Consider the following 120193-nt stretch of genomic DNA (forward strand, 5'->3'; position numbering starts at 1 on the left):
ATGCCCGGTCTTATGTGTGCATGTTTCTAATGAGGTTTTGCCAGACTCTGAATGACCCATTGACTTGAGTTTCTGAGTGACAAACTTTCTGGACACATGCTGATTTCTTGTGCACAAATGCAGGGTGCGTTTTCCTCTCTGACTGTATTCAGTAAATGTGTGAAGTTCTGGAAAGAGAGACTGACCACTCCTCTGCCCTTCAGCATCAGCAGCTATTGCTCCCCTCTCTGCTTCCTCATTAGGGATTCTGAAGGAAACAGAACAAGTAGACACTCACATATAAACGCACTACACTCACAGAACACACAAACACAGTTTGATTCTAATTGGGTGACCCAGAGCCACTGATATCATCTGTTATGGTGTGAGACCACAATCTCACCCAGAGCGGCCTCTGCAGTCACGCCGCCTCCGAAGAGGACTTGAGGAGCGAGGGAAGGAGGAAGGGTAAAGAAAAGACAAATAGAAGACAAACTGGCCTGGGAAGGAAAGAGAAGAGGAGGAAGAGCACAACAACAACAACAACAACGCCGACAAAAACACAAAGTGGCGCCGAGGTTCATTAATTAGAATTTCAAATTGGACAAACTCAAGATGACAGCGTTGCGCTTGTCAAATCAGATCATGCCCCGGCGGGGTGAGAGAGAGGGAAGGGAGGGAAGGAGGCACACTGCTCAGAGCCAAACACCACTCTTAGTAGCTGAATGGGTGCCATCTCTCTCTCTCTTCTCCCCTCTCTCTCTTTCTCTCCATTTCCTCTGATTACGCCGACCGCCTCCCCTCTGTCCCCCGCGTGAATGTCAAGGCCGCCTTAACAAGAAGTGACAATTAAAACATCATCGGCGTCCTCCGGGCTGAAAGGGAGCGGCCTGCCGGGGTCCCTGCTTCCTTTGAGGGAGAGAAAGAATGAAAGAGATGGAGGAGCTGGAGGGGAGAATACTACGAGCTAAGAGAAACGCAGATGGGGGTACACTTTGGCAATATATAGCGGACCACTGGGCCAATAAAGCTTAATGAATTGAACTCATATACATTTAGGTATGTTTAGGTGTGTATGTATAAGACATGGAACAAAGATGCAACCATTAAATATACAGAACACATCATAAAGGCTTTAAATCACTATGTAAAGACAGGTTCAGTAATACTGGGCCCATCAATGAGATCAAACTGTCCATGTAATACCGGACCATCAGGATAAAGAGGGAAAGACATGAAATGTATTTCTTTTCATACATTGTGTGAATTTTATTGTCCTGTAATCAGAAGAAAAAGCTGGTTTTTATAGGTAAAAAGTTTGGCAGTTCTCCATAGCCATACTTACAATGCGTTACCAGTTTATCTGGTAAATCTGGTTAGTTAAATGTATACCTTGTAATTATTGGGGTGAACAACGGTTCCATTTTCTGTTAGTAAGGATAATGACGTAATGGAGGCAGAATAATTCCCTTATCACATTAGCTAATGCTACCTAGCAAGTTTTGTTGGCTTCTTTTTCAGCAAAGGTTGAAAAAATATGAGTTTCTCTGAATATGTACAGGTGCTCACTCTCTGGGACATTGAGTGTTACTTGAGAAAGTTAACTTTAACCAAAGGGACCATATTTGCTGACCCCTACTTGCTGACTCAATGGTCAGACATTTACACATCTGACCAAGTGTGCATAGTGAAGAGAAACTGAGGCTGTTGAACCTTTGGATGTCCATAACTATCCTGCAGGAAAAGTTGCTCTTCCAACATCGGCAACAGCTACCTACACTGCAAAGTTACCCCCAGAAAAGTCAGCCCACTACTCTGAGGTGATCCGTGTTTGCATCCTGTTTTTTCTTTGATCTGCCTCCAGCTAACATGGTTACAGCCAAATCATGATATTGGCAGGAAAAGGGTCTATACCAAAGAATTCAATACAATATGACTACTACTACTACTATTGCAAATGTGCCAAAGATAGATCAGAGTGTAACCTCTGACTGTGTTAAATCAGCTAAATGCCAATGTTTCCATTACCTCAAACCATCAGAGTTACTTTAACATTTTTTCATAGTTATGAATGATTCCCTCGGAGCCTCATGAGCAACATGCCCAATCAGCATTTGTCGAAAGTACATATCAATGAAATAGCAACTCAAATTTGCTGTTTAGTGCTCCTGGAATGGTTTCAGTAGAGCTAACGTTCAACATGTCCTCACCTGTCTGGATGTCATTTAGATTAGATAAGATTCTAATTTGAATTATCCCTGTGGGCTAATGTTGGAGCGAAGAGCTCGATTTATAGCTGATGATCATTAAACAAACCGTTGTGAGGGTTTAATTGCAAGGAAAAGCAAACAGTCAAAAGGGAAAGACAGGAATCCAGGCATTAAGATAACATGCTGTGGTGATTTCACCAGTGGCCTAGATTAAGCTGGCTAGATGGTGTTTGGCATTTTGAAGTAGGCCTATGTGTTTTACACATGCACTATATGTGTGTGTGTGTGTGTGTGTGTGTGTGTGTGTGTGTGTGTGTGTGTGTGTGTGTGTGTGTGTGTGTGTGTGTGTGTGTGTGTGTGTGTGTGTGTGTGTGTGCTCTACAACAGCTGTGCCACTGCACACAAGGAAAGAGCTCGTGCCAAAATGAGCTGTCTTCACAAAGAGCCAAAAATCATCCAGCACGCAACTGGGCACCCCTTGCACACACACACACACACACACACACACACACACACACACACACACACACACACACACACACACATATGGACATCCATTGCACGCACAGAGGCAGAAACACAGACAAGACCTCAGTTAATGAGGCATGAATTTAGTAGTGGACACAGCTTCCTGAGTTTTCATTTTCAAACTAGTACAGTGCTTCCTGAATTATTGTGCATGTGTGTGTGTGTGTGTGTGTGTGTGTGTGTGTGTGTGTGTGTGTGTGTGTGTGTGTGTGTGTGTGTGTGTGTGTGTGTTGCGAGAGCATGCACATGTGTGTGCAGAGCAAAACAGCCAAGGGCTCTCCGGTTTGATGGCTTTCTGTTATGACTCCATTATGCTGATGGCTTTGGTTCTGTTCCAGGTTCTCTAGAGTGTGTGTGTGTGTGTGTGTGTGTGTGTGTGTGTGTGTGTGTGTGTGTGTGTGTGTGTGTGTGTGTGTGTGTGTGTGTGTGTGTGTGTGTGTAGGGTGGCAGGAAAACACTTGCACTCCTCAGCATCATTAAGGATTGTGGAGATGCTCTGCAGAGCCTGCTCACCCCTTAAGGTCCTGAACCTTTGGAAAGTATGCCTCTCTAAGTGGGGACTTTTATTGCGCATAGAAAGATAATGCAGGAACTAAACTTATGTGGTTCATCTGGTCCACATGCAAGTTTAGTACTTAACAAGGTTATTGGTCCTCTTGGAAAGTTCCTGAGGTTGAAATGCCCTATGTTAGGTTAACGTATTAATAATTTCTCAATCCTTTTTTCAATCAATTGTTTTATTTTTGGAAAGTAGAACAATAATCATTGCCATAATAAATCCAACGTATCACAAGAGTGTAACAACCCCCACCAGGACCAAGGAAGGCCATCCCAACCAGTACCCTGCCCTTCTTCCCACAAAAGTCCTACATTGCATAGTATAAACAGTGACAGGCTAAGATCTTTTTTTAAAATAGTATTTTAACTAACAGGGCAAAATACATGGTATAATAATAATCACCATAATCACCATTAAAGCAGTGCAGTATTCATATGGAACATCCCTTTTAAATTATTTCAAATATACGCTGGTCAGCTCTCTCTAAGAGACACCCCCGATCTGTCATCCATCACCTGTATTCACACAAACTTAAGGGCATTTCACAGACTATTTATTTTATGAACTAATGAATACTGTTTGTCCAGTACTATCACTGACTGAATAACACGTTCCATAAAGAATTGCAGATTATAAACGTTTAAAAATGTTTCTGTTTACAATACAACTAAACATAAAATTGAGTAACATCAGCATGAACTCTGAAACAATATAATAATATAAACTGAAAATGAAAACCAGTCTTTGCACCGCCTTTCTAAACTGTAGTTCATTGTTAAACTTAAAGACAGGACATATTTTCATACCATACCCATAAGAAGATTAGTTTATAAGTTAAACTAGTTAAAGTTGTCTTGTATATCCTTTGTAAATCTTGCACAAGTGATGTGAAATTCTCTGTAACTATAACAACTCACATGCGTTTTCTCTTTTCATGTTTAATCCCAGCCACAGCTCTGTCCTGGATGGTGGTTGGAAAGCAGCAGAACAAGCTACTGTAAGTTATTGTGCACTATTACATAAGACATTAGCCTACTTTTGTTAATTATGTTGGACAGTTGTGTGTTAGTCATTAATTTAAGCTTAAAAGGGGGCAAAGTGGTATGACACATTCGCCGCAGAGCCAGCATGTTGCAGTGAGACGACAAATGTTGCACAAACATTGTTATACATTGTTTTCTTATTAATGCAAGTGTACAGTAGCCTTTGGTTGTTCTCGTACACATTGTTGATTATGTGTGTGTGTGTTTCAGGCTTCTTCTTCCCCGCTACACCATGAGAGTCCAGTCACTGGGCGTGCGTCCGCGCTGTAAGAGAGCAAAGGTCATGAAAAGGTCACAAGAGATTCCTCCAGGGGCCCAACAAAAAAATCTCACGTCGCTCAGCACTAAACTTCTCTGGCCCGCCGCCGCTTAATTGCGAGCAAAACACAAATCAAAAAGTGAAATCAAATATCCGCGAGCAAATCTGCAAACTCAGCCACCGAAGGAACACAACACAACAGGGCAAAAGGAACTAGAATAAAAATCAAAACAACATGTTCCCCAATCCGTGACAGCCGCGGAGGCAAATCCAATTATTTGTGTCTCATGTTGCAAATTTGTTCTAATGGTCGAAGTGAGAAAGTAAATAAGCGCCTGCGAAGGGGAAACAAAAGAATGTGATTTCTAATTAACTTGAAAGAGGAACAGCAGGGCGACTTAGTAAACCCATCTTTCATCTGCTGCCTCAGACCACTCGTTTGTTTGTGGCACAATGTTGTCTTGGAGAGGGGAGGGTGGAGGAGGGGGATAACACCGCGCTGCTTCCCTCCAAATGAAATGTCAACAGATTTACCAGCGCTGCGGAAGGAGCGCAGCGTTTTCCAGCGTTTTGTCGATTTTATTGTTCATTAAGCTTCGCCGCCGCCAACCCCCCCTCCTCAACTCTTCTTCCTCCTCCTCCTCCTCCTCTCCCACTTGTTCCAGGCTTCATTTGCAGCATCTTGGCTTTGAAGATCACAAAAGGCTGAGGCAATAATTGGGTTTGTGCAATTACAGCGAGCTTAATGAGAGAATTCAGGAGTTTGTCTTGCCCCTATCTCCAACTCTCCACACTCCACCATTAGGGCCGGCAACCGTCTGTCTCTCTCTCCTCCGCTCTCCCCCTCTCTGAAGCACTGTCGACTTTGGAAAGATGCTATCGGATGTAAAGATGCTGCTAACACATCGAGAACACACATCACGCATGCACACAAGGCCTGGATGATGGAGGGAGCAGATATGCTAATCGCCTGACCAGAAACACAAGACAACAAAAACACAGATGCAGCAAAGAAAGTAAACAGAGCAAGAGAAAAGGGAGACAAAGCAAAAGTCACGAGTTGAAGAGATAAATCACGTCAACTGATCAAAGTGTTTAGAGGACATTTAGGAGATTAGGATGATTAAAAAAATGAAACCCAAAGGACACTAGTTGCTCATGTCATTTAGACGTGTGAGTCTGCAGGGCCACCAGTCTGAATCCAGTCAAGGTCTATGAATTGTTATCAGATTGTCAAATGAAACAACTAAGTAAGGACACACTGACCTGTAATTCTGAAATGTTTATGTAAATCAGAAATTCTAAATCTTTGCAGATCCAATCATATAATCGGTTTAGTTCAAAAAATTTAAAAAGAGTAACTAGTTCATTAAGCTTGATGGTCTTTAGCTCAGTCATGGTTTCTAAGCGCTGGCAGAAGTAGCATTCAGATCCTTTTCTTGAGTAAAAGCATTAATACAACAATAGCAAAATACACCATTACATGTAAAAGTCCTGCATTTAAAACCTCACTTAAAAGGACCAAAGTGTTTTTAGCTAAATATACTTAAAGTCTCAAAAGTAAAAGTGATCATTCTGCAGAAAAATGACAAATGTGACTGATTATCAGTGTCCTCATGTATGACATTATTAGAGTTTAATACAGATGCATCAACGTATAGGTAGCGCTTTACTGCTGAAGCTGGAGGCCTAGCTAGTCTTTAGTATTTATACAAGATAAATATCCGATCAACTATTAGATGATTAATAGAGTAGGAATGATGAAAGAATGATGTCCTGCTGCACATATCTGTTTTCAATTTTTAGGACTTCTTGCTTTTTTTGGTGAAATGTTAAATAAGTTCACCTGTTTGGGCCTCAAACAGTTCTTTACATGAAACCATCTGGGAAGTTAAAATTAAAATGTCTCTTTGATGAAATGTATTTCATAAGTTTATCATTAGGCCTCTAATTCAAAATTCTAAAATTCAAATCTGAAAAGTAGCTGCAGCTGTCATATAAATATAGTAAAGTAAAAAGTACAATATTTCCCTCTTAAATGTAGTGGAGAGAATAAAGTAGAATAAAATTACAAGTAACTCAAAACTGAACTTAAGAGAAGTAAACACCTACATGCAACAGTGTTCATGATTCTGTCTGTAACTTTTGCAGTCGTGTAACCTGGAGGAAACCTACTTAATATCACTGAACTGAAAAAGTTATAGATTTTGGCTGAAGTTTGGTGGACAGATAACACTTGCCTTAAGGATTTTTGTGGGTTGGCCATAGACTGTATATAAGAAGTGGACATTGTCCCTGTGAGGTCACTCTTTGGTTTGCAGATTCCAGTTTTGTAGCCTCTAGTCCATCGCCAGCTTGTTTTTCTTGCAACCGAGACGACACGAGAGGGTGGAGCTAAGTAAAATCCAACACTAATTAAGATATTTTTAGGGCACCAAAATGTTGAAATTAAATTACATGAACTGAAAACACTGCTGCAGATGCCATAAAAGAAAATGGAAAAGGTTTTGTACTACGCATGTGGCCACATAGGATTGTTTTATGTTGTTATTTGTTGTAACCCTTGACTGGAAAGAGAAGAAGGTTTGGTGTACGCTGTACTGAGACCTTCTTAGTCTGATAGAGATCTCAAACATATGCGGGCCTTTACAAGTACAAGTGAGAAAAAAAAGGATCATATTCAAGCTCATCACACCCCCCTACTAATAATAGGCTCATTACACAGCACAATAACAGAAAGTCAGCGATACATAACACGCTCATTAACACAAATTGAGCCTTCAGCACAGAACATTATGAATCTGTTTAAACCTGTAGCGCTGCATCGACTGTAGAGGTGGCGTGTTTGTAGGACATGTACAATATAACCAAGTCATTACTCATTACCTAATAGGATAATTCACTTATTATACTTGCAGGCAGTGGATGTACAATGAGGACTAATGGGGGTTTGTTAAAAGAAATAACAACTTAATACTTTGATCTCATTGAGTTACATAATAACCACTGAGATAGAAGTCAAGTAATTAAGTTATGGAGATGCAAGATAAGTCAATATTAGTTTTTGCTGGGTCTTGCCTTTCTTTCACCATATTTTCAATTTAGTGAGCAAACATTTCTATTTATTTGACTTTTTGTTTTATTGGGCAGACATGTCACAAAGTATAAATGTTCTAGGCATTGTCATTTGGTACCAAATCTGCTGTCACTTGCACTTCCATCTCTTACAACCATATCACTGAATACTTAATTCAAGTTACCTATTACCACATGGAAATAGAGTCCTGAGGGTGACAGGAGTGTAAAGAACACAGATGTTCAACCAGCTGTTACTGATAGAGGGAGGAACATCTGTTGGATGTGTGTGTGTGTGTGTGTGTGTGTGTGTGTGTGTGTGTGTGTGTGTGTGTGTGTGTGTGTGTGTGTGTGTGTGTGTGTGTGTGTGTGTGTGTGTCTGTCTGTCTGTCTGTCTGTCTGTCTGTATATGTGCATGCAAGCATGCATTGGTGTGTCTGTGCATGGACCAACCTGTATGTCCATGAGTTCCTTTGCTATCCGTGAAGCCAACTGTGAGTTTTTATCCTGACAGGGGATGTGCAAGTTCTGAGACACACAAAAACAAACAATTTTGATAATTTTATTGGCTCTGAGAATCGACTTGTTGCAATATAAATCATGTGAATGCTATTATATAATGCTATTAAGCAAGGAGCCACCAGGTTCTTACAACCTTCTAAAGATGAAACTGTCTATGTGCTCACAAGAGACACACAGCCTCAGTCTTCAAAGTTCTAAGCTTATTTCACATGCAACTTTGCTATACAGTAAAATCAGTTTTTAATATGACATTTTTTACTCTTTAACTGAAATTAAAGGAGGCTCTAGATACAAAGTCCAACTTCCTTTAAGGTATCATGAAGCAGAAGATGAGAGGGCAAAGTGGGAAGTCTTCAAGTTTTAGACTGAGGCTTTAGCTAGCAGCTGTTTAGCTTAGCTTAGCATAAAGACAGGAAACAAGGGCACACAGCTAGCCTGGTTCTATCCTTAGGTAATAAAGTCTGCCTACCAGCGCCTACAAAGCTCGCTTATTAACACGTCACATCTCATTGGTTTATTCTGACATAAAAGGAAGTGTATAAATGAAAAGTTGTGCCATTTAATGGTTTTATGCTTTAAAGGAGACAGGATCCGTCACTTCCTGAACTCTGGTCATCACTATGCAGTTGCTAAGAAACCAGCAGAAATCTGGCTCCCGGCCACAAATAGGCTGGCTGGCATGTTACAAATTTCTTTTTTTTACCTTTGAACGGAGTTAGGGCAGCTGTTTCCAAGTCTTTTTGCTAAACTAAGCTAAACGGTTGTAGTCCGTAGCTTTATATGTACCAGTGTGATAGGCCCTACTGCTATTGATCATCTCATCTTTTCTCTCCACAAGAAAACTAATAAAAGCACTTCTAAAAAATGCATAAAGCATACATTATTATACACATAAATATAAACTATTTAGAGTACACTCTGCAGTTGATTTAAATTTCTGTCCATGGCTGTGTTCATATTGAGATTAGGCTACTTAAAAAAAGAATGAATTGTTTTAGGAAAATATTTTCCAATTAAATTAAATATACAATGGTAAACTGGTAAACTGGATTAAATACAAGCAATGTGTCTGCTGCTCTCTCTTACCTCTCCCTGGTAAAGAATGTGTCCAACGGGACAGATCATGCAGGCAGTACCCGAGCCAAATACCTCTTTGACCCGCAGCTGCTTCAGAGCGGAGCACAGCTGGCTCATGGTCAGGTAGCGCTCTGTCACCTTAAACTCCCCCTGGGCACAGAGGGACCAGAGGAAATGTGATGACTCATTTGGAATATTTATCCATGCATGGTGACCTTTATGGCTTTTTGTCTATCTCACCCATTTCCTGGTCAGTTCCATGATGCTCTGTCGGGTTACACCTGGGAGTATGATGCCATCCAGAGGTGGAGTTGCAAGTTCCTCCTCTGTAAAAAATAGTAAAGTAAATAATAGAACAAAGTAAAACCTTAACAAAAACTACTATTATTACTGGTGATGCTGTATGCAATTATGTTTTAGTGACATCATTCTGCCAGTCGAGCTATGTCTGTAAAACGTTTTGTATCTACAGCACATAACTATAAATAACCTTATCATGAGTGTGAACACTGTTTGAATGTGTGGTGCATATGGAAGTTGAACCATCACCCCTTTGACCCCTTTGACCCCTTTGACCCCTTTACCTACAGCACAACACAACAGCCTGTGCGGTTCTGGTAGTGCAACTGACCTCCATCCTCATTGATCCAGTACAGGAAGATGTTCATGGTGCCTGCCTCGGTGATCTGGTGGTCCTCCCCGTACAGCCACAGCACCTGCTGGCACCCGTGATCCGCTGCTTCATACTGGGCGAACAAAGAACACCCGTAGTTTCTGCAGAAAACCACAACAACAAACATTTGCACTTTTTATATTTTTGAATTCAGTGAAAGACTGTGCAGACACAAAATTATTTTATGTCTTAATTGGGGCAGAACTGTGAAAAGCTTAATCGTTGTTTTGCAACTTACACAACCGTAGTTAAGTGCAATGATTGATTATCAATGAATAAGAACCAAAACATACATGCAGTACGCTTCTACCCACCCTCCCATCTTGAAGTTTCCGGTCCCTCCTTTCCAGGCCCTTGTGTACTTTGGGTCGGCCCACAAGGACAGACATCCTGCCTCACTGTTATAGTATGAGCCCACTGGACACAAGATCACATACAGCAAGGCATTGGCAGCCTTCTTTACACCCAGAGATTGCTGCCATGGACACGTAAACACACAGCAATGAATATTAAATGTCTTTAATTAAAAAGAACATAACCGTCTGTCTCCACGTAAACTTCAACCCCTCGCTATCCTCTTTACCTCAGTCCCAAGAAATGTCGGCCTGATGTACAGACTGCCTGAGTCTGAGTGAGGAACCCAGTCCTGGTCGAGCTCTACGAGTCGCCTGATACATTCCAGAAACTCTGACTGATCAAAGGCCTGGAGGAGGAAGTGGAGTTGGAGAAAGGGAGAGATGAGCAGAGAGGAGGTGGAGTGGGAGAACCATTATTTCTTCACATCCATCTTACGGGTAGGCAAGCTCTCTCGGCAGTGTTGGACATGCGGCTCATGTTTAGCATTGGTCTGAAGAGACGCAGTTGGTTGTCATCCCCACGGTACACCTTCAACCCTTCAAACAGCTGATGAGAAGAGGAGAGGGTTGAGATCAGGGCCGTTGTCAAGATTTTAAATATACTGAGGTCATGAGTTCACCAACACCCTCATACATCAACCACATCCAACCAAGTAACCAAAAAAGGCTCTGCTTTTCAAAGAAATCATACTGTTTTTCAATATATTTTATTCTTCATTTACAGTTATTTCAAAGAAATTCCTCCAAAAATCAACAAATATGTGTAAACTCTACTACATTAGGAAACTAGGAAATGATTAGGAAGTTATAGGCCCATAAAATAAAGCAGTTTTTTTTCCCAAAACCAAGGTCTGTTTTAAAAACCTCTCCATGCTGTCAGGAATAGAATTCAGGCGAATAAATTCAAACAATTATTTATTTATTTAGTAAAAGTGTCATATAAGTAGTCAAATTCATATAAGTAGTCAAATTCAACAATGGAAAAAGCTGAAAATCAATCACCATGGGTTACCAGGTCGCTAAAAGACTTTAATTCCCAGAAAAAATACGACCTTCTGACCTTAGTGTCCTCAATGTTATTTACTAGTTGAGAATCTAATTGAGTTGGTTTCTGTGTATTCAAACATCCATTGTGCAAATGGGGCAATGTGATGAAATGCTTTAAATACTCAAAATATATATATTTTGCAAATGTTCCCCTTCATATTTTCATTGAGTGCTGTAACTAGTTAGATCTTTTTGTGTTTTGAATATGCTGAAACCATCATCCAGACTTTTTTATTTTGCCCTACCATGACTAAACTCCTTATATAGCAGCAAGACCAGTCAAGTAAGCCTCCTGACAGAATGTAACAGGAAACAACATATCAAATCCATTTTAGCTAAAAGGTATAAGTTAGTCTGAATGCTTCTTGCCTGTATGGCGTAATGTAGTGACGAACAGGCCGGGTGGAGTGACAGGTTCCCAAAGGGCTTGATGAGCGGAGCCTGCCAGCCCTCACTCGCACTCCACTCTATGGTCAGCATGTGGTCAGTGAAGACGTTCCCAAAGGCAGGGTCGTCCCGTTTGGGCTTTGGAGTGGAGGACAGCTCGATAACCAGGTCAGCTGCCTGGTCACAGCACAGAACAGCAGAGAAAATCAAGACGTTAAAGGAAAAATGTGAATATGTGACATTGAGGTCCCAGAGTTCTCCATTCTGGAAACAATACCTTTACTTTGGCAGCATCTCCACAGATGGCTGACAATCGAAATAAAAAATGTACATTTTTTAAATTAATTTAGTGTGCCTGCCATGCACAGCATTAGGGAATTTTATTCGTCAGACTTATTTAAAAAAAAATCACTTTTTTCCTGTTATTTAGTTTGTTTTGCAATCGGTGATGGGCCAGCAGGGGTCGCTGTAGGACAGGCTAATTCAAAGACAGCTTCAAGCAACCTGAGACACAGTACACAGTGACCGTACTACTGCAAAACCAGACACCACACCAGTGACACAGTAACATGAATGAGACAAAGACATGCAGAAAGAAACTGTCATCAAAATCAGAGTGTCTATCTTAACTACCCAATTCAGAGGTCAAAGGTTGCATCAAATTAGCATTGAGGGACTTTGATCTAAATCGAGTCTCTGCATCATTTATTTGTCCTTACTTGCAACCTTTGTGGCGTTTCAGGAAAAGCAAATTGAGAAATATTATGCGTCATATTTATCAAGCGCAAGTGGCGTCCTCTCCTGCTGTTCTGCAACACTGAACTATCTGATCATTTCACCTAAAGAGACACATTGTTCTCGTCTGCCAGTCAGGTTCTTATCTGTTCCTTTTGGTTGGGATTAGACTGGCTCTTTATCCCCTCTCTCATGGTGCAGAATGTTGTTTGCAACATAATCCCAGATTACAGTACTGGAAAGTGACGGGCTACCACAGTACAACACTGTGTGAAAGTTTTTTTTCTGCTGGCCTTTTTCTTTATTGTCTCTGATTATCTTTTCCTTTCCTTTCTAAACGTGTGTCTTCTCTGCTAATGCCCGTCTCCATTCTCCAAACCAAAGCCAACCCTCATCTTTGTTGATGTGCGTCTGAGTGGGTGTGTGCGTCTGCACGTCAACCCTAATCTCTACCTGAGCCTGCTGTCTACTGCATTCAGGGTCAGAAAACAAGCAAAGCTCCAGCTACTTAGCGTGAGTGGATTCTGCTGAGCAGGCTGCTGGAGTACGGGGGTGGAAACTGATCTGGTCCTTCCTAACCCTAAAAGATGGCTACAATATGGACATTATTCTGTTTAAATAAAGGTCCAGCGCTAAATTGAACAGTTTAGAAAGGCTCGCTCAGGTTGACAGCAAGTGGACTTTTTTTTAAAGCGCTGGAATACCCATTGGATTTGTTTTTCATGTCATTACTGTCACAATAAGAACACTGCTGGATGACTGTGGCTCTCGAGGCCTTTCATCCCTGCTCCTGGCACCATGAGGATAAGAAGCAGTGCTGAAGTATCTTCTATGTGGAGCAACAGGGAGTTTCTTTAGGTGTCAGGAAGCCACGGAATCATCAAGATGCTGCAGCTGGAGCAGCTACTGGGGGTATGTGCTCATAAATCATAATGGCATTCAGACATCAGGCTTAACTAACACCTATTGAAGTCTAGCACACCATGTATTCTACAAACCAAACTAACTTGTTTCAATACCTTAAAGCTTGGAATGCCGCCGTCAGCCATTGAGATGGTGGAAATGTGGCTGCCTGCCTGACAAACAAACAAAATATGTAAAAAAAAAAAAAAAAAAAAAAAAAAAAGACTCCTTTCTTCAATAACAAACTCAAACATATCTTCATCACTTAACAAACGCTTAACAGAGTTTACATTGGAGAAGGAAGGTCTCACCTGAAGGGTTTAAAAATGCTGAAAGCCTAAACTTCCATTCCTTGCATCATAACAAAATATTGCAAACTAATATTCCTATAAAAGTCATCTTGAAAACTGCTGTAGGGACCCTGTGGGCTCTGAGTATTGTACATTTACATTTTTCTCTAAGAAGACACCATCAGTTCAGTATGAACTCAATGTGAATGTGGGACTTTTTATTGATAATATCATGCTTTTCTTATTTTTGTTGCTAAACTTGATGATTTCCATCACTTTGTATAACAAGAGACACATTTTATACTTTATCAAACACATGTTTAAATGCAGGTGTTTAGATAAATAGGCCTTGTGATGGAATCACTGTGTATCATTGGCCTTCACAAACTACATATGGCATTATATATAGTCCAAGAATTGACATTGCATGATAATCGTCCACAGAGCACATTAAGGTGTCTGAAAACATCTGTAATTTGGATGATGTAATATCAATTATTAATATTGTGCAGCTACACATACTGCCAGATTTACGCACATCCTGCGTCACCAATATATTAATCCCCAACACTCACGCACACTTAATCTTGGAGTCAATATTGTTGCATAAATTACCTTAAAATCAGGAGAGACGTCTGACACAGGGGTGGCTGGTGAAAGTTATAGCGGCTGTGCACCGTCACGTCTCCCGTAAACCGCTTACAGTTCGCTCAGGTTGAAACCAGTCCCATTACTGTGCTGTCACGACACCACGCATGCAAATTACAACACATTCATATTTCAACACCCCCCTGGCATGGTGACACTGAACTGCTAAGAAGTACGCCAGTGGCTCAGTATCATTATACCTGTCTAACTGGGTGTGGTTTTTTATATTTATTTTATAGATTATCACTATAATACGGAACTTTCTCAGTGAGTGTGGAGGGAAGTTGGCTATTTGTAGTTGAGACACTAAAAAGGGTCTTTAATTGACTGAGTAATAAAATGTATAATCCCAAAAAATATAAAATTCAACATTGGCTTTTTATATTGAGGTATATTGAGGCTGTGGCACATGAGGTAGAGCGCTTGTGGTCGGTGGTTCAAACCCCTCTACCGGCAACATGCCGAGGTGTCCTTGAGCAAGACACCTAACCTCAAGTTGCTCCCCGGGCGCTTCATTGCAGCCCACTGCTCCTCCGGGATGGGTTAAATGCAGAGAAATAATTTCCCCATTGTGGGACTAATAAAGGCTTTATTATTATTATTATTATTATTATTATTATTATTATTATTATTATTATTATTATTATTATTATTATTATTATTATTATTATTATTATTATTATTATTGTTATTAATATTATTATTATTATTATTATTATTATTATTATTATTATTATTATTATTATTATTATTATTATTATTATTATTATTATTATTATTATTATTATTATTATTATTAATATTATTATTATATTATTATTGTTATTATTATTATTATTATTATTATTATTATTATTATTATTATTATTATTATTATTATTATTATTATTATTATTATTATTATTATTATTATTATTATTATATTATTATTATTATTTTATTATTATTATTATTATTATTATTATTATTATTATTATTATTATTATTATTATTATTATTATTATTAGCTGCAGTGTCCCCTTCAAGCCGCGGGGGGGAGATGCTGCTTTATTCTTTAAAGTCGTGAACACCCACCAGGTTTTTTTTTACCTATTTCTGTCTCGAGCTCTGAAACTACCTGTGCGCGTGCTCTCTCGCGTGGTCTTTAACAGTTAACCAAACATTTCGACGTGGATGTTTGCTCTCTCAAGCTGCACGAGGTAAAACAACAACTATATTATGCTGGATTCTACTCGAGACAGTAACACGACGTGTCTTTGTTTTAGACTTGGTGTTCAGGTGCGTTTTATTTTGTATGGGAATACATTTGCGCTCGTGTCGCTGAGCAATTAAATTAAAAAAAAAAATCCTTCTAAAATGTTGGCTTCTAAAGCTTCTTTTTTGTTAAATTTTTTCTCAAAGGGTAGCTTATCCAAAAAAATAATAATAATACTGTCATAGAATTAATTGTGATATCCAGTTTACATTTTATTTCTAAAGGTGGGAGTTGTATTATAAAATGAAATCTACTTTCTGAAATACGACTGTTTAAAGTTTTAAAGCGAACTTGACTTAATTACCTCGTTTGCGCACCTGGAGCTCGAGGCGGTCCTTTTGAATTTGACCACTTTTGCTTTAATCTTATCACGTTGGGAAAACCGGATTAAACCATATCTACTGTTTTGCATGAGCAGTCATTTCTTTGGACTCCTTTCATATGTTCGTGTCTGGTCCCTTTGATTGAGCTGTGTGTGGTTTAGGCAGGTTGACAATTGATTCCCAGTTTATTCCTCCGTTTTCTTCAGTCCATTCTGGCTTCATGCTTTTTTTTTTTTTTTTTTTTTTACAGTTCACAACCAAAAAAAAACTCCTGACTATGATGGCCATAGAATCTTGGAACTAATAATAACTATTTTGCATTGGGTAGCTATACCATAGCTGTCATTTTTCATATCATGCTACTCCATATTGGTCTCAAATATTCCCAATTATTCTCTGTATGCCGGACATTTATTGTGTTACTACAGTGCAGCTTTACCTGTTTATTTTACTGCTTCTAACTTTGGCGTTAATCCAACCATGGAAAGCAGTATAGACTGAATATGCCAGTTATCCAGAGCATGAGAGGTGTTGGTCGACTATCAACAGAATAACCTTGTTTTTTCTCATTATATATTTTAATATTTCTATATTCCTTTGTGTCAATTAAACCAACTTTGCATGCAATTAACCTAATATTAAGACTAATATTCCCTGCTCCTCTCTCCTCAGACTTCAGCCTCTCCTCTAGCCTTGAACCCAGCACTGCAGCCCTGCCATCAGCAGCATGGACTCTCACACGCCCCAGTCGAATCGGCGCCACAACCCTGTGGACAGCATCTGCCGCAAACTGCAGACCATTCAGTGGCGTGGTGACCGCGAGCCCAATTCACCTTTTCAGATTCCAAAACTGTCCTCCAGCAATTACGACAGCCCACAGAGTGGCCTCCGGCACAACCTGGAAACCATCCTGAAGAAAGGGACCCCCCACAGAGACGAGAGGGGGAAGGAGAAAGTGAAGGAGAAGGAGAAGGGGAGAGGGATGGGTACTGCAGCTTCCCAGAGGAGCAGCCTGGGTCCCTCTATTCCTCTGTCCACCCCAGCATGCAAACCCCCCATGCCAACTAACATCACATACGCTATCACTAGCACTCTAGGTGAGAGGAGAGGTGCCGATGGGAGTGATTTAAGACAAGTTAAGACATTGCAGAGGTATTGTTCAACGCCAACATGCCCGTCCAAAGAATCCCCTTACTTTACATTCACACGAGGAACGCAGCCGGTGCAGCCCGAGAGGCAGAGCAGGAGCCCGCCTCTGAATTGTACCTTCACCCCGAACAACAGCACCCTCTCCTACAACCTCAACTTCTGCTCAGCGGACAAGGGGAACTCGACAGAGTGTGAGCTGTCCTACCCGGCTCTGGTTGTGAAAAGGCTGTCTATGGGAGATGGAGGTAGGTAGGAAGGAATGGATGCGGGCCAGCTGGGATGTGCAGGTTGTTGTAGCAGTGTTCTTGTAGCAAATACAAAACGGATTAAATGGGAACATAAAAGCTTTTTTTCCCCCCCCAGAGCTTTCAGCCTCATTTCATGGTCTTTATCAATAGATGGAGATTTTCAGTTAGCTTAGCAAACTCCATCCACTGATTTGAAATGCAAGATGCGGTTGAAAAGCTTGGGTTAAGGTTTATTCGTAAACAAATGGATTATTTGAACTAAACTTCAGTCTGCTGTCTTATATTGGCACCAGCATGAAGTGCTTGAAATGTTGAATTCTGGACAGTTTTGTGTCTTGGGAGCGAAGTAACGTTTTTATTTACCCACATTTGATTTTCCAAACGGAATCAGGTGGTAACTGCTTAAAAGTGTATCAAAACTAAAGGGGCCTCAGTAGCCCTAGGATCCTAGTTTTCCCTTTTTCTTGTTTTTTCCTGTCAATATCTAGTTCAAAATCTACATTATTTCTCTTCTGTGTCCATATTCCTAAATTTAAATGTTTATTCAAATCACCAATGCCAAACCTGGGATCAGGTTGTCTCCCGGCTTAAAAAAACTAAAGTCATTGTGTTTGAACAAATAAGGGTTAATGGAGGGCCCAGTAGCTAGTTTTAGCTGTAGCCTCAAACCAACTTGTTTATGCATCTCTGTAACAGAAGGTATGTCTGCTTATCACACTGTTACAGTTGTTAATGTTTCTGTCTGAAAATGCATCATGCGCTTGCTTTGCAACTCAATACACTCTTTGTTCCTTGTTTTTTACAATGCATATTCATACTCAGGATCCGCAATGACCTCTGAAAACAAGACGGAGAATATGGCAGAAATCGGCCTGATCTGTGAGGAGAATCTGCTTGATACCATCTTCCATGCCTCCGACACCCAGCGCCGAGGTACGATCACACAAATGCACACGGTCCAGCATTTTGCCTTCAAGCAAGTTAAATGCAGCAGCCCAATTACTAATTATAACTTTTCAATGAGTACAATGTGTGTTTTTCTGTGTAGAAGGCAGAAGTAATTCCCTCAGTTCACACAGTATCAGAATTGTCTGCGTCTTCCTTTTGTGCCTCCTAGCATTGGCAACACAATCTCTTCCATTTATAAAGTTTTCTCATCCATGCAGAGTGTTCTCTCAACAGTTAAAATGCTTTTCTGGAGTGAACCATCTTGTGCAGCAGAGTTATGGGATATGTTATAAGTATATCTTTAAAGGCGGACAGACCAAGTGGTCTTCCTTTTTTTGTAATACAATTTTTGAAGATGAAGATTGCCGTTTTTGAGTTGCAGACTCGTCTAATGTTTGTGCTGTTCAGGTGATTTCTTTCTATCTACCTCAACCCACTTTGGGTCTATTTTTAATGCAAAAATATTTTTGAAAATTATAGGTTTTTCCATCGCTGGTATTGAAAGTGAAAAAATTAATAAAATGAATTGTAGTAGTTGGTCTTCTTGGTTTCTGTCTAATTCAGCTTAGTGTTACATTTTGTTGTTGATGAAATAGAAACAGTTTTGGGGAATATTATCAAATGTAAACCTGTGAAAATTGTAGAAGATGCAGTACATGGAGCATTGCCAGTGAAGGAGTTTTTGCGAGATATTTGAGATTTGACAGATGTGGTCCTTTTTAATGCTTTTTTTTGTCAGAGTGGAGAAAACTAGTCCACAGTTAAGAATACTGGTGGGATTATGATATGAATGCTGTAGATCTTTTTGAAAAGCAAAAAAACAGCATTGAGAAATGAAATAAATAAAAAGTTATCAGAATTATTACTGTCGCTATGGTAACTTCGCCTATAACTGACCAAAGAAATTAAGGGGAAGTGCGATTTATAATTTATTAACCATGACAGTTGTAACGTGATAAAAGTGGCTGGTGTCGTGATGACATATGATATTTTTCTTGAGCGTCTCTGTGTACCTGTAATCCTTCAGGTAGAGTGTACGTGTCCCACATTGTGGACTACCTACGGCACACCACAAGTCGCACCTCAGAAGACAGCGGACTAGAAGACCTTTGCAACATGCTCGATCCAGAACACAAAGACGTCTCTATTGACCTGGATACTTACCACGCCGTCATGAAGGAGTGGATCGATGACTGCCGCAACAACGGGTACTGAAAAGCAGACATTGAAATAGGGGGGTTTATTCCAAAATATTGATAACTTATGCATTTGATCCTTCCTTTCTTTAGAAATGGGAATTTTAAGGTGAGGGAACATCCTGGTACAAAGTCAAGCTTTTATTAGAGCACCTATTTTAAATTGTAGGTGTGACAGTTACAGATAACCTTTAGAAACTTACAAATTGAACTTCAAAGTGGGAGAACTGGCACAGTTTAAGAGATTTCAAGTTTATAGACGTGGCAATGGTAAATAAATAGTTTTTGCGGTTATTGATTTAACTTATTGTGGAAGTGAATGGCGACAAAAGGTGTGATGTTTTGTTTCATTTATGACCAAATTTAACTTTTTGAAAAATGCTTTCTTCTTGTCTTTTTTTGTGTTGGCTAATTTTCTAATCAATATCTGCACTATGACTAAATTAGTTGCTTAATTTGCTCGACATTTTCTTGTTTCTTCTTCACATTTGTAGTTGCAGAGTTTCCAACCTCTCTTATGTGGCATTTAAAGGCTAAGACAGCTTGCACCATCTCTATCAGTCCTGGGATTTTTTTTTTTATTCTTTCCTGGAAGAGCAACTCATATATTCTGTTTGAGTTATGCAAGTAGATATTGTGTAGGCGGATTATGCATCAGATGGGAGATTGCTGGTGAGAATGTTTCTCCCATAGTTTCAGCCGTGTGCATCTTTAACCGCGTGTATTTGTTTTCTCAGAGGAAATTCTGCGTCATTATCAACTGAGCTCTCGGATCTATATGAAAAGTGTGTTTTAAAACGTCTGGTGTAGTTTGATATGACACAGATGGTGGATTTAAAATTGAAAGTCAAAATATTTCATATTATAAATAGTATATTTATTTATTTATCTCTTATGCAAGTGGTCACAATTTGACAAGCCTGGGCGAGATTCTTAGCCATCATGTTCTGGTGTTTAAAGATTGGCCTGATATGTGGGTCTTCAGTCTTTGTTGGGCTGCAACTGATGTGATAGAGGTCCAATCTTGGTGATGAATCATCTAGTTACTGACAAGATCAAAGGGTCCCTGCATCAAAGGTGGGTTGAAGGCATGCTTTAAAATAATGGTAGCTGACCATACACTACTATAACTGTCAAATGAGCAAGGACTGTGCACCAGCAGGCAAGCTCTCTTTGCAGCACAGCTTCAGTCTGTTTGTACATCATGTAGAGGAAGAGTTTCAGACCGAGCTGAGAGTTTAGTGCACAATAGCCAGGGACCAAAAATTAAACAGTTTAACAAATCATTTCAACATGTTTTTAGGAGTCTAAAAGAAACGGCATGGTACATGACTGCCAAATCCTACAAAAACATTGTGTAAATACTTGATTTTGAAGTTTCATGTCCTCTGTTGTATCTCAGGGAAGAGACAATAGATGACATCACTCAGGACTCAGTCAAGCTCAGGGACAGCCTCTCTGGTGAGTGTGCTTTTAATGTCCTTGTATTGTATATGCATCTGATTTTGTTGAGACCTGGAGTTTGACTAACTTTTGTGTGTTTGGTTTGCGTGTGTGTATTAGCCAAGAGGTCCATGCTGCTCAATATGACCTCAGGAAGTTTGGAGGCCTTTGGAGGGGAGGCATCCAGAGCAGAATTGTAAGTGATGTATGTGAATAAGTGAGTGTGTACAAGTTTTTATAAATAAGCAATAGTATACCTTTTATTTGTATGTACTGTATGACCTGCCCTGCCCCTGATCTATAAAGCTAAGTAGCATATATGTAGTAGCCTATATGCAAGGGTTAAATTGTGATTTGTGAGCAGGGGGAGCCCTTGTCCAATTAGGTTGGGGAGGGGGGTCGGGTATGTTCGGGTTTCGAATGCCTGTTAATACAGGTGCCTGTCTCCCATTTGTGTACAACAATCATGTAGATAGTTTTGGCTCCAGTGTAAATTAATAAAAAAATTTAATTAAAATAAAAATGGACACGCAACCTAAGTTATCGTAAAAAAGTCAAATTGAATATGAACGTAGGGCTGTCTCGCTGAAGGCTGCTTTAAAAATATGCTTTATTGTTAGGCTATAATTAGGTATATTGTTTTTTTTTTTAAATGACAAAGATGACTGCTATAAAACAAATTAAATTCTTATCGTTTAAGGCAATGAGGCGCAGTGTTTTGGGGTTTTTTCGGCTGAGACACTTTGGCTGCACCTGGTTGCTATGAACCGAATATTCGCAGAAGTAAAGAAAATAAATTTAAAAAAAAAAGTTTATTTTTTGCGACAGCCCTATGTGAACCTTATAAATTCAGCTTCGGCCTATGCAATACAGCCATAGAATTAATAACAGCTGCTGAGTCATATGCTTAAATTGTGCCCAGTCACAGTTTGGAGACACAAGCATCGATCTTGCTGCTTTATGATGCCCAGCTATTTAATAAAGTCATGTAAAAAGGAGCCTACATCCTGCATTTGTTTAGTTAGGGGAAGACCGTGTCTGAAAGTGGATGTTTCAAGCCAAAAGTATGAGAGCAGGTGCAATTTGGATGTCAGGAGGTTCCATTAAGCTCTGTTCCGCCCAATTTAAACCCTTTCTGTGTGTGTGTTTTCTTTCTCTCCTCAGTGAGACATCAGAGCTGGTGTATTGTGTTGCTGACCTTCAGATGAGCAACCAAAAGCTCCAGGAGGAGGTTAGGAAGCTGAAGCAGGTGGTGGAGGCCATGGAGGATGGCAACCAGAAGCTGGCAGAGGAGAATGAGGAGCTACGCAATCAGGCCAGAGTGTAAGAAGCACTTGCATGTAAATACACAGCACCGATTCAATGCAGCACATTATGGTTTTGTTGACTTCTATCTGTCTGTCCTCTCTCACAGTAACCAGCAGCTGGCCCAGAAGAAGAAGATGCTGAAGGAGGAGGTGGAGGACATGAAGGCCACTCTGAGCTGTACGGAGGAAGGCAGAGCTCGTGCCTCCGCACACAGCAAACATGTGGTCAGTCAAACTCAGGCAGCACAAAGTTGATCAATGAAATGCATTCTGCTTGCATGCTTCAGTGCATACAGAAAGCTTTAGTTTGTTGTTACAAGGTTTTTTTTCCCCGTTTAGACAGTTGCAGCTGAAATATATTCAAAGCGGTAACTGTTGTAAACCCTGTTTCGATGAAAAATTGCTTGTCATTCAATTAGCCTTTCAAAGCAGGATAATAGAGCCATGTCAGCAATACCGAATGTTGAAGCTATCAGAATGTAATACAGAAGAACATGTTGGACTGAGCATGTGTTTCCATATTTGATATTTATTTAATTTTTTTTTATTTTCAGGAGAGAGAGAACCAGAGTCTTATTGCCAAGATCGCTTGTCTTCAGGAAGAGGTATTCCACTGTCCAAAAAGTCCCTTTGTCAGAGGAGTTGACAGTAAAATCAATGAACTGACTTCACAGTGAATCAGTAGTGCTCGTCAAGTTATAGATAACTAACAGAGAGCGTTTTATTACAAGTTTGTACGTAAAAGGATGCAACCAGCTGCCTTAACTCCCCTCTGATGGCTCCACAGAACTTCAAGGTCACCATGGAGACAGACGAGCTTCAGAGGAGAATAACAGAGCTGTGTGACATTAACACTGACCTTCAGGTACCTTTACTATCTCTTCTATGTCTCTTTTTGTAGTGTTCTTTCCATTCACATGAAAGCAATATGTCAGGAATGCCTGGGGGGGATTTCTTCACATTTTGCACAACTGTCAACTCGAACTCACTGTGGACTCAAAAATCCTTTTTGGACCATGACTCAAGAATTTATATGCTAATAATAAAGCAAATCATACACATTTCTAATAGGATGAAATTATGAAGTGATGGGAAGATGATCCCCCAAAAGGGAAAAGATAAACTTCTCTGTGACATCATAATGTTCTGCCAAAAACACATTTCGCTTTTCCATACTCCTATGGCTCAGTGGCCTTCTCTTCTTCTTGCTTCCCCTCCCTCTGGCATTATTGAGTAAATAACTGTTTTCCTTCCTCACATTGAACTGTCTCAGGTAGATTCTTATCACTGTGTTGACCATGCTATGATTGTACAGTGCTTTCTGTAACTTTCCTTACCCTGTCCTCAGGTGCAAATTCAATCTTTTGATGCTGTTGTTAGTCTAAAGGAAGCTGTGATACTAGAGGTCAGTGCCCTATGTCTTATTTATACATTTAACTGTCACTGTAAAAATACTTTTGATCACTGTACATATAATTCCTTGAATCCATTCAGCAAAACATCAGCTGAGTGCGAAACACTGTAAAATAATTTTCGCTGCAGCTACCAATTATGTTGCTGAAAGTAAAAGAAAATAAATTAAAAAAAATGTAATTTCTGGATGACGGCGAACAGATGCTTGTCCTTTTTTCTGTTTCAGTACAGAACTCAAACTGGTCGTGTGTTGTTTACTTTCTTTTACAGAAAAGCAGACAGATCAACGAGCTGAAGTCAACAGTAGAGGAATACTCCTCCATCACAGAGGTCAGTGGGTTGAACACCACATCATATCATTATTTCAGTTTCCACGCATCTACAACCCCCGCTAGTTTCTCATCGATGCTCTCTTACTGCTTTTACTTGTTTCTGATCTTTTTGCCTCATGCCAATGCAGCCTTTTTATTTTGCTTCTTGTGATTAATGTTGTCTACTCCCACCACTTTTTAGCTGAAATGAGTTGCTGAAAATCAGGCAGTGATTCTCTAATTGGCAATGTGCAGCAATGTAAAATCCTCATGTAAAGATTTTTAAAAAAAAGTTGCAGAAGAAAAAATATATATATTGCAGAAGAAATATATATATATATATATAACTCTTAATTAGGAAATAGTAACACTTGAATAGGATTAGAATGACCACTATTTGATTTTATTTTCCAACATGTATATGAATATTTGGTGAAAATACCAGAAGGGTTTAGAGCTAAATATGATATTCAACTTAACACAGGTTAAACATCAATTTTGCCATGTCAGCACTTTAACTGTACAGTCAATTCTCTGATGTGTTCAATTTGTTGGTACAATTATCAGCAAGTGCCTCCTTGGCATTTTGGTTTTGGAGACCTGCTGTCCTTCCACACACAGGTCTTGTAGTCCACAGATTTGTTCTTTTGGAGAAAGGGTGGGGAACTGGGATAACCTCTAAATAACTAATGGTTTGGATTGAGTCATGTTGGTTTCTCTGTTCTGGCTTCCAGCTGCTGAGGGCAGACAAGAGCAAGATGGAGGCCCAGATGCAGATGATGCACCCAGACCTGTCCGGGTGAGTGAACCAAGAATAATCTGAGAGTGAAGGAGTCTGCAATATTAAGGGCAAAGGGAAGTAGAGATAAGTCATCTTCAACTTTTCGCACTATGAATTTATGCAAGAGAAACCCTCTAAGCTTCAAACTGTATCTTTTATAACAAGCTATTCGTATGTTTTAGTCTTACTTACCTCTCTTCCCCCGTCCTCCTGTCTCCCACAGGGCTGGTCTGTCCCTGTCGGTGGCCTACCATTTGAACCAGAACAGCTCAGGATCCCTACAGACAGAGTTGGCTATGGCACAGTCACCACTGGAGGTCAGCAGCACACCCTTCCTCTGTCTTCACTTGCTCAACTTTTCTTTTATGATCTCTTTTTTTTCTCTTCTTTCTCCATCTTGCTCTCATTCTCATATCTCTTATAAATATTTTCCTTCTTTAATTTTTTTCTTAATTCCGACAGTTATTCTGATTTCTCTGTACGCACTGTTTCATTCTCTGACAGAGTATTACGGCTGCTGCATCTCTCTGTCATCTTGCTTGTAGCTGCCAAAATGATGCGTTTATAGACTGGAATGCACCCTACATAGATGCATCATTCACAGTTTTGCAATGTTATGTAATCTCAGTTTATAGTGCCTCTGCAGTTCTGATAAATTCTAGGCCCACAGGCAAGATTTTTCTCAATGTTGTACTTCCAAAATATATCACACAATACAAAGCACATTCCGAACATCAGTTACAGTTTTTCCACATGCTGTGTACTTTGCAAAGTCCAGCCTCTCTGTAATAATTGAAATGTAAAGTGTTTTAATTCACTCTTGCAGGCTCCCCATGTAGTTGACCATTTGTCCACCACTATGAGCTTCGCCTCCACGTTGGATGAGACGCTGGACAGGGAAGTGTTGCTGATGCTGCAGGGACCCAACCCTGAACACATGGCTCTGGAGTTCAAGAACCTCATTAATAAACTGGTAAGTGTGATTAAGTTTGTGTGAAACCCTGACTTGAACTTGAACTAAAATTTACCTTACTAACTCCAGTGGCATCTTTGGCAATTGGCATCTGTAAAACAATCCCTTTTGTTCTCTAGTATAACATTGTGTTCTACCATAAGTGGAACTTTTAAGACTTGACCTAACTTTGAGAATTGGCTTGGAATCCCATTAAGTGAGTTGGTCTTCCCTTACTAGATGACCTGTTGAAGTTCATTAAAAGATGACAATCATCTTGAAGTTTTCTTTTACACAACATGCGTCCTCTTTGTCTCTTTAGAAAAAGGATTTCACAGAAGAAACCAACTCTGTCTTGTCTACAGCCAGAGGCTTGCTGGACAACTGCGCACAGCCATCAGGCACGGACACCAGTCTGCAGGTCAGATTTTTACAGACCTACCAGAAACTATATGCAAGCTTACGAAAGTAGCGGCTTCAGAGTACTGTAGTTAGTGCGTCTGATCAATATTATATGTTTGCATATGGGTTGATTTCAGGCTGAAAAAGGCTGTTTGGGCACCAAATGGAGTAGTTGTTTTCAAATATATGAATCATGAAATGATGTACTGTGATCTCTATCTTCCCCTACCTCTACCTTTTGCACTTTTTTTTTTCTCTATCACTGCTCGTTCTCTCATTTCCACCCACCATCTCTCTTCTCTAGAGATGTCTCACTTATATAACTCCAACTGGCCCCGTCCAAGCGGTGTTGTTTAGTCAGTGTGTTGTACCGTGAACACAACCCACTCCCCTCCTCCCTCACTCCAACTTTCTGTATCTCTCGGTCTCTCTTTCTCTCTCTCTCTCTCCCCCTCCTCCCGCATTGTTGCCACTCTGCATTCATTAGCCATGTACTGCCGTACAGCAGAAAACGTAGCAAATGAGATGGAAACGATTAGTGGAGCAGAGCTGTACCAGTCGTTCTTCTGTTGTTTCTTTGCTCTGTCGGCTGACATGGAAATATTTTGTTACAGTTAGGTGTCAGAACTTTTTGGAGGTGTGAAACACACCTAGGTATTGAGGCCCTGCGGCTGACCCTCGGCCTTGTCTTCCCACAGACGGTGCAGGCCGAGCTGGACACGAGAAGGGCCGACTGGGCCCTCAGCCTAGACCAGCTGGCCCAGTACACAGGCTCACTGGAGAAGGAGCTGATCAAAATGGCCAGTAACATGAGGAGGTCCCGCACCGAGATCCTGCACCTTTCAGTCAGGTGAGAAAGGCTTTGTTGTCTGCACTCTCTGTGGAAGTTAAAATAAGTGGGCAGTCAGAAATATGTGAGCTGCTGAACGCTGAAGTAAGTGGTGAAAAATTGTTTGAAAATCTTGTATGAGAGCGGAGAAAAGTGAAAGAGAACCGATTGGCAGTGATTTTGTGCTAGTTTATTAAAGACAACTTGACTATAAGGTAGGAAACTCTTTCTTTGAGGAGGAGTTGCTCCTGTGCAGTAGTGATCTCATTGGTTGAATTCAACCCCTGTGGGCCGAGCTAAATAATTCATTTTCTGGCTAAGTAAGGTAATACTGACGCACAGAAGAAGACTTAAGAATAAGTAAGAAAGCTAGAAGCTTTTTTTAATATAGCAGTGTAATTACAAACTGAATAAAAATGCATTCTGGGTGTAATTAACTATCAAGGTCAGCTGATTAGCCTAGCTGACCTTTCTTGTTCAAACAAGCCAATAGCTGTTTCTGTAAGCTTGTTGGTGCTTGTGGAGCTTTCAGGATCTTTAATTCCACATTGTCGTCAATTAATTAATAAAAATGATTTACTTAGCAGAACTACAGAGGATTTTATGCAACCGATGTTTTTTTTTTTCTGCTTTCAGAGTAGATCTATAGAAGTAGAAATAACACCACACACTAATTAATGTCGGTGTGTCTCTGCTCTCCAGTGCTCTGTCTCAGTTGGCCAGTCAGTTGTGCTGAGTGGGGAAAAGACCTGTCAATCATCCTGACCTCAATGACCCCAAAGGGCCCGCCTCACTAGGTCTGAGTCTGTGCCAACTCTGGACTTCATTCTGACTCTGTGATGGGTTTGCCTTGAGCCGTGTGTGTGTGTGTGTGTGTGTCCGTTTGTACGTGTGTTCATAGAGACGGCCATCCCCTTCAGATATATAACAGAGCTGGAGTGGTACATTATGAGACCAGAGAGGGAGAACTGGTCAGGCTGTCCATGTTGGATTTACAGGTGTTTAGTTGACAGGGTGAACTCTGGAACGTTCATATTGTTTGGTAAAAAGAAAAGAAAACTGGGCTAATTGTCGTTACAGTTCTACCTCCTGCTTTGGAGTATTTGGGCTAATGCAGACCATTTAGAGTAAGACTGGACTACAAGTCATTGCTAGGATCAGGGTTTTGTTGTAGAACACATTTGAGATCCGGAGTAGTCTGAGATTAGAGGGTCGGGCTGAGACTGGATCTACAAAACAGTGCAGTGAAGAAATCGTTACTGGGCCAGTCGGAGAACTGGCGCTGGTCACCCTGGGCAACAGAATGGGACACTGCATGGGCCTGCGAATTGGGTACAGTATGTCCACTGTACTGTCTTCTCTATGATCTCTGTGAATATATTTTTCTAGGTCTCTGGAACATTACATGCTTTGATAATCTGCATGTTTCTTCCCCATTTTTCTTGAACAAATTAAAATCCCTCAACTGTTTTTAGTTAACTATATTTTTGTATTGTTGCACACAGGGTGCAGGAGCAGGAGAACCAAAAGCGGCATCTGTGTGAGGAGCTGGAGCAGCTAAAGACACCTCAGGACAGCAGAGAGGCCTCATGCCAGACACCTGCACCAGAGGAAGAGGTCAGAGTGGAAGGGGAGGATGGGCGGGCTAGATCATGGAGCTTCAATCTATAGACTTGTATTAATAAACAGCGGCAGCCACTTGCTTTCACTATTCTTAGAAGTTATATTTTAATCTTTATCTGTAGTCACTATACATTGTACATACAAAGTATAGAAGGTTAGCAAGTGTCACCGACATTGTTTGAATGTTCACTGAAGGAAAATATTGGGTTCCGAATACATTAAAATCTAACCATTTACATATGTGTTTTTTTTTGTATGTATTAACATTGGATTTCAGTGTGTTTGCTTGGTGAGCAGTGATGGCTCATACTATATTCAGACAGATGGAGTATCTGGTAGAGGAGAGTTGAGTGCGAGTTGGCGGCTGAAGAGGAAGCGTGTACCCACACAGACGCAAAATCAGATGCGACCACACACCTACTCACTGCCTCTCGCACAAAATGCACCGACACGCTTGAACATTTCCATTACAACACTGTTGTCTTTACTGGAAAACACAATAAGTTGGGGGCTGAGGTAGAGGGATTTGCATAAAGTAATTAAGTTGTGCTTTGAAAAAATAATGCAGTTTTACTTTGAAGTCATTTACGCAGTATAGCTCTGAATTATAAAAGAACAGATTGAATTAAATGTCCCCTGGATTTGTTAATCAGCAAAAAAGAACAGTTTTAAGAAGAGAATATGATTTGTGAGCTCTGTTTTGTTTATTTTTTTTGTGATCTTTGCTTGAATTTTTCCAGGAAACACTTGTTATTGTGTCCAGTACTTTTTCTCAGGGGTTTCTGTTGGAAGGTTTAGACTTTTTCTTTTGCAGTATTTTTTTTTTTTTTTTTTTTTTTTCTATTGTAACTGCTGAACTTCAGCCTCATCACCTCCAGTTGGAATTTGCCACAGTGGAATTTGTTTCAATCACGCTCTGCTAGTTTTGTGCATCTCACCAGTTCACTCTTTTCATTGAGACCTCATCTTTCCCTTTCTTTTCTTTTTTAGCCTGGAGATGACTTGGACTGGGATGAGGAGTTCGCCCTTCAAGACTTCCTGAAGAACGAGTTGGCAGAGAGGAATTGCCAAGAACAAGGCGGGCGAGCGGTCAAAGGTGAAGATGAGGAAGTGGATGAGAAGTGGACGGTGGTGGACACAGCTGGAGAAGGAGAAGTAAGGGACACGTCTACTCCGCTGTCTGCCCTCTCTGGGGACGCCCAGCCTGGGCATGGTGAAACAGGAGGGGGTCAAGGTGAGTGGGAACACAAAGGTGGACATATTCACCACAAGCCAGCATCTCAACAGTTTAGACTGTTAAGCGACTATTCTAACTATTAATGAATAATATGAATTGGCTTTCAACAGATTTAAATCTTGAAAAGCTGTTTTAGGAAAAGTTGGCAACTGAGCAGTCTTCCTTGAGCCCTTTAAAATCCGGTATACACCAGAATTATCCCCGAGCTAACTGAATCCTCATAAAGCCAAAGCCAAATGGGCTAAATATAGTTTCATATTTTTGCAACCCCATTCTGACCCCTACTCACTCTCTTTCTAGTTGTGGATCCAACTCAGTAGAAAAAAGCCTCTATCTAACTTTATGCAACAAGAATGTGAACTAATACATCCTGCTTCTTCTTTGTATTAGAATACTGAGACCATACTTTGAAGTACTAACATTTTATCCACATGCATAGCTCTAGATTAGTGTCTAGAGTTATGCATGCCTAAATTGAACATCAACTCAACCCACACCTCATGTAGGCCATAAATATACACATTATTGGTATTGATAACTGTAATCTGCAATATTTTAGTCGTTAGTCTTTCCTACACTCTAAGATCCCTACTGTGAAGCCAAAAAGCACCGTTTTTAGTCTCGGACCAACTAGTTAAACATTAAACTGTGACTTGAAGTTCACTCACATAGGTGAAAACGGCTTACAGACTCGGTTATTGTCTTTGTGTGTTGATTTGTGTGCGTCTGTGAAAGACTGTGTATTATCACCCTGTAATCCATGGAAGTCACAGGGCACTCAGCCACCCTTGAAGCACCAGTATAGTACACACACTTGCTCACTGTAAGGATACACACACTCTGAGGCCCTTGGCAGTAGACCCCTGCCTTCTATGGTTGTTGTGGCCCTGGTTCTATAAAGGTTGTGAGTGTGTGTGTGTGTCTACACAGTGTGTGAAATCCCTTCTTCCTCAAGGCCCTTGTATGGCCAGGTGTACGACCGGTCTGAGGCCACGAAGTGAGCTCAGTAATCCCCCATTCCTCTGCCTGCATGAGCGGCTGGCAGGAAGAGAAGGAAAACGAGAATGTGAATGTGTTCATTAATGCCACCTTAGCCATGCATGGTATTTTAACCTCTCTGCCCCTCCCTCAACTCAATGCCTTGCGTAATAGACGGCCTGACCTTTTATGGTAAAGGTGGGGTTGCTTTCGGATAGCTATTAACCCCTGTTCATGATGCGGACAAGCTATGGGTTTTTGATGAACAGCTTCTTTGTGTAGTTCTTTTTTCGGGCTCCTCTGTCCTCCTTTCATTCTTCCTAATGTATATTTATTTTTTCTCTTTTTACCTCTTTCTCTGCATCTGTTACAGACTCTGCAGCCTGCACAGAGTTAGAGCCAGAGGAGAACTGTCAGTCTTTGCAGGTAAATTGAATTATGACATTTTCCTGTCAAAGTATTATATGTGTATATATGTGTTGTGAAAGATGCTTACCATATTTAAGATTGTGACTGGATGTGACATTTTGGTGTATTATCCTTTAACCCCTAAAAAACTTGATATTTTACTAAATATTTTCTTACAATAGCTCAAATTTGATGACAATTGTCTTGAAGTAGTTCAGCGATTTATTTTCTACTTCCTTTAAAACATTGACTAGAAAACTTCACAAAAGTTAAGCTAAATAATAAAGCTAACTTCTTTCAGTTGCTGCATCTAGCATATTGGAGTAAATTCAACGTTCATCTTGAACATCAAAGGCCTCATTTCGAGAAGGATATTGCTAATTGAAGTCGTAGAACAGTGTTACTGTTTCAAGGAAAGTACTACTCCTCTTTAGAGTGGTATCAAGATTTAAATGATATAGCTACACTGAATGTAACTTCAAAGCATCTTTCAATCTCTGTAAACCACATGCCCAAATTAATTTGTGTTGGCTCACACGTGATTTTCAGACGATTACACCAGTTTGACCTTGTTGAAACCCATGTGCCTGGGGCTTAGGGCAGTGAATTCAAAAATATGTAAAAATTCCCTTGCTAAGGATGAGAATCCTTTTCATTTCAACAAACAGGTTGGTATCACCTTGCTATTAAAACATAAAAGCATAAAAATAAATTGCTAAAAAATAAACCTCACAGGGATTTCTTAGCTTTGTCCATTATCTTAAATGGGCTGAAATATTGGCATTGACTTTGGGGAGAACTTGGTTTGACAAGCTAAAAATCAATTTTGAGAATCAAGGATTTGAACAAATAGTGTGACACTTTATGCAATTCATGGTTTCAAAATACTTTATTTGATTAATCATAGCAGGGCTGCACTGTAAATTGAGTAAAATGAACTACAGAGGATGAGAGACTTGCTCCAAACCACAGCACTGTCAAGGTTACAGTTGGAAGATAAGTGACTGAGTTCGCTGGTTTTAACTCACACCCGCTCAGAAAGTTGTAGGTTTTCTCTGCACCCTGAACAACAACCACTGAGGTGCTCTTGAGCAAGACATTGAATCTCTGCCTATTTAGAGGCAAACAATAGATTACTGTTGTTGTAATGGGCAGCTGCCAGGTGTGTGACAGGTATACAACTGTGTGTCAGCAGGAAGCATTACTGTACCAAAACAGATTTGGTGGTCAGCTTACATTGACCTAATAGATAAAAAAAAAAAGAAAAAGAAAGAAAATTGTTTTGCATACAGATCTTTGGTGTTTCTGGGAATAGTATATAAATATACACTTCCTTAATAGTGGTTTTGAAGGAAGTAGGACGTTTTTATGAACTACAAGGGGGAAGTTATTATTAACTACAAGGGGGATTAAAGCGATCTTTTTATTAATTTATTTACTGTATGAAAACTAGCTTGAAACTTGCAGGAGTCGAACGTAGTTTGATTCAGAAGAATGACCAACCATTCTGGAGATGGGGGGCCATCTCAAAGACAGACATCACATAAATAATCCTTTAAACTGAAGCAGCATCAGGTGGAAGCAACGACATCCTAACCAACTCGTGGTTGATAAGGCTGACGTGCTCAAATCAGGGTCGCCATACACAGCAACAGGCTGAAGAAGCTGTCTAAGTCCAAATGAGATGAGCGAAGCATCATCAGCCCTGGACCAGTGGCTTCAAAATTGAACGCAAAAATCTTAATGTTTTTGCTGACTCTTGCTTTTTTACTATGTAATCAAATAAATATTTGTGATGAGACAGAACAAGAAAGGTAACATTAAGGTTTCATATGTAAGACTGATCTTCCAATCATATACTCAGACTTCTGCTGTTGCTCAACCTATAGCGACCACAACTTCCGGAGATGTAAAGAAGTGTCTACCCTATAACATATTAAGACAAAACAAAATGGATAATAAAACAATCATTTGCATATTTATTTTGTCCCAAAAGTATTGAAATTGTGGATAGCCTTGTTTGTTGGCTTTCTGATATCTGTGTCTTTAGGCGGTGTGGTGGTCCAATATGGGTCAACTTTAAGGGCCTCTGTCTCTAGAATGATTGGTTCTGATTCTGGTGAATCAAACAACGTTCTAACACTCTCGCATATAGGAATGAAAAAGTTCAAATTGAAAGGGCTGAGGTCAGAAAGTGAATGATGGGTATGTGAATGTCCTTGAACGTTACATCAAAAAGGAAGGCTTTAAACAGTCATGTAGCTTTAAGTTATACAGGTTGTTTGTCACTTTATGTGTTATTTTCATTTCCTCTCTATTTCCACCATCTAATCTTCTGCGTTCTCCCGATCACATTCTTCTCCTCTTACTGCTATTTGCCTACCAAATGGCTCTTCACATATCATTTACAGCCTCTGCTCACAGTCAGCTGCCTTCTTGCTTTTGCTTAAGCTGTCCCCTTGCTTATATAGAATCACAGTGATGAAACTTTCGGGTCACACTGGGGTAAAAGGGAAATGACTTGCTTTTATTGGCAAAAGAATAGATCATGCACCAGCATTTGAAGTAAACTTTATTTCAAATAAATTCTGCACCAAATAATAAGACATGTTCTACACTATGCAACACATTACACAGCTATGACCACAATGTCTTTTCACACTTCATGATTTTGGATGTTATGCTTTCAGCTCTCTTGCGGTCTGCAATGCTTAATTAATTTCATCCCTGCAAGGTTTTTAAAACTAATTTAAACACTCTATCATAGCTGCAGTCAGTATGAAAGGGATGTTTGCTTTTGAATTCCTATGAAGATGACATTAATTGGGGGTCTTTCCAACAATCCATCACTGATGGAACAGATGCTTTGTTCTGTCTGTCAGCTGTTAGATTTTGATGACTCCTTATGCAATGTCTTCTCATCTGACAAAGATTTGTTTCTATTGACTGAATGTGTGCCGGCTGTTTGCTACATGGTTAATGTTTGCTACTTATTTGATCTTTTCACCCCTTTCCCTTTTTGAATATTTATCATTTTGTGTGTGTGTGTTTTTAGGAGGAGGCAGCAGCAGTGCCATTGAGCACCCACTCACAAGCTGTCAGCATTAGATACCCAGAGGCGGATGCTCTCCCTGATCTGCTCCACTCAGAGAACAACGGTAAGACCTCCACCTTTCTCTCGCTCTAATTCTCTCTTTCTCTCTCTCTAATTCTCTATGTGGCTCACACACTGTCTTTCTGTTTGAACTTTGTTCTTCCCCCAACTGTCAGCTAGTCCATCTACTGCGTTAACAACTAAACCAGAGTGAGTCATTTCCTGACTCACTTGGTACGTTTGCTGTTTGTTTAGAGGAGAGAAGACTTTAAATCTGCAAGATGATTTTATTGTGTTGTCTTTTTGGTAAAACGCCTTAACTGCTTTGTAAAATCATGTACTTAGTGACTGCATTACTGCAACACACATTTTATTAACTGGATATTTTTTATATATAATTGATTACTGAGCCTTTGTTTACTTATTACTGCTTATTTTACTTTTAATATGAACTACTTGGAGATGTAAATGTTCTAAGATGTTTAAAAAAAGATGATAATTCATTTCACACTACATTAAATAAAAAGAAAATTTGCATGCAGGTCACACTGAGCTGTAATACTGGAGTGCTTTGACTACGGTATTAAAAATACATTACACACATTTTTCTCTTGTCTCCACAGATGCAGAAGCTCTAGAGAATGCAGAGCCTCCCTCCTGTGGTCAAGCCCAAAATCTGAGCAACTCATCTGAACAGGACCAAACGGTCACACTTAGTAACACCCCTCCCACATCAGCCCAGATGTTTCCTCCCAGCAGCACATCACCTGGACGAGATGAGATCATTACCCTGACTGAGAGGTGACTGAGTTTGTGCCCAGTGTATCAAACACAGTATTTATTTCTTCAGAGTATTAGATTGCCTTTCTTCCTATGAAAATAAAACCTAAACAACTTTATCCACAGACACACCTGTTCAGTTGGTGGTTTTTGGATTGGCGAATCCCACTTAAGAGGCACAAAACAGAAGTTTCCATAGTCAGGAAATTGATATTACCACAGAGCCTCAAACCACATCCTGACTTATTTCAAAGCAGTATGAAGTATCCCTCCATGCTAGATTTGTAGTTGACAGGTGTTAGCCACATGACTCACAGTTGAAGTCACCATTTTCAAGTTTCGGCATTTCCATATGACTTGGTTCACATTTGCTAGTCAAATGGGTGTTTCCTCGCCATGGGAGGAGTGTGCAGGCTAATTAGTATTTCTGCAGCGCGGCTTTGCATAGGCACAGTCCGACTACAAAGAAACGAAAGCTGTTCCACATCGCTCTTACCGTTTCATGCTGTAACAGATGTGTCATTACATAGATAGGAAGTGTACAAATCTAGAATGAGAAATTGGATAGCGCTTGACAGTTGACCTTTGACCTTCCCCTGTGGTCAGCACCCAACCGACCAGTGAGGACCACTCCGGAGAAGAAGAGAAAGAAGGCAAGCCGGACTCGAGTGCAGGAGACATGAGTCGTACTAAGGTTAGTAGCAGAGGGGAAGTGTTTTAATGCATAGGGGGTTACAACTTCCTCTATTCTCTTCAGCACCAGCTTCCCCTTCCTCTTTTTCACCCTCTGTCTTTCTTTTTTTCTCTCTGCCACTTTATCTGTGTCCTAACTGAGTGAGAGTGGGTGTGTTTTGAAGTGAGGAGGGTTTCAGTAGGCAGGGCGAGGGCTGGCTTTCCTTCAGACAGGCTGAGAGGGAGTCCTTGCCCTGGGCAAGGAAAATACGTGAAATTAAGGGAATGATCAGAGAATCAAGCGGCCATCAATTATGCTCAAGCCTATGACTTAAGGAGGATGGGCTTTCTGCTTCCCTGAACTCTGTTTACAAAGTCGGCAAGTACTCGATGCTTAATTTTTGTATGGATTTATTTTTTAATCAAGTGTTGTTGATTTAAAAAAAAAAAAAAAAAAAAAAAAAAGATATCAAACAGTTCACATTTGAGACGCTGAAACAACAAATGTTTGGCATTTTTGCTCCATAAATGAATTGCATGATTCATTTTTTTGTCTAAATTGCTGGCAGTTAGTTTTTGTGTCCATCAGCGAACCAAATGTGTTTACAACCAGTTGTATACAAGCAGAAGAATTTGTCAAAAAGATGACTGTGATGTTCCAAAGCCCATTAGCAAAGCCTGGACACAGTAGATCATCACTGTATCCTCTTTCTGTCTGGACCAATTAGTGTTGACAATGGGTTGCTTTGATGTGTGGGCTATACAATACGATTGCTTCATGGTAATTATGCCCAACCTCAGATGGGCTTGCAGTGTTTTCATGTTAGAGCCATGGCTCGATTGTGTTGTGATGCTGTTTCACCACAGTCTGGTTTGCATCCTGCTGGGAGATTGATCAGCTCGGTTTATTTAGTCTCCTATCTGCTGGTGGCATGCTGGACTGCCTCCCTGCTGAGAGATCGTCTGAGACAGCCAAGAAAGGCAGGCTAGGACTCTGTGGGTGGATTCAGTGCGTCAATACAATGCAGTTTCAGCCTGAAAGAAGCATGGTCAAGAAAGGTTTTCTCTCAAGGCTGTTTTTCTATTTAAGAATCTGGTTTTAATCTACCAAGAGATGGAGTTAAATTTCTTATTAACACAATCATTTGGATATATTCAAATATCCATTACCAAATTTTACTTGTAAATGGAAGATATTTTCATAGGACTTCTCCCCATATTTATGTTGGTGGTAAGAAGTATAAACATAGTATTACCTCACTTTTAATATTTGAAATAATTCAACATAAGATGGCAAAATTCTAACAAAATTCAATAATTTCTTATGTTGTGCTTTTACTCCAAAAATCCGAAAAAACTATTTCTAATATGTTTACAAAGAGACAATAGATAATAAACGTTACAGATGCCACCTTACATGTTGACCTGGGACATTAATGTGCAAGCACAAAAATAATCGATAATAATTGATAAAAAAAATCTAAATTGTAACGGATTATCACTGTATAATCTAGCAAAGAAAATCTACATTTTGGGGGATTGGATGATTTCAACTTTTGGAATATAGCTATATGAAGGACATTCAATCAAATTAATAAACAATGCGTTGGATTTTAATCTGATACCAGTTATGATGCTGCAAAGAGGTAACAGATGAGTAGCCAGTGTTATTTTCCTTTACAGTTTCGTTGGATGTAAAATGACATTGAAGTCCCCTCAGATTTTGTATTCTGTGAAATGGTAAAGGAGCTCTCTCCTATTTTGAGCGGGGTCAAACGGATATTATGCATACTCATTACACAATATCCCATTGCTCTGAGCGCTCACCTTGCTCCATTGTGCGTGCGTTCACACATGATTGTGTATGCACGCAGTCCGCCTCCACTACTTAGCACTGTGCCAGTGTTAACGTGTTCTGTGAGCACCCCTCTCAGCCACACACACTCACAGAGCTGCAGGGCTCTCTCCATGAAGCAACACATTATATAAGGAATCAGTCCAATCTTTCTCTTTTTCGACACACTGTAGAGCTTAGATAGCGGTTCACTGCCATGGGACAGGTACACTACATGAATGTATGTGAGTCTTTTAATCATTGACCATTTCTTGTAATGTGGGGCAGAAAAAATTCACTGCAAGGCCACCTGTCTTTTTCTCACCCACTCCCTCCTTCTCGTCCTTTTGTCCATTTCAGAGCCAGAGCCGGGACCAGTCGGCAGACAGGACAGCAGCGGAGGACAGGTGAGTTATTCACTTTCAACTGTTGGCTCAGGAAACTTTTGAACCCTCAGGGTTTTCACACTTCTTCACTATCCAACAGCAGCAATTACTCTTTAGATTCTGTTGATTTCTTCTAATGGAGCGCTTTGGAGAACTGTGTGTTGTTTTTTAAGAGATACTGATTAAGATTAGTTTGATTACAAGTGCTATAGTATTGCCTAAAGGTGCACTGTATGCGTGTTCCAGCACGTGTCTGCTACCTGTGTTGGTTGAAGAGGAGGAGAGTGTGCAGGACAGTACAGCCGAGGTGCCAACAATAGCCGCCGGCATGGAAGGTAGGAGGAAAAACTCAAATCTGTGTGTATGGAGATGCTGAGAGAACTTGATATTTCTAAGGCGACTGTTTGTTTACGCCTTCTTCCATCTACGTGTAACTTTGACCACCCACGCACCAACTCTTCCTTCCAGGGACAGACCGGCTCACCAGCAGCGGAGCGACCACCTTCTCTGACAGCAGCCCGACTCGGTCAGGATCGTCCGTCATACATGCCAGCCAATCTGGGAGCGGCATGGACAGCATGACCTCTGACCCCAGCCAATCGGAGGATAGTGCAGCCAAAAAACACTCCCTCCCCCTATCTGGCAAAAATAAGAGGGAACTGGTAAGACCTGCTCTTCTCCCACTTTCTTCTCAAATTACTGTTTTGATGAATAATTTCACATAAAGTTATTTGCCTGACAACTGTTGGAGTTGATTATTGCTCTTGCATAAATCAGCGTCATTATACAGAGGTTTTTGCTACATAAGATTTTTAAGTTTTGTTTTTTGTTTGTTTTACAACCAGGTGGTATGTAATACAAACAATAAATTATAAAAGTAAAGATAGCCATCCTTATGTATTAAAAGATGTACAAGTTAGTTTTGGTTCAGTTTTATATTTACTTCTTAATGCACCGTTATTTATTTATTTATTTATTTATGTTCTATATTTTTTGTTTTTAAACACTTTTTCTTATTTTCTTATTCTAAGCTTAGCTCAAAACAAGCTCAGAGTTGTCTGAATGAAACTCCAGGATCATGTTGAATGTCGCTGGTATTATCAACATCCTGTTTCCTTGTCAGTGAAGAGATTGGCAAATAGTATCTACCTTCAGCGTGAAATGCTGTTTTTCCAGCTATGTAAGTGTGTATGAAAGAGAGAGGGGAGAAGGGAGAATGCATAGTTTCATTTTGGCTGCACTCAAGGATCAGATAACTAAGAATCAAGAGCCAACTAAACTGCCAGCTGCTTTGAATCTTCACCTTTATTCTGTAAAACTGCAATATGGATGTTGAGGGCAATGTAAGCATGAAGGGGTTAGAGTTAAAGGGAGATCAGGAGGGGGAGAATGAGCAGAGTGAGGCAGTAAAGTTTGTCTGGATCCTGCAGGAGCTGTCACGCAGCATGGAGGGCATCAGGGAGCACGAGGACCAAAGTGAGACCAGCATGGCTACTGAGAATGAATGTATGTGTAATATATTTGTTTTACAATTATACGTTATATAATCTGTATAATATATCATTTTAACTACATGTCGTTTGCTACCAAATTTGAAAATCTAAATGGTGAATGCACCATTTGTTCAGGTATTTGTTGTGCCATACAACTGCTTATCATTTCCCTTTCTAGCTGAGTCGTCAATGATCTCGGACCCCGGCGACACCTCCAAAGAGGACAGGAAGAGGTAAGGGAGCGAATGATCATAATAACACAACTTAACACTTAAATCAATAACCATCCATGTGTTCACGTAATAAGACTTCATTGTCATCTCTTTATCTGCAGCCTGTCACCTAATGACAAGGAGATAGAGGTATGTATACCATCTATGAATAATAATGCAAGCAATTGCTTTGTAAAGGACGATTTCTTTTTATCCTTTTCTGCTTTAAACATGACACTTTATAGGGGAGAATGTATGTTTGAGAGTAGATTTTAGAAGCCACATATAAATCTGTATCATCAGCTGGTTCTCTGTATTCGAAATGGGAATTCATACATTCAGACAGGGGACAAGGTATTTCTTTTCTTACACAATGTGCATCCATCAGAAACGTCTCAATACACAAAGTTAGTTAACATTCTAGCAATTTTGCACCCATACAATAAAAATACACATTGGAAGTTAATATATCCCTTTCTTAATGCTCTTATGAGGGTTCTCTTGAAATGTAAGGTTTTCTAGAAGGAAGTGCAGGAGTTTCATCTTTTATCTGGTGTAACTTTCCACTAGAACAATGATGCTGTCTTTGATAGGGTAAACCTCTTATCTTAATCAAACAAGGAAATGTGTCTAGTACAGTATGTGTCCAGCAGAGTGCCAAATTTGAAAAACTAAAAAAAAATGTTCAGGCGGAGTTCCAGCGTCTGGCATTGGGCTTCAAGTGTGACATGTTCACATTGGACAAGAGACTCCGGCTGGAGGAGAGGTCACGTGACCTGGCAGAGGAAAATGTCCGCAGGGAGGTGTCCAGCTGTCAGGGCTTACTGCAGGTCAGTCTGCATGTGTATCTTACTTCCCAGCGCTCTGTGAATGGAGCACTTGCTTAAGTTCTGCATCATCACCAGACAAAATAATTTTATTTTGCCAAGTAAATTCTATTGACATTCTCCATCTTTTTAGTGATTATATTCTGCAGTAAATGGAGGCTCTTTAAACTTGCTAGCATCCACATGTAGTAGAGGGAACTAACTAATGTAATATCTTATTCTGCACCTTTCTTGTTGTATTGATTCATTGATAAATTTGGACAATTAAATTAAAATCTTCTGTAAAGTTATTTCTCCTGACAGGAGTTGGTTCTTCATTTGTGTCTCTCGTCAAACCTTCCCTTGACCTTTCTCTCTCTCTCTCTCTCTCTCTCCTGCTCTCTCCTCCCAGGCTCTGACTCCTCTGTGTGAGGACGACAACCAGTCCATGGAGATCATCCAGAGGCTCCAGAAGAACCTGGAAATCCTGATCCAGTCCATGACCAGGGTGTCCAGTCGCTCTGAGATGCTAGGAGCTATTCACCAGGTGGGATAATGTGTGTTTGTATGGTTAACAATTTGTGTCCACTGTTGTACTGTCTTGTGATGTTGATTCTGATGGTTTAATGGAGCCTTGTGTATGCGAACGTCAGGAGAATCGCATTGGTAAGGCTGTGGAGGTGATGATCCAGCATGTGGAGAACTTGAGGAGGATGTACACCAAGGAGCACGCCGAGCTGCTGGAGCTGAGAGAGGCGCTCATGCAGAACGAGAGGTCGTTTGGATCACAAACGGAAAGAGGTAGGGAATGGTTACATAATGGTTACATTCTATTAAGGTACAATACAGTTTTAGACCAAAGTTAACAGTTAGCTACTATTTTGTTCTGACACTCAATATCTTAAATTTGGTAGAAAATACTGAACAGTTGGCAACTATTAGCACATCTATTATCACAAGTGTCTTCTAGAACAAGACAAATTGAGTGTTACGGTGGTGGCAATGGCAGAAAGACTCTTGAAATGCACTACGTATTATCATTAAAAATGCATTGATTTTCATAAGCAGATTGTTTGTTTTTTGTAGCTGTGAGTTCTGTTGAACCCCTATACAGCACTGGCTCAATATAGTGACAAACCTATATCGCTTAACTGTACTGTATGCATGTGTGTGTATACAATTGAGGCACATTTGTTATTATGTGTGCTCAGTGATGGCCCACAGAAACCACATTCACAATTCAAGATAACAAAACTGTTTCTTCTTTCCAGATGACTTCCGTGGCAAGAAGCAGCCAACACAGTACTACAAGGTCAGCTACAGTTAGGTTGCATATAATCTCAACTGTAATGTTCTTGTGTGTTTATGGAGTAATTTATCTTTTTCCTTTCCTCTCTCCAACAGTCGTCAACCCGGAGAGTCAGCATTGCAGGAATCCCCCGCTCTGGTGGAGCCAACATGCAGTTCGATATGGTGAGAACAACAGAGATCAGATAAAGAATGCCCTTTAGTTTTGTAAGCAAGTGTGCTTTTTGCACTCCCCATTTTTTTTAGGATTGCTTTCAGTGCAACCTATATGCGATGCAGGTCAAAGCATGAAAATTGTGAGATTATGGTTATGTAAAGTGTCCTACCACAGAAAAAGGAACCAGGTTTTAATGTCTTTTATGCTTCAGGCTGTGCAAAGGAGCATTTTTGTCTATATGAATCATGACTGTATTGTTTGATCTACCCACCACAGTCTAAAACACAAGACTGCTCAGAGGCTGAAACGGAGAGACTGACCAGGCGATCCCCATGGTAGGTATTTTTATACTTGTTCATGTGTGGGTTGAATATGCCTGGATTGTAACATGAGTGAGGTTCAAAAAGATTTAGTCTTTATGTGAAGGGGAAGAGTGTGCTTAAATTAAAAGTAAAACGAAGGTTTAAATTCCTCTACCTTTTTTAAAAACACACCAGCATTGTTGATTTGCAGGAAGCTACTGGCTGTGGATGTCTTTCTCAAGCCCACCAAAGCTTGCTGTACCATGCCATGAGGGTTGTTATTGTTGTTGTTGTGCCCTTATATGATAACGATGGTTTCCAGGAATGTGGCGGGGAAGAGCACTGCGCGCCCCCCACTTAAGCGCTATGTTAGCTCTGCGGCCTGGCTTGACACTGAAGAGCCCTCTCTCATGATGAAGGGGTAAGACATGCCAAGAAGAAGGGTACCACTAGCTGCGTTGCACATATCTTTCACAGTGGCCCCAGATGCATAAAGATGGCAGCTTTCTAGTGTGACATCATTACAGTCAGTCAGACAGTGGAGAACACGGGGATCTTTCAGTCCATTTACCTTTTCTTGTGCTCAAGTTTACATTTTTCCAAAACACTTTGCAGTGGATGTTGTTTGGAAATAATTTTCATAATTTCTAAAAGGCAAAATGGGAGGTTTTTTTTTTTTTTTTGGAGTGTCCAAAAGCGATGTAACATAATGCATCACTAATACAAAAGAAAATTCCCGGCAATTTTATAACAAACCTGAAACTATTTTCAATTGCAAATGTGTTATTACAGTGAGAGACTTAAGCAGTAATAATGTTAAGGAAAGGGTGAATCTTAGGCTGCTGGAAGAAACTTAAAACAACATGTTATATTTTGAGACGCAAGAAAAATCATTGATGCTTTCAAATCACACGGCGGCCATCTTTCATGCATCTGGTCCCTCCACGCATGGGGGAGCGTTTATCAGAAGGAAGCATTCCTTTTTTTTTTTTTTTTTTTTTTTTTGTAAAATGTTAATTAAGAAACTGTGTGGACTTTTTTTTGGCATCATGAAGCTTTCAAATGTTTGGACGAGGAGACAGGAATTTATTTCATTAGCTAAGCCAAAATTGTAGCTTAGGAGATACAAAGCACTTTTAAAGCTCTCCAAATATCTGAAAGGTTGTGAAATTGGTTTGCGGGTTCATTATATAATATTTGAGCATGTAAGTCGAATTGCTGGGCATGAGTTCTTTTATAGCAGGGATCGCTAAAAAAAATACCTCGTTTGTACAGCAGGAGACGGTAATTAGTGAATATTTGTTGTCTGCATATGCATGAAATGTGCATGTGTGCATGTGCACATACAGTATCGGTGTGGTTGTGCAGCCATGCTTGTATTTGAATGTGCAACTGAACAGTGTTTGTGAATGCCTGACCCACGCGTGCCCACAGGACGGCCTACGACAACACCGACTGCCAGTCGGCGGAAGAGCAGAAGGAGGAGCCGGTGGCAGAGAGGAGGAGGTCCAGTCTCAGTGAGCTGGGCAGCAAACTCACCTCCCTCATATTGCCCCTCAAGACGTTAGTCCAACCAAATACCCACCACTAGCCCACTGCAGCACCACTTTCTGCCAGAAAAGCTAAGAGGCTAGCTGTATAGTGGAAGAGTTCCATCATTTACTGTATCGAGGTTCCAGTAGCTGCAAACTGAATCTGTGACACAATATTATTATTCTACGTTTATCTGTGCTGTTAAACATAATGTCTGTCGGGTTTTCCCCTCGGAGATCACTCAGCCATCAATGTGCCCAGTTTATGACCTCATATAATCAGTGACAGATTTATATTTTCTGTCAAAGTTGGATTCTGGTGCCATTGTTGCTATCACTACTCCTGCTCACCAAATACCTGTTATACCTGCCGGGGAATCACCTGTAATGCTCACGAACATTTTGAGACACCAAAATATCTTGCAAATATTTTTCTGTAATTTACTTTTAATAGCAAGCAGCAAAATATGCCTTAGTGAATATGAAATGATTACGTATTGGTTACAAAAAGAAACAAAATTAGAAAAAAATTGTGAGTACACGGAACCTCCTAAGTGATGAAACTCTTTCATTATATTGGTCTGTGCTGGACTAGCTTCTTCTTTTCTCCACGGGCTCAGCGGCTTTAATCCATGTTAACAGAGCGTTTTTACTGGGAAGGCCAGGAATGAACGATTTCCTTCAGCTGTTGGCTGTCTTGAGATCAGTGTATGTCAGTGTGACACAGAATTTTTGAAGTGTCATGATTTGTGTTTCATGCATGGATCTCAAGTTCTGATTTGCAGTGTGCAGCTAACAAAGCATCTAACTGAAAACTAATTTGCCTTTACCCTGCTTCGTCTTCTGTCATTTACTAACCACCTCATCACTTTTATGTGCAAACTACTACACGTGGACTATTTTCTCTATTTTTGTGGGAGTGTTTTGTGCAAATGGATCATGTGGTGTTCTGAACTGTCCTTTCCTCTTTTCCTCCCTCCACATTGCTCAGGAGTCAGGATGAGCTGTTTGTGATGCTGTAAGTGTGTAGGGAGGAGAGTCCAAAGTGGAGGTGCTTTTGGATTCTATCTCTTTCCAAAAATACAATAAATGCATGCAAAAGGCCTCCGTTTGTCAAATATGAGTGCCAATCAAAAGCCTTAATGGCTGTAAAGTGATTTGAAGCAGCACTCCTGCTGTTGACAGACCCCAGGCCAAAATTGCCGGATGCCTTCGCCCTACCATTCAATGCTCAAATCCACCTCCATGCCAACCGCTCTTTATCGTGCTGCTGACGGCTTTCTCATTATGCTCATGATGTGAATGGTTTTGCATCTTTGACATTGTTTGAGACAGGTGGTAAATTTCATTTTTATTGAGCCAACTTGCACCAAGCTGCAGCTAATTCTCCGCCTGCCATCCATTGGTTACCACAAATGATCCACAGCTTTTTCTAAAAAGTGTTCTGTGGTGACTTCTTCCCTTCCTTTGAGTCATTTTTGGTAACTTATCTTTTGGAAATTCTGTCTCTTTCTTTATCTTGGAGCATTTTTTTTTTTAATGCTTCATTTTCTCTCCATCACGTGGTAACATTTTATTCTCTTTGATTGCCCACCTCCAGTCCGAGCCCCTCCTCAAGCCCTACGTCCACAGACCCAGGAATGGCCCAGTCTCTGTCCCACAGCCTGACCGCCTCCCGGGCGGCTGCAGCTGCAGCAGTAGCCAGAAGTGGCAGGGGTCTCTGGCTTTGGTTAGCGATGGTGGTGGTGCTAGCAGGTACACGTTTGATTGTGGTATTTATATATTTAAAAAAAAAAATGTATTGCTGTTTTCACATTCAACAAGAGAGAATTCCTTAATTCCTGTGCATTGCTTACAAAACGTAGTTCATTGTTTTGAAGGTTTGAATTAGCTCTTTGATAGATCTTTTAATTTATTCATTTCAGTCTGTGTTCTACATGTTCAAAACATTATGACACGGCTGGTCTTACCCCTTTTTAATACAGGAGCAGTTGTCTAAAGACATTTTCCAAATACAGCACGAGGGTTGGTTACGTCTCAGTCTGTGTACTGGTAAATATTCATGCTTCACCTGCAGGTCTCCTGGCACTGCTGGCCAGCCTGGTGATGCAGCCAGCGGTCGATGCAGCCCCTGTGGGGACCGGGGACTCCTGGATGACCATCCAGCAGCTGCTGTGGCCCTACACAGGGCTCCGGCATAACGGACAGCCTCCCGTCTAGCCCCCGAGACCCCCCCCCGGGTTGGATGGTGTTACCGCCCATCAGCCCTCTGCAGAAATGATCCACCCACTGAAGTGGTGATGAAGAAAGTACAGAGCACCACTCCTGATCGGAGGCTGTTGGGATGTTTACTGGTGCCTGAAGATTCCCAAAAACACAAGACTTGCGTTGACAGCACAAGCCAGGCCTCCGGGGATAGTTAACCCTATGAGGGATTTTATGCATCATATCACGTTTGCTAAATTAGTCTATTTGTGTGTGTGTGTGTGTGTGTGTGTGTATGCGTTTGTCTGTGTTTTTGAGAAGCAGTTACAGGTGGTGGAAACAAATGTCCCTAAAGAAGCTGCTCAACATCCTCAACACATTATGATGCAGGTTGATCAGTTATCAGAGCTGGTACAACGTTGACTAATCATGTCACACAATGGGCCTCTGTGCAGTTTTCCATTGACTTACATCATGGATGATGGCTCCAATTGTGCCACATGGCTTTTTAAATACATTTCATGCACTTGAGGAAACAGGAGGGGACTGCCAGCCTTTTTAGTGGAATATTCCAGAGGATATTTTATAACTTAAGTCTATGAACTCTTGAAATCTATATTTATGAGTTTGTTCTATTTGAGTGGGGATTTGTGAATATCTTTGTATTATTAAGTTATAATTCTAAACATTGTTAGTTTTAACACCAAAGTTTTATTTTTTTTTATGTTCTCTTTAAGTTCTTGCTGTGGTTGTCACCGTTTTCAACTTCATACTATTTTGTATGTTCCAAAGAAGATGCGTGGAACTTTGCACAAATAAAGTTTGTTTCTACAATAGAAGACGTGTGTTGTTATGTGCATCAATGTGTACATTTCAAATGCAGGTGTTTAACATATCTTTAATTTGTTGATTTTAAAAAAAAAAAACAAAATTGCAACCCCAAGTTAATTTCACACGGGTTATGAATACATCAGGGGTCTGGTGGCACAGAGCAGGCTCTGTACTGTATCCACAAACTGATAACTGGATGCTCTGGTACTGGCTTTGCCTTCGTCGCTCATGTTGTCCTGGAGCATGTGGATGAAGGTTGAGTGAAACTCACTTCCTGGATGATGGTCTGGAGAGAAAGCCTCACTCTTCTCTGTGATTTCCAGCCTCCGATTCCTTTGAGCATCGAGCAGGTAGAGAATCCAGGAGTCTTTAGGTACCGGGTCAGGGCTGTGGTGCTCACACACCTGGAAGAGGAGAGGGGAGATGTACAATCAGGCCGTTCCACATGTCAGAAAAGAAAAGGGTAGAATGCTAAATAAAATAAGCTGTATCCATGTGTGAGCGAGAGTACCTGCATGACTAGATGCTCATCTCCACATTTGGCATTCCACTTGCTCCACGAGAAAGCGCAGGCAGAGGCGAAGAGAGCCATCTGTTCGTAGGCAGCATGTTCTGTAAGTGGGTCCTGAGGAGGAGAGAAACCACACAGTTTATTTATAACACTGTGGAAAATGTTGGACTGTAATCTGGTGATACGCAAACAAGTATTCCTAAAGCTAAATCAAAGTAAGTTACTCATTCTGTAGAATGGTCCCTTTCAGTTTTACATTATTAGTGGTGAGTAGGTTGTTTAGAATTAATGTGGTTGATTGAGGCAGACTCATGTTCATCTACTTCAGTGTTGAGTAGCTTAACCTTTTACATTTGTATGTGTATAAAAATCCAGATATGTTACCACCAACCTCCGCTAAAGAATATCTTTTAAAAAAATCGGATTTCTTAAATTATTTTTGAGAGTTACGTTTGCAGCGTTTAGACAGCAAAACTGATCAGTTGGTCCAGACTAAAATACCTCAACTGTTTACAGATTACCATGGTATTTTGTACAGACGGTCTAGGTGCCCAGAGGAGGAATCCTACTGACTTTGGTGATGCACTGAGTTCTAGGGTGTTGAGAGAAATTACAACAGCTACTGGAAGGTTTATTATTTAATCTGATGCAGATATTCACATCCTCCAAAGTATGAATTGTTTTTATTTAGCGCCATGATCCTGCCAGGATTATAGTTTGTAGAGTACTTTGGTTTATGACCAAACTATTAACTTTACCATCAACCTCAGTCTAGCAAATGTTAGCATGCTAAACAAACTAAAATAGGATTGTGTACATGGTAAACCCATCCACCCATTACCACATAACTTGTCATCTCCCACCTCCTATCACTTTGACACTGACATGTGGATACATGCCAGTCACTGTGCTGCTTCCTGGCTACAAATCTATCATCTTGTTTTCTAGTCTGAAAGCAAATGATATGCAAACCTTGCCGCAGGTGCTGACGTATTTGTCCGTGTACTCGTTCACAAAGATGTTGATCCCTGCGTTGAGCATGGCTCTCTGCAGGACGGGCCCGCTCATCCACTTTCCTATGAGGTGACAAAGACCCTTCTCTTGCTCTGACTGCAACATACACTGATGACCCTGTTGGACAAATAAGGAACAAACACAAATGTATATAACAGCCAAGCCACACCCCTTGATTTATTCATCTGGTTTGTACTTCCAGTGCTTTCCAGTCTCTTACCTGGATCGTGATGCTGAGGTCGATGAGTGCCCCGTTGATGGTGAAAAGAGCTGAGTCTTGGCCCAGTGGCCTGAGCTCCCAGCTCTGGAAGGGAAGGTTGGCATAAGTATCCTGCATCAGCACAAAGGCGTGGAAGGAGTCCATATTGAAGGAGATTCTGGCCTCCGCCTCCTCATAAGAGACGTCTGTGATACCATCCATCCTCCACTGCTTCACTGGATGAAAAACCATGTTATATTACTGTTTTTTTTTTTACACCTTTCTATGCTGGACAGAGTATCATATAGCATGTGTTGCTGCATGTCCTACCTGCAGCATCCCAGTGAGCCACTTGGGGAGTTTCCAAGAAAACGACAGAGTCGGGCAGTGTCACAGTCACACCAACAGGAGGGCATGTGAGAGCTTCGTTTTCATCTAAGTCAGACTTCTCCGTGGGGTAGGGGAACACTTGAAGCCCTTTGTACAGCAGCTAGAAAATCATGGGTATGGAGAGTGTTGTGTGAGGTCCCCATTAGATGCTGGGCCTGGTGTAAGCAGCAAACACTGAAACACTTTACCTGTCTAATTTCCCAGCCATTGACCTGGTGGGCTTGTGGCGGGAGGTGAAACGTGTCATAGTAGAAGACCCCACCCAGAGGTGTGTACTGCATTAGGTCCACCACCTGGACATGCTCGTCGTGGTCCATTGTTGTCAGCTGCACTGGAGGAGAAGTCAAGTCCCCCTCGGCTGAAGAGGGAAAAAATATATATACATTTTCACACCAATTATGGATGTAGACTCATCATAATCTACATTTAAAAAAAAACATGCATAACTTAGATTTAGTTGTTGTATGGCATTAGTCCATGTATCAAAAGACCTGTAAATCATTTTGACTGACAGACGGCTACATCCAGTGTGGTGATGCTGTCTTGTTGTTTACATTTGGAGTGTCAGGCCGGGCATCTTACCGCTGAGTGCCTCCATCTGTGTCTGTATCTGGCTCCCTCGGCCTTCAACAGGCTGTTCACTGTTTCTCCCTGACTGTAGACTGGCTGCACTCTGTGAGGAACAAACATTACTAGAAACACAACATCCCATTGAATTTAGTAACCCAGGCCAGGAAATTCTTACCTTCCTCCCATCTAACCCTTGGATGGACTGCACCTCCTCATCCAGGCTCTGCTGCAGGGTCTCATTGTCTTCCTTCACCTCCCCATCAGCTTCTGTCTCCACCTGCTCAGGTACCTCTATGTCTGCTGGAACCTCCTCACCGCCTGTAAGAGACCTGGGACAAAACAGATGAGGAAAGACAAGAACAAAGAGCAAAGAAAATATGGTTAGTATTACCAGCATTATCATTCATAGTATTAGTTGTATCAGCAGTGGGTAGAGCACTACCAGATAAGTACCTGTGGCTGGGAGTGCGTATTCTCAGGTGAGCCATCCTGGCGAGCAAGGACAGGTGGTCATAACGCGTGTGGAGGATCCGTACAGCGACATTGCTCACAGCCAGCTGTTTGGGAAGGTTAAAGCCCAGGCCTGCATCTTCGAAGTTTAACCCTTTAAACCTGATGAACCCGTTAGAAAGAAAGAGAATCAAAGATACTTTCGCTTCGTGCTAAATATGAACGTTCCAAATATAGTTTTGTGACCTAAAAAAAAAAAGACAAACCTCACTCTTTCTTTTAAAGTCACATTTAACACAGATAATGTATTTGTTTCCTCCACAAACCTTGGATTCTTCTTGAGGTTGGCCCAGAGACAGAGTGTAATGTTGTCATCTTTGACCACCGTCTGCATGTTGCCCGTCTCAGTGTCGATGTTTGCACTGGCCCTCTATGAGCAGGGAGACACACAACACAAACAAACAGGGATGGTTCCAAAAAGGCCATTGCACAAATTTGCAGATCATGCCTTGGACAACGCCAAATACTAAAAAAATATATTTCACAGGTAAACTATGATCCTTAGTACCTTGAGGATCTCTTCGGTTGTGAGGAGGTGTTTAGAGTGGGTTAGCTCCAGCAAATGTACGAGAGCCTCCTGGCACTTCTGGCCCTCTTGTGGATCTGTAACATCTCTGAGCAGACCCTCCAGCTCCTCGATCAGCTATAAGGAACAACATTAATGTATTTCTTACATTGCCTTGTTTAAGGGCATGAGGCACAATGGTAATGGTGTTATTTGCAGTGGTCCTTAATACTGTAACTCAGTAGGTTGAACATATCACTAATATGTTGATGATTATGTGTAGTTTTATAGGCCAATCGTCTTTATATATATTTTTAAAACAACATACTGTAAGGTTGCATCACCTTGGATAAAATGGTGAGTTGAATTATTTTAAAGGATGCTAATTATGAGTTATCAATAGAATAAAGTGAGCAACATAGAGAAACAACACAGTGTTGATTATATCAAAATAGAAGACTTGTATCGTATCTACTACTGAACACTTTGAGGGAAAAACAGTCATATGTCAATGAAAATTTAACAAAAATCTTATATTTCTTTGTATTGTGCTTGTGAAGCTTTCATAAAATTTAGATTACAAAATATGTTTTTTCCTGCCTTTAATTTCTCTCTCATTTTCAGATATTAATGTTACAAATAATCAGGTATTATTATTATTATTTATACTACTACTAATAATAACAATAACAATACACATCATTATAATAAATATTATCATAATAAATATTAATTACATTACATCAAGCTAATTTTGTCTTGGGAAGCTGTAGCCAGCAAATATTTGGAGTTTATATTTGATATATAACTGATCATTTAAACTGGAGTCAATTTACTCTTCATTGACAAATCATCTTAGAGCATGATATTTACTCATCTACATACAGACCTGTAGAGCGAGGTTACATTGCTTGAGCACGGGTGTGATGTTGACCTCTGGGTCGTCTCTCCATAAGCTTATATACGTGTTTATTTCCTGCTGTACTGCTGGGTCTGGGATACTGCCACAATGCATGTATCGCTCCCACTGGACACAAACAACATCATGTGTGTTAATATCGGCAAGAATATTTTTTGCTGAGAACAAAATAAATTGTTGTTTTTGTATCAACATTGTGTATGGATCACAAATGTTTTATTGCATTAATCAAACAGGTTTGAGAAAAGAGAAACACAAACCTTTGCTTTCTCCACAGCATCAGTTTTCCATTTGATCACTGCAGCATGATTGTTCTCCAGTAGATGGCGGAGTTCGTTCAGCTCATCTTCTCTGCGCTCTAGGTCCTGTCAGAAACACATACCCATGACAGCAAAGCATTCAGCAAAGCATCATGCTGCAATACATTCCTTGGGGACATCTTACCTTTAACTCAAGCCCTTCTAGCTCCTTCTCCTTTATCTCTCTTTCCAATCTTTGCTGCTCTTCTTTCTCCGCTTGCAGCTGTGCTTCCTCTATAAAGCAGAGTACATATAATGTGTATTATATACCTCAACACATATCCTCAAACTGCAGGAATCTCTTTTATTCCTAAACAGTGCAGAAGTTCAACACGGATTCTCAGACGGATTACTTTTTATCAGTTTCCTGCAGAGTTAACCACTTATACTGCAAACTCACCTCTTCAAGAAGTACTACCCTGAGCCTTCCACTTAGCACTTACTGTATTCATATTAGTTTGTTGCACTTATTGTATTCGTATTAGTCTGTTTCTGCACTGTAATTTTGCTCTGGTTTATGCCCATAGATGCTTGTTTAAGAAAGGAGATGCACTTATGACTTCTGCTGACTAGTAGTTCTCTTGAATAGCTATGTTGAATACACTTCGCTTTGGATAAAAGCGCCTGCTAAATGACTGTAATGTAATGTAATGTATTGTATTGCATAAATGCCGTTACCTCATTACGCCCCAGTTTAGATGAATAGAACCAGAAGTCTGGATTACCTTCCTCTCGCAGCCTCCTCTCCTCCTCCTCCTGCTGCCACGTCTCCTTCTGAGCCTTGGTCAGTTTCTGACTCTTTGATGACTTGAAACCAGCAAAAAAAATGTACAAAACAGTGTTAAACAAGGATATTTCATTACTGCGTGTTGGAAAAAGAGAAGTTACTGAGGACAAGGGTGGTATAAACAGAGGGACCAAACAAGTGTGTTGGTGGTGATTATTGTAGGATGAGGTGCTCTATGCCTGGCTGCATACATCTTCAACACTATACCTATGGTGATCACAATAAGGTAATGCTTGAACTGTAAATGTGCTGGCTGACATTTGCTCATACCTTTTCTTTCTTGGGTGGCTACCATTCACAGGAGAAAACACAGAGAGAAGTTAAAGAAGGTTTAAACCCTGAACATAAGACATAGGGGATACACACTGGTGAGGAAAACAAGAAAAAAAAGCATCAATATTAAGGTTTCTTCCTGCTAACGCTAACTTGAATAGACAATGGGTTGTCTTTCGAGTTTTTTTTTTAGTACCACAATATTATTGTTAAACATTTTCGGTTTAAACTATTTCAGTATGAGAAGGTTTATGAGCAGACAGCGGTCATCTATTCGAAAAAACATTGTAAAAACTCACCATGCTGAAAATAAAAAGCTCTACGGCGTCCTGGTAACCATAGAAACGTGTACGCATGCGTCGTTGTGTGTTTTTATTTGCGACAGAACGAAACGACATACGGCTGTACGGCAGCGCTGTCCACTACAGTCACCGGAAGGACAAAGAAACGACGTCTCCTCATTACCGTACCGTTTGAGTAAACCCACCTAAAAGAAGAACACGGGTAAATATGAATATAGTGTTTAATATTTGTGACGTATAAGTAGCCTTTGATACATGTACAATGTCTTAAATGCTAACAAGCTAGCTGTTCAAGTGTACGTCAGCTGGTTAATTACAGGGTGGCACGAGTAGATGTCGCGACGCTTTTCTTTAGGATTCAGGAAGATAATTGTATATTTTTTTTGACTGACTTCTGTCTTCTTTCACTCACGCCCAACACACGTGTCTGTCTCTGCTTTTGTTGTCATGTCATGTCATCAACGAACACTTTCTCCTTCATGTTGTCGTTTCAGGAGTGAGGGAGGCCGTCTGGTTTCTGGCATGGCCAACCCTTTTAGGGGTCAGGTCATCAGGCTTTACAAAACGGTAAGTCAATGAGTCAATGACACATTAACTTAACATTTGTCCCGTGTAATGTGTTTAAATGTGGGTTCTCTTCCTCCTAAAGCTGCTGTATCTGGGCCGTGAGTACCCGCAGGGAGCAGCGTATTTCAGAGGCCGTCTGAAGTCAGCTTTCATGAAGAATAAAGACGAGACGGACCCGGGGAAGATCCAGAAGCTGGTGGCCCGGGGAGACTTCGTCATCAAGGAGCTGGAGGCTCTGTATTTCCTCAGGAAATATCGAGCCATGAAGAAGAGGTATTACGATCCAGAAAAATGACAGCACTGGAGGATAGTTCAGGCTGTGAGGAAAGTACAGTCAGTCAATCAGTCAGGCAGACACAGTCCTTGTGTAACAAATGTACTATGCTTGCCTCAGAAGAAGGAAGTGCCAGAAAGTGATAATGAAGTTGTTACAGAGTGTGCTTTGTATTTTTTTATACCAAACTTGTAACTTAAAGGCCAGTGTTTTAAATCACAAATACTGTATATATGTTAATATCTTTGATTCCCGTCCAAAACATTTCTAAATGTCGGAAGCCTAGGTATCAGACTGACTTCACCTTATTGTACAATGTATTTTCAATGTATATATTTGTAAGTACATGGTGATATGTCTTGAGTGAATGTACATGACTATGTATCAATGCACTATCCGATTAGAAAACAAGCAGTATTTAAAAAAAAAAAAAAAAAAAAAAAGGGATGCCTTGTGTCAAAATAAATCTATTCTAAAATGACAGTTACTGTTCAACAATTTAATTCAAGATGATCAAGAAGATGGAAATGAACTAGTCACCCCAAAACAATTATTCTAGGCTGTTTTCAAAGGTGTAGAGGGAGGTCTCAAAAATAGATTTAAATAGATACATTTCATTTTTTCATTTGTTTTTATATGTAAGACATTGATATGAAAATGTTAGAAATCTCCGGTTATAAACCCTGACATATTAGAAAAAAATCAATAAAATTAAATTTATTAACTTAGCATTATTAACTCAATAGTTTCCCATATTGTCATTATAACTATTGTATAAATTGATCAGTCCTACTAATGGCGAATCTCTAAAAAGGAACAGCAATCAGGACATATCTGTTAAAAATATAACTAAATTATTGACTTGGCCTGTAGTATTTTTTTACAGTTGAGATGAAGTACCTGTTTATGAAATACATTTGAAGAGTAATATTTAACCCCTGGATAGAAATGGTCACAATGCTGACGTGTTGTCACAATAATCAGCTTTTTTGCATCTTAATTTGTATCCTTCCAGTTAAACATTTAGTCAATCATTCATCACAGACAGTCGAACACTTACTTGCCATCACTTTTCTCTCCTGGGGCTGCTGTTCTGTTGAGGGTTCCTATAGTGGTTAAGTTAGACCCCTTAGCGATCAGTCAGGAAGGTTGGCTCAGGCGGGAGGTAAACCTGGGCCAATACCCATCAACAGACCCAATGTGATTTGGATTTGGCTACAACATTAGCAGTACTTTTGTTCACCAATCATTGCTCTATCCTCTACTTTTTAATGGAAAGTTAAACAGTTTAGACACTGTATACTGTATATTTATTGTCCTTCATCCACCATTGATTATGTCTCTGAGTTGTCTGATAACATCTGCTGCTGGGACACCTATAGGTCACCTGAATTTGCTGCCAAAAAACAACAGTGCATTACATAAATTGAAAAACAGAGTATTAAACTGAGTTAAAATCAATTCAGCCAAATCACACTTAACCACAATAAAAAATGTAAATATTGGTTATAATCTACCTCTAAGTTTAGCTAGGGAAACCAAATTTAAGAAAGCATACAGGTTTGTTGAGGTTTTTAGACTATGACTTTGTGAATGCTTCAGATTCATCATACTGGAAAACATCCTAGAACCACACACCACACTTTAATGACACACAAATCTGAGAACAAAACCACTCACACCTCATAAGTGCTGGTGATGGCCAGCCTATAGACAACTGGGAGAAAGACCTTAGATAATTGGGTAGAAGAGACCAAACAATGCAAAACCGTACCTACATCTACTGAGAGGATACTAAACAAGTTTTGCGAAAAATGTGTAACACTACTTCAAGACAGAAATCATTCAGCTTCCATTCAGACGCAGCCGAACAGCCAGGCTTTCAGCGCCGGTAAAAGAACATCTCTCCCCATTGCTAAAGATTCTTGTTTAAAGAGGCTCGTTATTCCGCAGACTGGATCAGGAACAAAATGACCTGTCAGGTTGAGATGTTTTTTGGCATTTGGGCTCTTGCATGAAGCCTATTTGCTGTAACTTTACCTCGGTTGGGTTGGCCAGCATTACAGTGGCTGACAGGTAGTTGGCGGTCAGTGACAGGGAGACAGGTAAAGCTGTTAACACTGTGGCCCCCTGTTAGGAGGTCCCCAGAGCTTTCCTGGCCCCTGCCCACCCAAGTGTAGTAGAACCCAATGCTGGCAGTCAAACCAAAACTTGAAAGAAATGAGTCCTTCCACATCATTCTCTACTCTTTTGAGTGTGTGTGTGTCCTTGTTTCCTAGCAACACACACACACACACACACACACACACACACACACACACACACACACACAGCAGGTACTAATTATCTAGAACGTAACAGTATGTAAAGTCATGAGTCAAGAAATAAATAAGAAAAAACTGACAGGCAATAGAACCATTTTCTGCACATAGTATCTTTAGATTTTTTTTTTTTTCAACAGATTTCATTTTTTCAATGCCAGTATGATGATTTTATCAGGGGAGTTATTGTAGTTCTAATTTTTAAAAGTGTGGTTTTAATACAGTCAAATATATTTTCATATTTCAGCATAAATAAACACAGGTTGTGATTGTTTATATTTGACATGTGCAGTTGGACAGGCTGTCAGCTAATCACAGGACTAGCACACATAGATTCAGACAGACTCACACACATTTATAGATACAAACAATTTAGATGAACCTGACCTGCATGTCTTTGGACTGTGGGAGGAAACTTTACAAACTTTTTTTTTTTTGTATTTCAGCTCCTTCATTGACATTTCTTTTATAAGACCAATAATTCTGTGACAAACATTTCATTTGGTAATGCTGCCTTTGGTTAAGTCCAGCTCAACGTCACTGAAAGCAGGATTCGTGCTGCCGGTTTTCTCCTCTCTGTCCCTTGTCAGGTCAAGCTCTCCTGTTCGTCTCGTGACCTGGAAAAAGGGAACAGCACAAAGCAGAAAGTCAGCAGTTAGTTATGTTATGAGTCGATAGCATTTGATATTGCTTCGCTGCCAAGGCACTTACTCTGTCTTTAAAAAACTTAAATAGGTGATAGAGAGTTGTGTCTTCTTTCATTAATGTAAGGCTCGATTCCACTTTCAGCTTCCAGCCTCCTGAAATGTACATTGAGAACACATAAAAGCACATCAGACACAGTACTTTATTCATAAAAATGTAAATCATGCATTAAAATGTATTTTGTGTACCTGTTAACAGGCTGACTAACAGTCCCACACTGACTGTTATGATGGTTCCAATAGGACTGAAGTAAAGGTAGGACAGAGAGTACCAGCTATCTGCCAGCAGAGGCCTGGAGATTGTTTGAGAAAAAAGTACATGATCAGAAAATCTGAATTTCGGTTTGTATTTTCCTTATACTCAATACTAACGTACAACATCTTACTGAGTTGATATCGCAATGTTCTTTTGCTGCCACTTTGTATCCTTATAGGCAGGCCATACCCTTAACTCAATGAAGACTCTAAAATGGCAACTTATATCCAACTAATAATCCATCCCAGCCAGTTACACACTCACTTGCCATCTAAGTGGTGTACTGGGGCCGTGGTGATGGAGGCTGGCTGTGTTGGCAGAGCAGTGGAGGTCCAGTTGAAGCTGTCCGTGGCGTTGAAGTTACAGCCCTCAGTGGTCAGAGACAGAGGTCGGGTCATCTCAGGAGGGGGAGGGTATACCTGGGCCCCGATGCCCACCCACAGAGACACCAACAACCCTAACACAAGACCTGACACAGCCCCCTAGAGGAAAATGGAATCACTGAAAATGGTTAAAGCGTCCTTTGAGGGGAAGCAGGTTAAAATGGTATACAGAAGTTTTCAAAGGGGTGGGAAGTGAGAAAGTACTTTGATGTATAATTTGTAATGTATTCTAGAGAAAAACAATATACCATTTTATAGATTTTTTGATAATTAATTACCCTAATTCGGGTATATTAATATCCCAGGAGTGAAACTCTTTTATAGTAAAAAGAAGAAGAAAAAAATAGGTCGAAATCCATACAGCGTATTGAATAGCTGACAAAAAAAGGTACTTAGTAAATTTAATGCAAAACATTCTGCAATCCTGCAAAAAAAAAGTTTATATATTATTTTTTATTGATTTTCAAATTTAACAAGCACATACATAGCCATCATAATGCCCCTTTTTTAAAATATAAGCATGGGTTACTAGAATCACAAAGTCAACAAAAAAATACAGTTAGATAAGAACAGGCTTACTTTCGAGTTGGCAAATGGACAGAGGATACCCAATGTAAACACGCCAAGTAAAGGACCTCCAATGATCCCAAATATACTGATGACCGCCTGTATAAAGAAGCACAGAGTCAGTTCACTCCTATAATCAATCATTAACCCCAGGAGGTGTTTCCTGCTGAAGCATACAAAACAGATCTACTCTACCTGCAAGATCCCTCCCATGAGTGAAGCCAGTCCGGCCATTCCAATGCACCCAACCCCATATACGAGACCTGCAACACGGACAACATTAGAGAAGGATTTCAGATTTCAGACCTCAATTACCGCCTAACAGACAACTCGTTCAGCTCAAATACACATGAGGACCATCCACTCACTCAGTCCTTTTGAGATCCAGGAGAGGTGTCTCTCAGACATGTTAGTGTACGGTTTGATCAGGTCCTCTACTGTCACGGCAGCTAGTGCATTGATGCTGGAAGACACTGTGCTGGGGTTGATATAACACCCAAATCACAAACAATGTAGTCAAAGCAGAACCATCATACGTTCATAGGTACGTGCATATGTCTATGCAAAAAAATATATATATATGTTCAAGTCAATGCCACTTTGTAGTGCTGACCAGGAGCTGATATGCTCCGAAAACATTACATATTGTAGTTTGAAACAGACAAATTCTCAATTTTAAGTTAAGTACTGTATTCACCTGAGAGATCCACTATATGCAGCTGCAACAAACAGTCCAGGGAGGCCAGGATAGTCTCCTAAGATGTCCATCACCAAATATGGCATCAACTACAGAGGGAGGGTGACATATGGAGTCTCACAATGCATAAATGCATTCTGACATACAATCGTTAGATACATATATAAACCTGGTTTAGGTGTTAAAAAAGAGCAAGGAACAGGAAATGGATCTCAAGCACACACACAAAAAAATGCAACAATTTTTATGTTTGTCACTCCCAGTCGTACCTGGTCAGGAGCAGAAACCAGTCCGGCGGTCCATGGGTCACACCTCTTATAGACTGAGAAGAGGCACATTCCTGCAAACACTGAGCACAGCAAGATGGACAACAGGCCTACCAGGTTGATGTACAGAGATCTGGAGAAAAGAAGAATCACACATAGAGAAGCAGAGCACACGGACAAAAACACATAAAAACTCTTTTACACAATTCCCTGTATGACAACAGACAATCAAATAAGCCAATATTGCCAAGATTTGTACCCCATCATGTGTCTTGGTAAATGTCTCTCCCGGTAAATCAGGACTCACAGTCTGGCATGAGTGATGCTCTTGCAGGAGATGTATCTCTGAACCTGGGCCTGGTTGATCCCGTAGATACTGACCCAGACGAATGTCCCTCCAACTGTTATAGTCCAAAATGTGTGTCGCCTCAGAGGGTTTGTGTCAAAGCTGGTGAAACAGAAACAGAAGTCAGTTTGGACTAAACCCTTCAGCATCGTGGGGAGAGACAGACAGACAGACAGGACAAAGGCTTTGAATGTTTCAGCACAATGAATGCAGCAGATTGTTTCTAATAGCTGGAACGATGTTACTGTACCTCTATTAAATGTTTAATCTCGACCCACCATTAAAAAGAGCCATTTAACTTAATATTCTGACACACTCACTCCCCAAAGTTGAGTCTCCCTCCTTGTTGTGAATCTGAAATGACCTGGAGGACTCCACCTTGTACGACCACGGACCTGATGATGACAGACAGGAAGCCTGCAAGCATGACACCCAGCTGGAGGGGGACATTTTTATAATTTAGGTTACTTTTTTACTGTTTTGTGTCCCAATAGTCCCAATCCTAATTTCACCAGTTTGTTGCACTTAAAATATTGTACATGGTTAACATATAACATATAATACATTTATCCAAAACATGGGCCACAGTGTTGGTGTTTCTTGCTGTGGTGGCCTACAGCTGCTGGCAAAGGTATGACACATGCCCAATAATGACGTATCAGTACCAGTGGTAGCAAACCAACCACTTGTTATGTGTTTTTTTCTCAACCAGAGGCCTACCTGAAACACATCCGTCCACACCACCGCCCTCAGACCACCCTGTAACAATGCAGACCACAAACAGGTGTCAAACACATAAATAAATCCAGGAATTTAAAGAATAAAAAAAGAATCACTCAGTGATATCAGCACTCAGTTGAGCAGATTTAGTCACATACCATTGTGCAGTAAAAGGTACAGACCACGCCTGTGGAAATAACTGCCCCCCACAGATCCATCCCAGTTACTGCAGAGAGACGGAGGGTTTCAGACAAACTCAACAGAGCAAAACCAAGCAGCTTTAAGGGCTCTCGTGCAGGAATGTTTCACCAAGCTGACCGTGGAATGAAACCTAACATACCTTGGTTTAAAGCAAGAGCTGGGGCATAAATGACTATTCCAGTGTAGAGGATCTGTGAGAGAAATGATACAGACACCAATGACCCTCAGGTCCCCTCAGTGGTCAAAGCCCTGTTTGTAATGTGTCAACTGGTTTTCTTACTCACCGTCTGAACAATGAAGAGCACGGTTCCCAGCAGACGGGTTGCTCTGTTGAAACGCAGCTCCAGATACTTGGCAGAAACGTGACACAGACAGGAAAGAACAGACTTTATATTAGGTCAGTGTTGGGAAAGACAAATTGATCATTTTTAACATGAGAAGTTATAAGACATTATTATCACAAATTGACCACTGGCAGTGCTTTACACACAATTAATAATTAATGTGGCATCTCTATCCACCTGTGTTCATGTCTACACCTGGGCCCCTTGTAAATTCACCTTAAGTTGTTGCCAAGAAAATTCCAATAATGTGTTGAAGAAATCAGAAAATGGACCAAAACTTAGAACTAAAACCTACGTTACTGTCCTGTGCACCGAAATCACTCCACAATACAGCTTGCTTACTTGGAGAATTGTGTATTGTTCTTTACCTTAACCCACTTCCTAACTTAGAACCCAAATATAATTTGAACTAAACAGTAGCCTACACACCCTTCACAACCCACTTCTAAAGCGATTAGGGAACTAGAACTCGAGCCCATCATCGTGCTCTTTAGGGTAAGACAACATTTGGGTCAGTCTCTATAGTATTTTACAGGTAAACCAAACATTTTACATAATTCATGACTTTGTTAAGAGAACAGAACAGAAAAGCCACCCAACCATTCATCTTAAAACCAAAGTACACTCACCTCATACGTGCTGGTGATGGCCAGCCTGTAAAAGACTGGGAGAAAGATCTCAGATGTGACCACCATTGTCATCAAGTAGGAGAGACCATAAAATCCAATATTGGCTCCGTAGCGGTATACCTAGGGATAACATGCAGGAATATGTATGTTTTCTATGATTATTTAAGAAAACTAAAAGTTTATGTCCTATTCATGTGTCACTGTTTCTGCATTATGTTTTTTATTCACTAGAAACATCAGAGAAACTGCACTGGAAACAAGAGATGCATCTCTAGACACTTTAAAAACTTTTTTTGCATTAAACTAAACATCTATCAGACTAAACCAGACATAAAATATCTTCTCAGGAGAGTTGGTTTTTGAATTTGTCTCTAGCTTTACCTCGGCTGGGTTGGACAGCACAGTGATGGCTGACATGAAGCTGGCAGTAAGGGACAGGGAGACAGGCAGGGCCGTCAGTCTCCGGCCCCCCATTAGGAAGTCCCCCGAGCTTCCCTGTCCCCTGTCCAACCAGGCGAAGTAGACCCCGACGGCAGCGGAAACCAGGAGCATGAGAGCAAACACAGCATAGTCTGCTACAACAAAGGAGCCAGCGACCAGAGAGTCCCCTGACATTTTGGTGGAAGTGTGCCCACAACTAGTAAAAAAACTTTTAAGAAAGTTGATCCAACTGTTCCATGTGCTTTGCACTGGAAAAACAGCTTCTCATACGGATGAATGGAAGTCCTGACGCATCACTTTCTCACTCAACACTGAACCGGGAGCAGGACCAAGGACCAAAGTCTTTTATATGTGTGTGTGTGTGTGTGTGTGTGTGTGTGTGTGTGTGTGTGTGTGTGTGTGTGTGTGTGTGTGTGTGTGTGTGTGTGTGTGTGTGTGTGTGTGTGTGTGTGTGTGTGTGTGTGGGGGGGAGGGAGAGGAAGAGAGAGCATTCCAGGCAGGTACATGTGGAGTCAACAGGCGAAGTGAATACATTTTTCACCTGACCACAGGATAAGGCTATCATCAGTCCAGACTTCAGTCCTGCACAAACAAAAATACTACCCACAGTAAATACTGACTCTATCAATATGTTTACTCATTACTCATGAAGTTTACATATTATTCAAAAGAAGAACTTTTCAATAGAAGAAATCTAGACTCTATGAATAAAGACAGTAGTATTGAATAAATAAATAAAGTTAAAGCAGGAACAAGCAGGATTCTCAATTGCCTGCACATGTTTCTTCTAAGTGACCACCGTTTTGTTATTACTCTTTCTGTGCAGGCTGACCTTACAATCTGTGTTTCGTTTTTTTTTACTTTCGTCCACAATACTCTCCTGTATTAGGTGATATTCACTGCTTTGGAAATGTGAGTAGTAGGTACTGATTAGGACCAGTATCCTGAAAGATAAACAATTTAGCAAAGAGTCCTATCGAACAATGTGCCCTTTCTTTAGACATCAGTGTTTTAGCCCTTGAGTGGTATTCACTTTTGACTCCTACTTGTTTTTGCTCGGTCAAACTGACCTGGGACATGAAGTAATCAGCATTTTCTGTAATCATACAGAAACTAACTCATGTGAATACATGGCCTAGGTCTTCAGTCAGTTAACATAATTGGATGACATCCTTTTAAATTTAAATTTTCTTTTTCTTACACGTGGATAGCCGGTAAAACCTAAAAAAATAATTTATGTTGCAGTTTTTATAGAAGTAGTTATTTTCCCAGGCTGTTGAGTCATGTCTAACACCACAAAACAGGTCTAAGTGTGTGTGTTTGTGTGTGTGTTTGTTACTGTGTGGCCAGCAGGGTGAGATTTGAGTGACATTTACTGCTAAACATCCAAGTTGTGGGCGGCTGTGGCGTAGTGGAGAGTAAGGTAGTTCTCCAATCAGAGGGTTGGTGGTTCGATACCCGGCTTCGGTAGTCGATGTGTCCTTGGGCAAGACACTTAACCCCAAGTTGCTCCCGAAGGCTTGCCATCGGTGTGGACTGGATGTTGCATGAATGTTAGTTAGAGTCTGATGGTGGCACCTTGCATGGTAGCCTGTCATCAGTGTGTGAATGGGTGAATGATATGTAATATACTACTGATTGTAAGTCGCTTTGGATAAAAGCGTCTGCTAAATGACTTTAATGTAATGTAATGTAAAAGTTGGTGGACATTCATTTTAGTGCAAGTGAAAAGGTGATGTGTTAGTGGTTTCAACTTCTTTTATGATGGATGTATGATAGACATCCTTCACTCAAAGATGATGCCTGCAATATAAAAAAAGACTTGAAACGATCAATTATTCTACATTATTGTTGTTTTAACTTGAGTTTTTCAAACGAAGCTGGGTGTAGGTGGGGAGGAAGCCTCTGACGAAGGCGGAAGTTAGTGCAGGATTTCTCTCTTGTCTCTCCGCTTTTCTTCAGCCACCACGTGGAGTAAACATTTCCCACAATGCAATGTTTATCATGGCGGCGCCCTGGTGTCGGCGTGTGTGTAAACAGTCCTAGCCAAGAGAGGAAACAAGTTCTAGTTTTCATGAATTGTTTAAATATTACGAAGACCTTTGGAATACAAATAATCACGGAGCAAGCGTCAAGGCAAAGATGAAGATTAAATCCAAGTCTTCGTATCACAAATCTGAGAACACCTTTAGGGTGAGAGTCCAGAAACTTCATGTAGCATGATGCTAATAGAGGCGCAGGGGTATAGTGGAGATCAGACATAACTGTAGTAGTGTAATAACAGTTTATTTAACTGATATTTTGTATGTAAGTTATGAAAAAAAGCACTGTTTTCACTCAGATAGTTATGGAAAAGATAGCATTTAACCTGAAACCCCTAACAGAGTCCCATTATTGAAGATCGGTTGTCTCCCAGCTCTTAAAGACATTTAACCATTCTGATGTGTTTTCTTTCAGTTTCTCACTTTTGCTGAAAGACTTGCCAATGTCAACATTAATGTCATCCATCGTATTGACAGGACTGGATCTTATGCAGAGGTTTGTAAAGTCATTCTGGCAACATAATGGTTCTTTTTGCTAATAGAGTGAGATTCTCGCTGTTAATGCTGTTTGCATGTGATTGGTAATGACCTGTTTGCTCCTTACGCAGGAAGTAGAAACATACTTCTCTGAAGGACTGACAAAATGGAGAGACCTCGACTTGACAGAGCATTTCAGTATGTATAAAATATAACGCATACCACAGAATTTGCTATATTGTCACAAAGATGCTGTGTGTTTGTAGCCAATGTAAAATTAATCCATTTCCTCTACAGCTACATTTTCGAAAGAGGTTTCCAACCAGAGCCAGTCATTCAACATGCTGGTTTTCCATCAGAAGTCGATAGTGGCGAGTCTGAAAACACACCTGGCTGTCAAGAACAGTTTGGCCTACCAGCCGCTGTTGGAGTAAGTTGTCATGTGTTTAATGAAGGGAGTGGTTGTTGAATTACAAGGTGACGTACTAGCCGTGCCTCCCCTCTCTTTCCTCCTCCAGCCTGGTGGTGCAGCTGGCCAGAGACCTGCAGACTGACTTCTACCCCCACTTCCCCGACTTCTTCCTTCTGATCACCTCACTGCTGGAAACCAAGGATACCGAGGTCCTGGAGTGGGCTTTCACCTGTCTCTCCTACCTCTACAAGTACCTGTGGAGGCTCATGGTGAAGGACATGACCAACATCTACAGGTGAGAGGATAAGATCAAGTTAGACTCTGTGAATGCTTATCAGGTGTATCTTTCTTCCAATGTGGTTGATTTTTTTTCTTTTTTCCCCCTTTGTAGCACTGACCTATTGTTTCTTTTGACCCCACAGCTTATACAGCACATTGTTGGAGCACAAGAAAGAGCACATTCGCAAGTTTGCAGCAGAGAGCTTCTCTTTTTTGATGAGAAAGGTGAGTTATTTGCGTGTGAGCAGATGTCAAACAGGAACTCGTACCTTCCTTTCTTGTGCCCTAAAGTGCCATTTTTGTTTTTCAATGGCATCTCTGTGTGTCACACAGGTCCCAGATCTCGATGCCCTGCTGTGTCACGTGTTCTCAGACCTGCAGCAGCACCCCGACAAGGCTGAGGGAGCTGGTCAGCTGCTGTTCGAAATGTGCAAAGGAGTCCGAAACATGTTCCACTCCTGCGCTGCAAATGTGAGTTTAATTTCCAAGGAGTGGGCGACGTAGGGGGGGGGCATTTAAAAGTTATTTTCTGCAAAGAAATTTAAAACCTTGTCGTTTGAAATGTCACTGAATTGTGGACTGAACAAAGCTGTGTAATAACAGACACAGTTATCCTGAACGTTCTGTTTCTCTCAAACTATCTCGCCAGGCTCTCCCTGTAGCTTTGCGTAAGCTCGGACCCTCCACCAACCCAGGAGTCTCTCTGCCCTGGGACACCGTTAAGGAGGCACTGGATCACATGGCCCAGGCAGCGGCCAATCATGTTGAGAGAGAACACTTCCTGGTTTTGTGGGAGTCCTTACAGGTGGGCGAGATGTCCGAATAATCATCTGTGACAGTCCTTTCTTCGCCTTCCAAGGATTGTATTTGTTGTTTTCCCTGCCTTGTGTCTGATGGTGGTGTGTCCCCATGTACAGATCAGTGTGGTGGAGGTCCTGGGGGTTGTAGAGGCAAAAGGAGAAGAGGCGGAGCAGGCAACAGAGCAGCTGGAGAGGCTGCTTTTCATTTTCCACACCCTGGTGTCCCACAAGGACGGAGCCAAGATCACCAAGCCACAGGCTGTATGCCAGGTAACCGGAGAACACAACTTTATGAGATTTTGTTTTAAGCACAATTAGTCAACAAGAACTGTCATTCCCCTGAAAGTCAATAATTTTCTTTTTGTTGTCATTTTTTTCATCATCTTTCCTACAGACGGTGTTGAGCCTGATTCAGAGCTCGTCTCTGTCGGCTTCTTGTTACCGTCTGCTCCTCCAGATCACCTCCTCCCTGCTCCTCGGGGAGAATATCTCCCTGCCCAAGGCACTCATCCAGGAGATGGTTCAAAAGGTGTGTGTTTGTGCTAAAAAGTAAAAAAGATTGCATCTGTATGTTGTGCAGATTGTCGTAAAGTAAATTTATGTACGACGAAAAGAAAAGTTGGTGTGTTCCCATGTGCCTCTCTGACTCTCTCTCTTCTTCACAAGGTGTTTGGCAGCACAATGGGGGAAGATCTGATACTGGAGTTCACCAAGGAGATGTTCACCATGAAACAGTTTGAACAGGTGAGTCGTCACTAGAGTGATATATCTACTATTTTCCTCTGTTTTTGGTTCTTTTTCCCTCTACGACTCCCTGACATTTACTTTTCTCTCACCTTCCTCTCATCCAGCTCTTCCTCCCAAGCCTGTTGCGTTTCTCAACTGGGTTGTTTGGCTGCGGCGATCCCGTGTCCCGCCACTGTGGCCTAGACGCGCTGGTCAGTCTGATCCTCTCCAAGGCTCCGCCCCCACAGACGGCTCCATGGCCTTTGAAACCTACCCACTGCTGTTCACCGGACAGACCACAGGGTGAGATACTACACTATACATCAAAGATTTTATTTTCATAAAGTTAATATTAAAAACATCCGCTTGTGTGTTTGTAGTTGTATTATTTTCCATAAACATGTTTTTCAGAGTGTTCAGCACTAAGGAGGACGGCCAGGCCAGCAGTTCAACATCAGAGCAGCTGGCGGTGCCAGAGCTGGTGCTGTCACTGATCCAACTTCCTGAGGAGCAGAACCAGTCCATCACTGACCTGTCATTGCCTTGGGGCGCCCTGGTGCTTCTGCCACACCTCAGGTAACACACACACACATACACTATGATTTTGATATGGAAAGACAGAGAAAAAAAACTAATATTGCAGCATGAGCCTTGACCGTTACTGTGAAAAGATTACACCTGCTTCCTCACTTCTATCCTCACACACCATCTGCCTGCATGCATGCATTGCTGAAATGTCTGACTGATGAATTCTATTTAATATACTGATAGTGTAAATCGCTTTTTCCCTTTTTTCAGGCCCATTGCTCCAGCTAGTGTTGTTCCCGCTGTGACTGCTTTCTTAAACCACCTTCTGTGTGAGATTGAGGCAGAGGAACTTGGAAAAGGTTTGTGATTTCTTATTCTCTTTTTAATGTTCACACTGTATGAAAAGTGTGAGAAGCTTGAATAGCAAAATGTTCATAGCAACTGAAACAGTTGTGATTTATTAGGGTTGAATATATATATATATATATATATATATGTGTGTATATGTATGTATATATGTGACCCTTAACCTGAGCTTTTGACAATTGATTAATCTAACTATTTAGTTAAAAGTAAGTTAATTGTAATGACTGAATGATGGTTCTTAATCGATAATAAAATTAATCCTTTGCAGCTCCCTAATTTACAATTTAAAAAAAACTGCCAAAATAATGTCACTTATTATTCAAATGGACAATCGAGCCAGTGAACACCCGTTGTGGTTCTTTTATTCGTGGTTATCACAAACATCAAGCAAAGAGTTTTGAAAACTTTAAGCACCATTTAAAAAAACAAAACAACAACATTTATTTAAGTTGTCTAATGATCTATGATCATCAACAGCGTTTAGAAGGAGGAAGGTCTTAATTCCCACAAAGAAGTCCTCTTAAATCTGTTTAAAAATAGAAAGAAAAATTTGAATCCTGTGTTAAGTTTTTCTGTTCTGGAGACTGACTTGAAGCCCTTCTGTCCTATCACGACTTCTCCACCCTCCAGCTGGTCTGTTTGTAGCCAGACAGGCCCTGAGCTGCCTCCTCACTCTGGACGGCTCTGCCCAGCTTCTCTCACTGGTCACCGTGGACAAGGTCAACTCAATCCTACAGTAAGTACCGCGTATGTGTGTTTTAATATTTCACGTGTCAATTCATCAACAAATTGGTAACAACTGAATAAAAATAGAGAGAGCTACAAGTAACTAATATAAAAACACATCGCTCACTTCTTATGGAAAAGAGTATTTTTGTTGCTGACTGTAAGGAAGAGTCTCCCTTTATCAAATAGGAAACATCATTTTAACTCAGAACCTTTGCTGTTACAGGAAGTTTCCCACGGACATGTCTGCCCTGCTGCTGGGAGACCTGTACTACACTCGCCTGTCACTCAGCGGCGTTTCAGAGCACCTATCCCACAGTGCACTGCTGGAGCTCCACCAGATGCTGCACGCCAACCTCTCCTCCAACATCTCCAAGGTAGGTCTGCAGTCACAGCAGCAGGAACCTGAAGAACGCATTTGTCATTAAAGCTGCATTTGTGCCTGTAAACTGTCAGAGAATATCCATGGAATAATATGATTATATTGATATATTTACCACCATTTCTAACCACTGAATTCTTTTCTCCCTCAGATTCGCCTGCTGACTCTGAGGATTCTCTCTCAGTTTGAGGCGGAGCTCCCTCCCCAGACCGAGGTACCACTTTCAGTCCAGATTGTCATGAAACTCAAATTTAAATTCTTATTTGTAAATAGACTTGTACTTGCATTTGTCTTTCTAGTCTTCCGACAACTCAAAGTACTTTAACACTACATGTCGTTGACCCATTCACACCCATTCATACACTAATGGGAGTGGCTACAATGCAAGGTTACACCTGCCCATCAGAACTAACTAATCAATCCCACCCAATCACACACCGATGGCACAGTGGGAGCAATTTGTGGTTAAGTGTCTTGGCCAAGGACACATAGGAGCCAGGGATCAACCCGCTCTGAGCCACTGTTGCCCCAAATTTAGAAAAACAATTAGCTCAAGTACTTACCTGTGTGAGTGTCTGCCCCTCTGTGCAGGGTGAGGAGACCGTGGAGGTGCAGCCGGTGTTCGCCGTGTGCCTGCAGGCTGAGCTGGTGCCGGCTTCAGTGCAGGACTACAGAGACAAGCTGCTTCACCTGCGGAAGTTGAGACACGACCTGGTGCAGCGCAGTCTTCCTCAGGGGCCACCCGGCACCTTCCAGCAGGTACAGATGACCCTCTCCTGTTGCTTCTTATTCTTTTTATTAGTTGGAAAATAGCAACACCATTGAATTCAGAATTTATTCTGGTGACATGAATTCTATATGCGAATCTAAGAGATGCTCATTTTCTTTCAGGTGCCTCTGCGTTACCTTATTGCAATGCTGTTCGTCAACTTCAGACCCCTGTGGGACCCAGTCATTGAACTTCTTGTGTGAGTATAGTAGATTCTGAAATAAAACACTTTTGGTTTGATTAATTTAGTCATTTATTTTTTGTCAGTTGTGGACTTTTTATACATGGAGAACTTTTCAAAACATGTACAGTGCCATGGATTTTTCGCATTTTACTGCCCTTTTGAACACATTGATTTTTAACTGAGGAATGCTAACAATTCTAACAGGCCTTACTGGTAAAACATGCCTGAATATATGTTAATATATTTGGCTTAATTTATTGAGCATTAATAAGTCTCATTCCTCCTCACAGGAGCCATGCCAGAGGGATGGACAGCAAGGACTTCTGGAGGGTCTACCATGAACTTCTGGAAATGGTGGCAGGTCTGGCTGGTAAGGATGCCCTCTATGTCTTCTTCATACGGTCATGAGTATAATCTTTGTTCAATGTCAGCTCTAACATGTTGGGACCCCACAGTGTTATTGTGTTTTGAACTGCAAGGGGAAATTCCCTAAGGTCATGAGACAAAAAAAGTAAATCTTTCTCTCTGCATGTCACAGAAAAAGAATTGCAGGAGAACGAAGAGGATGATGAAGAGGATTATTCAGGACTTGAGGGAGAGCCAGGCTGTGATGTCATTGAAAGCGGGGACATGGGGGTGCTGTTCCTGGAGCAGCTGAAGTCGACCTCCAACCCCAACGAGAGGACGGACTTCCCCAACTTCCGCAGCCTGCTGTGGCGCTGCATGACCAATTTCCCCGACAGAGTGGAACCACGCAGCCGGGAGCTGAGCCTCTGCTGCTCAGGTTCATCAGGTTAGTGTTCGCTTTATTGTGTATTTAGGAAATAATTTTCCAAAATGTTGTAACAGGTAGATCTGTGACATCCGTGGGTCCAAGTATCTAGCCCTAATGTTTTTTTCTTTTGTTGACAGGAATGAGTTTTACCCGGCCGACCTGCTGGTGGCCCCCACTCAGGACTTGAGGAAGGTGAATGACGCTGCCCTAGAGGAGTCTGGGATGGCTGTGGAGGAAGACGAGGAGAGAGAGGATGATGAGCAGGAGGCAGAGGAAGGAGGCAGACAACAGAGGAAGGCTCTTCCTAAGAGAGCTGCTGCCAAGTAAGACATCATGATCACGCTGAATGTTGTTTCAACCTGCTTTGTGATAGTCATCCTTAACTATTGCACAACTAAAGAACAACCATGAAGCCAGGTGTCCTGTTTCTATTAGGGATATATTATTATATTCTATCATTATCATAAGTATGTGAACATCATAAGGGCTTATTCGTTGTTTCTTTATAACCAGAACACTGGTGCTGTTGTTATATAGTTTGTAAGTTTAATTGAAGCCTGTGTGGGTCTTTTTATTTTTTTCAGACAGCTGATTGTCCATCTGAAGGTTTTCGCCAAATTCAACAACCCTCGCTCTCTCTACATGGAGAGCAGCCTCAGTGAGCTGTATAACCAGGTAACCCAACATTGAAGCTGCTTGATACTGGGACCTAAATATCACAGTTTTGCTATAAATATGATCTTTGGGGCCGCCTGACCTTTTGTGTTTTAATATATTATGGTTGAGTGTAAAGGACATCGAACATGAATGATATGTTTTTCTCTGTGTTTCAGTTGCTCTGCCATCAGGACCAGCAGATCCAGCGAGTGGCACTGGAATGTGTTCTCACATACAAAGACTCCAACATAGTACCATACAAGTAAGAAAACTACCGTAACCGCCTGAGACATGGACAGGAAAGCAAATATACAGTAATACGTCTCTCGGAGCAACAATCTCCCTTTCTTTCTTTTCCTCAATGAGGTCATTGTGAGCGTCTTCGATAGGAATCAGAGCTCTCATCCTCCACCCTCTATGGTTACAGGTGGAGGAATGTTAACTTCCAGCTCAGTGCTGACTCTGCCTAACATCATGCCCTCTATTGTCTCTTATCATGCTATCAGTTTACTGAACCTTCAGCAGGCCTACCTGCAGACAGATGTGTATTTCAGAGGTTTAGCGTTACACATGATTGTGTGTGACTCGTTGTTCAGGATGACAGACGTGAATAGACCCTGTCATTCCGATTTTTTTTTTGTATGCTGTTCGTAATCCATATCTTATTAAGTAGTTATTAAATACACATAGTGTTGTTATGAGGGTACATTATGGGCAATTGGGAGTTTATTTATCCCAAGAGTGTCTATCTTTCAAATAGGTCTTTGTTCAAGGCATTGAAGAGATAAGATAAGATAAGATAATCCTTTATTAGTCCCGCAGCGGGGAAATTTGCAGGCTTACAACAGCGTAGAGTAAAGTGCACACAAGAGACATAGTAGAAGAAGACAAGCTAAAAATAAAATAAATAAATAAAATAAAACAAGTATTAAATAAATAAAAAAAACAGTAGAAAAAACAACAATAACTGAAATATTATATTTACAGACAGAGAAAAAAAACAACAACTATTTTTAACTTTTTAACTATTATTGCACAGTGTAATGTGTAATGTATTGCACAGGTTTTTATTGGCATGTTATTATTGTCATGTGAACCACTACAAGCTGCACGGGTAATGTCTTTTGACCTTTATTTTTCTGTGTGTGTGTGTACAGGGAGAATCTTGAGAGGCTACTGGATGACAAACACTTCAAAGAGGAGATTGTCCATTTCAACATTTCTGAGGAGACAGGAGTGGTTGATGCTTCACACAGAGCCAGACTCATCCCTTTGCTCATGAGGTACGTGTGTGGATGTGGATGTGGGTGTGAGTGAGTTTGTGTGTTGTGTGTGTGTGTGGGGGGGGGGGGGGCAAGGTATGTTTTTCCATTTGTTCGTTTTTGGCTTCCGTAAAGGAATAATTCTGCAAATTGGGGGGAATATTAACACTCTTGTATCTGTTCAGTTAGCTTAGCATAAAAAACTGGAAACAGCTAGCCCTTAGCCCTTTTCAGCACCTCTAAATAACGAACATTAAAACTCCTTTGTTAAATCTCTACAAAGACCAAAGTATAAAAATGTACTGAAAAACAATGGAATTTTGGTTTGTAATTACTTTACCCTCAAAAAGGTACTAAAAACAATAGGATAATGTACCATATCTTTGTTAGAAGTAACCGACACTTTGATCTGATGTCTCAGTCACCAGCCCTGTGTTTGTCGTTTATGACACAGGATCCTGTTCGGCCGTCTGCGCAGTAAAGCAGGCAGTAAGTTTCAGGGGAAGGCGAGCGCATCCACCCGGTCCTCCATTATCCTGCGTTTCCTGGCAGGTTGCCAACCTGAGGAGCTGGGAATCTTCATCAACCTGCTGCTGGAGCCCGTCTGCCATCACAGTCAGGGTAGGACATGTCTTTGGTAGAAAATAAAAGATTTTCTCTGTCATAAAGCGTATTTTTTTTTTTATCTTTTACCACAGACAAAAACACCTTGTACTATATTGATTGTAAAAGACAACACTGCAGTGTGTGCCGTACATTTGGGATATTGGAGTCATCATAACGTGCAGCAACACTTTTAACAAAAACTATTGACATGGACCTGATAAATCATCCAGTTTGCATCCAAAGGTTTTACTGTTTGAATATGATGAGTATGATTCCAGATTCAACATATTTAAAATAAACTGTTTTCAGTGTCTAATGTTGCGAATGGGCAAACTCTATCTTTTGCCTGATATGATAATATGTCTGAATAAAAACATTTAAGGGAAACTTCTATATTAGTTCAGTCCTATTGCATTAAATACAGTTTTTGATTCAAAAAGCATTGTAACAACTTATGGCGTGTTTAGAAAATCATATAGTTAAACCTGTATACATTTTTAACACAGATTGATGTCTCTCTGAGCCTCACACTTGTTCCTTCAGCAGGATGTTACATTTTTTTTTATTTTTGATAAGTTTGCCAAAGAAAATGAAGAAACTTTTCACTTTGTCATTATGGGTTATGAGATCTAGGTTGATCCATTTAAAATCACACATAGTCAATCTTTTTGCCCTCAGGTTCCTGCCTGGCAGCAGTGGAGAAAGCAGTAGCTGAGACAGATGTGGGTGCCGTCCTGCCGCTGGGCCGGCAGCACAGCCTGCTGAACATCATCAATGTGGTGATCCAGAAACTGGGCCACCTCATCCACATCTACCTGCCCAAGGTGCTGCAGATCCTGCTCTGTGTCACCGCCTCTGTGTCCATCGTCCTGGACAAAAGGGAACAGGTAATCAGGATAGTGACTGATGAGACTATTTGTTAATTTCTTCAGATTCCTGAATTATTTCTTAATAACTTGAGAGTATCTCAAAACTAGCAAATTAAATACAACATAGTTAACAAAAGCATAGTTTATCAAAATCCCTTGCATTTAGAGATGCAAACTTAAATAAAGTGCCCTGGTTTCTAATTGTTGATCTTTCCATATTATCTGCAGCTGCGTGCAGGTTGCATCAGTCCCTTGAAGAACCTGAGGCGACTCGGCATCCTGAGGATCCAAGACTTTTTTGACGGCTTCGACTCCTATAACTTCAGTGCAGACGAGCTGGATGCTGTCTTTCAGGCTGTGGTCTGGCCTCAGGTACATGTTGCAAACAACTTAAATGTTTTCATGTTTGGTTTAAAATCCGTACATGCCTGGTTAACATTTCTGTTTGTGCAGGTGTGTCGTCTCCCTACTGAGAGCCCTTACTCCCCCACCCCTCTGCTGAAACTCATCCATGTGTGGTGCAAAAATGCCAGGTTAGTGTTTTCCTATCTTCTGTCTCATCCATCTACCAGAACATCTTCATCACTTAATACCTGTTGTTATCCAGAGTGAGTTTAAGGAAGTACACATTTTTTTTGGCCTGTCTCAGGTACTTCCCCCTCTTGGCCAAGCAGAGGCCGGACCATCCGGAGTGTGATGTCCTCCTTAACGTCTTCGCCCTCCTCTCAGCCAAGAAGGCTTCCCCAGTGACCATCGGAGTGATAATGGACATTGCTGAGTCTCTAGCAACCACTGAAGACTTTGTTGCCTCAGAGGCTGAGACAGAGTTTAGTGTCAACGGCTGTGTGTTCCCACAGCCTAAAGAAGGCTCTTTTGTCACTGCAGGTTAGCAGAGTTTCTATATCCTGTATACATATTTATTTTAATTCCAGTGTCTGGCTAAATGTCACTGCTGGACAAAGTTAACTGTGCATGTTTCTGTGTGTCCTGCAGACTCATTGAGTCAGGGCTCCAGAGTGCTGCTGCCTCACATATCCACCCTGCTGCAGTACCTCAGCGGAGTCGTACGCAACACAGACCGACTCAAGAAGAAGAAGTTCAGGGCACAGGTGGCAAAAGAGCTCAACATCCTCTCCAAGTAAGTGTTTTATTTGAATGTAAAAACACAGTATAGTTTATCTGTTTTACTGTATGTAAGCTCTATCTCTAAAAAAATACACTGTATGCAGTCGTTTCATCAAATTCATTTCTTTCTCCGTCAGGGTCAGTCGATTTGTGAGCGACAAGGAGCAGAGCTCTGTGCTCATCAGCTTGTTGCTGCCCTACCTCCAGAAAGCCCACAATCCTCAAGTAAGACCTACTAGTTATTTTTGTCTGTTCTAAAAAAAAAAATGCTATGATACAGAAAGCTTAAATTAGATTGATTTCATTGTAATCAAATTTCTTATGAAAAATCAAGCTAACTCTACCTATTAATAGATTTAAGTTATGAAGGGTTGACATCTGGGTCAGAACCATGGTCATTGATTTTGGTCTTCTATTAGTGATTGAGGTGGGATTTACAGCGAACAGAGAAGCATCTGTGCCTGGGATGCTCCACTTAGGATGAGAATATTGGAAATCTTTGTAATAGATTCTACATCTTCATGCTGCACATGAATGACCTTACTGTGTGTTTGTTTCAGGAGACAGAAATCGACATTCTTGCCACGGTGCAGAACCTCCTGCGACAGTGCGTGCAGCCTTCCGCCTTTCTGCGACCGATCAGCAAACTCTTCTCCGTCATTCACAACAAGCTGCCCAGACAGGCCCTCACTAATGTCTTCCAGGTATAGTAGAGAACATAACCAAATGTTTTTTTTATTTTTATTTTTTTTATTGTGATGAACGGGTAAACGGTGATTTTAGCTGAAGACATACATGTGTGGTGTGTTGACAAGGAAGTCACGCTTACACAGACCATGTATTTATTAACTTCAACAAGGTGCATAGTATTCAGGACAAAAGCAGCACATGCTGATGGACCTCCACCAGTTCAAGGATGCTGTAAACGATGTTGACAAAAGTGACCCTCATAATGTGTCGACGTTCAAAAATCGGACGGAGATCAAGTGTTTGTGAGATTGTGTACGCCTGTTTATTAATCTTCCTCCCTTTTAAATCTGCCGTTGCTGCTCTGCTTTCAGACTCTTTCAGATCTTGAGCCTTCACTCTCGTACATCACTGATTTAGCAACAAAGGTAAGTGCATTTATTACATTCACACATTGCAACCAGTAAGAAAAAAACACTGATTGTTTCCTGCTCGCCTTCTTCAGCTTAATGCATTCGACAGTCGACACTTGGATGAGATTTACTTTGACGTGCGTCTGGCTGCTTTCCAAGACGCCACCAGGCGTGTCAAAGACATGACGACTCTGGACCTGGACTACATCTACACCATCATGCACAACTGCTTCCACACCTTTGAGGTAAGCAGATATATTGTACACATATACTGGTCTAAATTAATACTGCTTTACTACTTCAATAGCTTTGATTATTTCCTCCCCTCCTTTCATCCTCCAGATCGGTGACATGTCGCTGGGAGACAACGCCACCATGTGTCTGTCCGCAGTGATCACGCAGCTGGCGGCGGTCGGTGCTGGAGAACAGCTCTACAAGGATCTTGTACAACACACCATCCTGGACGCTGTACACAAGGGGCTGCGCAGCAAGACAGATGTAGGAACTCACACCTCCCACTTCTAAACACACCAGCTGTATCAAGAGTTATGCTCTAAATATTAAACCACTTAACTCACTCGGTATGAATTAAGTTGAAAAACGTGGTTTCTTCTCTATCCTTCTCTACTCCACCACCCTTCACTCTACTAGAGTGTGCAGCATGAATACACCACAGTGCTGGCCTGCCTGGTGAAGACCTTTCCCTCCAAGAAAGAGTTCAGAGACCTGGTACAGCTCACCAACTACGGTGACCTTGAGTCTGACTTCTTTGAGCACATGAAGCACATCCAGGTAAGAGAGAAACCACGAATACTCATTCCTCTATCTCCTTCCTTCCTCGTTACAAACTGAAGTATGTGTTTCATTCTTCCTGTTTAGATCCACCGTCGGGGTCGTGCCCTGAGGAAGCTGGCCAAGCAGCTCACCGAGGGCCAGGTGGCGATGACGCCTCGTTCTCTCCAGAGTTACATCATGCCGTACGCCATGACCGCCCTGCTAGATGAAAAGATGCTCAAGGTGAGTCAGACGTACATTCAGAACTTTTATAGAAAAATACACGCGTTTTGTTTGTTAGTTTGTGTGTCTTGACTCTCCTCTCCTCCCACACTGCAGCATGAGAACATGATATCAGCGTCTGTGGAGATGGTGGGCGCTGTGTGCCGCAGGCTGACCTGGTCCAAGTACCTCTACTACCTCAAACACTTTGTCCACATCCTGCAGACAGGGCAGGCTGAGCAGAAACTGGCTGTTAGGTAGGTTTGTCTCTTTTTTTGTGTGTGTGTTTTTTACGGTTTTAAACCATTGCATTACTTTTCAACGACCTTTTGCATTTAGCATGTTTTTTTGATGTGTTTTGTAAACTCTGTACTAAGCTCCCTCTCCTCCTCTTTTCATTTGTACCACTTTAACTCCAGTTTGCTGGTGACAGTCCTGGAGGCTTTCCATTTTGACCATCAGACCCTAGCCAGAGAAATGGAAGCAGCCAAGGCCAGAGAGGGTGAGTGAATATTCGCATTTACAATTCTCAACTCGTACTGCTTTAAAGCAATATACAAAGTCTGATAAATGTGATGTCATAATGCGTCTTATTGATTAGACATAACATCCTTAATCAAACTACATATCTTTATCAAGCTGAGAGTGTTGCAGTGGACGCAGAGGATGAGGAGCAAGCTGCAGCCGACGAATCAGACCCAAGCGATGACGAGGAGGCAATGGATGTAGACAGTAAGACCGCTCCTACTGATGTCCCCATGGAAACGGACACCACCAGTGGAGAAAAGCATGTTGCCCCAAAAGAAGGAGCCACCTCTGAAGCCAAGAAGCCAGCGGCTCCTAAACCCATCGCAGTATCCAGCGGGCTGCCGCAGAGCACAGAGGAGCTGGAGTCTCTGATCAAAACCATCCACCAGACCGTTAGTAACAGCGTGCTGCCTCGCCTGCACAAGTGTCTCACTGCAAAGGTATGACGCAAACACACAATTACAGTCTTAATCGGTTATGAAAGCTCTAAACAGCAGTATAATAGTGGAAGTGTGTTTGTGTTTCGTTTAGATAAAGCGTGACGATGAGCACAAGGCAGTGAAGTCGAAGGATGTGAAGGATGAGGAGGTGGCGAGGATACCGATAGCCTTCGCCATGGTCAAACTGATGCAGACTCTGCCTCCAAACATCATGGAGGTCAACCTGCCTGGGTATGCAACTGTGTACTGTGTACCCTGTGTGTGTGTGTGCGCTTTCGACACTGTTTTGGGATCATATATATGGGACTACTTAATTTTGTTGTGTACAGTAGTTTGTTTAAAATGACAACATTTAAGTGATATGCGTAAATTGTCTATCTGTTGTTAAAAAATTTTTTGTGTGTGTGTCCAGGATCCTGATCAAGGTGTGTGTGGTGCTGAGGAACCGTTTCCAGGAGGTCCGTGACGTGGGCAGGGGAACTCTGGTGAAGATCATCGAGACTTTAGGCTTCAGGTACCTGCAGTACCTGCTCAAAGAGATGCACGGGATCCTGGTCAAGGGCTACCAGGTAGGACCACACACAGGGACACAACCATTAAAGCAGGTCAGAAGTGTCTTTGAAAGTCCTAATAAATCTGTTTGTGCTCCCCTCTACCCAGGTCCACGTGCTAACATTCACAGTATACCAGCTGCTGTTAGTCCTCAGTCCAACCCTGAAGAGTGGTGACCTGGACCCATGCATGAACATGCTAATCGATGTAAGAACGCTTCACAACACAAACCCACATAGACTCCATTATGTCAAATACAAAAGATTGCTTAGCAGTCATTTAGTTCAAATCTTTAGTAAAAATGTGATTCATATTTGTGTTTTTTTCCGACAAACGGTCACCGTTTACGTTCATCTTTCTCGTCCTTCCCTGTTGGTCAGATCTTCAACAACGAGCTGTTCGGGCCCGTGGCTGAGGAGAAGGAGGTGAAGGGGATCGTTTCCAAGCTGATGGAGGCTCGACACAGCAAGAGCATGGACTCTTACGAGCTGCTGGCCCGCTTTTGCAGCAAGGACAGCGTAACCAAGTTCCTATTGCCACTGAAGGAGGTGAGGGGGGAGAATATAAAAAAAGACTTGCTTAAGTATATACGAATCAATATGTGTTTAGACTCACATGGTAGTGAAAGAGAGCCTTTCTTGAAACAAAAGTGACTTGACATAAAGCGTTGAATGTGACTTTCAGCTCCTGGAGAATTCATTCAGTCTGAAGGTGTGTAACAGAGTGGGTGCTGTGCTGAGACGACTGGTCCTGGGTCTGCTTGTCAATGATGGCATGACTTCTCAAGATATCTTATTGCTGTGCCACAGCCTGGTCAGCCAGAGCCTGCCACTGCTTACCAAGAGAGACCGGTACACACACACACACACACACACACATACACACATACACAAAAACAAGTTCACATCAATATACAGTAAATTACTTCAATGCTTATATCCACCTGCCATGTATGACACTGTATATGTGTGTGTGTGTGTTTAGAGAGAAAGCCTCAGCCAAGCCTCCCCCAGACCCCAGACTGCCCCCTCCCAGCTGCCTGCTCCTGCCTCCAACTCCAAAGAGAGGAGGTCAGAAAGCTCCGGTCAACAGCAGAACCAACATGCACATCCTAGTGGACGCCGGCCTCAAGGTGCACATTGAAAAATGCCCCTAGCTAGGATTCTTTAATGTAATATATTTGTTTGTTTTTTCTGAAGTGTTTGCCATAATGTGTGTCCGCCTGTTTCTCAGCTGCTCCACCTGAGTCTTAAGAAATCCAAAGTGACGTCGTCTGATGCCTCGGCTCTGGAGATGCTGGATCCTTTTGTGCTGCTGCTGCTCGACTGCCTCAACTCCATGCACGTCAAGGTACCAGCGTTTTATGTTTACATGGGTGCTGCTATTGCCTCTTACTTTGAGCATCCGTCAATCGAACCCACTCCGATATCTGAGATTTTAACCTGTACTATCTCCGCTACCCTCCGCCCTCTCCCCCGTCTCTCCTCCCTCCCAGGTGATCACAGAGGCTCTGGTGGCGTTCACTTGGCTGTTGAAGTTCCCTCTGCCAGCAGTGGAGCAGAACGCCGACCAGCTGACCAAGCAGCTCTTTGTCCTGCTGAAGGATTACTCCAAGGCTGGCGCTGCCCGCGGGGAGAACTTCCTCCTCGTCCAGAACTGCTTCAAGGTACCAGAAATAATAAATACACGTGCATGCACACACCTGAAGATAAACGGGTTAGACTATCAGTTTGAGGAACATTACCTTTAGTTTGTGGCTAAATCATAACAAAGTAGACGTGAAGTATTTAGGTTCCTGTAATATGAGACTTTTGAAAGGGAAAGAGCAGTAAAATCTTTTCTTAAGAAATTACATTTTTAGGTTGTGGAACTGTTCCAACTAAATCATGAACAAAAAAAAGATGAAACTGCTGCATGTTAATTCTGTCTTTTTGTCTCTCAGGCTATCACCATACTGGTGAAAAATGTCAAAAACAACCAGATTTCAGAGACACAACTACAAGTGCTGCTGGGATATGCTGAGGAGGACATCTACGACCAGTCTCGCCAGGCCACGGCCTTCGGCCTGCTGAAGGTCAGATGCTCACCTGGGTGTTTATTGTGCTGTGCCAATTCTTCCAGGATTTACTGCCAACTGAGCTATGTATTTACATGTGCATCTGTTTTTGTATCTGTCTCCTCCAGGCAATTCTGTCCAGGAAGCTCATTGTTCCAGAGATGGAGCAGGTGTTGAAAAAAGTGGCCATGCTTTCTGTAACCGGCAACAACGCTATGATCAGAGTCCACTGTCGCCAGGTACTCGCACATAAAAGGAGAATCCACATTTCTTCTCTTCGCTGTATACCGAATGACAAAACAAAGTTTGAAATATGTTTTGTTCAGCCAGTGTCCATGTGTTTTGCAGATCTATCTAAAATACCTGCTGGACTACCCCCTGGGGAGGAAGCTGAGAGGGCATCTGGACTTTGTGGTGGCCCAGCTGCACTATGAGCATGACACAGGCAGGGAGTCTGTGCTGGAGATGCTGGCCTACATCTTCCAGACTTTCCCCCAGGTGCGTACATTTCCTCTCAAGTCTGCACTTGGTCAAGAAAAACAGAATGTTTGATTATTAATGCATTTGTTGCAACATTACCCAGGGTACCTGCATGTACCCTGGGTACTGTCGAACTATAATTATAATAAGTCCGACAGTCAAAAATCTCAATATTGTGATTAACTCAGAACACATTTTACCAGTGCAGATTTTTGACTTGGCAAACATTATCATTTTCCGCTCAGAACCTGCTGTTGCAGCACAGCGGCTTATTCTTCGCCCCGCTGGCCCTTGTTGTGGTCAACGATGACTCATCACGCTGTAAGAAAATGGCCGCCATGGCCATCAAGGCCCTGCTGGCCAAGCTGGACTTGAACCACCAGAACAACCTGTTCTCCCTCGTCAACACCTGGATGAATGCAGAAAAGGTGCACATACACTCACACTTGTAGGGCAACAATGTTACACAAAGTGAATTCACAATTTCAACTTCAGATTTTCTTTAAATTTTGTAATATTAGTTTCATGTTTGTTTCCTTTGGTATGTTGGTCTTAATATTTTGAAAAACGTCTAATTCAAACCGCTAACCACCCCACCCTGCCCTCCCAGGCCAGCCTGCGGCGTCTCGGGGCTCAGATCTGTGGTCTGTACGTTGAGCTGGAGGAGGAGAAGTTTGCCCGTCGTATGGACGACCTGTTGCCTCTGCTGGAGAAAGAGATAAACCCTGACAAATATGAAGATGTGAGGCGACGAATTCACACAATCTTTGTCCACAAGTTTGAAGCCTTAGGAAATGAAAGCATCTTTAACCCTCTGTGTCTTTCAGATCGAGGAGGAGCAGGATGAGAGAGGAGCAGACAGGCTGTTGTTCAGTTTTCTGACTCTCATCACTAAACTGAGCAAACACTGCAGCATGCTGGAGCTCAGCAAGCCTCACGACACACTCTATAGTATCTGGGGTAAAGGGCCGACACACACAACCTCTATCACTTACACTTACACATTCCACACACTCTCGCTCAATTTTTTTTATGCCCTCACGTCGGCCAAAGCTCTGGCCGGAGGCATTATGTTTTTGAGTTGCACTGATTCGATTTTGGCATTCAAATGTCACGGTGACCCACGGTGACTGAATACGTCCGTACAATTCTCATGAGAGCTATATTTCATGAACGCTTTGAGGGAACTTCTTCAACTTTATCACAAAAGTTTTCCTGGACTTATGGATGAACTGGTTTTATTACACTTGTCAAAGGTCATCGTGACCTTTATATCTCAAGAACGCCTCAAGGCAATTACTTCAAATTTGGAAAGGCTTATTTTGGCCATAACTCACAGATTCATCTACTTTTTATGATAATTTCACACAAATGTCTAATAGGACAAAATGATGAAGTGATGACATGTTGGACTGACATGGATGCAAAATGCAACTTGACTGTTTGTCAGAGGCATACAGCCACAAGTCGTTAAATGTAGTTTTCTCCTGCAGGTCACATTGAAGCCCACCTGCGGTACCCTCATTGCTGGGTGTGGCTGACTGCCTCGCAGCTTTTTGGTCAGCTGTTTGCAGCCCATCAGGCAGAGCAGCTGGTCGCTGTATGGAGAGGAGAGGGAGATGCTTCACCTCTGTCTCCAGCCACCGCCTTTATTACCAGCAGCCTGGACAAGAAGGTGAGTACAAATTCTTTCAGCTGTGATCTTAAGTTTGAATGTTATTCCCATAATTTGAACACTTCTTTATGACTTTTGACAACAGATGAGAGAGTTGGCGTTATCGTTCTGCCATCAGCTACAGTCCAAGTTCCTAGACGTAGCGTCAGGAGAGCAGGTGACCAAACTCTACCAAAACAAATTTCTGTCAAAGGTAAATGAGTCACATGAGAGGTGATTGACAGAAATGTTCTGCTCCACCCGCAGGTGATCAAGAACCTGCTGTTTGTCGGCAAGGTGATCTACCTCCTTTCTCCCGAGTCTGACGTCACTCCCCCTCAGGAAGAAGTGAAAAATGAGGAGAAGGAGCAGAGGGAGAACGCAGATGACGAGGAGAGGGAAGAGAAAGAAGCAGAGGGGGGAGATGAAGATGACAAGGAGAGAGAAAAGGAAGAGGAGGAAGAAGAAGAGGATGAAGATGACAAAGATGATCGGCCTCCTTCCCTGCTGTGGTTGATAAAGAAACTGTCCCTGATGGCCAAGAGAGAGGCAGCATTCACTCCCAAAGTTCCCCTCAGGGTACACATCTGGTGCTTTTTATTCTGCTTATGTGTCTCTTTGCTTCCGTCCGTCACTCGTGTCTCTTCCTCACCCCTTAACTCCTCCCAGTGAGGATGTAAGAGATGAATGCCAGGAATAGACACAAAACAGAGGAGCAAGAAATACCAAATGAGAAATCCTAGGTGTCATTGCGACAGTCTCAAAAACACCAACTGTGTTACATGGAATTGCCCGATTTATACATCACACCACTTGATAAAGCCCCTCAAGGTGCATTTGAGGGATTGGCAGATATGATGGTAGAGGAAAGGGAACAATTTCCAGGTAACGGGGGAAGAGAGGATACCTGGAAGGATTAGTTAACATTATAATAGGCACCCATAGAAGCTAATAGTTTCATGTCCAGTTCTCTGGTTAACTTCAGACACCTCCCTCTGATTGCTATAAACCAAACTAGCCTTGTCTTACTTCTTTACATCCAATCTCATTGAAGGGTACCAAAATGTATTTATCATTGAAAAAGTAATTCTAAGGGTACATTTTCTAGTAGATGTAATTATTCTGATTTCTCAACAACATAAACCAGAAATGTCATTACAATTTATTGAAATATTAACATTGAAAACTTTTTTTTTTAATTGTCTAAATTGTAAAATAGTTACATTTTCTTTCCCTCCACTCTCTGCTCTTCCACAGAGAACGTGTGTGTTCAAGTTCCTGGGAGCGATGGCGATGGACCTGGGGAAGGAACGACTTGGCCCCTATCTGACCACTCTCATCACTCCTCTCTACAGGGAGCTGGACAGCACTTATGCAGACCAAGGTACCTGCTCCCAACCTGTCTTTAAAACAAAATCCTCAAAATGTCTTTGTCCAGGGTTCCTTACCTGTCATGTGTAATGAAAAAGGCAGAACAGTGAAATAATCCTCAGACTTCCTACAAACAATCTCTCTCTATGTCCAGATCCCACCCTGAAGAACCTGGCACAGGAGCTGATAGAGCTGCTGAAGAGACACGTGGGGCTGGAGAAATTCTCTCTGGCCTTCTCTGCTGTCCAGAAGGAGTTCTCACAGAGGCGAGCTGCACGCAAACGACACAGAGCCATGCAGGTATGATGACCAAAAACACGTACACGAACACACAAGTGCCAACTTTATTCCTACCCATTAATTTATTTCTCTTTTGTTTTCCCAGGCGGTGGCAAACCCAGACATCGCAGCAAAGAAGAAACTGAAGAAACACAAGAACAAAATAGAAGCCAAGAAGAGGAAGATCGAGTTCCTCCGGCCCGGATACAAAGCCAAGAAGCACCGGAGCCACGCGCTCAAAGACCTGGCCATGGTGCAGTGAGCCAAGTAGGTGGCTACTTCAGTTGATCAAGGACGCTAGGTTGGACTGAAAGCTGGCCAGTTAACCCAGGAAAGACATTCCTTTGTTTTAGCTGGACATGTCCATGTTCTTGTGGGTTAACTGGCTGCAGATTCAGAGACAAGTCTCACTTCATGATCTTACATAAGAATTAAAAATGAGATATCATGTAACTGCTGTTACACGGCAGGATGTCTCTGTATTGCGAACGATATCAGTTCATATGAACTCAACTTTTTATTTTCCTGCGGTGAACAAAGTGTAGACTTGTCCTCAGACTCATATCCTGTGCAGTTAAACGTACTTTTTGTAATTAAATGGATGAGACATTTTTACTGATCACCTGTCGTCCGGTATCACAATTATTTCAAATCAAACCATCTTTAACACAGAATAGTACAATCACTCATTGCAATCTTTACTAAGAAACATTTTCACTGTACAAGCAGATATAAATATGCAACCATAAAACCAAGGCCGAGGCCAAGGCTTACGGTCGGTTGAAGGTGGGGAAGGGGGCAACCCGGGGTCCAGAGGAAAGTGGGATGAAGGGAAAGGTCAGTCACAACGCTTCATACCAAAGGGTCAAAGGTCAGGAGTATATACAGAATGGGTGGGGCCTTTATTGCAGACTCTTCAGGGAATCCACCAGCCTAAGAGGACAGAGACAAAGAGAAAATATACTTCAGCCTCCGTAAACACAGAGATAACATGTTGTGCAATACAAACCAATACTACAGAGCATGCGTAATGTAGTGTAATGAGCTTCTTTACGAGCTCTCCACATTGCCTCTTGCTTAAACATGGCTGGTGTGCTCACCATTGACTGGGAAATATGATAAATACAAATGTATTTCTGGATGAAAATAAACACCAATTCACCACAGCAGACTAATCTAATAGGATGTTGAATCTTACTTCACACCTATTTAAAAACTATTTACTCCCATTTCTATTATTTCTCTAAAACACAGTGTCACAAAATCAAGATAGAGAGAGACAGATATTTACCCACTAAAAGAATCTGTGTAATGGAAGCAAAATAAATGTTTGAAATTTAATTTTTCTATCAATTCAGTGGGATTTCAATTCCAACATTTAGTACTTAATACATTAGTGTTTCACTTCCAGTGTCTTATCGGAGTAAGGTCATTTTATTTGCTCAGTTTGAGTTGATAATATAATCCACACCCATTTTTATGGACATTTCACAATATCCAGCGAAGAATCAGAGTTGGACAAATGGATAATGTGATCTTGTGGTGCCATTAAAGACAATGTTAGATTTTTTTTTTTTTTTAAACTGGAGCAATAATTGTTGAGTATTACCATGGCTTTTGATGACATATTAAACAATTTCTTTTTCCCAACATACTGTAATACATTTTTATTTTTTTAAATACATTTTTACAGCATGCTTTACTGTGATAATTTTATAGGTTGCTATACTATGATCTTGTTTTTACTTTTTTCGACATACTATACTATGACTTTTGTCAACATAGTATAGTATTACTTTTTTATTATTTTTCGTCCAGCTATACTATGACTATATTTTACTTGTTTCAACATGCTATACTATGAGTTATCTGTTTTTTCGACATGCTATACTATGACTTTTTTTAACATTATATAATGTGACTTAAAAAAAACCAATTCGACATATTATGCTATGACTTTTTTTACTTTCTTCAACACTATGCTATTACTTGAAACTTGATTAAAACTATGATTTTTTTTTGACATATTACACTTGACTTTTTATTGACTTTTCCCCCCTCATACTATCCTATGACATATAAGACTTAATTTACTATACTATGACTTTAATGACCTTTTTTGAACAACTATACTGTGACATTTTTATGCCTTATTTCAACATACTATACTGTGGATTTTTATGACTTTATCCAAAACACTTTAGCTTGAGTTTTTTTGATATACTATGTTACATTTTCATTTAATTCATTTGTCATATTCTTATGACATACTTTACTATCAATTTTTTTAGGTTATCTTAATGCATCTGCGAGTGTGAAAACCATGGACAGTGGTATCATGTTGTTGGGTTATTTGTCAATGCATCATTTTCGTGAAGGAGAAAACTCAGGAATGCCTGGAGAGAAATTCTTCAGATTTGGTAAAAATGTGCACTTGAACTCAAAGATGAACTGATTCATGTGACCTCTTTGAGCTACACAAAAAACCTATGGCTGACGTCACTGAGACTACGTCCATATTTCATACACTATGGTATTAAACAGATTTATGCGTGTGTAAAAACCCTGTTAAAGGGGTTTCTTTTTTAGGGGAGATTTTCCTGTGCTGATGTGAGGACCCCGGTACAGAGGATGTGACATGTGTATAGATTGTAAAGCCCTTCTGAGGCTAATTTGTGATTTTGCGATGTACAAATAAATTGAATTGAAATTGAATTAAAAACAATTGGAAATTAGATATCATGATATGGCTGTTCCACGGCAGCATGTCTCCTTATCGCTATTCAGTTCATATAAACTCTACGTAAAAATGTTCTGCCATGAACAAAAAGTAGAATTGTCCTTAGATTTATATCCCGTAGAGTTGAATGTAAAACTTTTTGTCATCAAAAAGATGTCATTTTTAGAGATCATCTGAATTATGTTACCTCAGTTTTGAAAAACAAATTGTCTTTAACACAGAATGGTACAATCACTGATAGCAATCTTTACTTCGAATCATTTTCAATGTACAAGCTGATATAAATATGCAACCATTAAACTTTGAGCATACAGTTAGTGTTCAGTAACTTAATGACTAATATGCCAAAGATGCATTCACAAATTTCAATGGAAAGAGGCTTTAACTACTAAGTTTTTTTTTTTTTTTAAAGAAAACACAAATGAACAGGAGGAAAAAAAACAAAACAAAAACATAGAAAACCATGACATTGTATCTGCCTGACTACATAGTTCAAAACAGCCCAGGCTGCAGTAACACTTGGCCAGAGGACATATAGTGGATGTGTAGTATTTTTTTTTTTTTATTCCACTGATTGAGGCCAAATTTGCAATTTCCAAAAATAAATCTGAACATTTTCTACAAGCCGGCCGCTTGTTCACAGAAAGGTACGGCTAGTCCAGCATACAATCCAAAATTGTCTAATGAGTTGGAAATCACGCAGTTGCTTCTCAGTGATGATATTACCTCATCTCTGGTTCCTTAGTTCAGGAGCAGGATGGAAATGTGCACTGTGGAACCACTGATGACATCTGTGCCTTTATGGGACAACACAGCCTCCCGGTGGATCATCATTGCACCTGGCTCACAAGGGTGCCCATCAACTACGGATCATCTTCTGGCTGCACAACATGAGAACTATTTAACCCCTCTGGGAGAAGATGAAGCGAACCGAAGAATTGTCCAGCAAAGACACTTGATTTGAAGAACGCTACAGAGGATAAGCATGGACGGCCTTTTCAAGGAGCCATATTTATAGATTCCTCGTAATTATTTCAGCGTTGACACTTAAATAGTAAAATTAGCAACATTTATCATGTCTTTGTGTTGAGGATTTTCTTTGCATTTCCAAAACACATGAAAGTGTAGATACCAACTTGTCCATCACTGAAGATGTAAAACTCTTTTAAACCTTCACTTGGGCCACCAGCATTGGGAGTGTGTGCCCAGTCCAGACGTTACTGCAGCCATCACATGTAAGTCCCAAGCTAGAAAGGCGTTAGGCATTGGGGGGGGCTTGGCCAAGGCTTCAGGTCGGTTGGAGGTGGGGAGGAGTGCAACCCGGGGTCCAGTGGAAAGTGGGATGAAGGGAAAGGTCAGTCACAAGGCTTCATACCGAAGGGTCAAGGGTCAGGAGTATATACAGAATGAGTGGGAGCCATTACTGCCGACTCTTCAGGTTATCCACCAGCCTAAGAGGACAGAGACAGAGAGAAAATATAAGTCCGACTCCGTAAACATAAAGATAACATGTTGTGCAATACGAACCAATACTGAAGCATTCATTATTAATAATAATAATAATAATAATAATAATAATAAAGCCTTTATTAGTCCCACAATGGGGAAATTACAATTCTCTGCATTTGACCCATCCCGGAGGAGCAGTGGGCTGCTAAGAAGCACCCGGGGAGCAACTGGGGGTTAGATGTCTCGCTCAAGGACACCTCGGCTAGTTGGCTGTAGAGGGGTTTGAACCACCAACCTTGTGATTACGGGATGAGCGCTCTACCTCGTGTGCCACAGTTCTTCTTTGACAAGCTCTCCACCCTGTTTTTTGCTTTAAAATGGCTGGTGTGCAGGGCTGTAGTCAGGACCAACTAAAATAAGTCAAGACGAATTGGAGTCAAGACCAAGTCCAAAGGCAGTTGAGATGTTAGTCAAGGCTGAGTCCAGAGCATACCGAGTCCACTTCAAGACCATAGGCAATAGTGTCTTTTCTAAGCTAATATAGTGATTAAAAGGGGTAGTTCAGGTCATTTGAAGTGGGGTTGAATGCGGTACTTAGTCAGTGTAATATTTTCGACAGATGGTGGATTATATAATAATATCAGTTCAAGTGTACTCTATATTCAAAATATTTTGGCCAATTTACTTTGCATTGAGACAGCCGTCATCTATGATCTCACCAGACTCTTTTTGAGCTGGCGGCCCAAATTGCGCTTGGGGATATCTTTAGCAGCAGGACTGCTAAGATTGGACTTGAGTACCACAGCCCTGCTGGTGTGCTCACTGATGACTGTGAGCTTTTGGTAAGTGCAAATGTATTTCTGAATGAAAATATAATCACACCTCATTTTTCTCACCACAGCAGAAATCTAGTTGGATATTGGGTTTTTCCTACTTCAAACCTATTTAGAAACAAGTTACTTCCATTTCGATTATTTCTCTATATAGTAAGTATGGTAAAAACCTACCATTCCATTGCTTCATCAAGACCTGTGCCCTTTGTGGCCGATGTCTTGAAGATCTGCCATTTCCTGTCTTTGAGGGCGGGAAGGCCCAAAGAGTTGGCCACCTCAGTGGGCGTCATTGCCTGGTCCATATCCTGTTTATTTGCAAATACCACCAGGATAGCTTTCTTCAGCTCTTCCTCCTGGATAAAACACAAGGTAACAAAATGATGTAAAGAGAGAGACAGAGATTTGCCAAGTGGCAGCTAAAGTTATTAGTGTAAAGGAAGCCACAAATGGCAACTAAACACGTTGTGAAAGTTAACCACGTATTAAAATTGAACTACCACTTTTATCTGAATTTATGCGGTTCTGGTTTTGCACATTTAAGCAGCAAGATTTTTTTGACTTGACACAACCCGGGCAACCTAAAATTAAATTAAATTAAAAAAATTTGATGTGAAATATTTTAATGTTATGAATTCTGTGGTATTTGATTTCCACATTAAGTATTCAGTATTTTTCCAGTTACTTATAAGAGTAAATAATTATATTTTCTCACAATTTGAGCTGAAATTACAATACAAACCAATTTTTATGGACATCTAACAATTACTTTAACAATATCTTGTTGGACAAATGGATAATGGGACCTCATGGTGGCAGTAGAGGACAAGTGAGAGTATTCTTACAATGACTAGAATTGATTCTTTGGAGACATTCGATGTTATGGAAATCTATCCAATAATTGTTGAATAATTTCCATCCGGACAAAGTGTTAGACTTACCTACAGCTCTGCCGGTAGCATGATGGTTGGAGCTTGTAATGCAATATCCTCACATATGACATTGTTCAATGTGTTAAGGTTACAGTTGAGAATAAGCCCACTTACCTCCAACATGGCCACCAACTCAGACTTTGAGATGCCCATCCTGTCACGGTCGCTGCTGTCAACGACGTAGATGACTGCATCTGTGTTTGAGTAATAACATCGCCAGTAAGGCCTGTGAAGGAGAGAGAGAGAAGGAGTAAAGTTTTTGGGAGAGGAGGATGGAGTGGTAGAAAGGGAAGGTCCATCAAAGAGTGAGTGAGCGAGATGCAAGAATGAAGACAGAAGGCAAAATTAAAAAAATAGAGGTGAATAGATTAAAATATTGTATATAAACAAAAACTTAATGTTCAATAAATATTCAAAAACAGATGTCCACACAACACTCCTGGGATCTCCACTGCAGAACCAACACTTGCCCCTTACAACCTACCTGATACTCGTCTGTCCACCCAGATCCCACACCTGGAACTTCAGATTTTTGTACGTGACTGTCTCGACATTGAAGCCAATTGCTGTGCGGAGAGAAATCCAAATGGATACATTCAGAGCAGAGAATATGAGTCTAATTATTACCACCATCTTGTCTGGAGTACTGAGATTATGATAGGCACTAAAATACACAGTAATGTGAGGGGGGTAGCTGGAGAAGAAAATATGCAGGTTTTGTAGAGACTCAATTTAATGAAAGAATTGGTATGTATAGTGAGTAAATGTATTTGTTAAGTCTTTAACATTTAAAGTCCTCATGATTTTGATCAGGCAAAATAAACTTGCTTTGCAGTAGCACAAATGTGTCTGTATACTTCCATTTTAATGTTTAAAAAAACCACAAACTGACAAATATTTTTTTGTATGATGGCCCTTTAATCCAACTATTTGTTTTTCTCCTGGTATCCCAAATTTCCTCCCTAACAGTACTGCACATACTCAGTTAGACATAATCAATTAACTTCTCTCCAGTCAAAACCTGTGTGACAAAGAGAGGAATGTTGACCAGACCGGTTGCATGAGTTTACCAAGCCTCTCCATGTACACGCATTCGCCATTCATTAACTAATGTGTGCAAAATAGGTTGTTCTCATATCACTATTTATAAAATAGTTTGTCTGACAAACTGAGTGTTGAGGTGATATGAATCTAAAGATGTGGTGTAAAGAGAACACAGGGTACGTACGGGAATAAAGACATAAACAAACCAGTACATACTGGGGATTGTGGTGACCACTTCTCCAACCTGCAGACGGTACAGAATGGTCGTCTTTCCTGCTCCGTCCAAACCCAGGATAAGGATCCTCATCTCCCTGGTGCCAAACAGGCCCGAGAAGAGATTAGAGAAGAAACCACCTACAGAATTGTCAAACAGAAATAGAAATTAGTGCTGAAATGGATAGAAAATGTACAAATGAGACAGCAAACTTTGACTGTTTATATTCATTACAAATTGAAAACTTTGGATTTTATTTTGGTGTAGCATCACTTTTGGGCTCTATTTATCAATGTCGGGCATTTTTCAACATTTTTGACTTTGCATTAACTTAAATATAACTCAAATAATCACCATAAAATGGTTAACCGATGCTAAGTCACCTGCTAAAATAGTGGTTACTTTATGTTCTACAAGAACTACAGAACCAGAGAGAAATGTGAGTCCCAGAAGATATGATGGTGAATCAAGGTTCATTCATTCTCTCTCGTTATTTCACGATTTGCATGACAGTATTACTGAGGTGGTTAAGCAAGTTAGCTATCGTTAGCTTAGCTTCAGGTACTGATTGAATTAACTCAAGACTGCAAGTTGACCTGCTTTTCTCTTATGTCTGTCTGAACAGCTTGGAGACAACACGCTAAGGAGTTGTCCACAACACCACACCCCGTAAACACACGGTATTCAAAGTAAATAGCTATCTGACGCTAGCTAGCTAGCTAGCAGGCAACAGTCCCACTGCACGCAAATGAAGCAGGCAGACACAAAACAGAGATCAACGGGTATCTAAAGATACATACGCAAGTAGGCTATAGGTACTGAAAGTGCAAATGCATATTTGTTTGTCCAATAGTTGAAATACTGACCCATTTCGATAAGACTACGGCCCTTCAATCAGCAGTTCTGTGGCAGGTTGGATGGGAACCTTCTTCCGTGTGGTTGACGTGTCGCTGAACTGTGTCACCAACTCTCGACTCGACTTTGTTACGTGTCGCAACATTCAACACATTTAAAATGGGATGGTTAACTGTAAAACGGACCGATAGCAACTAATGGAACACGTTTAAAATTATAATAATATAGGTAACACATGCACAGTCTCACAGATTTAAACACTTGAATCTGCTTTATAAAAACATAAATATTTTTTTATCGAAAGTGCTGCTTGTGAAAAGAAGCTTAATCCCGACGCTGTGGTACAGGGTGCGTTCAAGAAAACCCAAACGGTGTCGTGTTCCCAAACGTTCAGTAGCCATTCGCTGTGAAGGGAATGTGACAGTAACGGGTGGCTTGTTTTGAATGCAACTCACACTAGACGAAGGAGTTGCCCTCTTCCAGCAGCATCACGTTTATGATCACCTCAGACGAGAACGATTGTAAAGATAGACGTGAACGCTGCTCCTTAATTTGATGCAAAATGCAACCGTTCTGAGCAGTGAAGCATCACTTTGCAATGCGGGGATTGCTTTGAGCTATCAGCATCAACGCATGGACCTGGTGCCCGTCGGCTGAGACATCATTTACGACCTGTGAGACCGACGAGGCGGGATGGTGGAGCGGTCGGACCGAGCTCCTCTGCTGGACTGGGAGGAGGTTCCGTCCGCGGCACCGGTGGCAGCACCCTCCAAGGACCGACTGGCGAGCCCCTCCAGCAGCCGTGCCCCATCAGGATGCTCTCCGCCGGGGCTTGGGTGGAGCAGCGGTCCAGGGGGTCCCACTCCCAGCAGGTCTGTATCCAACGCAGACGGCTGCAGCAGCACCCCACCCGCGACCTCCAGCAAGGATGAAGCCCTGCTGTCCGACAACGAGGATCACCTCTCGGATTCAGGGTCGAGGGAGGTGTCGCTGGAAGACAGGATGGTGAAATGGGAGGAAAAGGACCAGATTGTGTCGGTCTTTGTGGTTACATTCAATACCAGATCAGGTGGGATATCAAATATACAAAATGGAATTAACATAGTATTATTAAATAGCTGACAAAATAAAGGGAAGGGGTAATGTTAGTAGCCAGGTAGAGATAAAAAACAGAGCCTGACTCAAGCAATATTGTGTCTGACGCCCAAATGGAAGAGCGCCTGTTTTTACCAAGTCTGCAGAACCTTCTCCTACAGGTGTGGCCCTTTCTGACCTGGCAACACGTTGAAAGACACGATTAAACGCCATATCTAGCCTAACAGACAAGTCGAGATGTCAGGATGAGTTCTGGGATGGAAATCAATCAGCCAGCTCTATACATTTTTAATGAGGGGTCTGTTGAAGACAGGCTGAACCCCTGTGGAAAAAGCAGCCAATCAGGTGACTAACGTAGAGGTCTAATTATTTGAGAATCATAAGATTAAATGGTTCAACATGATAGGGAAAACCTGACTTGGTTGCGACAGAGGAGGAGATTCCCTGCAGGGTGGAGCTGGGTGCTTGATGATTTTGCAGCATGTCAGATTGACATGAGACCAGGAGAAAAGAGTGAATTTATTACAGATTATAACAATACTTTTAAATATTTTCTTCTATCAGTACTTCACCAACACAATACAGTCAATCATTTTAAGTCTACTTATTAGCTGATGCCACAGCTTTTCTTAATACCAGATCAAGGATTCACAGGGTCAAACATGTTAAGGTAAAACAGGACACATTATTGTTCACAAATACATCAGATAATTACAGAATATACAGTAGGAAAAGCTATGTTATAAAATGCATTGATATATTAAGAGAGTTGGCTGTGGTGCATCATTATATGTGTACCTGCAGAGGAAACATACTCTTTATTCAGTATATTATTCAATTCTACAAGATGAAACAGTGTGTAACAAATTGCACAGAGCCATAGTATTTTCATTGCTCACTCCAAAATATCTAGTTTGTGCACTCAAAAAGGCCACTCCAATGCTAAAATATACCTCTGCGTCAGCATCACGACAGTATGTCAACTGTTAAAGACAGCTGTGTCAGAGTCTTGGCAAGATAAAAAACATAAAAACACCCCATTTATACTAACAGATAAAGTTCAACTTCTGCTTACTTGAAAAGGTGCAAGCCAAACAAAACCACTTTGAAAAATAAGGTGTAGTTTATATGCCTACCAACCTGGTGCAAGTTTATTTAAGGGTTAGTCTGGTACAAAAAGGTTTTTTTTTTCATATTAAAATGTTTAAATTTGAGCTTTTTATTAAAGAGTGCAGCAGAGAAGTGACACGAAATGGGGGAAGAAAAGAGGGTTAAACCTGCAACAACATCATGAAGACACCCCAGCGGTTCCTGTTTTTAAGTGAACAAATGAGAACTAAAGATTCCTCAGACCATTTCTGATTCTACACTGTACCAGAGCAAGTAGAGGATTAATAAGAGTAGGATTAGTATTCATTTTAGTACTTCACCTATAATAATGTCGCATAAGGCTGAAAGGTAGAATAATAATTTAAGTATGATTTCTTACAGAATTCAGTCAAGCATCAAGAGCCAAATGATATATCACAAATCGAGACAAGCATTCTGAACTTCAAATGGGATGTAAAATATATAATGAAAAGATGTGATGTCTCTAGGGGCCTTTTGATACTGGCCTGTCCGTACAGGAAATAGCTTTGATAGGCACTTTGCACTGCATGATACTTAAAGCTAAATACTTTAAGTCAATAACCGCTGTCAAAGTGGTACTAGAGCATCTTTGGTATTCAGCTGCAGGTGGATGATACAGACCTGCAGGCCTGATCTGATGAATAAACTCATGTTTTCGACAGAAATTCTACTGACTGTTAAGTGTAGCTAATGATTACATTGAACACCACCTCCCATCAGACCATATTTGCTCAGCTGCCGCTCGAGCGTCAGCACTCAACCGCCACATAGTGAATTCCAAGGAATCCAGTCAGTCTGTGTCAATGTGGTTTATCAAGCATGAAATGAAATGGTGATAGTTTATTTACCGTCTGGTCTAATATCAGTGCTTTGTCTGCTCTCCTGTGTTTTCATGTTATCCCTCTGTTGTGTGGGTGTGATAGGAAACATGCTGGAGTGGTGTCTGCCCAAAGACATGGACCTGGAAGGAGTGGAGTTCAAAGCCATCGCCAGCGGCTCCCACCGAGTCACCACAGACTTCATGTAAGCGAGATCAGTCTGAGCATTTGTACAGTAGAGAAAGTTGTTCACCTTCTTTTTACATCCTGAAAGACATAGCCAAGGGGAGGAGGATCATTTTCAGTATTAGGATGCAGCCCCATGTCTTCCTCCTGGCAGGACAGAGCGACACAAAGTGTTGCCTGGCAAAAAAAGCCCAGCCATCTGGCAGCGCCTTTGCTTTTCATGACTCATGGGTTCGTCTGTCTCCCGCTCTCCCCCTCTCCGTCTCCCCCCCATCCATCCACAGCTACTTCCGGAAGGGCTGCTACTTTGGCCTCGCCTGCTTTGCCAACATGGCGGTGGAGAGCACAGTGGAGAGGGGTGCGAGGATGAAGTCGGTGGGGATCCTGTCTCCTTCCTACACCCTGCTCTACCGCTACATGAGCTTTCTGGAGCACCAGGTTAGGTAAGAGGAGCTGGCTTGAACAACAGAGCGTATTGCTCATGCACACGGCAGGAGCTATTACGTTCACTGAACAAAAGACTTCAGAAAAACTTCAGTGTCACAAAATAGTGAAAAATGCACACAATACCAATTTCCCAAAATGACAACTTCAAATAGTTTGGTTTATGCAATTGACGTTCCAAATCCCAAAGATATTCAGTCGACAACAACAGCCTAACCACAATGTCCATTCACTAGCATTTCTGGGGTTTTATCATAAAACACAATCTTCCTCAGGAGGTTATGGAATTGTAGATTTTTTTCATGTTTCAGCACTATTATAATGATCATCTTATGTTGGTTTGAAAGTTGAGATTCAAAGTTTCAAAGACATTGAGTTCATAGATAAGAAGCAACACCTCATTTGAAAATCTGGAACCAGTATTTTTTTGTGAGACTTTTTTTGCTTAATAATTGCCTTAAAATGATTAATTGATAAACAAAGTCTCTTAGAAGTAATATATTTTTTCACTCTTAGCGTATGTCCCAAGACACTACTACTAGTACTATAACTATTATTACTAGTAAACGGTTTCACATTATGGTAATATGAGTCCCCAGCCAAGTTTCCATATGGCCACTAGGGGCTGCTCATGGGTATTTTTGACCCTCCTAAGCCAAGTTCCTCTTCTCCTCTCTCTTCCTTCATCTCAAATAGATCACTCTCACACTTTCCTTGACTCCTGTTTTCTCCCTTAACAGCGCTACGCATCCATTATCCTATCATTGTTCTGGTGCGGACAGGGCCGTAAACTTCTGTGTTTCATCCCGAGATTGGTCACACCGCTCTCACAGTCTCCCTTTGAACACAGCTCTCTCTATATCCAGTCCCCCTTTTCTCCCTGCTTTCCCTATCCCTCTTCCCTCTCCGGTTCCCACATTCCTAGCCTCGCCTGGTCTCCAGCCATGCTGCGGTCATGCTCCTTACTCATCATTCCCCACGTAGCTCGCTCCAGATTCCCCATCTGCTGACTGCGTTGGCAGTTATATAAAGGGCTCACTGTTGGTCATGAGGTGGTTAAGATATTCAAGAATTTGTTATTACTTTCACCTTTTTCTCTATCCCTCCTTCCCTCTATTTCTGATCTGGTATGAGTCCTCTCTTAGCACTTGCAGCTAACGGTACTCATTAGCTTTGCAGGGACATGCTGTACATAAGCTTTGATAGAGTAGCTGACACAAAAAAAACCAGCTACATGCAGTTGGAAAACTGGTTTACATGACTTTTGATAAGCAATTCATTTAAGTAATTTATCAAGCAAACATGTCAAACATTTGCTGGTTCTTGTTTCTCAACTGTGAGGATTTATTGCTTTTTTATATTTTAAATTGAATATCTTTGAGTTTTTAAATGTTTGTCAGACAAAACAAGCAATCTAAAAGATTTTAAGATTAAAACCCGTTGTCTAAAAATTAAGCAATGAGATGAATTGAATAATTTAAAATTTGATAATGTATTGTATCATAACAGACTGCTGGAGGAATTGTCTTTTCTACTCTTTTTGTTTATACATTACTGCTATTTTTTCCTTCTTTTTGTGTATTATATATAATTTTCTTCTCTGAAGATAGATGGGTATGGTTATCAGGATGTAAAGTTTTATGTTTTATAATTTTTCTTGGTTTGTGATATGATGGGAAAACTATAAATAAAATATTATTTAGAAGATATTTTTGAAATTGTGATGGATTAAGGATAAACAACTAATTCATCACATAATAATAATCACAGATGAATATAATAGTAAGATCCACTCACGATCAGATAATTATCTACTTTCGGAGAGGTTCAGTCTAAAAGCAAGTGGACCAGGTTCAGGTGCCCGAGAAACCCACATACTCAGTCTTGAAAGTCCAAGTAATCAAACTGCTGAGCCAAAAGTAAAACAATAACACAAACATTTATTTGTTTACGTTTGTGAATTTATTTAAATATTTAGAAATTTTCAGTTTTAATGTCACTGATTGTCTTTTTTATTTTGTCCCCCCACTAAAGGCTCCAGCTTCAATCCCCAGGCCACTACTCTCCCCTAGAGGCCTTTTACGAGGACAAGAGAGCACTACTGCCCCCCAGTGGTGATGGTGTTGTTACTGCATGTCCAGCCAATGCCTGGGGAGCGGCTATCAACCACTGCATGCACCCTGAGATGAAGGTGGGAAGGACACTTACACTTCTACAACTGCATCAGCTGGTGTATTTTAACACTGTATGACTCAGTAACCTTGTGCTCCTCTGTGTTTTTTTTTAACCTGTGGACCAGATCACCCACCCAGCTGGCTGTATGTCCCAGTTCATCCGCTTCTTTGGGGAGCAGATCATGGTGCTGTGGAAACTGGCTCTCCTCCGCAGACGCATCCTCATCTTCTCCCCTCCACCTGTGGGCGTGGTCTGCTACAGAGGTGAGAGTGTATTTATTTGAATAGGAGTTTATATTAAATGTTTGACATTTTTGGAGTTCTTGCCTGGAGTCAGATGAGCAGAGTGATACCACTCTCATGTCTGTCCGGTCAATATGAAGCTGGAGTCAGCAGCCTTGTAGTTTGTTTATGGCCGAACCTTATTAGTTCTGGCGATTGCATTTAAGTTTAAAAAAATCATAAAAGTGGTCGTAATTTATGGAGATTATCTTGCTGAACAAAAAGTGTAATATTCATAAACTTGTGTTTGCCACATAGCTTATTTTCTTCACAATCCAAAATCCAATGGAGGAGTCCCATTGGCTTTTTGCTGTGGGAACCAGGACGATGCTAACTACCAGGGTTGCCCAACAACAATAGATCATTCCTGCACCACTCTATTATCAGCTATCTCTCGTCAAGATAGTCTATTTAACATCTCCAAATATTCCCCCATTTTAAAAATCAGGACTAGATTCATGTTTTTACTTTTAGAAAAGTTAAATCAATCTGCAAATCTTTTATTATTTAATTGTATTGAGTCTGGGGCTGTTACATCAGCGCACATGAAGTTTCTCTCCAGCTGTATCAGTGTTGGATAGCCCACACACACGCCTTGCACACATTCACATTCTGTGTCGCTCTTTATCTCTCCAACACTCATTCATCATTTTGCTACTCTCACCCCCACCCTCTCAGTGTACTGCTGCTGTTGCCTGGCAAACATCTCCATCCCCGGGATCGGCGCAGCTGTGCCCGAGTTCCGTCCCTTCTTCTATGTGAATGTGGCCGACATCAGCGCCCTGGAGAACGAGCTCTCCTACGTGGCGTGTGAGTGGATGCTCAAAGCATGTTAACATTTGTGAAAAAAGCCCCACTGAAAAAGCTAGCTAGCCGGTCTTATATACATCTATTGCAGGTACGAATGGTATCACAAATTTTAGAGATCCTGTGTGTTTCTTTGCTTAGGTACAACTGAGAAGATCTTCGAGGAGAAGAAGGATCTGTATGATGTGTATGTAGACAATCAGAATGTAAAGACCTGCAGGGAAGGCCTGAAGCCTCTGCTCCGCCTCAGCACCGCAGACAGGGAGAAATATCGCAAACTCACTGAACAGAGGTAGGTCACACTAACAAAAACAGGACTACTGCTTACCAAGGGTGGAAATTAAGTGCTACGGCTGGTGTTCTCTCTCTCTGTATGTATATATATATTATTATTATTTGTTTTTTTTAATATTATCATAAATCCTATAAAAGGCCAGAACTATCAATTAATTTAATCTACTTAAATGCATCAGTGAGCTACACTATAGCATCTGGTGACTTGTTCCCTCATTACCACTGTAATCTATTTTGAGTCAATCACACTATACAGAGTCCTGCTGCTGTAAATTAACCAAAATGTGGCATCTGTGGCTGAAAATAGTCCATTCTGTTGAGTAACATCTGATAAAAACTACAGTGCATAGCTGTTTTAGTTTATTTAAGATGTTTTAAATGTAAACATTTGTGAGCTGCTTGCACAATGTGTACCACTAGCAAGCAATACATATGTTGGTATTGATCACAAATTGTGCACAGTCTCTTGCAGGTTTTCAAAGGAACAGCTAGAAATAAAGTGTGTGTGTGTGCAGGCAGATGTTGCTGTACTCCCAGGAGGAGAATGGAGACTGTGTGTCCAGTGAAGAAGATCTCTTTATCCTGTAAGTACAACATGATTCATTAAACCACCCAGTGGAGTGTAAACTCTGATTAGCCACAGTAAGCAGAGCAGACAGTCTTTTCATAAGAACAGTCGGCACAGTGGCAGCTTAAAAAAATTGAATCAAAGAGGTAATGAGCCTGACAGAATCTCCTGACCTTTCTCCTCCCCTCACAGTAACTGTAGTTATTAAATCTCAAAGGGCAGATTTGTGCAGATTTTAGTTTTTTATTTTCCATCTCAAGGCTACTGTTCAGAGACATGAATTGTGGAGCTGAATGAAGAGCCATGTAAAAGCACCAAACCTTCTTTCTAAATGTTTATTTATCTAGGTTTTTCCTGGAGCAGAACAACAGGATTTTCCAGACCCTCGGCGAGGTGGCAGGGAGCCCCGATCCCACGCTGACCCAGGAGAGTGTGAGGGCCATGGGTCTGGATCCCCACGGAGACAGGCTCTTCCTGCTCCACCTGCTGGAGATCTATGGCTATGACACCCTGCTGGTGTCAGAGCAGCTGTGCTGCAGTTGAGAGATTATGGACAGCTGGCTTTCCGCCTTTGATCACTGCTGGTTTTAAAAAGGGGGTTGATTTGCCTCAAGCTAACGTCAAGTGCTGCACTACTGGCTTCTTGGAGTCTTCAGGACTGTTTGGAATTTCTCTGGTATACCTTTTTTGTTGTATATACCCCTGTGCTGCTTTTGTTCACCGTGGTTCTGCTCCCTCACAACCTGCTGGAAAGAGCAACACATCTTCATGTATTATCACCCAGAGTAATGTGGTCAATTCTACTTGATACAGCCTCATGGAAGCTTAGGATGGATTACTTACCCATGGCTGATTAAAAGTGATTCTCTGGATCAGATGCAGCTGTTGTATTTCTGCACTGAGCCGTGTTTGAATGCCTTGGATGTCAGGTCCATGATGATTAATATATATTAAAGTGGCCTGAACTGTATTCGGACATCAAATTGAATTTGAAAGCAAGAGACTTCTTCCAAGATTAAGCCAGTGATTTGTGGATTTTCAGTGAACAAAACTTGTACCAAGGACTGTATGAAAGTGGAAAAAGAAGGTAGCCGTTCTGTAAATAATCCTTTTTGTCCCCTCTATGTATAGTGTGTCGTTTGTGTGATATGGGGATGCCTCCCTGCAAGTGTTGCTTTCCTTGTATCAAGTGCTGGATTCAAACATCTCATTTTTAAGCCTCTATATCTGAATCAGGGCCTCCTTTCTTGAAATCTAACACTACAAGCAGGTCAAATCACCATTGTCTTCAACAGCCATGTCTGTAATCACTGCTGTTAGCTGGCACGACAAATTGAGGAGTTTGTCATTTAATGTTTAGACAAATTACGTTTTGGCCTGAGCTAAGACCAAATCAGATTTTTAATGATGTCCAACAGGAAAAGGGGGACGTCCACGTGGACTTAGAGGCTACTTGAAATGGCTTATTTGCACCAGCGCTGTCAGCTGGGCCTGCAGTTCAGAGGAATGCACTGTTACACAAAGAGCACGGTTTAGTCTTGAATGCTTTTCTCAAATGTCCATTTGTGTTTGCAGCTCTAGTATCAAGACAAAGACATGCATTCAGGGGCGAGTTCACAACTTCAGATGATTCACTGAGACACTGAGTTAGTTATTTAACAGCTACAATCTGCAGCATAGAGAGTCAGTTAGGAACAACACTATAACTTTTGAGATCTGTACACTTTGAAGCACATTACAGAAGCACATGCTATCGGCTTCTGCTATAGAAAAGTAACATGTAGAGCTTAAGTAACATTAAAGAAACAAGGTTCTTGGTTATTCAGACGGGAAGTGAGTACTTTAAAGCTGCATTAATCAAATTTTGGTTTGTTAAGATTTTAATGGCTAATGTGTTAGCAAACAACGGTGTTATTGAAATGAAACATTAGCATTCATTGAGTAATTTGTTTCTTTTAGCTCCACTCCTGAGGAAAAAAGCTTTTTCACCAGCTAGGGGCTAATGCTAAATGTGCTGAATAGTAAGCATACAGTTAAATGTTCCATAAAACTATAACTAGCTAAGCTCCATAGAGATTAGCGATAATTCTCTGCAAGTTTGTCAGTGACCTCTTTCAAATTCCATGATTCCTGATAAATGCAGCTTTAAGATTTATTTTCCATCGATGGGACATTTGTGATTTCAGCCTGCATACCTCCGTAGATCAGGAACAGTTTACCAATTTGTGTAGAACAGCAAGGTCAGTGTTTTGGGGAATTCATTTTAGACAAACCATCATTACATCACTGCAACGAGAAAATAAATGCGCTGAAAAAAGACTTAAACTCAATTATATTGTTAATTTGCATCTGAAAAAGGATGCTTTTTCCTTCCCATTGAAACGTATTGCAGACACTCCCGGTGCTTTGGTTACTGCACACATTCAAGATACAATGTTATTCTGTCATTTTATGTTTACCAGTGATCATTCTGATCATTAATTTTTTTTAAATGTGTTTCTTTAGTTGTTTATCTTTTTGAGTGTAAATATTCAATTGCTGTATCTGTGAAGAAATGGGGTCAGTTGAATGTGTTTTTTAAAGCAAATATGATCCCACAGAGCTTCTGTGCATCACTGGAACCTTCATGCAATTATGTGTCCACTGTGAGAAAACCACTTCAAGCTTTTTTTTTTTTTTTTTTTTTCACGCCAGATTGCGTGGCACCTTAGACTACGTGTACAGAGCTGACGCAACCATCTGTTTAGGTGAAGGGATAGTCCGACTCATGTAAAAACACCTTCACTTTATTTATTTTTTACCATAAAACCATTTCAGAAATAAAGTGCATCACCACTGATAAGGTAAACACAGTTTTCAGTCTGCATATTGTTAATAACCTTTACATTCCTGAATTGCACTTTTTTTAATTCATTAATTTATATTAAATGTTCATTTCAACACTACCGTCTTTAGAATCAATGGACTTTGGTCTGTTTTTGTGTGTTTATATACTTTCTATAGTGCTTGATCGCAAACATTCAGGAGTTCTCTTCTTTGTCGCCAATGATGATAAATTCCTCCCCAGTACACTCGCTTTCATCACTGACACTACCAATGATTCCCCATCTTGAGCCATCGGTGTTGATTTCATACTGCTTGCCTGTCACAGCAACTTTCAGGACAGTCACCCAGTTTTTTTTGAGGTCCAAGCCGTTGCAGGAGAAAGTGTGGGTGGTTTTGGATTGTCTTAAACAGAAACAATGCTGACTCTGGAGCTCCTGAGGGGAATCCTCAACACTGCAGCCCAGTAGCGGTATACTGGATAGGGGCTTCACATCCTGGAGAAATGGGGCAGTGAATGAAAGGGACAGAGAAGCAGGTGGTGGATACAAAAGGCTTAAGCTGTGTGTGGCAAGATTTTTTTAAGAATCGACATTATGTTTTTGTCAACAATAATCCTTTGGTGGAGTTGAAACAGAATAACGTTCTCTTCTTTCTCACAGATAATAAGTGATTTAACTGTTTCCACATGATGGTAAACAAGCCATTCAATGGTTTATTGACGCTTGCCCTTGTGCCTCACTTTAAAAAAGGTTGCTCTGGTGTCCTTAGCGGACCAAAAGGTAATTCATTTAACCCTTCAAATGTCATTTAGTTTACACAATGCCACTGGTTTTTTATGCAGAAAAATTATATACGTTTTTTGTACCAACTGCTTTGGGGAAATTCTAACTTTCTGGGATATTTCAAGGATTAGCAACAACATCGATTTTGATCCCTTTTTATTTGTTTTGCTATAAACCAGGAACATAGCATGAACTTGCCCCTTTAGGCAAACATGAGAATATGGCTAAATCTGGTGAAATATAGTAAAAACGACATTTTTGAAGTCATGGCTATAGATTGAAAGCCTGATCTTATGCTGTTTTGGTTGTGAGATAAAAAAAATTGTGGTTTGAAAGGGGACATTTTTATGTATTTTGGCTATACAGTTTATTTTAGTCGTAGTATAGAAGAATTAGGGTTGGCATTACTTTAACCTTTTTAAAATTCAGAATCTGTTTCTACAGTTGATTGCACAACAGCTCTTCACAACTTTAGCAGTGTTTCCCTTTCCCCACGTGAGTGCATGATTGCAGATGAGGACTTTTGTGTTGTGTGTTTGAGGGGGAGTGACTGTGGTAACAACACAGCATGCATAACCTATAGAGACGGTCCCACCCAAATAACAGTGACATACAAACAGAAACCAGTATGTGGCAGAACAACTCCCAAGTTTGGAAATAAAATGCAACAGTCAAAATTTCCAATTAACATTATTCTTCTTCACAGAAATCCCTACCTGTCGAGCAGTGTACAGAAGGAGGACCGCAGGTTCAGACCGGGTGACAACAGACCACATCTGTTGCCAGGTCTTTGGGTTGTCACCATACAGCAGGAAGCCACTCATTACACAGTCACTGGAGACCGGAGATGCCTCTGACTGGGAGAAAAGACGTGAGAAAACACAAAGCTGTTAAGACTTCTATACATGTTACGTTGTATTTTATGCTCCTAAAAAGACTAACTTCCACTTTAGAAAACTCACAAGGCTCACCTCCAGTATCCTTCTCTTCTTTCCCTCCACACTCTCCCCTCGCTGACCCGTCAGGATGGAGTAGCAGGCTTTACACACTTTGTTCAGCTTGTTGCCGTCATACTCTAAAGCCACTTTGTTGTCTGAACACTTCCAGCACACCACCTGGAGGAGCAGAGAAACCTTCACTGCCATATTGTCCCAAAAAGACCTTGTGTGTATTGTGTGTTCAGTACAAAGCTGTGACATCATGTCACTCACGCAGCCGCAGGCTCTGCAGTGATGTCGTCTCCTGGTGAGTGCATTGAAAGGATCCTGGCATTTCATACACACGGTCACCTCGTTGTCCCTGATCCAGCGAGGCGCACGTCGGCCGAGTTCCTCCGTCTGTTAAACGTATACACATTCACATCAGCTGGATGATTTTTTTGAATTTATTATTACAATACTTGTGAAACTTGATCAAACTTACTGATTCTTCTACATTTAGCTCCTTACAAGCCAATTTGAAAGTTTCATGTTTCTTCAGGAACACGTCAATGGCTTCCTGAATTACCTGGAAATAAATCTTGTGTTAAAAGGTGTAATTGAATACTTTTTACTTAATACATTATTAATGGCATATTTAATGTGTTGCACCAAACACTACATGAAAACACCCCAGTACCTTTATCCACTCATCTCGGTCTTGTACGGAGCTTGAACAAACAACAACAAAAACAAATTACACATTTAATGCACTTTCTGTAACAAAATTTTATTAATTTAAGATTATGTTCATCGACTACAATATGTAGGTAATTTAATATGAAATATAATGCATCAACTTTTTACGGTCAACAGAAACAGTCAAGTTTACGGTCAACAAAAACAAAGAAAAAACTAAAGCACCTCAACTGGTATGATACACCCCACTTTTACTACACACACCTGGCCTGCAGCTCAAGGGTCTTCTCCTTTCCAGAGACCTGGAAGGTGTGTGGGTGGTCTTCATTGGTGGTCTGCTGCACCTGCATGCCGTCCACTCCGATCCTGCAGCGGACAGTAAAACGCTGCCCAACTAGGCTGAATTTAGGAGTGCAGCACAGCAGAAAGTTGTTGAACTGTGGAGGAAAGTTATACACCATGATCTACATAGTTTACTTTATGAACTGTGATCCAAAGTTTATAAATAAAACCCTAAAATAGTTAGGTAAAACAGAAGTATAAGGGGGGAGATACAAACAGTCAAAAGGTTCGGTCTGTTTCTTACCAGGAATAGATGCCTCTCCATGGCAGATGTATTCCTCGCAGCAAGCTTGAGCAGACGACCTTCCCTGAGGAACTCGTTGGTCGGGTTGACCACCTCCTCCTCTCCAACCATCTCATAGATCTCCACCAGCCGCTTCAGGCTCTCCTATAGGGAAAGAAAGAGAAACTCTAAAACACATCTGCCTGGACACAATCAGCAATTTTGTCTGGCATATTTATAAAACTTAATTTCATTTATTTCTCTCAAAATATCATTACAATGACAGTAAATGTATACAAGTTTCATGTCAAAATCATCCAGTAAACAAATTAAAGCAATATAAATCCTAATTATACAGCTGTGGCATTCCAAATGACATAACTCGTATATTAAAAAACACAATAATAGATGGATCAAAGTCACAATATCAAGATCACTTTTGACAATATAATGTGTTTTGTGAACGTGATGATATCTAAGCTAAAATGGTACATGGTGTGGTGTGTAATAGTAACGTACAGCTTTGTGGATGGCGCTGTTTGAGTGGGTGGCTGCCATGGAAATGGTCTGCAAGGATTCTGCGGGAGGAGACACAGGAAGAGGTTCATTCGGCTCATTACAGACATAACGACCCATCAGAGACAGACTGGACCTTTATGAAGGAAAAGAGGTACCATAAAACTCTAACACAAGCACACTCAGAGCAAGGATATTGTTAGACTGACCAATTAAACCAGTAATAAGGGTACAGCATACGTACTGTGAGCAAGATCATAATCTGGGTCATCCCTGGGCAGTTTCTTCAGGTAATCTCCAAGCAGCATCTCATAACGTGGAACCCTCTGGACTGGTTCCAACATGTGGTGCTGCAGGGTCAGGCTGCCACACACCTCCTGACTCTAAACACAGAACCACACATACATAACATCCCACTCAGACCACCGAACTCTCATGTGCATAGGAATAACCCTACTGAGTATCCTTTACCTGTATGTCCTGGATGATATTTCTGAAGACAGAGGAGCGTTCACTCCAGGTCCTCACCAGCTCCATGGCCTGGTCAAAGTTCCTGACGTAGTCGGCATACATCCTCAGGAAGGGTGTGTGTTTAACCAGAACAGTACCCAGGCCTGGGCTCTCACACCTAGATTTGGTGGAAGTGGGAAGGTAAACCAAGTTCTTTTTTTACTTAATTAAGCATCGACTTTGAGGAGTTGTTGACATTTATACAGTGGTTTGTACAAGTGTACCATGTAATTAAGTTGTCACATAGCAAGTTGTTTTTCAAATAGCAACTTTTACACTACTGTAAGAGGCAGGACAGGCCTACATTTAGTGTTTATGACGTGAACACCCACCAGTGGCTGATGCAGATTTCCAGGTCAGGGAGCAGGAACTGGCTGTGGAAGGAGTAGATGCAGGAAATGTTGGAGAAGATATTTCTTATCACGTCGGGAGGAAACGAGCCGCGACCTGCCTCCTCAGTTAGGCGTGAGAAGAACACCTGCAGAGGAAGTTAGAGAGGCACGACATACTCAAATAAATTTTATACTTCACCCATATCAAGGAATGTAAATAAAGAAACATGTTTGATGAGAATCAGGCGATAAATAATATCCTGGCCTTTCCTTTATATCACCAAGAACTATGCTAACCTAGAGGAGCATGGTATGTCCAACAATAAAATTAAGTCTCTGCATCAAAGAAAGAGCCTCTAGTTTATTTTCCTTGAAGAAGCCACAAATAGATTTCCACACTGACCTGGTCGAGCAGGTGGAGACGAGCCACATAGGCCCTCTCGGTCTGCAGGAGTTCGTTGGCTATTTTGAACAATTTCTGCTCTTTGTTCTCTTCAGCCTTTGGCTCGCTTTCTCCTCTCTCCTTTCTCAACTCCTCATCACTATGTTCACCTTTAGACTCCTTCTGAATCCTGCCATCTTCTGTAGTTTTACTATCCTCATTCCGTTGGCAGGAAGATTTGGAGCCATATCCGACAGGTACCTTGCCTTCTTCCATGTTATCATTTATTCCCTTTCCATTAACTGCTGTGCAAACTCTCCCCTGCACCACGCCATTCATTTGTCTTGGGGAATGCTGTTTGCCGTTGCTCCATAGATAAGCTTCACTTTTGGCATGACTGAGTATATGGTGAACTGGTGCTTTGATGGTGCTGGCTGACCCGGAGCAGTTGGGGGATTGAAGCGGTTGCAGTGGAGAGCGTTCAATTTTTTCGGTGGGAATTCTGCAGAAATAAAATACATCTGTCATTTAAAATTGATAAAAAGTGATATTGATAAGTGATTGGATTCTATATACTGCAATTAATGCTACAGGAGGTTATTCAGGTAATCAACGTGCAGAAACTGACCAAATAAAAAAATCCAACCTGTTCTCATCCAAGAAGACAATCAAGTCAGGCACGCTCAAAGATTTTCCCGCTCTCTTATCTTGTCCTTCCATCTTGCTGCTTGGGATTCTGTACAGTCCAAGCCAGGATTTAGAGTTTTTGGCTGGGCTGTAACTCCCGATCCTCACCTGCAAAGGGCTGGGGGTCCGCAGTAATCCACTGAGAGGGCTGTGGTTCCTTGGGGACAATCTAGCAGGACTGTGCCCTCCTACTCTCAATGGGCTACGGCTCTGAATGCCTCTTTTGCCTGGACTTGGAGATCCTAAAAGTGGACTGCTTGTAATATGTGGAATCCCCTGAGTATGTCTGGCAGGACTGATATGTGCTGCAGACACTCCATTCAACAAACAGGTCCAGCCTCTTCTGGTTGGACTAGGGGAGCCTAGACAATTATGTGCTGGACTGACACAGGAAACAGAAACTCCGTAACCTCTTTTAGGACTCTGGTCTTGCTCTGTGCCATTATCTTGTTGACTGTGGGCTTGATCACATCCTGCATTTCTCTGGAGTTGAGCTGGTTTAGGGGGCACTGCAAAGAGATACACAGCACTGTTAGCTAATTTATGTATGTAGAACAATGGCATGCAGGTCCAGTATATTCCACCAAACATTAAGATTAAGATAAGACAGGATCTGAAAGAATAAGGAGGGATTTCCTAATAAAACAACGTGAAGTGACAGACTTGCATTTGTTTTTCAGGTTAGGTATGTAGGATACAGGACTTCAGCCTACCGTGTGGTTTGAAAGGCGATCCTTTAGCTGGGCTTCTTTGATTGTCTTCCTCTGCACCAGGTTTAGAGTTTGGTTCTGATCCACAGACTTTGTCACAAGCGTTGCCACGGCTGTAAGAGCTGCACACTCCACTGCTCTCTGCTAAAAGAAATACACGGTTACTATTTTAAGCATGCATATTTTCCCCACACTGCATGACAATGGCTTCTGTATACAGCACTTTTTTCATACTTTACTGAGGCTTTACCAGTTACACTGTTTGAAATATTTAAAATACAAAAAGGTAGATTGGTTCTGTGCCAACATTTCAAGTGGAAAGATCTAAATGTCTTGCAAAATCATTGTATACAGCGTTTCCAATTTAAGATCTTTACTTAAGAGTTATTTTGCTGAGTCCTTGGAAACTACGTACAACATTTCTGTGAGTCAGAGGTCTTGTTTCTACTGAGCCTTCAACTACTCACAAATATCAAACATGCACAAGGAAAAAAAGCACCTCACTCTCGCCTTGCTGTTGCAAATTTTTTGGTTGTATTGCTCAAGTGTTTCTTCCGCACTCATACAAACATTATTCTTTTGCATCTTGTACTTCTATAAGCACTGCGGGTTGTTGCTATACAGTATTATGCCCTTTATATTCCTGTGGCCACTGGTATCACATCTGTTTTTATTATGTACGTTTTTTTGTTTTTTTTAACACTTGTTAACGCCGATTCTGTATTTGTATTTCTAACACGTTGCCTCAAGAAAAAAAAACAAGTAGTATGAATGTTTCATTACTAAAAAAATCTGTTCCTCGTTTGACTGGCATCCTATTTCACAACAACTTAATACTTTCAAATTGTGTCACTCTTTGTTTTCTTACCTGCAGTGTTGTCCAAATTTATGAAAGATAATCCATAACTTTTATAACAAAGTAAAGCTTCACTGTTCACACCTGGTTTGTGTAACAGATTTGTTGATCACATGATGAGGGCAAGAAGCCTACTTTCTCAACACCAATACTTCTGCTTTTCCAACTTCTCTCTTTTCCCCCTAACCTCTCAAGTTGTTTCAGGGTCTCAGAGGTAACATTTGGCACTATTTTTAATAAAGTACTTCCACTCCCACATAATCTCGAAGTTGTTAGACAGCACCGATGTCTAGGCAAAGCGCAAAACTTTGAACACTACAAAGAGAAAAATGCATATCGAAGGCTAAAGCTATAGGTGACTGCTTTACAAAATATTCAAAAGTCTATAACATTGGAGTTTTTGATTTTAAAACGACCGAGTTTGGGTGAAGAGATATTGTTGAATGAAAACATTGTGTGCATTGACTAAGTTTCCTTTATTTTGGAAAGATGTCCTGTTAACCAGATGATTGAAAAATCCTAAATCTTCGAGGAACAGTTCAACAGCAGGCCTCTTTGCGTTCCCCGTGTGGTCTTAATGCTAAGCTAAACTATCCAGCTGCCTGGCTGGGGATTCATCTTTAATGGGAAAGTAAGAGAGGTATCATTCTTCTAATTTGTCTCTAACCAGAAAAAACTAAAAAACTTGGTCTTGGTCTTTCCCAGATATGGAATTATCCCTTGAATGTTTTTAACTATCTTTGAACTGAATCCACAAAGTTCTTCTGGGTGTATCAATGTTTAGCCTCTGATTGTAAAAAGTCAATGTTATTTTCATTTTACAAATGCATTAATGGCCCTTTCCTCATTTTGTAAGGGTGTTTGTTTAAACAAGAATCACACTAAGCCAAAGAATAATTTGTCTTAAAAGGTCAGAGATGGATGGCACTGTTGAAGCCTGCATCTGACAGTACCATTGGTGCAAACATACTTTTCTAATCTAAACAGATAGCTCTGCTTCAATGGGGGAACAGAGCGGCTTTGTGTGCGTGTGTGTGTGTGTGTGTGTGTGTGTGTGTGTGTGTGTGTGTGTGTGTGTGTGTGTGTGTGTGTGTGTGAGGGATTGACAAATGCTGGTTTCAAGACACACAGGCAAAGTCCAGGCTGAATCAGGGGAAAGAGATTTCACTGCAGTAATTCAACAAAGAAAGAGGCTAATTGACCAACTGTGCCTAACAACATTGTATTAAAAAAAAAAAAAAAAAAAAAAACATGCACACACACCAAATGCATTTCACAAGGGAACTTAACTAAAATAGCATATAGTGATGTAAGAAAGACAAGGTGTTAATGCCCTCATCACCATTTTAAGTAGTTTGAGGTTTGATAATCTGGTAAATCTGGCTGGTGTGAACACAGACAATTTCCTGATAAATTGAAAAAATATACAGATTATATTTTGTGTTTCCAAAACAATGACCACAAATATCCATTATTTTTTCTGCCACAAACTCCACTACAACTAACCAGCCTATCTATGGTAACAATAGCAATTTGGACTGTAGCTCTGAGTGCAGAACCATTACTGGTCACTTTTAACCAAGCAAAACATTTGCATTTGTTATGATACATTGAATTTAGACACTATTAGGGCTCATGTAGGAGTCTTCCTCGATTCATTTTTATGTGTTTGTATCATTACCTTTTGTAGAATGAATTAGTGAAAAAGCTACTCTTCAATGAAAGTCACCTCACCTGTGTGTAAAGCGAAGCAGTCCACCGCATCACCTTTGACCTTCCGCCTGACCGCCACTCGTCTGAACTCCTCCGTCTCTCGGCTGCAGTTCAGAGTCAAACTATTCCTCTTCTTCAGGTCAAACATTGTAGCGAAGAAGCTTCAGGTCCAACTTAAAGACACTGTTTCTCCAAAAGATGGACAGCTGTACCGGAAGGAGAGAGGGGGAGGACGCGTCTGTTCAATATGTATGGTGCTTAATCATCGGATATCTCTCCGGCTGTTTGACGAGCACCGCCTCTCACTTAAAGCCCCACTGACCAATCAGTGAAGGGATCAATACAAATCAATGAGACTGACGAGATCAGAGCAGTGTACGTGTTATCACTTTAAACCTGATTGAGAACAAATACTCTTTACATGAGCACGCATTACAATGACAGTTTATGTTAATATCACCGTTTAACTTTATTTTATAATTAGACCCTTTATGGTCAAGTAAGCCTGTTACATTACATTACATTACATTACATTACATTACAGTCATTTAGCAGACGCTTTTATCCAAAGTGACTTACAATAAGTGTATTCAACATAGGTATTCAAGAGAACTACTAGTCACCAGAAGTCATAAGTGCATCTCCTTTCTTAAACAAGCATCTCAAAGCATAAACCAGAGCAAAAGTATAGTGCAGAGGCAAATTACTATGAAAACAATAATTGCAACAGACTAATACGAATATAGTAAGTGCTACAAACTACTACGAATAGGATAAGTGCAGTAAACAAATACAAATTCAATAAGTGCAGCGAACTGATACAAATACAGTAAGTGCAACAACTAATACGAGTGCAATAAGTGCTACTGTTAAAATGTCTCTTTTAAAAATGATTTGAATAAGCTTCTTACTTCAACTTTAAAGATGATATTTAATAGATCTTGAATAGACTGTTGGCCTAGGGTTATGGAAAAAACAACTTATTCCTCAATGAATAAATGAAAGAAAGCATTAAAACGTTCAAATAACTAAATAATTCAATAATTGAAACGAAACGAAAATATTGGTAGTTAAATGCAAAATGAATGTATAATAATGTTTAATGTATTTAAATTATTATTTTCATTTATTTAGTTTTTTCGGTAATGCTATATTAATATGCAACTGTTACAATGATATTAATACATACAATAATAATAATCAGTGTTGATTAACCAATTAGTCAATAAACAAAATTAATGAATTAGATATTCTAAATAAAGAATGCATAAAAGAAAAGGTTTAGGGCTGCAAATAACCCTTATTTTCAACAATTAATCTGCTGATTATTTTTCCGATTAGTCTATCAATCATTTGGTGACTAAATACACTACATTTTAATTTAAATAGACTAAAGATTAGTCTACTTAGACCTACTCAAAGAATAGTGAAAAGGTGCACATCACATATTCCCTGAGACCAAAGGTGACTTTTTCAAATTGCTTGTTGTTTTCGTCTGAGAAAATTCACCCATGTGTGAAGCTGGAACCAGTTTGTTATGACAAAAATGATACATCTTTATCAACATATATTTCCGTTTATAAACTACAAAAAATATGAATCAATAAATATATTATTAAAGGTATTAATGGGCAACTACTCGCAAATAAAAAAAAATAATAAAACATAAAATGACGTGTTTAATACACCGGAATGCTGACCTGAGGAGCTGAACTGTTGGAAAGTGACTCTTCAACTCAGAAACAAAGTGCTGAATTAAGAAATAACACCCGATTAATAAAAAAAAAAGCCTGTTAACAGTGGAAATCTTCAGGAACAAGCTGTTCAAGTGTAAAAAGAAATGGCCTCCACTGGTTTACGCTGCGAGAAACACTTGCTGGCAATTGCTGGATGACCAATATGGTAAAATATCAGACCATATATTAGAATTAGTCCTCTTTATAGTTATCAAATGAAGCCTAATATTACAGGATATAACATAAAACCATATAGTATAGTATAATTACAGTTATTTCATGTTGTTGAACTACTACAACTAGTTTACATCTGTTATTTCGATGTAGAAGTGTGAAATATGATTACATTTCTAAATGTGCAGATGTCAAGTGGAAAATGTATAAATATTATTGTAGTGATTAAGAAACACATCAATTTTAAGTTGGTGCACCAGGGTCGTCGAGTTAACATTGAAAGTATAGAACAAAGATGGCGCCTGGGACATTTTTTTAATAATGCTAAAAGTTGTGTGCATTGTATGCACGATGGAGATGACCTTAAAAAAAAGCACCGGCACGAGATAAGAAAAACACAATGAATGTTAAGCTGTTTGATGTCGTCATGTGTTATATAAATGTACTTTTAACATTTACAATACAAGGATGTTCACAATCTTTTATAATGGGCTTGAACCGCATGAATATTCTCACATGTAAATAAGGTTTTTCACAATAAATCCTGCCGTGAAGTGAACTGTTTTAAAGTCATGAATATTCAGGTTTTAATTAGTCCGATTATGTCATGACTAATGTTCATTTTGTTCCTCTTTCCATTTAGTTGGGCTGTCGAGGACAGGACCAGTTCTTCAAATGATGACAAACTTGAGGAACCGTCCACTGAGCGGTACCAACATTGACTCCATGGACAACACCGTCCTCAGCCTGTACCACAGCCTCATCACAGGTTCCAAGGACTTCCCTTTGATTCCATTCAAAGGATATTTCCGCTCTCTCCGGAGAGCCGACCCTTTCCTGACATGAGCCGGATGTAGAACACCACAACGTCTCCTCTGACGGATGCACCGGCAGTGATGGAGCCGGCTGCAGGCTCAAATCCTCTCTTCCAAACAACTCCGGTTCTTCCAGACAGGGTGGAGCTCGGAGCCCTGAGGGCCGACTGCAAGAACTGTGTCCGGGACATGGAGTTGGACGGCGGTGTCGTCACTAGAGTCATCTCCACTGTCTACCGCTCTGAGAGCATCGGGCTGACCGACCGCTGGAGAGTGACCGACTACAGTGCTGATGGACACGTTCTCATGTCGGTCCTCTGTCAGTTCATCAAAAGTCGGCATGCTATGCAAAGATTTCGAGACAGGAGAAGAGGAAGGACACAGAGGAGAAGAGGGCAGCAGCAGCCAGTCTCCACCAAAGAAACGCTTGAGACTGTGATGGAGATTTTCTCAGCTGCGGCTCTTGGTCGGCCATTTGTGGATTAAACATCTGGCAGATTAGGAGCTGGATTATTTTGACCCCTGAGGGCTGGCCTGGTAGCGTCTTGCACTGGGGCCCTTGAGGACATGCCCCATATGAAGAATATGGTTGACTGAGGGAGTATAATTGCACCTTTGTATATAGTTTGTCTCATACCAGGATCCCTTGAGATAGGAGCACTCTCCCCAAAAACTTTTTTCCATACAACAGAATTGGGAACTCTGAATTTCATCCTGGGCCATGTCCAGGGTTTACCCCACCAGACTGCCCAGTGTGTGTTGGGACAGACACCTGTCATCCTGCAGACTTGAACATCATTAGCAGTTAAAATGGATCTTTTTAAATACCCGAATCTGACTCATCACTAGCATCACAAGTTTAAGACATTAACTCCACCAGATTCTCTCTCTGTTAACCAGACCAGCCAGCTGTGGACAGAGAAGAAAACGCAGGAAGAGTTAACAAATGGGTAAGTAGTCCTTTACAGATAATCTAACAGTGTTTATGGTGAAGTGGAGACTTTTAAATACAAGTGTCTGTAGCAACTGTTATCACCCTTATCTGCAATTAGTCTTTCAGAGAAGAGTCCAGATCAGACGAGGACAGAAGACCAAATACATTGAGAACCCGCTCACTAAAATAGATAAGAATACATTTTGATCTTTATATCATGTTCAGATGGATCATTTCTCTGGCTGTCGAAGTTGCTGACGACTATGAACTTCCTTGTCTGCCATTTGTCTTCTAGAGAGAAGAAAGAAAACGACACGAGAAAGAAACAAGAAGTCGAGATGAGAAAAGACAAGACGAGAGACGAGGAGGGAGGACAGCGTGCAATGAGAACCATGAAGATGAGACAAAGGGCAAGGAGCCAGCATACTTTTTGAAACCTCACCTTGAAAAAGGTAAGGAAATATTTTGTTTATTATCAGGATTTTCTCCTACAGATTTTTTATTTTGGTTGCTGTTTATTAACTAGTGTCTCTCCTTTTCTGCCATTTGCCTTTTAGAGAGATGAGAGGAAAAGGCACGAAGTGAAGACGAGACAAAGACCATCAGAGACAAGCAGCAAGGAGAGGACAAAGCTCGCTCTGTGAAGCTGCTGCAGCAGGACCATCAGACATTTCACTGACCTGAAGATGATCAGCGTTACAGCTGCTTTTGTCATGTTTGGTAGTTATATCGTAGTATTGTATGTAATTCTCAAGAAGTTGTTTAAGGCCGCAGAACACAGAAAATACTTGGCTGTAATGAATTCATTATTGGCTTCAGTTTCTTCAAGGATAACATAAGTGTCATGTCATTTATTAACTGATATACTACATTTTAATGTTATAAAATGGTTATTAATGCCTCCTTTGAATGTTGAGAAGATTTGTGTTCAAACTGCTTTTTTCTCGAATAAACTTAACAAGACAAGTTACTGTGTGTGTTTGCATTTATAGTCAGAGGTCTTCAAACATTTGGAAAAAAACTGACCTCATCCTGTACGTTACATTCTGGGTATTTGTTATGATCTGATATGAAAAACCAGTAACCATGATATCCATAGTAACGGCGTATTACATGTAACAGGTTAATTACACAACTCAGAGTAGCATTTATAGAGTTGAAGAAGAAACACTTTTTTATAATTTTTTCATTTAACTCAAACTAAACTTTTGATATTTAATTCAAACATGTACATTATTATTTATTGATTAAGTCATCAAATGTGGACGACCTGTACTGGATATATGTTAGATTCCTTCAGATGTTGGGGCTTTTTGTCAGTTCAGCATACCATTCACTCACAGTAAATAGACTTTAGGTGGTGCTCCAATGAAAAAGGTTTCACGTAAGAAGTGGATTCACACCCACACCTCCAGGAGAGACCGTGACCTGAGTGTAAAACTGCAGTACAGGTTCATGAGAGCTCACCTGTGGTCACTTGGTCCTGATGCTGTCCAGTAAGAAGTACTAAAGGTTATGTGTGGAGCTTTCCTGTAAACAATAAAATTAAATCTTTATGCTTAAAAGTTTAATTCTAGTTTTTAGAATTAAAATAGTATTTAATGCTTCTAGCTGGATTTGGTATGAAAAGCTAACATTGGCAATTTATTTTTGAACCAATAAAACAACCATTACTTAGTTTAGCCATCCCTCAACAACACTTTGTAAAGGACTGTTAGTGGGATAGGAATTGGAAAGTGACGTGATTTCACTTTACTGGTAAAAAACTGGAACTGGTCCTCACAAAGAAATAATTACTGCCGTCAGAGGTTAGAGGATGTTATGTCTTATGTAAATGACGCTTTTCTCTTAATAAGTGTCAGGTTAGAGTACAAGACTCCATATTTGTGTGTACCATATAACTTTGTAAGTTAAATCTCAAAGTTAAATACATCGCTGATGTACAGTAAGCAGGTCTGAAATGGGAATAGAGGGTTTTCTCACACACTTGCTTAGAGTGCTAAGACGGGACACATACAGGTACAGCTACACAAACCAACCCACACATATGTGAACAAACACATTGGTAAAATGACGTGATGAAACCTCTGATGCATGCTGGGACCTTCAGGGTCTGACATAAATTAATCAAAATGAAATAGAGCAAATATTCAATATTATCGTTCCACTCCACCCTGTGAAATCAATGCTCCCTTTCTTGAGGGCTGTAGTACACACCTATACATGCAGCAGAGAGATGAAACATTAGCTTTCTCAAGAAATTATGATTCATAGTCATGGGATGGAACCACAACGTTGTAAAACAAAGGTATAAGCTTTCATGGAATCAAAAAGTCAGTCAGAATTCAGGTCTGTTCTACTGAAACTCTTTTAGCACTACGCTACCCACAATCCGGATAGTTTGTTGGAATATTTTATTTACATTTTCAGTGTTACACTTATTATCCTTGTTGCATAGCAACATTTTACAGCATCCTTCCTGTTCACATTTACCTCAAAATGTCATTCAAGCCCCAACTTGTTTTTGGATTAAAGCTGCATTCATGAATATTTGGTCCCTTGGGGGACAGAGGAGCACCCTGATCTTTGTTGCCCTAAAAGGTTGATAAGGCTGACTCTTGGAAAAATTGTCTGGGCCTTTAAATTATATGATGGTTCTTCATCAGCTATAGACAAACTTTTACTGTGTGCTGTTTGGTGATGGAAAGGTAGTGTAAAGTGGATTTATCTGAGGGTTTTCGCTGAAGACAGCCACCTGCTGTCAATTGAAACAAGGGTAGTGAGAGCTGTGGGACTCAACCAAAACAGTTAAGTTGCGAGTTGTAAAACAATAAAAAGGAGCTAAAAAACGTCCATAGAAGTTTGGTGATAATTCTGTGTGGATTTGTCAAGAACAGATATTTATTGAGAACATTTCAATTTACCATCGATGTGTTATGTGATCGGCTCTTCTGGCAAGCCTTTAAAAAGACCATCGTCAATATTTAGAAGCTGTACTACATTGTTAACAGGGCTTGCTATTAAATAATTAATTTAGCATACGTTAAATGGTGCTAATTATTATGAAAACAAATGTAGGGGCATAGTTGTCTCAATCTTGTCTCTTAGCATCAGTGACGTCACCTGTAAGTGTTCTGGTGAGAGTTCAGATAGGATTAGTAAGCAGAGAACATTATAGCAAAATAGACTGAACTATAAGATCTTTGTCAATCAATCAAACACTCACTAAACATAAATCCTCACCAAGACACACAATTAAGTAACTATATTATTGATAAACCCTACAAATCAATCAATCAATTGTATTTGTGACATGTAATCATGTAATGTACAATTCCCATCAGTTCCTTCAATTTCTGCATCAGTTTGAATAGAATAGGGTTAATAATAGATACTCTCTATCTATTATTAACATACACACACATATATATGTATATGTATATGTATATCCGTCCTATACTCGGATGTTAGTGTTGGAACAAAGTGCATTAACTGGTCCCACTTAAGTCCTAATCAGACAGAGTATGTATGTTTATATTCATACATGTATGTGTATAGACATATACATATATATATATATGCATGTATGCATGTATGTATGTATGTATGTATGTATGTATGTATGTATGTATGTATGTATGTATGTATGTATGTATATGTAATATATATATATACATGTATACATATGTATATATTTTTTACATGTATTTATATTTATATACATATACCCTTTTAAAGTGTAATTTCTTCGCCATATTTTAGGGATTATCAGAAATTACAACATTCATACATTCAAACATAAACAAAAACTGGTCTCCATAGCAACCAAAAGTTCCCAGGACTGGATGGATAGAATCAATGTAATTTGGAACACTCATTAAAGGCAAACATCAAAGGAACATCATCTGTGATGTCATAAAGGACTTTTCTATAGTTTACTAATAGGAGACAAAAGGTTTGATCTGAAACACATTTCACTCAGACTCCAGTTTGGATCGGAGACGAATTTGACTAGCAATGGAAAGTCCACTGAGCAGGAAACAACGTAGACATCTGAAAAGAAAGACCCAGGTCCAGCAGCAGGAGACAAAGCTGGAAGACATGGAATTAAATTCCAAGGAGGTTGAACCTCCAATTAATTTTTACCTCAGTTCACTCGAGGAACAAGTCAGAAGTGAACTGAAGGACAGCGAGGCGAGGCTCACCAAGACTGAATCAGAGGGGAGAGTCCTCCTAGACATCGATGAGGACTCGCTGCAACATTTTCTTGATCATGTCCAAGAAAAGAACATGAACAACAAGTGGAGCGACGAGAAACAAGAAACGCCGAAGGAGATATGTGGCCTGAAAGATCAGCTGCATGAATCTCAGGCTAAACATGGCCAATCTCATGTAAAGTTGGAGCAAGTGAAGGGAGAGAAAGAGGCCCTTCAAAATGAAGTGGAGGCTAAGAAGATGGAGCTCTGTGCTGTAAGGAAGATGATTGCAGTGGCTAAAACCAACGTGGAGTTGGAGTTGGAGAGCTATCTGGAAATTGAGACGGCTCAAACACAGAAACTGCGCATTGAATTGAGAAAGATGGCTGAAGCTCTCAAAAATCAGGCTTTCCATCAAGCTCAGATGAACGAAGCACGGGACCTGCTGGAGACTGAGCGTCTCCGCCCTCATCAGAAAGCTACCACCGAAGAGGAGATGGAGACATTCAGAGACTTCTGTCAGGCTAAAGTGGATGAACAGATCGATATTAGCAGTAAGCTCAAGGCTGCTCTTGACAAGACTGAGCAACAGCTGAAGACCGTTCATCTCCAGTGGCAACAGGAGAAGTTTTCCTCACAACACAGCAGCAGAAAAACGGGGACTACCTTCAATCCCAGGTGCATCTGATAGCTTCCTTTCGGGCACAAGAGCAGGAAGCATTAAAGCAGACGCTGGAAAGATCTCAAGCTTTCCATCAAGCTCAGATGAACCAACAGAGAGCGGAGACTAACAGGATCGCAGCAGCTCTGAAAGAAGCACAGGACCTGCTGGAGACTG

The 120193-nt window shown here is 40.8% G+C and overlaps 9 protein-coding genes across 13 annotated transcripts; 4 read left to right on the forward strand and 5 right to left on the reverse strand.

Moving 5' to 3' along the window:
• Positions 1–4544: 4544 nt before the first annotated feature.
• Positions 4545–13499, reverse strand: bcat1 (branched chain amino-acid transaminase 1, cytosolic). Its single transcript, XM_054624691.1, has 10 exons — positions 13470–13499; positions 11698–11892; positions 10718–10828; positions 10509–10628; positions 10240–10400; positions 9884–10026; positions 9493–9578; positions 9262–9402; positions 8107–8181; positions 4545–4583 (listed from the first exon to the last, which is right to left on the reverse strand). The coding sequence occupies exons 1-10, from the start codon at positions 13497–13499 to the stop codon at positions 4545–4547; spliced, it is 1101 nt and encodes a 366-aa protein (XP_054480666.1).
• A 1887-nt stretch (positions 13500–15386) lies between these two features.
• Positions 15387–46712, forward strand: lrmp (lymphoid-restricted membrane protein). Of its 3 annotated transcripts, none has more exons than XM_054624498.1 (39): positions 15387–15490; positions 16542–17263; positions 18089–18199; positions 19242–19422; positions 20813–20871; positions 20974–21049; positions 22018–22176; positions 22268–22385; positions 22715–22765; positions 22948–23025; positions 23509–23565; positions 23844–23903; positions 24619–24683; positions 24889–24982; positions 25492–25638; positions 25940–26038; positions 26718–26869; positions 28354–28465; positions 29462–29705; positions 31060–31112; positions 34150–34252; positions 34812–34989; positions 35575–35662; positions 37835–37881; positions 38107–38195; positions 38329–38522; positions 39291–39366; positions 39532–39586; positions 39688–39715; positions 40255–40395; positions 40784–40918; positions 41025–41172; positions 41643–41683; positions 41776–41844; positions 42113–42171; positions 42461–42559; positions 43573–43701; positions 45271–45425; positions 45748–46712. In XM_054624498.1, the coding sequence occupies exons 2-39, from the start codon at positions 16597–16599 to the stop codon at positions 45888–45890; spliced, it is 4560 nt and encodes a 1519-aa protein (XP_054480473.1). In that variant the 5' UTR covers positions 15387–15490; positions 16542–16596; the 3' UTR covers positions 45891–46712. The 3 variants fall into 3 exon arrangements, with proteins under 3 accessions (XP_054480473.1, XP_054480475.1, XP_054480474.1); XM_054624499.1 differs by having other exon boundaries at positions 15490–15569; XM_054624500.1 differs by lacking the exon at positions 42461–42559.
• Positions 46713–46819: 107 nt separating this feature from the next.
• On the reverse strand, positions 46820–52705 carry dnai7 (dynein axonemal intermediate chain 7). The gene is made up of 16 exons (XM_054625081.1): positions 52681–52705; positions 52349–52510; positions 51769–51857; positions 51585–51689; positions 51295–51432; positions 50409–50543; positions 50167–50270; positions 49844–50002; positions 49566–49719; positions 49403–49493; positions 49009–49178; positions 48761–48920; positions 48452–48666; positions 48190–48348; positions 47218–47331; positions 46820–47110 (listed from the first exon to the last, which is right to left on the reverse strand). Exons 1-16 carry the CDS (start codon positions 52703–52705, stop codon positions 46835–46837), a joined length of 2256 nt encoding a protein of 751 aa, XP_054481056.1. The 3' UTR covers positions 46820–46834.
• Positions 52706–53074: 369 nt separating this feature from the next.
• lyrm5a (LYR motif containing 5a) lies at positions 53075–54308 on the forward strand. Its single transcript, XM_054624230.1, has 3 exons — positions 53075–53187; positions 53480–53552; positions 53635–54308. The coding sequence occupies exons 2-3, from the start codon at positions 53508–53510 to the stop codon at positions 53845–53847; spliced, it is 258 nt and encodes an 85-aa protein (XP_054480205.1). The 5' UTR covers positions 53075–53187; positions 53480–53507; the 3' UTR covers positions 53848–54308.
• Positions 54309–56309: 2001 nt separating this feature from the next.
• Positions 56310–61990, reverse strand: slc5a8 (solute carrier family 5 member 8). Its single transcript, XM_054624229.1, has 17 exons — positions 61642–61990; positions 61261–61380; positions 60572–60637; positions 60427–60478; positions 60245–60312; positions 60087–60125; positions 59687–59802; positions 59328–59468; positions 59024–59153; positions 58755–58843; positions 58426–58535; positions 58253–58320; positions 58070–58156; positions 57372–57589; positions 57041–57144; positions 56859–56947; positions 56310–56764 (listed from the first exon to the last, which is right to left on the reverse strand). Exons 1-17 carry the CDS (start codon positions 61873–61875, stop codon positions 56645–56647), a joined length of 1851 nt encoding a protein of 616 aa, XP_054480204.1. The 5' UTR covers positions 61876–61990; the 3' UTR covers positions 56310–56644.
• A 1715-nt stretch (positions 61991–63705) lies between these two features.
• utp20 (UTP20 small subunit processome component) lies at positions 63706–85726 on the forward strand. Its single transcript, XM_054624874.1, is given in 63 exon segments — positions 63706–63894; positions 64159–64239; positions 64352–64418; positions 64518–64650; positions 64739–64927; positions 65055–65136; positions 65245–65382; positions 65561–65716; positions 65829–65981; positions 66106–66240; positions 66378–66455; positions 66563–66683; positions 66686–66740; positions 66849–67013; positions 67236–67324; positions 67962–68067; positions 68284–68434; positions 68591–68653; positions 69031–69198; positions 69331–69407; positions 69683–69762; positions 69931–70158; positions 70161–70185; positions 70305–70490; positions 70752–70842; positions 71001–71086; positions 71982–72107; positions 72541–72707; positions 73371–73579; positions 73790–73933; positions 74015–74094; positions 74211–74446; positions 74555–74699; positions 74824–74911; positions 75247–75390; positions 75748–75801; positions 75879–76031; positions 76129–76284; positions 76438–76578; positions 76666–76803; positions 76900–77039; positions 77202–77284; positions 77422–77750; positions 77842–77981; positions 78163–78319; positions 78411–78509; positions 78683–78850; positions 78987–79153; positions 79287–79434; positions 79536–79652; positions 79798–79968; positions 80245–80376; positions 80487–80597; positions 80707–80856; positions 81084–81266; positions 81449–81580; positions 81666–81798; positions 82332–82513; positions 82599–82670; positions 82760–83071; positions 83750–83876; positions 84018–84163; positions 84249–85726. Coding segments are annotated over 63 exon segments (8490 nt in total). The 5' UTR covers positions 63706–63843; the 3' UTR covers positions 84405–85726.
• Positions 85727–87115: 1389 nt separating this feature from the next.
• Positions 87116–92410, reverse strand: arl1 (ADP-ribosylation factor-like 1). Its single transcript, XM_054624876.1, has 6 exons — positions 92218–92410; positions 91354–91491; positions 90578–90659; positions 90208–90319; positions 89339–89517; positions 87116–88333 (listed from the first exon to the last, which is right to left on the reverse strand). The coding sequence occupies exons 1-6, from the start codon at positions 92219–92221 to the stop codon at positions 88303–88305; spliced, it is 546 nt and encodes a 181-aa protein (XP_054480851.1). The 5' UTR covers positions 92222–92410; the 3' UTR covers positions 87116–88302.
• Positions 92411–92670: 260 nt separating this feature from the next.
• LOC129112415 (DENN domain-containing protein 11-like) lies at positions 92671–104396 on the forward strand. The gene is made up of 10 exons (XM_054624509.1): positions 92671–93275; positions 95356–95455; positions 95721–95879; positions 97915–98071; positions 98180–98318; positions 99015–99146; positions 99285–99435; positions 99953–100021; positions 100353–100681; positions 104320–104396. Exons 1-9 carry the CDS (start codon positions 92900–92902, stop codon positions 100546–100548), a joined length of 1479 nt encoding a protein of 492 aa, XP_054480484.1. The 5' UTR covers positions 92671–92899; the 3' UTR covers positions 100549–100681; positions 104320–104396.
• Positions 102022–111768, reverse strand: LOC129112414 (FYVE, RhoGEF and PH domain-containing protein 4-like). 3 transcript variants are annotated; one of them, XM_054624507.1, is made up of 16 exons: positions 111522–111768; positions 108935–109072; positions 108181–108730; positions 107556–108036; positions 107153–107298; positions 106782–106938; positions 106555–106693; positions 106314–106372; positions 105816–105959; positions 105494–105666; positions 105231–105261; positions 105036–105119; positions 104825–104950; positions 104576–104728; positions 104330–104470; positions 102022–103325 (listed from the first exon to the last, which is right to left on the reverse strand). In XM_054624507.1, exons 1-16 carry the CDS (start codon positions 111646–111648, stop codon positions 103026–103028), a joined length of 2949 nt encoding a protein of 982 aa, XP_054480482.1. In that variant the 5' UTR covers positions 111649–111768; the 3' UTR covers positions 102022–103025. The 3 variants fall into 3 exon arrangements, with proteins under 3 accessions (XP_054480482.1, XP_054480481.1, XP_054480483.1); XM_054624506.1 differs by having other exon boundaries at positions 108935–109075; XM_054624508.1 differs by having other exon boundaries at positions 102023–103325; positions 104585–104728; positions 108935–109075.
• Positions 111769–120193: the final 8425 nt, after the last annotated feature.

This window comes from Anoplopoma fimbria, chromosome 23 (assembly GCF_027596085.1).
Source record: "Anoplopoma fimbria isolate UVic2021 breed Golden Eagle Sablefish chromosome 23, Afim_UVic_2022, whole genome shotgun sequence".
Classification (NCBI taxonomy): Eukaryota; Metazoa; Chordata; class Actinopteri; order Perciformes; family Anoplopomatidae; genus Anoplopoma; species Anoplopoma fimbria.

Coding starts and splice junctions, on each gene's coding strand:
- lrmp (XM_054624498.1), top strand. CDS start 16,597: ATGGACTCTCACACGCCCCAGTCGAATCGGCGCCACAACCCTGTGGAC. Junction 19,423..20,812: donor GATGACTGCCGCAACAACGG/GTACTGAAAAGC, acceptor GTTGTATCTCAG/GGAAGAGACAATAGATGACA. Junction 25,639..25,939: donor AGAACCTCATTAATAAACTG/GTAAGTGTGATT, acceptor TTGTCTCTTTAG/AAAAAGGATTTCACAGAAGA.
- slc5a8 (XM_054624229.1), bottom strand. CDS start 61,875: ATGTCAGGGGACTCTCTGGTCGCTGGCTCCTTTGTTGTAGCAGACTAT. Junction 60,126..60,244: donor GTACCTTTTACTGCACAATG/GTATGTGACTAA, acceptor GCATTGTTACAG/GGTGGTCTGAGGGCGGTGGT. Junction 57,145..57,371: donor GTACACCACTTAGATGGCAA/GTGAGTGTGTAA, acceptor AACAATCTCCAG/GCCTCTGCTGGCAGATAGCT.
- arl1 (XM_054624876.1), bottom strand. Junction 90,320..90,577: donor GGTGGACAGACGAGTATCAG/GTAGGTTGTAAG, acceptor TCTCCTTCACAG/GCCTTACTGGCGATGTTATT. Junction 88,334..89,338: donor CTTGATGAAGCAATGGAATG/GTAGGTTTTTAC, acceptor CTGTCCTCTTAG/GCTGGTGGATAACCTGAAGA.
- LOC129112415 (XM_054624509.1), top strand. CDS start 92,900: ATGGTGGAGCGGTCGGACCGAGCTCCTCTGCTGGACTGGGAGGAGGTT. Junction 95,456..95,720: donor CGAGTCACCACAGACTTCAT/GTAAGCGAGATC, acceptor ATCCATCCACAG/CTACTTCCGGAAGGGCTGCT. Junction 98,072..98,179: donor GCATGCACCCTGAGATGAAG/GTGGGAAGGACA, acceptor CCTGTGGACCAG/ATCACCCACCCAGCTGGCTG.
- LOC129112414 (XM_054624506.1), bottom strand. CDS start 111,648: ATGTTTGACCTGAAGAAGAGGAATAGTTTGACTCTGAACTGCAGCCGA. Junction 109,076..111,521: donor CTGCTTCGCTTTACACACAG/GTGAGGTGACTT, acceptor TATTTCTTTTAG/CAGAGAGCAGTGGAGTGTGC. Junction 104,471..104,575: donor GGATACTGGAGGTGAGCCTT/GTGAGTTTTCTA, acceptor CTTTTCTCCCAG/TCAGAGGCATCTCCGGTCTC.
- dnai7 (XM_054625081.1), bottom strand. CDS start 52,705: ATGGTAGCCACCCAAGAAAGAAAAG. Junction 50,544..51,294: donor AATGTAACCTCGCTCTACAG/GTCTGTATGTAG, acceptor TGTTCCTTATAG/CTGATCGAGGAGCTGGAGGG. Junction 50,271..50,408: donor CAACCGAAGAGATCCTCAAG/GTACTAAGGATC, acceptor CCCTGCTCATAG/AGGGCCAGTGCAAACATCGA.
- lyrm5a (XM_054624230.1), top strand. CDS start 53,508: ATGGCCAACCCTTTTAGGGGTCAGGTCATCAGGCTTTACAAAACG. Junction 53,553..53,634: donor TCATCAGGCTTTACAAAACG/GTAAGTCAATGA, acceptor TTCCTCCTAAAG/CTGCTGTATCTGGGCCGTGA.
- bcat1 (XM_054624691.1), bottom strand. CDS start 13,499: ATGGCTGACGGCGGCATTCCAAGCTTTAAG. Junction 11,893..13,469: donor GCGGCATTCCAAGCTTTAAG/GTATTGAAACAA, acceptor TGCTGTGACCAG/GCAGCTGACCTGGTTATCGA. Junction 10,629..10,717: donor CCGAGAGAGCTTGCCTACCC/GTAAGATGGATG, acceptor TTCCTCCTCCAG/GCCTTTGATCAGTCAGAGTT.